The sequence below is a fragment of the Vespa crabro genome, chromosome 4 (assembly GCF_910589235.1).
Source record: "Vespa crabro chromosome 4, iyVesCrab1.2, whole genome shotgun sequence".
NCBI classification, from domain to species: Eukaryota; Metazoa; Arthropoda; class Insecta; order Hymenoptera; family Vespidae; genus Vespa; species Vespa crabro.
The window spans coordinates 11,256,008-11,377,903 of NC_060958.1; the positions used below are offsets into that span (position 1 = coordinate 11,256,008).

The 121,896-nt window shown below is 37.8% G+C and overlaps 10 protein-coding genes and 2 long non-coding RNA genes across 21 annotated transcripts; 7 read left to right on the forward strand and 5 right to left on the reverse strand.

Moving 5' to 3' along the window:
* Positions 1-2,872: 2,872 nt before the first annotated feature.
* Positions 2,873-67,266, reverse strand: LOC124423491. Its single transcript, XR_006942098.1, has 3 exons — positions 62,995-67,266; positions 37,348-37,519; positions 2,873-3,535 (listed from the first exon to the last, which is right to left on the reverse strand). It is a non-coding gene; the product is annotated as an uncharacterized LOC124423491 (long non-coding RNA).
* On the forward strand, positions 59,624-66,483 carry LOC124423492. Its single transcript, XR_006942099.1, has 2 exons — positions 59,624-61,549; positions 61,625-66,483. It is a non-coding gene; the product is annotated as an uncharacterized LOC124423492 (long non-coding RNA).
* A 627-nt stretch (positions 67,267-67,893) lies between the features above and the next one.
* LOC124423487 (TBC1 domain family member 14-like) lies at positions 67,894-70,537 on the reverse strand. The gene has a single exon (XM_046961245.1). It carries the CDS (start codon positions 70,084-70,086, stop codon positions 68,167-68,169), a length of 1,920 nt encoding a protein of 639 aa, XP_046817201.1. The 5' UTR covers positions 70,087-70,537; the 3' UTR covers positions 67,894-68,166.
* Positions 70,538-70,753: 216 nt separating this feature from the next.
* LOC124423485 lies at positions 70,754-73,784 on the forward strand. The gene has a single exon (XM_046961240.1). The coding sequence runs from the start codon at positions 70,963-70,965 to the stop codon at positions 73,684-73,686; it is 2,724 nt and encodes a 907-aa protein (XP_046817196.1). The 5' UTR covers positions 70,754-70,962; the 3' UTR covers positions 73,687-73,784.
* Positions 73,785-74,194: 410 nt separating this feature from the next.
* On the forward strand, positions 74,195-76,244 carry LOC124423769 (lipid droplet-regulating VLDL assembly factor AUP1 homolog). The gene is made up of 3 exons (XM_046961929.1): positions 74,195-74,469; positions 74,938-75,848; positions 75,994-76,244. Exons 1-3 carry the CDS (start codon positions 74,429-74,431, stop codon positions 76,227-76,229), a joined length of 1,188 nt encoding a protein of 395 aa, XP_046817885.1. The 5' UTR covers positions 74,195-74,428; the 3' UTR covers positions 76,230-76,244.
* Positions 76,245-76,376: 132 nt separating this feature from the next.
* On the reverse strand, positions 76,377-84,138 carry LOC124423768 (general transcription factor IIE subunit 1). 2 transcript variants are annotated; one of them, XM_046961927.1, is made up of 9 exons: positions 84,081-84,138; positions 83,629-83,760; positions 82,228-82,305; positions 78,077-78,299; positions 77,801-77,967; positions 77,590-77,718; positions 77,277-77,503; positions 76,760-77,199; positions 76,377-76,675 (listed from the first exon to the last, which is right to left on the reverse strand). In XM_046961927.1, exons 4-9 carry the CDS (start codon positions 78,201-78,203, stop codon positions 76,500-76,502), a joined length of 1,266 nt encoding a protein of 421 aa, XP_046817883.1. In that variant the 5' UTR covers positions 78,204-78,299; positions 82,228-82,305; positions 83,629-83,760; positions 84,081-84,138; the 3' UTR covers positions 76,377-76,499. The 2 variants fall into 2 exon arrangements, with proteins under 2 accessions (XP_046817883.1, XP_046817884.1); XM_046961928.1 differs by lacking the exons at positions 82,228-82,305; positions 83,629-83,760; positions 84,081-84,138 and adding an exon at positions 78,431-78,462.
* On the forward strand, positions 78,471-80,425 carry LOC124423772 (rab-like protein 3). Its single transcript, XM_046961934.1, has 5 exons — positions 78,471-78,784; positions 79,023-79,232; positions 79,314-79,462; positions 79,553-79,666; positions 79,728-80,425. The coding sequence occupies exons 1-5, from the start codon at positions 78,739-78,741 to the stop codon at positions 79,905-79,907; spliced, it is 699 nt and encodes a 232-aa protein (XP_046817890.1). The 5' UTR covers positions 78,471-78,738; the 3' UTR covers positions 79,908-80,425.
* On the forward strand, positions 80,079-83,530 carry LOC124423767 (putative ATPase N2B). Of its 3 annotated transcripts, none has more exons than XM_046961926.1 (8): positions 80,079-81,356; positions 81,438-81,547; positions 81,826-82,011; positions 82,089-82,330; positions 82,405-82,573; positions 82,653-82,793; positions 82,866-82,985; positions 83,057-83,530. In XM_046961926.1, the coding sequence occupies exons 1-8, from the start codon at positions 81,170-81,172 to the stop codon at positions 83,177-83,179; spliced, it is 1,278 nt and encodes a 425-aa protein (XP_046817882.1). In that variant the 5' UTR covers positions 80,079-81,169; the 3' UTR covers positions 83,180-83,530. The 3 variants fall into 3 exon arrangements, with proteins under 3 accessions (XP_046817882.1, XP_046817881.1, XP_046817880.1); XM_046961925.1 differs by having other exon boundaries at positions 80,081-80,948; positions 81,154-81,547; XM_046961924.1 differs by having other exon boundaries at positions 80,081-80,723; positions 81,154-81,547.
* Positions 84,139-84,247: 109 nt separating the features above from the next.
* LOC124423770 (deoxyribose-phosphate aldolase) lies at positions 84,248-86,030 on the forward strand. Of its 2 annotated transcripts, XM_046961931.1 has the most exons (6): positions 84,248-84,533; positions 84,639-84,823; positions 84,896-85,040; positions 85,107-85,483; positions 85,574-85,757; positions 85,889-86,030. In XM_046961931.1, the coding sequence occupies exons 1-5, from the start codon at positions 84,464-84,466 to the stop codon at positions 85,754-85,756; spliced, it is 960 nt and encodes a 319-aa protein (XP_046817887.1). In that variant the 5' UTR covers positions 84,248-84,463; the 3' UTR covers position 85,757; positions 85,889-86,030. The 2 variants fall into 2 exon arrangements, with proteins under 2 accessions (XP_046817887.1, XP_046817886.1); XM_046961930.1 differs by lacking the exon at positions 85,889-86,030 and having other exon boundaries at positions 85,574-85,841.
* LOC124423771 (40S ribosomal protein S4) lies at positions 85,904-87,919 on the forward strand. The gene is made up of 6 exons (XM_046961933.1): positions 85,904-86,040; positions 86,505-86,763; positions 87,049-87,146; positions 87,213-87,384; positions 87,490-87,619; positions 87,744-87,919. Exons 1-6 carry the CDS (start codon positions 86,038-86,040, stop codon positions 87,868-87,870), a joined length of 789 nt encoding a protein of 262 aa, XP_046817889.1. The 5' UTR covers positions 85,904-86,037; the 3' UTR covers positions 87,871-87,919.
* Positions 87,920-88,070: 151 nt separating this feature from the next.
* Positions 88,071-92,810, reverse strand: LOC124423766 (probable tubulin polyglutamylase TTLL2). 3 transcript variants are annotated; one of them, XM_046961919.1, is made up of 10 exons: positions 92,055-92,810; positions 91,555-91,691; positions 90,212-90,337; positions 89,996-90,099; positions 89,773-89,905; positions 89,417-89,693; positions 89,129-89,331; positions 88,801-89,064; positions 88,432-88,724; positions 88,071-88,343 (listed from the first exon to the last, which is right to left on the reverse strand). In XM_046961919.1, exons 2-10 carry the CDS (start codon positions 91,630-91,632, stop codon positions 88,223-88,225), a joined length of 1,599 nt encoding a protein of 532 aa, XP_046817875.1. In that variant the 5' UTR covers positions 91,633-91,691; positions 92,055-92,810; the 3' UTR covers positions 88,071-88,222. The 3 variants fall into 3 exon arrangements, with proteins under 3 accessions (XP_046817875.1, XP_046817876.1, XP_046817877.1); XM_046961920.1 differs by lacking the exons at positions 91,555-91,691; positions 92,055-92,810 and adding an exon at positions 91,243-91,537; XM_046961921.1 differs by lacking the exons at positions 91,555-91,691; positions 92,055-92,810 and adding an exon at positions 90,945-91,230.
* A 137-nt stretch (positions 92,811-92,947) lies between these two features.
* Positions 92,948-121,425, reverse strand: LOC124423764 (PDZ and LIM domain protein Zasp). Of its 4 annotated transcripts, none has more exons than XM_046961918.1 (17): positions 120,774-121,425; positions 109,767-109,918; positions 109,469-109,640; positions 109,118-109,254; positions 108,935-109,035; positions 107,818-108,037; positions 106,004-106,189; positions 105,668-105,773; positions 105,216-105,371; positions 103,926-104,012; positions 103,075-103,207; positions 99,526-100,403; positions 96,569-99,495; positions 95,774-95,960; positions 95,595-95,715; positions 95,398-95,513; positions 92,948-95,294 (listed from the first exon to the last, which is right to left on the reverse strand). In XM_046961918.1, the coding sequence occupies exons 1-17, from the start codon at positions 120,876-120,878 to the stop codon at positions 95,217-95,219; spliced, it is 5,862 nt and encodes a 1,953-aa protein (XP_046817874.1). In that variant the 5' UTR covers positions 120,879-121,425; the 3' UTR covers positions 92,948-95,216. The 4 variants fall into 4 exon arrangements, with proteins under 4 accessions (XP_046817874.1, XP_046817871.1, XP_046817873.1 ...); XM_046961915.1 differs by lacking the exon at positions 99,526-100,403 and adding an exon at positions 102,619-102,663 and having other exon boundaries at positions 96,569-96,713; positions 120,774-121,407; XM_046961917.1 differs by lacking the exons at positions 96,569-99,495; positions 99,526-100,403 and adding an exon at positions 96,194-96,275 and having other exon boundaries at positions 120,774-121,409.
* Between the last annotated feature and the right edge of the window lie 471 nt (positions 121,426-121,896).

Here is a 121,896-nt window from a genome sequence, read left to right on the forward strand (position 1 = left end):
CTATTCGTGCTACGAACATCTAGTCATTCTTCGAGTAAATCTACGTAGGTACTACTTTCCTTTCGAATTTATTAAAACTGCCGTAAGGCTTACCACGTTCCCGTGAAATTTGTCGAATTTCTTCGGAAACCATCGATATTTATTATTTTCTTGCGAGAAGGGTTACTACTAGAAGGGTTGCTTTCATCTTGGAAATATTTTTCGATAGCTACTTATTCCATCCAGAAAATAGGAGGAAACGATTCGAGAAGAGACGAATCACAAAGGAATCCAAGAATAACCGGAAACAATCGGCCATCTTCTCTTCCTTCCTTCCTCTCTCTCTCTCTCTCTCTCTCACCCTCTCTTTCACTTTTTCTCTTCTAGTCATTTCTACTTTTCCAAGATGCTTGAACGAACAAACGATCGAAAAGACATCGAGCAAAGTCCTTAAGAAGGGAAGAGAAAACAATGAGAGCTTTCGTTTCTTACTAATTTTCGCTACGACTTGGACCCACTTGGTGGAACCTTCCTTCTTCGCGTTTGGAATTCCTTCGGTTCGATTGCCGGAATTCTTTTCTCTTTCTCTCTCTCTCTCTCTCTCTCATACACAAACACACATATATACGCGCGCGCGCGCGCGCGTATAGACACATATACTCTCTGTTCTCTTCTCGCTCGCACCGATTTCTCTCCGGCAGTGCAAGAAGATCACGCTTCGAATTTTACGACGTTACGGGCCACAGAAAAGCATTTATTATTTGCGGTTTTAGAGTCGATCCTCGTTATCCTCGTTACCGAGGATGCAGCGTGGAGTCGAACGAAAGAGTCTCTCGAGAACCGAAAGAGTGACTGTGAAAGAGTGAGTGAGTGACTGAATGAAAGAGAGAGATAGAATGTTGGATAGATAAAGAGAGAGGCCGGAAGAAAAAGAAGACGAAGGGGAGAAAGGGAGAAGGAAGATCCGTTGAGAAACAAAGGAGTGCGAGAGAGATAGCGAGAGATGAGAAAAAAAGATGGAGTGAATGTGTCTGTGTGTGTGCGCGCGCGCGCGTGAGAGAGAGAGACTCGTTCCTGGGAGGGAATCGCATCGAGAAAGAGACGAAGACGTGGATGGAGAGAAGGAACGAGAAGGAAAAAGAAGGAAAAAGCAAAAAGAGTGAGAGAAAGAGAGAACGAGGACGGAAGAAGAGGCTGAGAGAGAAGATAGGCACTGGCGGCGGAGTAATAACGGAGTGCTCGGCATGATTATAGAGCACGGCACAGCCGGTACGTTGCTTAAATCAACAGAGAACAGAGCCGGAGGTTTCACCTGCCGAATCAATTTTTACCTCGTTTCGAGTCCTTCCCTCCCTCCCTACCACCTACCTCCCTTAACCTCCACGCTCCTCATCATCCTCCTTTTCCTCCTCCTCCTCTCGACATGATAATCCTCGGCCGTAACCGTGACCGGTTTTCCCGGCTGCTTTTCCTCGGACCTCCGCGAAGTATATGATCTCCTTTGATTTCGACTTTAAGAAGGCACTAAAGGATTAACGTGAGGGGGGATGAGGGGTGGTATGGGGGAGGGGGAGAAAGAAAAGAAAAGAAAAAAGAAAGCAAAAGTATAGGGGAAAGAAAAAATGAATAAAATAAAAATGAACGATCACGATTTTATGAATGTCGCCGTCAGGTGCTTACGATCGGCTTAATCGAAATGTCATTTAGATGGAAACAACGCAAATGTTAGGAGGGCCAACCGCAAAGCGTGTGTACTGTGCCGTATAAACATCGATGATAATTTCATTAAGCGGCCGGAACTTCGATATCCGTGATAACGTAACTGCGGTGAACGTAAATCACGCGTAACCTACATAAATGCATAGTAGCAGGACGTCTACGGTGTTTGCTTTTTAGCACTACCTACTATTATTGTCGTCGCTCCAGATTCGAATCGTTTCGTACTAATTATACCACCTAATTTATTATCCTCCATCGACGATAACGCTCTCTCTCTCTCTCTCTCTCTCTCTTTCTCTTTATATTTTCATATTAAACTGAATAATCTATATAGATTCTTTTTCGTAAGCTAGAACGAATAGTGACGGACAAATCGAGTTACAATGTCTTCGTGGGGACTTCCGTGAAAGATTCTCTTTTCAATACTGAAATAATGTCGAACGTCTGTACATCTATTTCTTTATTTTCATCTCTCTCTCCCTCTCTCCCTCTCTCTCTCTTTTTCTTTTTATCTCTTCCGCCTCGTCACGCCCGAAGACGTCGATAAAAATCGACGTAACGATCGGAAGTACGCGATGCGAGAACGTGTCCTTATCTAAAGAAAGGCTGAAAGACAACGAAATGGAGAAAAAAGAAAAGAAAAAGAAAGACGTGCTCGGATCGGAGCCTTGGCTCAACGCTGCCGATTTAAACTCGTTTCTCTCTCTCTTTCTCTCTTTCCGAAAAGCTATTCGCAACATTATCCAGAAGCTTCGTACGTTCTCGGCCATTTCCAAGTTCACGAAGCGCTACATTATTCAGGATTTTGTAGTAGAATTTTTCCTTTATTTCTCTCTCTCTCTCTCTCTCTCTCTCTCTCTCTCTCTCTCTCTCTCCTTTTCTTTATCTTTATCGAAACGACGATGCAATGACGAGAAAAGGTCGATAAAGATCTAGCTCTCTATCTCTTTCTTTCTTGTTCGTTCTATCTTCTCTGCTTCAACGAAGATGCAACTAGACAACGCGGTCAGGTTTATAAGAGAAACATCAAAACAGTCCTAATACCGGATATATCGACGACTTTACACGAAAAAGACACGAACGAGGCAAAACTGTGCGTCATAGAAAAATGAAGAGAAAGACTTCTTTTTTCTTTTTCTCTCTCCCTCTCTCCCTCTCTCTTTCTCTTATTTTCTCTGAAGCGTGAATTTCACTTATTCTATGTTTACGTCTGCCTGCTTCCCCTACCTTTTTCTCTTAAGAAACGAAACAAGACAGGCTTCCTAGTTTTCTTATTCCTCGCAAAAATACTCTCGGCCAATCTCATTTTGCGTATCGATAGTCAAAGGCATTACCTTCGTAACTCGTTTATATTTCTTTGTCTCTTGGAGAATTTCGCGTGAGAGAGCGTTCTCGATTACAATTTGCCCAGGTGGCGATAGAATTCTTTTACTACTTCGTAAAACGAATCACGATTCTAACAAATAAATTAATCATTTTCGCCAAGGATTGTCGTTAACGAAACGAACGAACGAACAAAAAAAAAACGATCGAACGAACGAACAAACGACCCAGCCGTTGCTAAGAGATTCGTTAAGAAGGTTTACTTTATCGGTAAGATAAAGTCGAAGTCATAATTTAGTTTCTGTTATGAGTCTCAACATTTCCGATGCACTCGCTTCCGGGATTAGAACTTTCCTCGAACAAACATCGGGTTACCTTGTTCAAATGAAATCACCGGCAAATGCAGCTGGATGAACGTGAACGCGTTCAACTCGATTTATAATAAGTGATTATGGCGGAGTTCCCTGTGTACGTACACTGGAATCGATTATGTTGGAACAGGTAAGCCAATAATCTGAAATCAAAAAATAATTTACGATTAGCGGTTTCGTACGCATAGAAATAAAATAAAATTAAGTATATATATATATATATATATATCTATGTATATATGTATATAGTATAAATAAGTTTAAAATTTATTATTAGGATCTTCCCTTCTGTTAGGGCTTTAAAAGAAGAAAAAGTAGAAGAAAAAAAAGAAGGAAAAAGAAAAAAGGTAAACCAATAAAATAGCGATGCTCCCATATGCGTCGGCTTAAGCTCCCGTCGCTTTTTACACCAGTAATAAGATGTAGCCGAGGTGTTACACCATATGCTTCGTTTCAAGTACACACCGTGTTTACCAAGAGAGAGTTATGGACCGTTATTAAACCGGAGTGTTCTCTAGCATCTTAACGATGTCATTAACACCGATTGCCATACGGATAAGTTATATTTATATATTCAAAATGCGAGCTAAAAGATTCCAAAGCGTCAACCTTTTAACTAATATATTTCATTTCATTGTCCTTTATTATCTTCTATTTAAAATGTTCGACATAACTTTCTTGTAATAATAATAATAATAATAATATATATATACATATATAGACAATATTTGTTTCTGTATAATACTCGTTAGTGTAAATTCAAATTTATTGTGAAAAAAATTAAATTACGTCGAGCATACGTAAGACATAATCTTTCTCGTAGGTAGAACTTAACTCGATCCTCCTCAGAAACTAGGAAGCCAAACACATATTTCGAAGCTTTTAGCCATGGCGTTCTAACCATCGCATCGTGGCTCGATCGTTAATAACGTATTAACGCGTTAACGCGAAATTGCGATACGACACGCGATAGCAAAGGGTGCAAAGCGTCGGAAGAGAAAATTGGATCCTCGAAGCTTTCCGCTCGTCGTCAGTCGAGAGAGATAGAGAGAGAGAGAGAGAGAGAGAGAGAGAGAGGCAAAGGAGGAATCTCGCTCGCGACTTTGCGTGCGACCCCGTCGATTTTCGGTATTTCTCATTGAACTAAACCACATGCTACCTAAACATAGATATATATATTTCTACCTACATGATTGATTACAAGCGGTAAACTTTGATTTAATACGATTGCTGTATAATTTTGCTCGTAGTAAAGATAAAAGAAAAAGGAAGAGAGAGAGAGAGAGAGAGAATGAAAGTGCCACTTAATTTGCCATAATGAGTTTTAAACTAGCATGGAAACGAAATGACGTTAATAAAACTTTACATTTCTCTGTGCCGTATTGAAATACGAACTATCTTTCTATCTCCTTCTTTCTCTCTTTCATTGCCATAAATTTTATACGTTATTACTCATTTCTCACAGATCGGCTATTATCCAACGATCGCTTGGACATCATTACGTTTATTTTATCCTTTCCTTATTTATCTCTCTCTCTCTCTCTCTCTCTCTCTCTGTCTCTCTCCCCGATACAGCGAAATTCGTTTCGGTAGCTCTTGAAATCAAGGAAGAGGTATTAAACGAGCACGAGAACGTAGGCGAGGAGATCGCGAGGGCGGTCGATGCTCGGCGCCGTTTTCGTCATGGAAACGTGCTTGCACATGCGAACGATACGAAACAGCTGCAACCGGCGATCCGTGTCTAGCCTCGTTCAACTCTACTACGTTACAACTACAACTATAACGAGACGTGACGAATAATCAGCATAGTTAAAATACGACACAAATGCATTCGTGAGTATTTTTTTTTCGCTATAATAAAGAAAATTTCCGAGGCAAATATTGTCGCAAATTTTAACTCTACAATAATTATGATCTTTATGGGTCCTTATGATAAGTATGACTTTTGAAAAAAAGAAAGAACACATCATCGACGAATCTGACAAAACGTGTATTACGCAATGAGATATGGAAACGAGCTATTAGGAAAAATTACAAAAAGAAAAAAAAAAAAAAAGAAGAAAAAGAAAGAAAAAAAAACGCCGATAGGAGTAGATGATTTAGGGGACATAAAGATGTTAGATAATAACACTACGTGTTTCCGTTCCACTTTTAAATAACCGCGCGTTATCAAACGAGATTTTCATGGTTTTTCTGCACTTTTACATCCATAGACGAACGTCCATTATACCCGTATCTATATATATATATATATATATGTATACATATACATGAAATAATACTATAAAAGATATTCGAATGAAAATAAATGCAATTTTTCTATGAATAAATAAAATATAAATTTAACTATGGGATACGGAATTGCATTTCACGTGAACGACGTATAAAAATGATTTCGATGATATTATATTTATATGAGATCGAGAAGGAGTGGAAAAAAAGAAAAGAAAAAAGAAAAGAGTAAAGAGTAAAAGATCGAAGAGGAAGAAGAAAAAGAAGAAGAAGAAAAAAAGAAGAAGAAGAGAAAGAAGAAGTAAGAGGAATAAGAAGAAAAAGAAGAAGTAGAGAGGGGAAGAGAAGAAGTGGTGCATCTCGAGGGCGTCGGTGCAGGTGCCAAGAGGTCCTTTTTTCAGGAGGAAGAAAGAAGATGAGGCATCGGACAATGGCGGAATCTTTGGGAGTCGGTCCTCTCATCCTTACGGCCGCCGTTAACCAAGTACGACGCGAGAATAAACCAAGAGCTCTTTCTTTTCTCTCTTTCTTTCGCCCACCCCCGCGACTCTCGCGAAAAAGGATCTCTCTCTCTCTTCTCCTCTTACTAACACCTTCTCGTTGGATGTATCACGCTGAAAGCGCTCAAGGGTCTCGAAAGGACGAGAACGGACTTATGACGGCCGCCGCAAAAAGAGATCCTTGTTGTTGAAGAATGGAAGAGAGTGAAGAGGAAGAGAGAGAGAGAGAGGGGAGAAAGAGAGAAAGAGAGAGGTCGCAAAGGCAGCCTGCCGTGAAACGCATTACGTATGCATCGCGCTATCACGACGGGAATCCGAGGGCCGACGTTCGCTAATTCGCGCTCACTCTTCTCATTCTCTTTCTCTTTCTCTCCTTTATATTTAACTACTTTCTCTCTCTCTCTCTCTCTCTCTCTCTCTCTCTCTTTATCTTCTTTCTCCTTTCTTCGTCTATCTCTACTGCCTACCATACGCGAAGAAGCTATATACCTATCTGCCTTCGTCTTTTTCATCCCCCCACCTCCTATTTCTCTCTGTTTCTCTCTCTCTCTGTTTCTCTCTCTCTCTCTCCCCCTTCAATGCTCCTTCTTCGCTCGAGATTTCCTCGAGAAAGAAAACTGGTCCACGAGAATATTATACGAGATGGGGACCATTTTAAATTCCACGCGTTCGCGCGTGACCGTCCTCCTTTACCTTCTCTTCATTTGAGATCTATTCGTGGGCATCGTAAAGGACCGTGAGGAATTTAACGAGACTTTAACGAAAATAGAAGATGAAAAAAATCAATCGCGTAGAAAGAAAACGAATTGTTTAACGATAAACGAGCTCGATCGTCGCCAAGTTCCATTCCTTTATCGTTATTTCCAGGATTTTTCCTCGAATCGAGAATTAATCGGCCGAACGAAAATTATCGATCGCGATAGTTTTAATATCTCAATTATTATTTCTTTTTCCAAGAAAGGAAAAGGACAAAAGCATCGAACGACCAAACGAATTCCGTAAAGAATTCATTTTAGGCTTTTCGTTAATAAGCTCATTATATCTCCATGAGCTTTCGAAATTAATGAAAGATGTCACTTTTAAAATGCCAATATTAATTAACTACTAGATGAAAGAACCGGAAATATGATCGTAGAGTATAATTTTAAGGATAAATATTTCAGATATTCCAGATACGGAACGAAATGAAATTAAACGTATTTACGGCAACATCACGTACGATCGTTACGAATGTTCAGATATTATAAATACATTACCGTCTATATTTTTCTAGTTTTGATATATGTACGTGCACCGAAATATTTCAATAATTTAATGACGTTATTACGCTATTTGCTCTTCGTATGGTAAAGCTTTCCAGGGCTTTAACGTTATAATTCGAACTCTAACTAATCGCTAATCAGATTAGAATCTCCGAGCGTAACGTCTGGTACATCCGGGTGTCCGTTCGACGAAGCGTAATTACGTGATCGATTTGGAAGGAAGAAGGATTCCAACATACACATATGCAATAAGCACGTGCGTCTCGATGGCGATAAATACGAGGGTCGAAAATTCGAAAGAACATTTTAATTGATAATCGTGCTCTACGTGGATGATAGTTTTTTCATCCTGACGGGAAAATTCCCAATGATTATTTGGAAAATGCTTTGGCAAACAATACAGATTACAACGACAAAATTCTCATTTCTCATCCCTCATCTCTCATCAACGATTCAGGGAAAACGGAGAACTGGCCTATTTCGATTCTAACACAAACTAATAAGTAATCAGATTAGAAGGTACGGCGTGAGCGAAAGCGTACGCCCACGTTAGTTCCCATTGCGGACGCGTAATCACGGCCAATATGATGACGCGCGAGCATGGACGCACCGTTGCCAATCCTGTTACATTTGTAATTGTTTGACGATATCGCCGGCTCGGAACTGCATTGGAATTAGAAACGCGCTGCCGGATATACGAAACTCCCTTTGCGCTATTCCTCCCTCCCCTCCCCTCCCACTTTCTCCCTCTCTCTGTCGCTGTTTGAGATCGCACTAATCCATGTTACTACGAATACTCGTGTGCATTTGTGCGTGTCCGCGCACAACGCGTTCTGCGTTCTCATCGTAGAATAAAATTTAGTCGCGAATATGGGACAGGATAGAGCAAACTTTTTCATCGAGTAAATTCATAAACTTTGTCGTTGTCATTAGCTTTTTCGGAGGGGGGGGAAAAAAAAAAAGAAAGATGAAAAAAAGAACGAACACTACGTAGAGTCGAATATACGAAAAGACGATCGAGGCGCGTCCGTTCGAATCGTTCGCAAGCGATCGACAAGATTTTTAATTGGAAAGAAAAGTGAATATTACGGGTGCAGTTAAAAAGCGGCCGGTCGTGGCATTTGAAGAATTTTTACGAAAGCATCGCCGAACGTTTACAACGCAATCGTGAAACATATTGAAATACTGATTGCACGATGGTGCAATGCCGTCGAACGGAACGCGACCGAAATCGAAATATAAAAACGAACGCGCTTCGATCTCCCAGCGAGTTGCATTTTCAAATAAAACGATTTTTCAACGATTCTCCTTCTCCCTCTCTCTCTCTCTCTCTCTCTTTCGATTTTTTCCCTCGACCCCTCTACGCGTTTAACGTTATTCCATCGCACAAATTTCGATCGCGTTCGATTTTCCGAACGTTTTCAGACCGAATGAAATTCGACGAATCGTTCGTTGTTCGCACACAGAGGGAAAGAGAAGAGAGAGAGAGAGAGAGAGAGAGAGAGAGAGAGAGAGAGAGAGAGAGAGCTGGAAAGTATTAGAAAATCATTCGATCGGTCGTTGAATTTTTAATTGTTCGATCGGCACTATGCATCGGCAGAGTGCATCGTTCATTTATCGACCTTACCGGTTGTTAACCTATACAACGGTAAGATTATTCATCTTTCTTTCTCTCCCTCTCTCTCTCTCTCTCTCTCTTTCTCTCTCTTCCTTTTACCTAACACTTTCGATAAATCCACACTTTTTTCTACCCGCCCTTCTTCGCCGTTTTATTTTAATAAAACGGCACTTCCTGCTCGAGCACGCTAGGTCACGAACACATCCCTTTCCCCTTGATATTTATGCCCTTACGTCACGAGAGAAATATCGTACAAGAGGAATATCGCATAAGAAAGAGAAGGCACATAAGACGATACATACAAGCTCGTGTACCTACGCTTGTATGCATATACACGAGTGACTATTAGTACGAAGCTCGGACAAGCGGGAATTTTTGTTGGTGCATTAATTAAACTCTAACTCGAGCGTGCGATCTTGCACAAGGCGCAATATGTAATTTTCCTTTGACAAAGATTCTTCCTCCATAAGATATCTTTCTTCCCTTTTTTTTCTTTTTTTTTTTTTCGTAACAACCGACAAATTCAAAGATTATCGATGATTCGATGAAATCGACAAAAAAAAAGATTACTCGAGGGAGGAAGAAAAATTTGAAATAATAAATGAAAGGAATTTATCGAGAAATATTGTCGAAATTTTTGATGGCACGAGGATGATTTTTTTTGTTCTGAAAAGAGGAGGAGATGCGGGGGGAGAGGACGGCATCTTCTTGGACGAGATCCGACGAATAAAAGAGAGCACTTGCGGCGAAGGTAAGCAGCGAGCATTACTCAAAGCCGTCGGACGGCCATAATCGATCAGCTGGATGTTGTTGAAAAGCGGGCCGAGCAATTTCGCGCGGAAAGATATATATGCGCGCACGTGTTTGTATATATACATATACATATACATATATATATATATATATATATATGTGTGTGTGTGTGTGTGTGTGTGTGTGTGTGTGTGTAACATACATATATGTATGAGTGTGTGCGAGTGTACGCGAAGAAGAGGGCCGACTCGAGAGATGCCTCGAAACCCGTCGAACCTTACCAAATAGGTATTGAGGATCGATAAGGGAACTTTCGGTACTCCCAAAAGGATCTGATTTTTCTTTTGAATAACAAATTAATCGAATCGAATCGAATCGAGCCACGTATTGTTTTCTTTTTCCTTCTTCTTTCCTTCCTTTTATTATTTAGATGGATCTCTTTTTTTTTTTTTTTTTTTTTTTTTCTTTACGTATATGTAAGACGAAAGAGTAATTCATTATGAACAAATCAATATACTCTCGATGTAATGTAATATTAAACGTAAAAATCGTCGGGAAAAGAGGAAGAAGTTAACGCGATAAATAAAATTGTCTCGACGTGTATAAATCGATCGGTTAAGGGTCGAGAAAAGAAATTGGAACGTCGAGAGACGTCGATAGAAAACGGATAAGAGAAACCGTCTCGGATCCTGTCCGTCGTTGACCGGACGAACGAACGAAAGGTACGCAGTGAGCCCTTCTAAAAGAGAAGTGAAAGAGGAAGAAGGGAAGAGCACGGGCGTAGGTTTCTCAGGCGGCACAAACCGAGCGCCGGGCCCATAATCAATCCGTTGGATGTTGAAAAGAGGCGCGAGCTATCTCACCCGACGATCCGGGACGTCCCTCTCAGCCCTCTCAGCGGGTAGTCCTCCCATTCTTCCTCTCTCTCTCTCTCTCTCTTTTTTTCACTCCTACATACACGAAATTCTCTCGTGCTCATCGAGCCAAAGTCCAGAAAATCGCAGGAAACCTCTCTCGTAACTCGAGCTTTACGACTTTTCTATTTCCTAGAATCGCATGAAAATGATAAAACGCACGAGCGAAGTTCTTACCGAACTGACGGTATATAAACGACGAGACCGCTTCCGGCCTCGTCTCGATAGAGGATGAGGATGAGGAGGAGGAGGAGGAGGAGAAGGAGTAGAAGGAAGTGGAGAGGTAGGAGGGTACGCGATCGGATTCGCGTGGTTCATTTTATAGTCTATTTCATTTGAAATACCTCCTCCTTCTCCTATTCCTTCGTCTCCTCCTTATTCTCCTCCTTAGAAAGACCGTCTCGAACACGCTTGCTTCTTTATTATATGCCTCGACTTCGAGCGTCGTTTCTTCGCTTCGTGGGTGGAAATATCGGGCTTACGAAAGTGCCGGACGATCGGACCTCCAACTTCCTCTCTCTTTCTTTCTCTCTCTCTCTAAAACCCTCTTCATCTTCTCTTCTACTCGGCACTTTACCGCGGAATTACATCCCTCTCCTCCTCGCGAAACAATTGAATTTTATAGCATCGAGCTTATCTCTCAAACGGATTTTACCTACTCTCCTCTTCTAACGCGTTCTCTCTTATCTTTGTAATCTTTCGAGCGTGCAAGTTAAAATGACGGTACCCTGGCTCTTTATCATAAATCATATTTCCAATGCTTTTCTTATCGCTCCAAACGAATGGACAAATAAAAGGGGGGAGCGAGAAGGAAAATAGAAAGAAAAAAGAAATGAAAAAAAGAAGGAAGGAGAAGAAACGATTCCTAAAAGCTCCTCTCGAGCTTTATTATGTACACAAATTATTATCGGACTTCTTTAATACTAACGGTAGAGGAGATCCCTTTGAAAGAGGTGTAAGATACTCGAAACTCCGGCGAGAGATAATCGATGTTCGCCAAGAGGAAAGGCGCGATCTATCCTACTTGGAGGAAGGCTTTGAGAAGGGCGTCGCGGGTTCCTCTCGCGCACAGCGGGACGTCCAGGGTTCGTGCAGAAGGAACTCCGTCGGCGTCGTTCTCGGTTAAATAGATGCCAACCGAGATTCCACCGTGAAGGCTCTTCTCGAGCGGACGGTTGGCTCGCCTTTGCGGAGGTAATCATAAAGCCACGACGAGTAGAAGAAGAAGAGGAAGAAGAAGAAGAAGAAGAAGATGAAGAAAGAAAGAGAAGGAGGAAGAATAAAGGGAGAAAGGAGGATAGAGATATGGCCTCGAAACTGCCAGCGCAGCCGCAGAAGCGTGTCGGTAAATTTAACCTAACCGAATGGCGAAACACACACGTGTATAAAAGTATACACGTGTGTAATATACGTATACGACACCTTCGTCCTATCTCTCTCTTGCTCTTTCTTTCGATCCCTTCAGTGTTCGGGATTACGCGCGTCGAACGGGATCGAGCCACGATAAAAGCGCTCGCGAGCGACGTTCGAAGACGTCCACTCTTCTTTTCTACTCGTCGATGAGAGAAAGAGAACAAGAGAGAGAGAGCGAGTTTGTTCCAAAGCGGCCCCAAGGAATTTGCTCTCGGGTTATCGCCGCGAACCTTCGCTCCGTTTCCTTCTTTCTCGGATCTCGTTAATGGCGAAAATTGTTTCGAGATTTAAGGCGAATTTTAGAGAGAGAGAGAGAGAGAGAGACAGAAGCATCTCTCGCGAGGGAATTTCTTACCCTCGACATGACTGCTTTCCTTTCATCCTCCTTCTTGTGATCATGTACGAGAGATATTGGATTCATTTTCGAGCTAACGGTATCGACTTATCGTTTCTACTCTTGATCCTTCTTTTTCTTCCGGCCCTTCGAGAGGCAGATAGACAGATAAACGGAGAGAGAGAGAGAGAGAGAGAATCAGGTCAAAGAAAAAACTAGAATTACTACTAGAAAAACTTTGAAAAATTGTCCCCATACATCGAATAATAAATCCGTTCGGATATATTCCAGCCGGTATTTAGCTTATTTATTATGGATCGATTTTTGCTCTCGCGAGAGGAATTAACGAAAAGAAAGGTTTATTGTATTCCACGTTTCGATCGATTGCCGATTCGCGCGATTAGTAAAAGAGAGCAAAAAAAAAAAAAAAAGAAGAAGAAAAAAAGAAAAATCGATAGAAAAAGAGGGAGAAGAGTAATCCGAATTACACGTCGACGCGTCTGGTTCCTCGTGATTCGTCCGTTTCTCTTTCGCCTTCCTCTTTCTCGTTTCTTAGATCCTTATCGAACGAAGGTTGTGCTGGATGCTGGATGCCAAGTCGACATGGTGGTACACGACGAAGGTGGAGAACGCTCTAGTCGGTCCATCCAATGGAGGTCGAAAGGTTGAACGTTCCTCGATCGACAGCTGCCACGAAGTCGCATTCCCAACTCCACGTAGGTGAGATTTTCTGCGGCATGTGTTTTCGATCTTTCTTTTCTCTCGAGTCTCTCGAAGTCGAGTCGAAAGATGTCAGAATCTTCTACCTCTTTCTCTCTCTCTCTCTCTCTCTCTCTGTCTCTCTTTTTCTTTGCTTCTTCGACTTCGATATACGCGCTGCCAATCATTCCCCAAGTGATTTTCATATGACGAAAACTTTGCCTTTTATTTTTCTCAGGGATAAACAAGATAAAAAAGTGGGCGCAGGCAAGGGAGAAAAGTAAAAAAAAAAAAAAAAATATCGCGATAAAATATATTTAACGAAGACAAAGTGGAAGAACTTTGCGTACTTATGTACGTAGGTACTTAAGTAGAGGTAGGTACTATTAAGGAGTGCCTACCGTTTTGGAGAGAGAACAAGATCGAAATCTCTGAAAAAGGTCCGTCCAGCTTCCTTCCAAGGAGAGCACTCGCCCGCTCTGTTTAATCTCATCGTACATTTCTCGAGAACTCTCCGCTCGCGGCTTCCGCATCGCGATAGACTCGCCTCACAGGAGACTCTTCTCCCTTCCACGCGATCCACGACGAAAGATAATCCTTCGATCAAAGCGCGCGATCCTTCTCCTCTCTCTCTCTCTCTCTCTCTCTCTCTCTCTCTCTCTCTCTTTTTCTTTCTCTCTAATGTCATTAAAAACGATTTCTCGTCTAAACCCGTAAGTTCCGAACAAAGAAACGTAGAAAATTCAATTTCAACCTTTCATTGCCCTTAAATCGTTCTTCCGGCAATGCCTCCGATTACTCCCACAAACGTGCTCTGGACCGAGCTTTGCGAATCGAGAAAAGAATGAGAAAGAAAAAAAAAAAAGTGAATGAAGAAAAGGGAACGACAGATAGATGGACAGAACAAACAGACAGGCAGACGGACAGAGAGAGGGAGAGAGGGAGGGGGAGGGGAGGTGGGAAGGGAGAAAAAAAATTTTGAACCCTTGAAGGTGTAACGTTAACCGCGACGATCCGGAAATAATTATCATCGATAACTCGGAGCACGAGTTAAAGGCTGCAATTACCGTTAATTCGACCGAAGCGAGATCTCCTCTCTACCAGGCAGGCCCTTAATACAGATCGATACTCTTCCTGGAATAAAAGATCACCGCGTATGGATCGTGAAAAGGAAGGATAGAGTGAAAGAGAAACGAAGGGAGAGCAAAGAGAGCTCGCTCGCAAATTTCGCGGGCTTTTAATCACTAGAGTTTGTACGTCAGAGAGAACGATAGAGAGAGAGAGAGAGAGAGAGAGAGAGAGAGAGAGAGAGAGGACCCCCATCGATTTCCGTCACGCGATAATTGAACGTCCTCTCTCATTTTTTTCCTATCTCTCTCTTTCTCCCTCCCTCCCTCCCTCCCTCTCTCTCTCTCTCTCTCTCTTTTCAAACCTCTACGAACCGTTCCATTTTTTAATCCCTTTGAAACTACCCAAAGAAATAGGGTTTGCGGTCTGCCGTGTTTACTGAATAAAATGGGGACGCGTTGCCGAGCCTTTTGACGGTACGACTAAAGGAGGAGGAGGAAGAGGAGGAGGAGAAAGAGGAGGATGGGAAAGAGTAAGCGGAGGTAACAGAGAGAGAGAGAGAGAGAAAGAGAGAGGACCGTACATCGCAGCCCATTAAATGGCTAATAAGTGGACACTGCCGAGTTACGCGCTCCGTAATTTTCTCCTCGATCCGAAGAAAAAGGGAAAAGAGAGAGAGAGAGAGAAAGAGAAAGAGAGAATGTGTTTAGCCCTCCCTTTTTAGTTTTGTCCTTTCGATTTCTCAAACGAACAGTCCGCTTAGTCGAGTCTTGTTTCACCTCTCTACCCTTGTTTTTCTCATTTCATCCTTTTTTATTTATTTTCCTTTACATTTTTTTTCTTTTTTTCTTTTTTTTTTTTTTTTTTCATTTTTTATAATCTTTTTTTCTCCTTCGTTTTCTCGACCCTAACCACTCTACTCTTTTCGCTTCCATATCGTTGACTCTCTGTGTGCTTTGTATTCGTCGTTGTTTAATACGAGAAGAAGGGAATTGGAGTATGCAAGAAGAAGAGAGAGGAAGAGAGAGAGAGAGAGAGAGAGAGAGAGAAAGAAAGACGGCCGTCGGGATTTCGTGAGATCGTGTTCGAGAAGGGTCCGAGAGGACCCTGCCGAAGTTTGTAACTCCTTCTGCATCCAATTAAGTCCTGTGCAATAACTTAGGTCAAGGCGGACACCGATACCAACCAAGGAAACGTAGTCGCTCTCTCCATTTCTCTTTCTCTCTCTCTCTCTCTCTCTCTCTCTCTCTCTCTCTCTCTCTTTCTTCATTCTCCTTCTCTTCCTTATCTTCCATTTTCGGAGCTAAACCAACGGTGCGACGATGTGCAGCTTCGATTTCGAAAATCGATGCACTCGCGACAAGATTAGAGAATCGGCAATCCTTGGCTAAACCAATCGCATCTGTCGAACGTTCATCGGATTTTGGATAAGTCTTTTCTATAATAGAGAAAAGAACCATCATTTCTTTTTTCTCTCACTTCTTCTCTCCTTTTTTACTATATCGATATATTATTTTACTATATCTCATATTTACTATGTCGATATTAATTGCTCTCAACGCGATTTATCGAGAGATTAACGGGAGAAAAAGATTTATTCGAGACGAGTCATTATGAATTCGAGAGCAAAAGAAAAGAACAAAGAAAAATGAAAAAAAAAAAAATGAGATAGATCGTCATTCGTTCGACGCAATATTAGTCACGAGAAAAATGAAGAATAAAGACGAGGACGTATCATCTTCGTAAAACGAGATACGCGGTAATAGGCAGTAGCAAAGTGTAATACTACTACTACTACCTCCTCCTACCTACCTACCTATCTATCTATCTACCTATCTACCTACCTACCTACCTACCTACATAGCGCGCGAAAACGAGTACTACGAGAGACACGCGGATAAATACGATCCGTTATGTTACGTTTGAGCAGAGCATCAGCGTCTCTCTCGGATGTCTTTAGTATATCTATTCATGTGTGTGCACATTTTCTCGCGAACCTTTGATAACGATATTCGTGGGATTTTTCTAAGCACTCTGATCATATTATTCCTTTCGTCGTCACTCGCGCAAGATTAAAAAATAATGAATATATATTATAGAAAATGAGAGAAACCGTTAACCATCATTTTCGAATAAAATCTGATAAAGCTTTGACCGTAGCCTATCTTTATTTATTTCTTCACGGCCGGAAACAAAAAATAAAGAAGAAAAAAAATAAATAAATAAATAAAAAAAAAAAAAAAGAAAAAACATTCCGTCAAGTTATTCAAAAATAATGATAATCGTCTACCTATAAAAATGTATCGAGGTAACGCGATTTTGACTTCGATACGATCGAATACGTCCTATTTATCGACGTCGACGTGTCGGAATAGTTATTACCATCGTTACGTTCCTCAACGGCAAGTGTCAACTATAAATATCTCTTTACGAGCGTCGCTCTTTCTCTCTCGACTCGAGATGTCGACGTCGGCGACGACGTTCCAAACGAAAATCTTCGCCTGAATACGATTACGATCGCTTACTCCGATACACGCTCGTTCGCTCTAATAACGAATCACTTTGCTTAGAAAGCAACGCTCTCCTTCTCTCTCCTTGATTGCTAAACTCTCTTAAACAAACGATACGACCTTAGATCGTTGATTTTCATTACATTTTCTCAAACGTACGTTCGTACATACGTACACACACACACACACACATATATATATATATATATATATATGTAGAGAAAGCTAATAATAATGAAACTTTAGAAACAAAGACAATTTGGAAATGCTATGTCCCATTTACATAAACAATTATTCCTGTTATCTGACTCTATCCAAGTTGGTAACTCGTTTTACATCCAATTAAGTTCCTCTCAACGAAGTTACAATCGATGTGCCAGATGCCAATAAGACTAACATAGAGAGGAGTTTCATTCTTAGGGTCGTAGATTTAACTCTTGGAATTCGATATACAATAAAGGGAAGAAACATGGAGAAACGTTGGACGGAGACGTTGGTTAGGCATTTGCCTTTATTAAGGGGCTAGTTTCCTCGAGTACCTAAAGGTAATTCCATAAAACGAATGAGTAATCCGTATCTACGTTACCGCGACTCGAACTCGAATCGACATTGAGATTTATCGAGTTTTAGAGAGAGAGAAAGAGAGAGAAATAGAGTAAAAGCAATACGCGTGGCCATTTCTACTAAATTGGAGGTCAAACGTAATTTCTGCGTCGTTTAACTTTAAGTAGGATTACATCGATCATTTACTTTTTGTTTCGAAAAAGACTACCTACAACGAGCAGGATCCGATCATTATAGCCTTTCGTGTAATTAAAAGCCGCAAATAACTCTGTAGCTTTTTAATGACACAACTATCGCCGTAGTAGATATTTCTACAAAATAAGACATAGAAATTCAGTACTAACATTAAGTACTTACATACGTACTGATATCATACGCATAAATACGTAGATACGTATGTATATATTGTACGTACGTTTATATTCGTAAGGTAGACGTAATATCGACATCAGAGATCGTTTATTCTCATTGTTAAGGTAAAATTGGAATCGTTTGGAGTTGGTAGAGTTTCGTGGTCGTTGGTTATATCGACGGTAGATTCGCTCGAACCCACCGATTGGAAGACAAAGATAGTACCTAGGTAGGTCAGTTATCGGCACCTCTAGTATATGGCATTACTACAAACTACGAGGATAGTTTTGGCGCTCTCTCGCACAGTCAAATCTCGTACAATAATTTAGGATATAGTGTATAGCAAGAAGGAGGAGAGGCTCGCGAGAGAGCGAGAGAGAGAGAGATTCAAACTCATCCTTCGGCAACGAGAGAACAATATGCACTAACCTCTCCAAATCTTAGCATTAATGCTGGTAAGGGCTTAATGCGTGTACAGGCTTACATCGATCTAGTTGATCGAGAATACCCGCCTCGTCTGCTATGCGCCCCCGTTATCTCGCGAATTCATGAGGCATTTAACCGGTTTAAATTATCCTTTAATCGTTACAGGCTAAATGTCTCCTAATATCGTCGTAGCTGCATATATATATATATTACTCTATATATATATATTACCGATTGATCTTTTAGATTTTAGTTAAAAAGAAAAAAAGAAGGAAAGAACATTTTGGAAAACGTTTTGGAAAATATTTTGAAACTCGTCATAAAGTTAAATAGATATATAAGTATATATGATGTATCATATACCTACATATATAGAATCGACGTTACATTTTTAGACTAATAGTTTCCGAGAGTCCCTAACGAGCCCTCGTTTGCTCGGCTTTTTTACGATAGCACGTCGCGTCCGCTTCTAGATGACAGGCGACGATTAGAAAACAAGAGGGACTGTGAGTGTGACGTACTTTGACTCTAACTCGCTCCCTTCGATCCTAAATGAGAACAGATCCCTACTACTGCGTCGAAATGATATCCACCGTTTACCTATACATACACACACACACACACACACACACACACACACACACACATATATATATAACTAAAAATTCCAGAGGAATCCGTGAGTTAAGTCGAATCCAATAATAAAAGGAAAGTCTCGTTAAGTAGAAAGAGAGATAGATAATAATCAGTTCGTAGGACGAAAACTTAATTACTTTTCATTCGTGTCAAGTCGTTCATTGTCCTCCCCTATTCCCAAAAGACTCATCTCACTATCTATCTCTCTCTCTTTTTCTCCCTTTCCCTCTCTCTCTCTCTCTCTCTCTCTCTGTCTTCAGATCGGCAACGTTGAACGACGTCAAAGTTTGTAAAGAGGAAATAAATCGCCGAGCGAACAGCATCGCGTGCGTTATCCGTAATACAAAACGTTATTATCGTTGATGAACGACCGACGTCTCGGTGCGGTAGATTCTTTTTTTTCCCTGTCAATAAAGTTGGCCAGCTGACAATGAGAGCCAACGAGCCCGGCACGGTACGACCGGCTACTGACCGCGGAATTAACCTCACTTTAAGCGAGGTATGCACGTACACACATGCGCGCACACACACACATGCATGGATACATACATACATAAACGCACGAGAATACTTCACATGTACATAGGAACGTGCACACTTGGCTTCTCTATCGCCACTCGTTTCTTCGCGAGAGACCAAACTATCTTAAATTAGGACAGATTGCCGTAACGTTCCACGAAAAGCGAAACAAATAATACTAGACTCTTCTCACTTTCTCCCCCCCTCTCTCTCTCTCTCTCTCTCTCTCTCTCTCTCCCTAGCTCGTTCATTCGAGTTCTCGTTCGATCGTCGAAATAAATCCTATCGTCTATGGTATCCCTATAATTTTATACATTAACGGAAAGGCAACAAGCGGAAAAGAGTACGATCATATTTACGATACTTGCCCTCCTCCTCCCCACCCCTGTCTCCGTCAACCCTCTCTCATTGGGAGAAATGTGAGAAAGGATGAGAAAGAAAAAACAAAAACAAAACGTAAAGAGAGGGGAGAAAAAGAAAAAAAAAAGGAAAAAAAAAGTAATCACGATTTATGACGAACGATTCGCCGACTAATTTACCCGAAGGATTACAAATTACGCAACAACGAGCGTCCATCGGCCCTGGCAAAATGTAGTTACGCGTTCACTGAAGGAGAGTGATTACGGTTCGAACAATCTAATTGACATTAAAATTGATGCAGTCGGGGGCAATTTATTTGCCACTTGTACAGAAGCAGAAAGGTAGAGTGAAAGAGAGAAAGAGAGAGTGAAAGGGAGAGAAAGAGAAAGAGTGTGAGGAAGAGCAGCAAGCGCACACAGGTCGCATTCGTTACTAGCGAGAAGATATACGATAATGATTAATGAGAAAACCGGTTTGTCGAAGATCCTCCGCGTTAGGAAAAAGTGAACGAATATGGTCGCGCCTTGGTGTATACGAGAGACGACACTGGAAACGTAATTCGAATAATATGAAATGCTTCTTCCGCTTTGAGTCATTCGCCGACAATGAAATCCGTTCCAGACGTTTAATTACTTCCGGAAACGAATTAACGGAATCCAATAAAGATAAACTTGAAACTCCTCTTTCACGTCGGTCTTCGTCGTCATCCATCGAGAATGTCTGCGTATCTGGTTGATAGTAAGGCATTTATCGTACATGAATTCTTAACGGAGTATTTATCTGTTGGCCCTCGGGCTTTATAACCAAGCAGAAGCAACGCGAACGAAAGGTATCTCTCGAATCTCGATCGTGTTACTTTGAACGTTCTCAAACTTACAAAACGTCTCTTAAACTTTTCAACGTTAAGTTCGAAACGTTATGTGCGTTATATATATATACATGTCATATATATATATATGCACGCGTGCATTCGTCGTCGTCCTTTCCTCGTCGTCTTTACTTACTCGAATAAAATTTTTCTCTATTATAATATTAGAAAACTGCTTCCGCTTTCGTGCAAGTCCAACTTATCAGAAATAATTCTTTCGCAAAAGTGTGACACCGTTAATTCGATAAGAAAAGGTAGTGCGTGTTCGCTTCGATATTCGAAGGGAGCAGTTACTCGCGTTAATTAGAAACCCTATTCTCCTTCTCTCTTTCTTCCCTTTTCTTTCATTTTCCTTCCTTTCCTTCTCTGTCTTTCTTTCTCTTTCCCTTTCTCTATCGAATACGAAGACGATCGTAACGAGGGAATCCTTAAACTATCGTGATGCATCGTGTCGGAGATAGAAACGTCAGATGAAGGACGTCGACCGATCCATCAACTCGAAAGGCTCGTGATATCTCCCTACGATTAGTCGCACCGTAGAAACTTATCGACGAGACTTTGTTGTCCCCTTCTCCCTCCCTCTCCCTCTCTCTCTCTCTCTCTATCCTTCTAACTTCTTATCTCCACGCCTCTTTGTCTTCTATCCACCTTTTTTTTTCGACGCAACAAACAGATTTATTCTCATCCGTCTCGTTGTCTTTCTAGTCGAGCAAAAACGAGAGAGAAAGACAGAGAGAGAGAGAGAGAGAGAGAGGAAGGGAGAGAGAACGGCATGTTGCGTGTGTACTTATGCGTCATGCGGCACACGATATGCATAACGAGCTCGTTTAACTCGAAATGGCGAGGCAGCAAAGGAGCGTCGGTAGAAAATCGGTAAGAAGAAGCTCATTTGTGTGTTAGAATTTCTTCCTCGCTTTCTCGTGCACCACCATAGCACGCTAACGTTTTCCACTATTTGTCCAAACGATAGAGAGAGAGAGAGAGAGAGAGAGAGAGGTTAGAGAGGAAAACAAAAAAATACACGCACATAGAAGAAAGAAAAATCCCTCGCCTTCCTATCGCTTTTTTTTTCCCCTCGACGTTATAGCAAACCCTTCCATGGTATTTCAAAAAAGCTTTGGTATTCGTAAGCCGATGGTAATTCGCGTTAACCGCGAAAGCTATGGCCCCCCTTCCCCTCTCCCTTACCCTCGCCATAGCGCTATCGGTATTTACTAAGAGGGTTTTAAGTCAGAGTCCCTTTTCTTGTCGGAGCTAAATGTACGCGAGTACTTATATATAGGTGTATATATATATATATATATATATATATATATATATCACACCATTCCACGTTAGCAAGATAAATTTTTCACGAAATAAAATAAATGCGAAATGGTTGATTTTAATTAACTTCTAATATCAACCTTGCTATTATAATTCGAATAACATTGAGAATATTTCGACTCCTCTTTCAAAATACGACGATTCAATATTTTTCATAAGAAAAGCGAAAATGAGAAGAAGAAGAAAAGATGAGAATAGAGCTCGTAACATCTTACTACCTTCAATCTGCCTCGAACGATCGAATCTGACTTGGCACGAGCCGAATCTAATAAGTATAGAGAAGTTACACGAGTCATACTCATGACTGGAAAACCACCTCGAACAATCTTCACTCGGCAATCTTCTTTCGCGATCGAGAATATCGAAAATGCGATCTGAGCTTCGTAAATTCTAAAAAAAAAAGTTTGTTTTCTCTCTCTCGCACGGTAGTTTTTCGACGTTCGCAAATGTAAATAGGGTTATAAACAGCGAAGGAATAAGAGAGAGAAAGAGAGAAAGAGAGGGAGATAAGGAGAAAGAAAAAAAAAACATAAAGAGATAAAGGAAAGGAAGAATGTCCATTGGTGGAGGAACCGATACTCGTCAGATTCTTAAAGCAGTACGATTTACTAACACGAAGATGTCTCATCAAGAATTTCGAAGGCACCTTTTCTTTCCTCTAAAAGAGCAATGCATTCTGATAGCCCATTGTTGAAGCCAGCTCGAGATAGAAAGAAAGAGAAAGAGAGATAGATAGATGGAGAGATAAAGATATATACATATACATATATATATATATATATATACATACCTACATACATACATATATATATATAGGGAGAGAAAGAGAGAAACAAATAGAAACAAGAGAGCAGAAGCATCGAAAAGTTTCGAGGGGGCGTTTCGAAATGGAGACGTAACAGCAGAGTTTGCCTTATTCATGAGTTTCATGGGATCCTCGGCCGGTATAACTGATGGAAGACGGGGTTGTAAGGCCACAATGTCCGTGTACCAAAGTTGTATCAAGGAACGGCCTCGGTCCTCGCCGCGTAACGACGATAATATGCTACGTGCTTCGTGTCTGGAACGACGACTACTCGAATCGAATACACTCTGACGTTCCTCCTTCTCCTCTTTCTCTTCTTATCTTCCTCTCTCTTTCTCTCTCTCTCTCTCTCTCTCTCTCTCTCTCTCTCTCTCTTATACTCCTCTCTTTCTTCGCTATTCGTCTCGAATCACCTTCTCGACTCTGTCTGGACACCGAGTTCGCAAGAATCTTCCTCGTGGCACGACCTTTCGCGAGGTCACAATACCTTATCCTTCTCCTTCTCCTTTCCCTCCACCTATTCCTTCTTCTTCTTCTTCTTTTTCCGATCGTGAAGCTTCTTGAACTTCAAATCATGTCCTCGTCTATCCATTCGCTTCTTTCTCTCCTTGGACGTCTTTCTCTCTCGTTCGATGCCCGTTACTACTACTCTAGAGACTCCGAGATACAAGGAAAGAGAGAGAGAGAGAGAGTGAGATAGAAAGACGTTCGTGGGTTCAATGGAGTCGATCGATGCGATTAGACTAACGAGTTCGCTCTCGCGGAAATGGCTCGTGTGCTCCCTGCCTTCTTCTTCCTTTTCTTCTTCTTCTTTTTCTTCCTCCTCCTCTTTCTCTTCTTCTTCTTCCTCTCTAAAGTCCAGCTTCTATCTCAAATCGCTTGGGAATCTTTCTTTACGCCACGTTGCCTCGACTTTCTGTTTGCCTTTCGGTCCACCACTCTTTCTCTCTCTCTCTCTCTCTCTCTCTCTCTCTCTCTCTCTCTCTACTAAATCGATCTTGTATCCGAGAATACGTTAGCTTGTTTTCGCTAAGGTATTCTAGATCTATGTGTTTTCATTGCTTACAAGGAAGATTAGAGTAAACACCTAATAGTTTAAGGTACCTACACATATACACACATACATATATATATATGTACCTACTATTTCCAAGTCGTAAAACTGAAAAAGGGGAAAGTAGTCCGATGTTTTTCCACTAACGAAAAAAGTCGACAAAATCTGAGGAAAAAACATACTAGTGGTAGCTAAAGTGAGAACGACAAAAAGATTTCTCTCTCTCTCTCTCTCTCTCTCTCTCTCTCTCTCTCTCTCATTCGCTGGTTCTCTCGCACGCATACGCAATACTCGGTAGCGAACGTTGCAACGTCAGAGAGAATAATAGCATTCGACGGTTAGTATGCTCTCAGCGTCCAAGGATTTTTAGGACACTCCGCGGTTCGTTCTGAGTCACACGTCGGTAAGAGAATCCGTACGTGACATTAAGCAATAATGCCACGTGGCGCCCGCGCATCCAGGCGCACGGAGAACTTGAAATACTATTACCACTAGTCACCACCATCGTACACTACGTCTCTTTCTCTCTCTGTCTCTCTTTCACTCTTGAGATTGAGAGAGAGGGAGAAACGTAGCTATGTAACCACACGAGCACGTCTCTCGCGTGTACTCGAGTCCGTCTACATAGGTATCTATCTACCTATACATAGATAAGCACTTACATACGTCCACCTTTGCAGGCTGTTGTCCGTCTTCAAACGGTTCCCTCCAGAGCCCAAGATATCACGAATTCCGGACTGCATAGCAAAGAGAATAAGAAATGTGAGACTGTGTAGGTACACGTGTATATGCGCTTGAGGTTCCATCACTCTTTTTCTCTCTCTCTCTCTCTCTCCCTCACTATAAATGTGTAAAAAAAGAACCTCTTATATCGTCTACCTTCGTCGCCTTGCGCGTTCTTTTACCGTAACTCTCTCTTTCTCTCTCTCTCTCCTTATGTACCCTATAGTATATCGCACTTGCAAATTATATTAAAATTCTACTGTAAACGAGAAGGGTCTGAAGCTTCTTTCCTTCTCTTTCTCCTTTTCCTCGACCAAAAAAAAAAGAAAAAAAAAAAAAAGAAAGAAAATAGAAAAGGATAAAAAATGAAAAAAAGAGTGACGAGCGGCATGAAAAGAAATACTCGACCACACACTTCCTCGGAGTAATTCTTGTCGTTTTAAAAATTAAAGAAAGAAAAAAAAAATATATATATATATGCATATATACGAGTAGCAGATGAACTCGTGAAAGCTTTTATTTTATAATAACGTATTCTCTCTCTCTCTTTCTCTCTCTCTCTCTCTCTCTTTCTCGCCGTGAAAGGTTTCATCGAATTTTCGCGGCCTGCTTTCGGTGCTCTCTAAGAACTTTACGAGGAAGTATGCGAGAACCGTGTAACTTCTTGAACTCGCGCGGGTACCATGTAACTTCTCGAACTCCCGCGGAAGGTCTCATTAAAGGGCAGCTATTATTCTTGATAATTTACCAGCCGATGAACACGAATTTTGGTATAGGATCAAGTTTGACGCGAGTAGAGTAGAATGTGCTACTCGATCCTTTTACCCTTCTACTACTACCTTAGATCTTTCAACCCTCTCTTTCTTCCTCCTACTTTAACCAAAACGTTCTTTCGTTCACTGAACGCTAATGTTCACGACCGAACTTTCGTCAATCGAGCTCTTTATCTCAAAGTTTTCGATCGTGCTTCTTTGACCGCTGACACAAAGTTTTCTTTTCGTTTTACCATAAAAGAAACGAAAAAAAAAAAAAAAGAAGGTTGAAACAGATAACGACGTCTAACAGTTTCTCGAGATAATCGACGATTCAGCAAGAACAGACGAGGTCGCCTAAATTATAAGTGTTCCTCGATTAAAGGACATCTTCCTTTATGATTTCCGTTTAAAAAGTACTGTTATAAAAAAAAAAAATATATAATAAAAAAAAAATAACATGAAAATGGTAGAAAAACATTGAGAATGTTCTCTCGAGAGAACTTGAGATAAAATTTTATACATATATGCATATATATATATATATATATATATATATATATGTATATACACACGCGCATACACACACACGCAGAATAAACTCGCACGCATTCGCGATCTACGTCTTCATCCTGCGAGCGAGAGAGCAGCGAGCACTTATCGCGTCCTCTTGGCCGCCCTTTTCTTCTCTCTCTCTCTCTTTCTCTCTCCCTCTCTTTCTTCCTTCTCTCTTTCACAAACGTCCGAGCTTTTTAACAATGTCTCGGGCGACTTACGAGCTCGACCGCCTTAACTTTAGCCGGACCTCGGCTTTGAAGTAGCCCGCATACTTATCGCTTTGATTGACGTCCCCCTTCGCGGTGCTCCTAAGCGAAGGGCATATTTACATGAAAATAAATGCACCTTGTCGGCAGGCTACGAAGAACGCGCTGCTCGCCAGGTCGTGGTCGTCGTCGTAGTCGTCGTAGTCGTCGTCTCTCTCTCTCTCTCTCTCTCTCTCTTTCTCTCTGTCAAGCGTGCTCAGGAGTTAAAATAAAAGAGACGGGACCGTCCGTCTTTCTTGCGGAAACTTTACCAGAGAAAATGTAAATTCGTGAGAGTGTCTAAAAGTCTTTCTACTACTTTTTTAGATCTACCTCTCTGCGGGATATGTCGTGATTTCGTTTACGATACGTATACCTATGCATGTAATGTGTATGTATGTATATATATATATATATATACATTTTATGTATCTATGTATATGTGTTTACGAAGAAACGAAGAAGAAGTAGAATGTTGCTTTTCGTTGCTCGAAATTCTCTTGGCTGTTCTTCGAATAATGCGGATTATTATTATCGGGGAGGTTGAGGCGCACCAAATAGGAAGGGAAACGTAAAGGAGAAAAAAGTAAGGGAGAGAGAGAGAGAGAAAGAGAGAGAGGAGAAAGGGAGGAGAAAGGAAGGAGAACTGGAGGAATGGATTTTCGAGACGGCTTGTCGTCCTTTATAATCCTTGGCATAAAGAGGACCCTTATCAGATGTTCGCCAACTCGCGGAGAATTGATTAAACGCCTCGTGAAGTTGATCCCACCGTGCGAGTGCGCTCGCTAGAGGACACGGCCGATAGAAAAAAAAAAAAAAGAAAGAAAAAGAGAAAAGGAAAAAAAAAAAAGAACAGGAAAAGAAAAGAAAAGAAACGCCAACGATACAAAATGGAGCGATTAAGTGTCTCGTAAAGCTGATTTGTCGCAATAAGACGGGAAGAGCGTTAAACCTTTTCGGAATGACGAAGAGGACTACTTCGATATACATATATTCATTCCGGAGTCCGATTAACCGGCTAAAAAATCGATCCTAATAAGCCCTCGACCGTTCCCTCGACGTATTTATTATCGACCAAGAAGAAATTTCTTTCGAGCTAATTTCTCCGTAGCAACGTGGAAATGAAGTTATGGTTTTTAAACAAATGGAAACGCGTTATCTACCTACGTATGAGCATAAATTTATTCGTTCGATCGAATTTCTCGTTTGGATCTTTAATATAGCCTCGATTGATTTTTTTTCCTTTCCTCTCCTGTTTTCTTTTTTCTTTTTTCTTTTTTTCTTTTTTTTTTTTTTTTTTTTTTTTAATCAAACAAAACAACTTATCCACTTCTTCAAAACCCCTAAAGTATCACTTGAATGAAAGACATGGATCAACGTTGAAATAGTTTACTATGATGCACTATCACAACGACCGCGCGTCGTCTCCTGGCTTATCTCTCGACGATAAAGAACGAACGAGAGTATAAAAAAGAAAGAAAGAGTAAAAAGAAAAAAGAGAGGGAGAAAAAGATCAGACGGCTCAATCTACTCGCGCTATCATTTCTTTTACCTCGTCTAGGATTGTTTCTCCCCATCGGCCGATCTTTATCCTTCCCCGTCGGCATTTTAGAAGATGTTTTCTAAGGTTTCCAACGTGCAACGACGAAAGAGAAATAGATATTTCACATAGGAAAAATACCAATACAATATAGCGACGTACAATGATTATGTACTAGAAAAATTTCGTAAATGCCTACGAACGATTTCAGGGTAAAAAGAACGCGTGCACTTATGTGAGATATATATATATATATATATATATGTCCTTTTTGGATGAGTGTGCGTGTTTGTTTTTGCGTTTGTGTAAGGGAAACGTTTGCGCGCATAAAGATAAATACGTTGGTAGTTGCGCGAGTACATAGATATAAGCCGTTATCTAGGCTGGCGAAACCTTTCGAGCTTGACTCCTTGAGACACTGGAGCGGAAACACGAGACGTATAGTAGCATGAGCTCCTACGAGGCGAGTTAATCCCTCGAGACAACTGGGAGCCACCGCGAGAGCATAGAACGGGAATGCCTTTTCTTCTCCTCTTCCCCTCGCCCTCCTCCCCTTGCCCCTTCACCCTCTCCTCATCACCCCATCTCTAGCTAACATTACGTTGGAAAACGTACTAGCTCTGTATTCTCACTCGCTACACGACAATGTTATTATTACGCTCCCCCGTTCGCATTACGCGGATAATTTATGTCGCTCTTCGCGCTCCTCGGATACGTTAACCCTCCCTTTTCTCCGTTCAACCCTCTAAGTCTAAACTGTCTCTCTCTCTCTCTCTCTCTCTCACACACACACACACACATACTCTCTCTTTCCCTTACTACTATTTCTAAAAAGATATTCTCCAAGAATTTACGGAGCTTACGCGGATACACATCCGCGATTATTCGAAAACACTATACATATACATATATATATATATATATATAGACACTTAGTTACCACGATAAACCGTACGGTTCGATTTGCACATCGAAAAATAAAAAAAAAAAAAAACATGTTACGAATATAGAATTGACTTTCGAGCTTCGTTGGCAAATATTGAGTATTATTAATCGCACATTACATCTCGAGCTCCTTTCAACGCTCACCCTGCATTAAATTATCCTCCCTCCTCCTCTCTCACCCTCTCTCGCGATCTATTTCTCGCACGTTCGATCTATCTTACCGCGTATAAATTATATCGCTGTTTACGCGGTAACACCCACGCACGCACGTATATACCCCTACATATACGTACCTATAGTCGCATATATAACGTAAAAGCTGTTAAGACCGTGTGCTTTTGGTCGACGCAAGCTCGAACTACCTCCCTCTCTCTCTCTCTCTCTCTCTCTCTTACTTTCACGTCACGTATAATAATTCTTATCCGTATGGCAGTCGAGTTGGAATCACCACGCAATATTATTTCACGTGCTTTAGAGGCCGCAATATCGTAACTAGTTGGATAGGTACCCGTTTCCAAAGTAACATTTTCGAACTTGCCCTCCTCCTCGTTGTTGCGCGTTTTTAACCGTTAGCAAATTGCAAATATTTTTGGGTGAAATTAACGGTCCCTCGCTCAGAATGTACACTTTTACGGTCTTCTTTAGCGCTCCGGGAGAGAAAGAGAGACATAGAGAAACATGTGCCTCTCTTTGGCGTACACATAATTTTCCCTCTCTCTTCCCCCCCAGCTCTCTCTCTCTCTCTCTCTCTCTCTCTCTTTGTCCCTCCTACCTCACCAAGTTAAATTTATCCCCGAGGATCTAACGTTCTTCTCTACGGCCCCGTTCGCGTGACTATAAGCGCGACCGAGTTTATATTTCCCCTCTCTTAGCCTATAGCGTACCTACCTCCCTCCCTCCCTCCCTCCCTGCCCTCCTGCTGCCTCCTCTCTTTTCTTCGTTTCCTTTTTTTCTCTATTTTCTCTTTTTTTTTCCTTTTTTTCTTTTTTTCTTTTTTTTTTTTTTTTTTTTTTAGAACCATCGAAACACGATCGAACGTAGACCAACGAGCAACGACAAGCTCATTCCAAAATATCGAGACTAATCCGATTAACATTTTTTTCTTCGTAACTCTCGACTTATCGATCCATCGATCCGTCGATCGATCGATCGATCGATCGATCGGAATGAAAAAAAACGAAAAGAAATTGGATATAGAGAAAGAAAGAACAATTGAACAATTCGGGAATGCAATACTAATTATTCGCACAATATGAGAGGTTAAAAAAAGAGAAAAAGAGAGAAATAATTCTTAAAAATTCTCACAAAGTATTCATTCGGAATTGAACTCGTTGAAAAGAGAGGAAAACAATGATATCTAGCTCGATTCAACCATCGAACCAACGCTCAATACTAATAACTACTTCAGTTAATCTTTTGTTCTCACTTCTGTAGGATGTTTTGTTTTCGATCTCGCCGAATATATATCGGTGTACTTTCTCGCTGTTTAACACAAGCGAGAGAGACAACGATATATATATCCTTCGTAATCCTTTAAAGTTGCTCGATCGATAGACACGGTAATTATTCTGAAAATCTCAATCGATAGAATGGTTCGATAGAGTCGTTAAGGTCGTTCCAACGTACGGAATAGAATCGTTTCCCGTGATTAGTTGGCTCCTTCTCAAATCACTTTCGAGAAACGCCGAGTAATAATGGTGAGCTTCGAAAGATTTACTTCGAACGAGTCTTTCTCCTTCTCTATCTCTCTCTCCCTCCCTCGAGCGTAGTCGATCCTTCGAACTTGTAACCTACTCCTTGGAGAAAAAGAAAGAGAGAGAGAGAGAGGGAGAGAGAGAGAGAGAGAGGGAGAGAAAAACGAAATAAAAGAAAAGATACTTCGTACTTACGTCTTACGTGACATTTATCGAATCAAATGAATTTTATATACAGTTATTTTATTACAGTATGTATGTACGTATATTCTATAATTCGAATTTATATCTAAATGAAAGAAAGAGAAAAGAAATAAGAAAAATTGTGTGAAAAAGGGGGAGAGAGAGAGAGAGAGAGCGAGAAAGATATATGATAAAATGTAAAAGCTTGGCACGCGGATAAATGGATATAGAAACGACGATAAGTGTCATGAAGATTTAAATGAAGCATGGATACGTATGCACGGTACGCTCGGTATAAAGACACGTCATCCTTTGTATAAACGTTTCCCATTATAGTTGAAAAGTAAATCGATCGTTGTACTCGTTTATAAAGAGAAAAAGAGCCATTTTATATATATACATATATATATATATATATATGTATGTGTGTGTGTGTACGTGTGTGTGTATATAATATTATATATAATATATCTATATTTATATAAGTAATATGAGAAAACGTGGATAAAATCGAACGCACGAAGATAATATTGACGCTCGCATGAAAATGGGTTAAACGAAAGGGAAATCCTTAGAATATTTCATTTTTTTTCATAATACAGAGCTTTCCGAAGGCCGAATTAATGATTCCATAACGCACATATATTATTGCCGAGCGTACAATTTTTATTATTAAAATACTTGTCTCTATTCCTTCCTCTTTCTCTCTCTCTCTCTCTTTTTATGAACTTCTCTCATCCTCTTGCTCTCCCAATCTCGATATGACTCGATATCAAAGCAATTGGCTCGTGCTTAGTGACACTAAACGATCCACCATAGAATATTTCGCAATAATTTTTATTAGCGATTCTTGTATAAAAAATATAATAGTAATAAAAAAAAAAAAAAAAGAAAAAAAAAAAAGAATAAAAAACAGAAAAGAAAAAACCAAAAGAGAGAGAGAGAGAGAGAAAATATAAGATAAAAAATCGTTGATCCTGTGCGAACAAAGCCGTCTAAAATAAAACGAGCTACTATCTCGATTCTTGATCTCTATCTCGAATTCCAAATGCATACTCGATGATTTTTCACGGTGTTCACATTTACCCCGTCTTGGATGCGTGATATTGGATTTTGGAGGGAAACGATATGAGACGCACGGGAAGAATTTAAAACGACAAATATTATATCGCAAATGTGGGAGAGAACGGGAAATTGAGAGAGAAAGAGATAAAGAGGTAGATCGAGAGACAGAGAGCCAGAGCGAGGGTGACGATCTTCAAAATGGATAAACTCGTTGCACGAATCGTTTAGCCATCGCCTCGGGCTTTTTTTGATTGCTTCTTTCTTTCTCTCTCTCTCTCTCTCTCTCTCTCTCTCTCTCTCTCTCTCTCTCTCTCTCTCTCTTTTAGCCTGCTTCCACGAGACGCGAGATATTATAGCGAGCAATTGAATTTCTTACACCGTTCATTCCATCTCTCTTTCTCTTTTTCTTTCTCTTTCGCATTTGAGTACACCAACACAACGGCAACACGTCGATTCTCCTTTTTAAATTTATCCAACCGAATCGGAATTTCGAAACCGGTGGTCGTCGACATCGCTGCCAATCTCAGGATGAAACCGTAAGATATATCGCATGTCCTCGTCTCTTCTCTTCACCTCCCTTCATTACCAAGAAGCGTAACGTTCGTACCAATTTACTCGCCGACGTGAAACTTTTAAAGAGGAGGAAGGAGAGAAAGAGAGAGGGAAAGAGATACGAGAAAAACGAACAAATACCTTTGCCTCTACCAATTTCGACAAATTCAATCTCTCTTCGTGTCTTCTTAGAATCTTCAAAAACTCGCGATGAACCAAAGGACGGACTGACTAATAGATTACTTGTGCCATCACCTTGAACTTAGACCGTATGGAGAGAGAAAGAGAGAGAGAGAGTTTATGTGTGTGTATATGTGTAAGAGAGAGAGAGAGAGAGAGAAAAAGAGAAATGAGAGAGAAAGATGCATAGAGTCTACTTTTAGCAAGAAAATAAATAGGCGCCATGCTTGTGGGTTCTGCGAGATCTTAAAAATAGGTCGAAACGCAGGATTCTCGAAGAAGATTTCTCGGTGACGAAAAGACGAACAGGAAAAGGACGCATAGACATTCTCTCTTTCTCTCTCTCTCTCTCCATCTCTATCCGACTCGGTCGTTAGGTTCGAGGAAAAGGCTAATTAAAAAGCCGTAAAGGAAACGACGCACGTGCGTTTCGAAAATCTCTGCTCTAGAAGGCTGCCGCTACTGCTGCTGTTATTGGCGTCGCCTTACGGTCTACCTAACGCTCTTTTTCCTCTTCCACTCCCTTCCATGTTCCTTTCGACTGACTCCGACAGGATACTCGCACGACGTATCTTGTCTGTCTACCGCTATTTTCTGTTCTATAAAACCAAACCTACTGTTTATCTTACGAAAAATCACTCGGTCCGATCCACCATCGATGATCCTTTCAAATTCTTTGACTTTTTTCTCATGGATGAGATAAACGAAGAGAGAAATAACATACGGTCTTATTCGATATTTAAAAGATATTATTAAAACAATACCATTGTCTCAAATCTAATAGATACACCACACACACGTGTATATATTCTCTGTCTCGATCTCGAGCGCGTATATACCTATCTCATTCAGTTAATCAAGGTATGAGAGCACTCTTGGCACTCCGTAGGAAGATGAGCCACTTAATAATAGAAACACCATCCTCCTCCACGCTCATGTCTTCGTCGTCGAGCAAAAGTGCTGCACCGTCTCCAACGTCGTCCTTCCTCTTGCCCATTTCCAGGCAATTTTCCGGCAAATGACTGCGGTGGATCGGTGCAACACCTTTCTTAATTACGGCGCATTCCCGACGAAACTTAACCCCTGCCGCGTTCCAACTCGAAAGATAATTAAGCGGACATTGGAAGCCTCCGGGCGCAAAGCACGGTAGCTTTTAAGAGAAGAAGCGAGTGGAAGGTGGAGAAAGAGAGAGAGAGAGAGAGGGAGGAAAAGGGAGGGGTGAGAGAAAGTAGCGAAGAAGACGAGAAGCTACAACGAAAAAAGAAAAAGAAAGAGACCTAGGTGGAGGACGATTAAAGGACTGCCTCCGAGGAGAACCATATTTTTAGAGCTGTCTTAAATCTACGAGCGAGGGAACGAAAACTTCTCTCTCTCTCTCTCTGCTCGGCCGATTAACGACCGCGTTGCCGTCGATTTGTCGACTCCTATCCTGCTAAGAGAGAGAGAGAGAGAGGGCGAGTCGGTTATTTTGGTACTTTTCGTTAGAAAGGAAACGCGATTACCGACAGGAAGAAGCCCTTAAGTACGTTTCATCGAGGACCAATGTCGCAAGGATTAACGATCGAACCAGTCCACGTATATCTCCTCTATTTTTTTCTTTTTCCCACTGTGGAATTCTGAATATCGGTGCGTTTGACTTTCCAATTCTCTCTATTCCTTAATATCTCTACAAACAGTTGTAACTTCTAACTAAATAAATCGCGCGCCTATGTACATACAAATGTGTATATATATTGAAATATATGAAATGTTTCGTAGATTTATAGATATCTACATAAATTTGCAGACTAATTGAGAGACTCGATACACACGCGACTTTACGTCGATACTTTGAGAACTTATTTTATAGGTCGTTCACGAAGAGCGCGTGCGAGAGAGAAAGAGAGAGAGAGAAAAGCCTCCCACGAATGTAGGTTAGATTCTCGATGCTCGTGGCACCGTTTGCCGCTCGAGAGTTACTGGATGAGGGACAAGAGGAGGAAGAGGAAGGAGAAGCGAATCTCCGATTCCGTGGGAACGTTCCGAGCGATGCCAAAATCTACGCGCACGCTTTATAAAACCCTCTCTACGTGTTTAACCGCTTTCTTTCGACGATATTCCCACTCTCAGTGACTTACATACGACGAGACATTCTACGATCCTTAGACTACTATCGATCTTCGCGAAACTACATTTCGAAGTATCATTCGAAGTCTTTGAAATCTGATGAAATTGATAGAAAAAGAAGAAAAAAGAATAGAAAGGAAGAAAGAAACTTCTGCGCTCCTAAATTACACAACTTTTTATATTACGATTCTTCTTCGAAAAAAGGAAAAAAAAAAAAAAAGAAAAAAAGAAAATAGGAAAAGAAAAATTCGATGATACACGTATCTACTAAATTGAGTTGTCCTTCGACAATCGAGATATATACATATACACGCTTACTCATACGTTAGTACATACACGTACATAAAAGAGTAAGAGAGAGCGAGGGAGAAAGAGAAAGATAGGTTGACTTCATAACACGATGCATTCACTGAATTATGTACTATTCTGTTTGGATGACCTTGCATCTTGTGCTTCTCGATGATCGAAGCCTACGATGAGAGAAAAAAAAGAGAGAGAAAGAAAGTGAAAAAGAAAGAGATAGAAGACGAAAGTTTCGTTACGGAATAAGGCTTTCATCGCGTATAAGCGGTGGTGAGGGAGTAACCGGATGACAAATGAGCTCTGGTGACGTGGCTTCGAGCCAGTAAAGCCGGTAATTGGATGCGCATTATTAACGGGATGGCGTAAAACGCTTCTTTCAGGCCACTCGTGGATACTCGATACATTCGCGAGTATGCGCAAACCCGCACACACTCGTCCAGCTATGCATTTAGAAATATACGCAAGTACGTATGTATGTACTGCACGTAAATGTATTTATGTATGTATGTATGTATGTATGTATGTACATATTTATATATGTATATATTTATGTACGTACTCGGATAAAATGTGAAGCTACGTTGTTTAACTTGATTTCATAGCTGATCGCATTATCGATCATTTCTAGTACTAAGCAAAGTATTGTTATGTAATTGCATATATATATATATATATATATATATATATATATATATTGCTATTCCAAATAAACATTCGTTTAGATATTTAAATTATTTCGTATTATGTAATAGAATTATTCTCCCTATTCTTTTCTATTCATTGAAATAGAATAAACGCAAATCAATCATTCGCGCCTAAACGAATTAGATCCTTTATCAAAGCGAACGCTTCCAAATGGAATAGAAGCTAATTTGAGTTTGCGCTTCCTCGTAAACAAAAAAAAAAAAAAAAAGAAAGAAAGAAAAGAAAAAAAAAGAAAAAAAAAAGAAAAGAACAAGAAACGGAAAAAAAAATACAACGATGAACGTGGATAATAACATCAGCGCGATATTTGATTCTTAAAAAAAAAAAAAAAAAAAAAAAAAAAAAAACGCCGTATAATATGATCGGGCAACGAACGAGATCAATTTGATTTAACGACACGGAGATCTTTATGAATGACGATCGATTTTTGACGCGTTTTCATTATTAAACGCATTGCCCAAGATTGTCGTAACTCGATGCCCTTTCAGCCGAAATTCATCAACACGTTAAATCCATTAACGATAAATCATCGGTAGAGGATCGATCCATTACAGTGATAATAAAATCGACGAGAATATGTGCGTATGCTTTTTTGTTTTTCTTTTCTTTTTTTTTTTTTGTTTTTTTCCCTTTGTTTTTACAAAAAAAAAAAAACCCTGCCTCTACCCCTCCCCGACCATCTCCATCGCCGTTCCTTCAAAATATTTTGTTTCCTTTTTTTACAATGTGATTTTCCATAACTTTATATTCTCTCTCTCTCTCTCTCTCTCTCTCTCTCTCTCTCTCTCTCTTCTCCGTCCCTGACTCTCCTGCCCCCCATCACTCTCTTTTTCCCCACGCGTTTTTTGAAAACAGTAATTTCACGAGGAGACACGAATAAATGCAAAATTTTAACAATAAAGTGTCGAAATACATATTTGCGATTGTTACTCGCTGTCACAAAGCCATCGAAAGTACGAAATACTTTTTTATTATATGAAACATGTAAATCAATATAATACGAATGCCACTGATAAAATTGGCACGCTGTAACGTGTTGTCCCTTTTCAAAGAAATCACTCACGGCGATAAAACATTACGACCGCAAAATGTAAAATTGTTTTGTTCTTTCGATATCGCTTAACAGACTATATATCTATATATAATGTATCTGTATCTACATATATTTTATATGTGTGTGTATGTATGTGTTGTGTGTGTATATATATATATATGTATACGATGTAAAAGTATAGTGATACATAGGATAAATGTCCTAGTCGGTTTCCGTTATTATCGACTCATTATCCGGATCGATAATATCGCATCGAACTGCATCTCCTATATTTCGATATAGTCGATAATTACCTTCGATATTATTAAAATAACATTGATTAGTTTAATATTTAATTATTCCCTCAATTAAAACCGATATAAATTATTTAATATATCGGTGAATCTTATTCTAATTAAATGATATAAATACATACGTTTAATAAATGCGTTGAAAACCGCTGAATATGTTGGAGAGAATTAGTAAAATTCGTAGAATTAATTAATTAACGAAATACATATAACGAAAAAGAGAGAAGTACTTGATCGTAGAGTATACTTGACTCTCCTCTCTCTCTCTTTGTTATATATCACTTAGTAATTAATAATTAATATATTTTCCAACGAAAAACTTCGTCTGTAATTTTTATATATGGATATTATCGTGCACTATATAACGTTCGCGTGATTATTAGACGTCATAACGGTCACTGAGCAAATCGTGCTAATTCGGAAGACATCGTACATCTCCGTCTAACGGTTGAAAATTCGTTATATAATGGATAACGAACGAATATATGTGTGTGTGTGTGTGTGTTTGTGTGTATATATATATATATATATATATTTATATACACACACATATATATAGGCTTTCTTTCTATCTTTATACCTATCTCCTATTATTCGAATATCTAAAGTAATACTATACTGGTGTAAAGAAAACAAGGACGAGAGATAAGAGAATAGATTGGAAAAACGAAAAAACGTTTGTCCTCGAGAGATAAAAATCTTAAACCTTCACAAAAGGCATTTCGTTTTTTTATTTTCCGAATTTCTCATTTCAGCTTCGATATCGCAAAGAATATCTTCTAACGAACGAGTAAACCTTCGAAGGTCATGTTAAAGCTCGAAAATCGAGATACGAATGCGTATTATACCTGAGCGATTAAGGACTGTGATGCGGCAACCTTTCATCTCTCCCTCTGGAAATCTTGAAAAAATATTTTCTTCCAACATCGAGGATCATCGGCCTCGTCATTTTTTTTTCCCCTCGTGGGAAGAAACAAGATGGATGATCGATGTGAATTTTTACACCTCTCATTCTCCAACCTATAAAAGATAATAATCGTTTGATTTTAATCGTAATCATTAACCTTTACGACAATTTAATAATTTGTCATTTCGAAAATATTAAAAAACGTACAAAAATAACGAAAAAGATAATGAGATTTATTTAATAACATCGTTAGCGACGCGACCTCCTTCGATTTAGATTTCGAACTGTTAAAAAGTTTTGCAAATCGGCTAATGCGACGAAGGATCGATCGAAGCGCCATCTGATTACTCGCTAAATAAATTTTGAGTGGTTAATAGATTCTGTTTTATAGATTCAACGATAATTCATTGGCTTTTTAACCTTTACATGTGAACGACGCATAAAAAATTTGAATCTGATAATTCTAATTCGTTATAAGATTGAGATAATATAAACAAAATGATATTTTTACGTAAGGATACGTAATTAAAACTCTTTCTCCATGAATTAAAACCTTTATTGGATCGATATCTTTATAAGATCTTACGATCGAAAATAACCTTTTCAATCTTGGTTGCTATTTTAAGAAATACGAAATAGAAAGAAAGAAGACGTAATGTTTATCGGTTTATCATCGATTCAATTATAACAGGGGAAAAAATTCTATCGAAGAAATTCCTGCGTAATTAATGATACTTACCATACGAGCGAACATAATTCGACAAATGCGATTCCCTCTTTCTCTCTCTCGTCTCTCTCTTTCTTTTAAGTTGTCACCTCGTAGCAAGTCCACGAGGGATCCTTTAGCCGCCTAATAAACGTAGCTGCTCCTCCATACCCCAGACATATTCTCGGCGTTCCGGAGAAAGACCAAGGAGATTCCAGAATTCCAGAAAGACTCCTTGGCTTGGCTCGTAACGGTTTAAGTCTTAAGAGAGAGGGAACCCTCGTTGAGGTGACGAAAAAAATGAGATGGAGATCCGCGAAATGAAAGGGAAGAGAGGAGGGTAAAGTTAGAATGGGAAGGGAAAAAAGAAAAGAGAAGAAACGAGAGATGAGGCTAAGCTATAGATATCCTTTACTTGTGACTCGTCGTTGAAGGAGAAACCAAGAGGAAGAAACGTAAACGAGCGTAAACGAGAGAGAGAGAGAGAGAGAGAGAGAGAGAGAGAGAGAGATACTTGTGAAGTCTCCCGACAACGACGGGGAAGGGGCTGATTCGAGTCGGTCATTTGGGGTGTGAAAGTAAAGATAAGGCTTTCGCCTTACCTCCGTTGGAGGACCGTAAATTTTTACGACAACTACTCCCCTGTCAATGTTTCAACAAAATTCTTGAACCTTCTTCGAAATCGTATGGCAGGAGACAAGATGACGACAGCGACTACTACGATCGTTTCGATGTTTAGATTCGATCCCTATCGTCGTCGTCGTCGTCGTCGTCGTCGTCGTCGTCGTCGTTGTCGTCGTCGTTGTCGTCATTCGTACGACATCCTTGCGATTAATCGTTTTATATTACGAGTTTTCTCATTTAAATTTGTAAAAAGAAATTGTATATTGGACGTTGCAGATTCTCATTCGTATGGATCAAATTAAAAGGAATTTTCTCAAGAGATTTATTTCATTTGAAAATTCTGACCTGGACTTTCGTTAAACGATGCTATGCCGTTACCTTTCGAATGAAAAGAAATCGGTGAAAGGGATATCAAAAGGAAGTCGCAATTATTACCGTAAAGTATTACTCTTTTCTCCTTTTCTTTCTCTCTCTCTCTCTCATCATCATCATCATCAGCGGCAGCAACAGCAGCATCCCATTAAGAATCCCGGTGCTATCAAAGACGTTCGTAATGCCAATGATTCTTGACCCACGTACCCACCTACGTATGTACATACAAGGACTTGTGCTCACACTCAGACAGATTTTAACGTACACATTCGTGCACAAACGAACCCATAGAAGAGGAACGAGAGAATGTATTCAGAGGGATACTCCGTGATGCGAATACGATGCATCCCTTCTTCGTAGGGTCATTGAAAAAGCAGGCCAGACAGAAAGACGCTAGAAGACGCAAGGTCACCCCGCACTGGCTCGACCACTTAACGTCATTTGCATTTTCAAAGAATACGCCTTTGAATAAAAGAATCGAAGGAGGGAGGGAGGGGGGAAGGGGAAAAAAGAAAAAGAATCTACCAAGGAGATGGAGTGACTCGAAAAATAAAAGAAGCATTAGATTCTATGCCGGATGAAAATCTCATTTTCAACGTGTAGTAGAGAACACCGGTAGATCTCCCTCGAAGAATTGCCACTCTGTCTCTCTCCTTTTCCATCTATCGCGCTTGGTATTACTGGTTAAGATGAAGTTATTTGGGTTAGGTCAAGCCCCATGCCGCGTTATTGTCTGTCCGGCTCGAACTAGCGCACGTAATCATAGAGCAAAGCTCCTGATCCTCCTTACTACAGTGCTATATAGCCGCGTACAACGACGCAAAATGGCTACGTTTCCTTTTCCCATCAGCTGCCTGGCTTTTCCTTCCTCTTCCTCTCTCTTCTTCGTACTTTTTTCCCTCTTACTCCTTCTATCCCACCTTTACGTAGAATCCTCCCTTCCACTCCCCCCACCTGACCAAGATGAAATTGAAAAATGAAATTGATTCTGCCCGGCCTTTACCCGGCTCTGGCCAGTTCGGATCTTATTAGATGTATTTTTCCTTCGCTGAAAGGAGAGAGAGAGAGAGAGAGAGAGAAAAGGCTAACAAACTGATAGCTCGATCACGATATTGATACGATTAAATTCAATATACCAATGAATTTTTTAATTTAAGTAATAGGAATCTTCTTTTCTATCGGTTTATCTTCTGTCTTCGAAAACGATTCCTTCAATGACTCTTTGATCTTTTCAATGACGAAAATCGATCGTCTTTGTACCTAAAATGTATCTATTTTGCGAGCAAAGATCATTCTTTTCTCTCTCTCTCTCTCTCTCTCTCTCCCTCACTCATAAATTACACAAGAATTTCACGGATCTCCTGGCAATGGAATATAATGTCTTTTTAATAAAGAAGAACTCGAGAGAAAAAGAAGGAGAAAGGAAGTCAGAGAGAAAGGGAGGGAGGGAGAGAGAGAGAGAGAGAGAGAGAGAGAGAACGATAATCGTACTTTGAACGCTATTAAAGTTATAGAAAGCAATTTTGTAAGAAGAAACGTCAATAATTCCATGGAGTAGTATTTCTTTCGATCGAAGATAGCTCTTGATCGTTCACCGGAATACCGTACTATACCATTCTCTATTCGAAGGTACAATAATTCGTTTCGATGATAAGAGCAAAGTAAGTAGTAGCTACTACGAGAATAGGAATGTTCGGTGGTCCAGACATTGTTAAACGAGTAATATCAAATGTAGTAGCTCGCAGAATCGTAGCAGACCCGACGATTACATAATGATGAGACGTCATTGTCTTCGCAGACGTCTATGCCGCAAGGCTATTTTCTCAGTGTTTCTTTGCGTTGCTGGCCAAGTACCTTTGCAGTTCTAATAACGTCTCGATAGAAGGGATGAAATTTCGCTATTTGCAATATAAAATACTTTTCCTAGGTCCTTTAAAAATAATGTTCATTAAAGAGGCAGCTTATAACATCGACATGTACGATTATTGTCAACGGCATGAAGTACCAACAGTTTTTTCTTATAGCTATACCTACGTAGATACATACATATCTGTTCTGTTCTGTTCTACCTACTTGAAAAAGTCGAGAAGCAAGTTCACGTCATACCGGTCGCGGGTTCATCCGAGTTTTAAAGGTAAAGCAAAATAAAAAGAAGAAGAGGAGTGGGGGTAGGGCTGAGGGGGTGGGGGGCGGGGGAAAGAAAGGAAGAAAGAAAGCAAGAAAGAAAGCAAGAAAGAAAGCAAGAAAGAAATCAACCCGTCCGAGAACATGGCAACAATTTATTAAGGTATCCTTTTCCAGCGTGGCTGACAAGGCCCGGACAAATTGAGCGTGCGTTAACTCGATGGATGAATACATTCCACTTGATGCGACCGAAAGGAACCAGTGATTCTCAGTCGACTCAGCGGTTTCGATGAAACAAGCTTCGCCCTTATCTTCTCTTGCGAAAAGATAAAAGAAATGGGAGAGATAACGAAAAAGAAAGAAAGAGAGAAAGAGTAGAAACAAGCGAAAAAGACTTTTATCGGCGAAACACAACCGGTCGTACTCGAGAGACGCCGATTACATTAAATCTTTGAGACTACCAAACGCGATCTCGAATAATCGTGCCGATAAATACTTGCAAACGATTTTGCCTTGTCAACGTCGACGGCGAGTCAATAAATTAACTTTGTCTTTTTCTTTATCTTTGTCGCAAATTTGTTTATAAAACCACGAGAAAGACGCAGTTATCCGCGTCTTTCTGTTATTACTCTCGACCATCGGAGCTTTCCAAAAGCCTGAGTCTACTACGGGCATAACGCAAGAACAAGGAGAAAAAGTGAAGAGAGCTTAGTATCTCTCCATAGTCTTTGCGATTGGGTATTCGCGAAAGAAACTCACGAAGAAACTCACGAAGAAAGCGTGGGTAACGTTAAAGCGGCCTGACAAGTAAGCATTTGCAATTAGAGATAGACGGAAGTGGTACCTTTACGAGATAAAACGAGATAAAATGAGAAAGAGAATGTCTCTCGACAGAGATGCGTAAAGCCATGAAGAAGAAAGTGCTACGAGCTCGAATGAAAACGCGTTCGTTCGTCCGTTAAACGAGAAGGCGAAGAGATGAAGGAGAAAGAGGTGGAGATGAAGAAGGAAAAAGCTTTTTGCTTTGGCCCATGAGCGAGGCTGTTACTCGTTTAATCCACCACAAGCCGAATGGAAAACACGAGGACGCGATAAATTCAAGGGCGTCTCTCTTTCTTTCTTTTTCTCTGTCAGCGAGGGCGGTGGAAATTCGAACAGATAAAGAAAAAAAGAAGGAACCCTTTGCCCGGCATTTGGGCTCTACTATTCTACGACGACGACGACGATGACGACGATGACAACTAAGAAGAAGAAAAAGAAGAAGATCCGTGAAAACATCTGTCCGGCCTTTGCGCGAACCCTGTCCGAAAGGATCGGTTTAACGCGCAGTGGCCATATTTATTTCGGTGATTCCCTTTCGACGAGGAGCCTAAAAATTGAACGCCTCTATAAATCATCGCCGATAAGAGAACGAGTTCTTAATGCGAGGACATCAGCGCTACCAGAGAAAGGAGTCCGAGCCGGTGTCTTCTCTCTCTCTCTCTCTCTCTCTCTCTCTCTCTCTCCCTCTATTCGCTCTCAGCTCGTCCATCTATCCCCGTTTTCCGGACCACCTCGCCTCTCCTTATCCAACCGAACGAACTCTATCACTACGTGGCATCTACTCTACACCTCCTCCTCCTCCTCCTTGCGCGGTTTGTGTTTCTTGTGTATCCTCCGCCGCGAGATCAGATAAGTAAGAAGAGAGGAACCGGACGAAGAAGAGGAGTAGGAGACAGAGATGGAGATGAAGGAGTAGAAAGAGGAGGAGAAAGAAGAGGAAGGAGAGACTCGGTTTTAGTTTGTCACCATCGCGTACCAGAGAAAAGACGCGCGCCAGACTCGGGAGAGAGAGAGAGGATTTATTGGACTTGTCTCGGAGAAGAATCAAGACTCGTTGCGGTTGCCACGAGTTGCCAGTCCCTTCCTCCGAGAAAGCCAATTAAATCGGTCGACAGTCCCAAAAGATTCTAGGTCCTCCTCCCAAGAGTACCAACCTCGGCACGATCCCAATCCGCGTTTTGCCTTGTCCACCTATCTTTTTCTCTCTTTTTTCCTCTCACTCTCTCTCTCTCTCTCTCTCTCGTCTCTACAGCTGACCTTTAATCGCAGCGTCGCTCGAGAGAGCATTCCTTTTTCGCGAACTTAAATCGGACGTGTCTTATCTCCCCAAGAGTTCCGATACGACATGCTTTCGCGACTAATGTCCAGTCAAGCGCGCCGACCGAGAGGATTTCTTCGTCCTTTCCACTTCTCTTTCCTTCGTCTTCGCAAGAACGCAAGAGTCCGCTGGATAACTGTCCGTATTTTCTCGAGATTGATCGGCATCGGGGCAAAAAGTCTCCTGTGCTACGATCTCGGTAGACACCAAAGATGGAATCCTCCAAGGACGGAAAACGCGCACATGTACTCTTGGGACCCGAAGGAACATATCTTTCGATCGTTGTAACGTCGTCAATCGAGCCAAAAAATATTCTTACATTCGATGAGACACACATAGCCATTTGTATATTCCTTACGTTTAATGTATTCACTTGAGCGTGAGGATACAGTGAAAACCGCTTCTCGACTCGATCACTTTCGCGGCGGAAGAAGGAACGGTGTTACGTTGATGCATCGACTCGCGTCTACGATTTATTACATCCTATGCTACCTCTGCACGCGTGCCACGTGTATACCTCTGTGTCTGTTTCTACGTGTGTGTAGCACCAGACGCGACGAAGTAAGACGTCGCAGTATCTAAATCAATTACGACCGTTCTCGCTTTCATCGAGGTATTTGTTATCGGCTAACCGTATCGTTATATATCTCAATCGTAACAAGAAACAAAGAAATGAAGTGAAATCTAAAAAAAAAAGGATATTTCTGTGAAAAAAAGAGAGAGAGAGAGAGAGAGAGAACACCAATAACGGAAAACAACATAAAACCAAATATGACGATTAAAGATTAACAACGAATTAATCGATCGTCGTAACTCTAAACTTCTTTTGAATCTTTTCGGCTAGCCCTCCGAAAGAAAAATATTTTCTCAACGCCTTCGTCTTACCGAGAAAAATAGAAACCCAGCGTCTGGGAAAGGGGCAAACTTCGAGCTCCTATAAATTACAAAGAGAAGTTGAGGTGAAAACGGAGCACTGGCTAAGCAAAGCGACTGAAGAAAAAAAAAGAAAAAAAAAAAAGAAAAAAGAAAGAATAGAAAGGAAAATAAAAGAAAAAGGTAAAGGAAAGAAAAAGAATCTTTCCTTTCGCGTTGAGATTCGCGGGCTTCAATATTTGAAGCCCGTCTATGAGTCTCGAAAGAGCCGGTCCAGCAAAGCTTTTCATCGTGGGGAAGACGAAGGAAGGTAGGCGAGCGGTCCTCGCTTAAGCGAAAAGGTGCGTAGATTTTTACGCAGTCGTTCCTTTCGGCGCATTCCTTCGAAGCGAAAGCTAACTCTGCTGGACGGTTGCTTAAAAAGGAGTCGTTGCTAGTTGGAAGAAGAGGTAATGGTACTGGTGATATTGATGGTGGTGGGGTGGTACAACGGAAAGGGTGAAAGAGTGACTTTGAATGCGAGATCGCGGAATAATTTATATGAGGAGAGTAAGAGAGAGAGAGAGAGAGAGAGAGAGAGAGAGAGAGAGAAAAGGCTTCTTGAGGAAGCATTGTGCTTGGACTTGAATTAAACATCACCCCTCCCGCGCTCAACTGTAAAGTTCCGGCCGTGCCTCCTGGCGATGTCGTGACTAGGAGTCCCTAGGAAGGATGGGAGGAATAAAGGGGGATCGATAGGGTACGCAAGGAAGTAGGGCTACTACTATACAAACTACCGATGGTATTCCGTGCAGAGAACCGCACGAGTGAGTATCCTCGTCTCTCGTTACTACCGAGGTAACGAGACGGAAACGTTAAAGAGGTGAAGGAGGAGGTGAAGGAAGGAGGGCGATATCTGCCTTTCCACGGATAAGCCAAGATCGATTTCTCTTGCTCCGAGCTCTTTAAGACCTCGGGTTTTCATGAAATAAACGCGGTTACCGCGAAACATCTACCAGTGTTACGAAATTAAAAAAGAACGATACTAAAATTCGCATACAAATGACTCAGTTTATCCTATCTCCTTTTTCTTTCTCTTTCTCTTTCACTCTACTTTTTACGCAACGCGAGTTCCTAAATATTCAACGACTAAACTTCGTTAGCAATATTTTTCTCTATCTTTCTGACTCTCAGCGCTTTCTTCATATCTCTCTCTCTCTCTCTCTCTCTCTCTCTTTCTCGTTCTCTAGCGTATATTAATCTTTTATGGCGCGCGCCTAAAGCGGTGACGCGCGGGATAACGCGTTTCTTCCACGCTGCTCTCTTTCTTTTCTTTTGTCTTTCACGAAAGTTTCTTCTCTAAATTTCTTATCGCTCTAGAATGCCTTCCAGGCTAAACTCGAGCTTAAGAAAAAGAGAGATGGAAAAAGAAAAGAGGAGAAACCACACGTGGATACTTATCGCTGACCCAAATAACGATGGATTTATAAGGGACCGGTGTGTCTATAAGATCTTTGACTTTCGAGCAATAAAGGTACGCCTCGTTGGGGCGAGAATTTTCAACGAAGTTTAAAAAGGCACGTGGCTCGAGCATCGCGTCTTAAAGAAGAATTTATCATATCTGTGTTTGTCGCTTGCTGCCAACGTCATATGGCAATCGCAAGCGCTTACTTTCGGTGTTAATTACAAGAAGAAAATATTACTCTTGAAAATCATCGAGCGTGTTCCGCATTATAGGCATACCGATGATGATCGAGCCATCTGCTCGAAAGTAAAAAGGTCAGCTTGACGACATCTCGAGTTTCGGCTCGAACCCTTGTCTTTTCTTAGCTATAAAGATTCAAAGAAAGAGGAGGAAGAAGAAATTCAAGTCCAAACCTTTCCCTTTTACTAAAAGTGAGCCTACATTTTTCTTATACATACACACTCGAAAGCTCACGCCTACGCTACACCTCTCTTTCTATCTTCCTCCTTGGTTCCCCTAGCTTATTGACTCTTTCACGATATAGGCAATTCGCGCGGCACGAAAGAAAATTTGTTACCATCGGGAGAAAAAAAGACCTTCTTCCATTTTCCTCTAGAATTCCGTAAAAATTGGATACCTTCTATCGTTTGGAAAACAAATTTGATACTAGTACGGTCGTTTTTTTTATAGAATAGGGAAGAGAAGAGAAGAGGGTGGAAAAGGACTAAAACTTTTCTCTTCGTCTCTTCTCCTTTCATTGGTTAGGTATTTTTATTTAAGGATTATTTAAGGAACAATGATCGTGGGACAATGAGGGAAAGAAAAGTTATTTAACTTCTATACGCGATAGTAATAACGATTCAAAGAGTTCTCCGTTAAAATTTATGCGAGACGATGAAAGGGCTGCTTTTTAGATGGAAGCTACTTTTTTTCACTACAACGCTTAACGAAGATTAAGATTTTAATGGTGCACACGCAAATACTGGGTAGCTTATACTTTTTCTCTTTTCTTTAAACAACCTGCTGCACTTTTCTTCGTTGCTCGTTCACCGACGATGTATACAAAGCGCATTAGTTAGCGTAAATCTACTAAAGAAATTCAAAAAAGGATGAATTTACGGCTGCCGTTGTTCCTCCTTCTCTCTTTGCGTCGAGATTTCCTTTTTATTCTTTCGAAATAACCTTTGATAAAATCCTTAGTTTGATATTTCCTTAGAACAAACACAATGTAATAACGAAGATAGCAATCGATATCGTCTATAATAAAAATGTTAAAAAGAAATGATAGACCGACCGCCGCAAGAGAGAAACGAGAAGGGAGAGTAATATCAAACGTCTCGAGTAGAACGAGACAGAGATACACGAGTGAAATTAACTCCGAGCGAGTCCGGAGCTAACGGATCCGTGAAGCACGTCCTACCGCAAAGGGCTAATATCATCCTCAAACACGCGAATAGACTACGTGTCATGTCGGAAGAGAAGAATAAAAAGAAAAAGACGAGGAGGAGGAGGAAGGAAAGAAAAGTCGGTTAGGGATCTCCGGGAAAATTCCAACACCAGGAGGACAACGTTCTGGACGTTTTTGAAACGAGAGAGAGAGAGAGAGAGAGAGAAAAGAAGAGCAAGAAAAGGCTCCTCCTGAAATAATATTTGAGAAATTCGTTTCCTGAGAATGCCAACGAAAGCGCCGGTGCCTGTTTCCTTCGAACAAATGACCAACAAATATGTATACGAGTCATTTTAGACTTTCTACACGTCGGTGCCCGCAGCTGCCATTCTCCTCGTCGACTCTTCTTCTTCTTCTTCTTCTTCTCTTTTCTCTCTTCTTCCTCCCTTCTTTCTCTTTCTTTCTTTTTTTTCTTCTTCACTATCTGTCTCGCTCGTTTAAATTCAGCCTTCAGGATGTATCCAACAGGCTGCCCGACGACATAGGTTGAGAGAAGAACACAGAGTGAATCTCGCGTTACATGCGAGAAGAGTCGAAGAGCATCGAGCATCGATTACGCTCGAATCGTTCAGGTGCAACAGAATGAGAATGATAACCAACCAGGCAGGTGGCACCGATGTTACTTTCGTTTTGCCTACCCGATGAAAATGTCCCTGGTACGTTGAAAAATCTAAATATACCGATGAATCGATAACACCCGCTTATTGCGACTACCCAAGAGAAAATATCGATCGGTTCGATATATGTATAGACGAACAGGTTACGTATATAAATACATACTCGCGTGGGATCAAGATATTGTTCGATAAATCAACGAACGATCGATGTCGCTTTTTCGTTTTTATCAATCGCAATGAATCGAGAAAAGCAAGAGAAAGAGAGAGAGAGAGAGAGAGAGAGAGAGGAGAGCTGGCGGATAGGAAAAATGGTGAACGAAATGATGGATTCGTTTAAACGTTTCCAACAGGAATTCGAAGCCGAACGATCGGAAGCGCCGGCATGGAAAATAAACTAGCGAGTTTCGATTTTTCACTACACTTTTTTTCTCCCCCTTTTACCTTTATAAACGCGAACGGATAAATTTCGGAGCACGCGTGTCGCCCACGTTTTTTTACATCTACTTTTTACTCTTCCTCTTTTTCTTTTTTTTTCTTTTTTTTTTTCTTTTTTTTTTCTTTTTTCTTTTCTCTTTTTCTTTTTCTTTTCTTTTCTTTTAATCTACTCCATATCTCCCGTGAGAACAAAAGCAACGTTAAAACGTTGTTAACGTTACAAATAACTACTTTCCTGGAATATGAATCGCCTTTGAAATTTCGGCGCTCGCCATAAGATGAGACTTCGTTCTTCTCGTTTCGAAATTGTTTCGACTTAGCCGTGGGCGTTATACTTTCCTACGAACTTTGTTTTCTCACGAAAATTCAAGCGAGCAGCTGCAACAACAGGAAAGTACTGGCTCGGGCCCTTTCCTTTCTCCCACAACTTTACCTGCGTAAACCTCGACTCCGAAGTTCGAGGACAAAGTCCTACCACAATGACGGCGAAATATAGAAAATCAATGCGCTCCGACGAATGCTCGTGTTGTTCTTTCTCTTTCCCTCCTTGTCTTCTTGTCTTTAGCGAAAAGAAGAAGAAAAAAAAAAAAAGAAAAAAAAGAAAAAAGAAAAACAAGGAAAAAAAGAAGAAATAAAAAATAAATAAATAAATAAAATAAAGATTCTAAAGCTGGATCAAATCGCAAAATTTTCTAAAGCTCCTTCCTTCTCTCCCTGACTTTGCTGTCCAAAGAAATCCATATAAAGAAGATTTTGTTCTCGTAAAATGCCATTGACTTCATATAATATGGTAGATAAACATACCAGTTTTTGGCGGCTTAAGACACCAATGGAAAAACCACGATAAATCCGTTCCTTTATCAGGTTCGGGTTCTACGAGGCTACGCGATAGGCTTAGAAAATTTTTCTGATCCTGTTTTCCTTTATCATTTTTTATTACTAGCATAAAAAGAAATATCATACGTATAGGTGGAATCGCACGCATATCTTTCATTTAAACAATGTTTTACGATATTACCAACTTGACATGAATATATGTTTGTTTGAAAATCTCTCTCTCTCTCTCTCTCTCTCTCTTGTCACAGTGTCGAGAAGATTTACTTTTCCAATCAAATATTTGCCTTCTGCCACGGAACGATTTTAACATCTCAAAGTACACACACGCATACGCACACGCACACGCTCAGCTCGACGATATGACGAAGAGTTTTTTTATTTGAAAAACCTTGTAGTCGTTGTGTACTCAAGAATGGTCTATGCTGCAGAGACCTGTGTACAATCGACCAAACGCTCGACCATCCTTTGTTTCTATTGTTTGTCTACGAACTATTCCGCACCGCCTACGAATCTTTCATTCGAAAGCCAAATTTCCATGAGGATGATATTCATTCGTGATCGCTGATTGGCCAACGGTTCTTTAATATTACTTTCGAACCACCCTCTCTCTCTCTCTCTCTCTCTTTTTCTCTCTTTCATTCTTTAAACTCGATCTTCCAATCTCTTTTTTCCGCTTGGATTAAAATCTAAAAGCGTTCCCTTTCGAAGAACGCGAATCGAGTCTTTAATAATATAACAGAATATTGAAAATCAATCGATGGAGATAATATTAACTGGTTACGCCTCCGACTCCTTGGTTCTTAATTTCCGGCGATACGATCATCGCCATTCATTACGCCTCTTTTTATTAGTTTCCTCGACGTATCGGTTTTTATTAGTTTGCACGATAAAACGCGAAACGTCGCCTCCGTTCTACGTAGAATAAATTGAAATTTCAATTAATGATTCTCGATTACGAGGGTGCAAGGAAGCAACCGTATGAATGTTACGTATACGAAAAGGTTAAGTTTTATTCTTCGAATGAAAGAAAGGAAGCGAGAAAAGTTACATTCGGAAACGGTCGGTATTTATGCGCCATTAAATCCCCATAGACGCTTCTTCTTCTCCTCCTCCGTTCTGTTAATAGGGAAGGGTGAGCCGGACAATTGGCTCTCTCCCTTTCTCTCTCTCTCTCTCTCTCACTCCCCATTTTCCATGATCATCCGTAAAACCAAAATTCGTCCGGCACGCGATACCATGTGTTCGACCACCAACACAACCACTGGTTACAACCGGGTAATATCCTAGGAAAGTTAACAAAGCTTCGCGCCTACCGTAAGCAAGACTCGTCGAAAGCAGCTATTCGGACAATCGGCGCAATCAACGCTTTTCCACTGGTTCTCGACCGTCGAAACCAGCCTTCCTGCCATTTCCCATTTTCCCCGTTGGATTTGGCAGCATTTATTTTTCTCGTCTACCGTCGGCACAAAAGACCTACGATAGCTTTTTTACTTGCCTCGCCAAAGAGAAACTTTAACGAACTTGATGATCTTCTCGAAATTATCTCGAAATTGGAAGTCGATACAAAGCTACGATTGTTTCCAATTGAAAGAAAGAAAAAAGAAAAAAGAGAAAAAATAAATGAATTCCCAAACGTAACCAATTTGCCTACACCTCTTAATGGGGATACGACAGGAACGTTTTAAATTCGATCGATGATAATCGTTTTATCAATCCACAGGACGGATATAATTGCTTCGTCGTCCCCAATAAAATTTCGACTATTTAATCTTTCACCGCGTTCTAATTCCCCGATCATTTTTCTCGCAACATCGATCGTTATTCTCGTCCGCTTCATCCTAAAAATATTGTCGCATAATGAATTCATTCCTGATATAATCAATCGTCCTTCCTTGTCAAGCGAGTAAATAATTACGTCAAATTAATTCGACGATTATGATTTTTTATCTCGCACGAAGAGAAAATTTAACGAACTATCACTGTACATACGTTACCGTTTATCGGAGAATACGAATATCGTTTATCGGAGGATAAAAAATGGAAAAAAGAAAGATAAAAAATAAGAACAAAGAAAAAAAGAGAGAAGAAAAAGAAGAGAAAATCAGATTCGGCGAAAGTGACGTCGAGAAGGGTGAGAACGTTGGAAAAAGGGAAGTTCCGGAAAAGGGTCCGGCGGGTAAAACTGCTAGAAGTTCCGGATCTACGCGCCATCGCTTCGAAATCTGACGATTATCGCCCCGGGGGAGCGACGTGTCTACTCGTTCACGTGCTATTGGTAATGGTAAACACGTGAGCGTGTGTACGCATAGAATAGGGCTCGCTGATACGTAGGGCAGTGCGAGTGGCAGTCGAATAGATAGAAAAATAATTGCATTTTGCGAAGCAAAAACATTCTTTTTTTTTTTCTATAAGGCGAGAAAACAAAGCCTCGACTCCCAACGATATTTTTTCTTTTTTTTTCTTTTTTTATAGGAAAAAATGAGTCAAAGAAAGGAAGAAGTCTCAAAGGCATCTACCCGGAATACCTAGAGGAAGGAAAAAAAGAAGAAGAAGAAGAGAAAAAAAAGAAAGAAAAAATGCACCCTGTAAGAAGAATTCGAAACAAATACAATACCAGGAGAGTAATTAGGAGGTAGTCGCCGAGATAGTCTGAGAGAACCGAGAACGTCGTAAAATAAATCCCCGAAAGAACGAAATTCGTGGCACGGATTCCAGAAGCGTCGTCATCGACATTCCTGGGACCATCGGCGTCGCGCGACGCACTAAAACGCGATTTATAGTATACTCGATTATTCGCGGGCACAAAGATGGAGCCCACCGGGAAGCTGGCTGGCTGGCTGGCTGGCTGGCTGGCTGGCTGGCTGGCTGGCTGGCTGGCTGGCTGGCTGGCTGGCTGGCTGGCTGGCTGGTTGGATGGCGAGGGCTCGCGCGCACGACAGATTTGTATAATAAAATGTCAAGAGAAGGAAGATACGAAGGGAGAATGGGGGAGGGAGGCAACGAAACAGCTGTTGCGAGGGCGCGCAGCCACTGCGGATCATAAATTATCGATTGGCAAGAATGGTAGAAAGAAAGAAAGAGGAAGAGACACAGACAGAAAGGAAGAATCTGCTTTGGTGTGTATCTGTTAGGCGGCATCGCTTACGAAAGCCCAAATATTTACACTACCCGGTGGCAAAGCACGAAAGTAATAGATTCGAGATGACTTTTCATTTAACCGAGTACAAAAGGGCACGGTACGAGGCGAACAGGCTTCTCGCGCCCACCCGCTGCTTCCTGTGGCCTTCCAGGACAATGATCCTTCCACCTCTCTTGTACGCGCCCACGATACTCTATATACGGGTCACCAAGTGAAAGAGAAAGATAGAGATAGAGAGAGAAAGAGAGAGAGAGAGAGAGAAACAAGAACGACATCAACGACCTCGATGGACCACCACCATTCCTCAAGGGGTTTCCTCCCGCTCTGCGAAAAGTCGCTTTGTGGTACGCCGTTTGTCAGCCGCTCGGACGCTAATTGTTATTGCTCGCTAATTTTCCCCCAATGTCCGGATACGTCCAGGGGTTGGAGGAAACTGCTGCTCCTTCCTCTACACAAATATACTATAGGTATTCAGATATATATATATATATATATATATATATATATATTGTGTGTGTGTGTGTGTGTGTGTGTGTGTGTGTGTATCCATACGTATGTAGATACGTACTATGTAATTCTATGCTATACATACGCTCGCACCCGTCCTCCTTTCAACCAAACTATAAACGGACTTGTATATCTCTCCTACCATATACTAAATTCGAGGTTTCTAAAGGGACACGTATATCTTCGGTCGGGCCTTTTCCCTTTCGGAAAATCTAAGTGCCTTTTAAACGCGAGGAAAATCGAGATTCACGATGATCCGACCCTTCGTTAGAAGGGCATAGATAGTCTTTGATGTTAAAATAGCATTGATGAAGAGGACGCTGATTAGCAATGATACTCGTGCGAATAATAAACATCCCTGTATATCGTAATATTGTGCATAATATGATTTAAGCTTCGACATGATACAATGCAATGCATGCATTTGGAAAATAAATGTAAATGCATTGTGTTCCCCTTTTAAACTCTGATGCAACCGCTCGATCTTTCTACGTTTACGCTGCGAGAGCTTTTAAGTGACGATAAAAGCGACTCGAATAGTTATGATCGATCAACGACGAAACTGAAAATATTGCCGAGCTCTACGTCCACCAATATATCGTTGCTATATGAAACTTTTGACAATGTAGAAATACAAAGGCGAACTCGAATATAAAGAAAACATTAATATACATTCTAAAAATATAATCTCATTAACTCCATCCAGTATTTACCTCATTACGTAGTACCATTTAACATTTATTTTCCACCTCCCACCTCATTTAACGTAGGAAAGAGTATACGAAATAATTGCCCGATACACCATTGTTTTCATTCATCGCAATACGATGATATAACATCTCATTTACTTTGGATAATCCTAATAAATTCGATCGTCTCGTCTACGAATAAAATATAATATCTCATTATATACAAGCGAGCTCTTTATAAAATTCATTAAGTTCGAAAATAATTAATTTACAGGAATTAGAGAACATATAACGTTGTTGTAATTTCGTATTAATTCAATAAATAATTAACTTTAAAATGTTACTTGTACTATAACACAAAATAAAGATTTACAACGAACGAAATCGTTGTTCATTAGACCGTCCGAAAAAAAAAAAGAGAAAGAGAGAAAAAAAGAGAGAAAATAGAAAAAAAACATTCGCAAGCAAAAATTAACGCGTTCCATCATATATCGTTAGGATGGTCTAAAAAGCAGCGAACGGATCAAAGAACGACGAAGATACGAACAATCTCTATAGACCGCGGAGAAAAGGGAGCGAGGTAAAGTCGCTGTTTTCTCTATGCAACCTACCTTTTGCGCAAAGAGAAACGCTAATTATCATCACCGGCTCATTTCCCAGACGTCGTTATGGAAATACCACGAGGATTCGTTTGCTATGTCGCGCATCTTGTAAATGGTCGTTTGAAGTTGCCAATAGAAATGTTAGAAGACTACGTTAAAAAATGATAACAAAGTGTTTTCACGAATTGATTGAAATTGATTTTCTTTTTTCTCTCCTTTTTTTTTTTCTTTTTTTGAGAAAAAGAAAAAGAGAAGTAATAATAAAAAGATGTCGTTTGGAAAAAGTACATTTTAAGAGACTTGGTAAATAATCGGAGATTTCTCAAACGTTTCTAAAAATAAATACAAACGAGCGACAAAGAAGTTTAGGAAGTCGATGGCTGGTGAAACTCGAGCGGATCAGAAGAAATATTTCTTCCTTTCTCTCAAAAAACGATAAGTGATTCTATTTCGTCTCCTAATAGAGACACACTCGAAATGTGTCGAGACACCAGGCAACAACTGTCGTTAAGGTTTGCCTCCCGATGATCATGAAAGGTCGACACGCGTGGCGAGAATTTTTCGAGAATTCGGTTAAGGAACGCGTGAAAAATCAGTGTGTATCGAGTTCTCGCGAAGTGTGGCCATCAAGCTAGCAGCTGTCCTCAGGCACGTACCGTCTTGGCACGCACGCTATGCCACGCACGATATGCCACGCACGCTTCCGGTCACTCGAACATCATTGCGTCCACGTGTTCGCGGTGATACCAAAGACGACAGCTGTAATCTTCCAAAAAGTTGGGAGAACGTGACTCGGCGTTTCTATGGGATGATTGAAAGTTAATGTCTCTCCTTGAAGTTATGCGTTTTATCAAAAAGACATTTTGGAATTATTCTTATGTAAAAAATATATATTAATGTATCAATATATATTAATGATCAAAAAAGAAAAAAAACATCTGAAAACATTTTTCATGAAAATGTTGCTCTTTTTCTTTGTTAAAACTAAAGATTCGTTTACGTACAAGTCACCCTGTGTGTGTATATATATATATATGTATATACACTATATATTGGTATCTACGTTTTTACAAGGGTAAGAAAGAGACGACATAGACAAAGACAAGTACAGAACACCGACTAGAACGACGACGACATCGAGACGCCTTGACATTTGCCAGGTCGCTACTTTGTCAGTGGATTTATAGAGCGGATTCCTCGACGAGGGTGACCGCTGCATAGTTTATCGTCTTCCGGTCCTACCAATTGCCCTTCCGCGCGGCCCTCGTCCGATACTTCCTTTCGTTACGTTCAACGTTCCATTGATCGATGCCACGACGTCCCTTGTCACGAGCTCTTCTCTCTTTTTACCTCCTACTATTTTATATCTATTATGTACCTATCTCCATTATGTAATATTTCTATTACTAACGTTTCGATATTATCATTTTTCTTCTTCTCCTATTTTTTTTCTTTTTCTTTTTCTTCTTAACGACCACCGAGATACCATTCGTTTTCAATCGCGTTCGTTAAAGGAAAAAATTTCATTTTGAAATAACTGACGTGTGAATTAAAACGATTATGAGATATTATCCGAGCGAATGGACGAGGCCAACAAAATGTAACGGTTAGATACGCAAAGGGTAGACGTATGACAATAAAGGCCGATCCGTACGTTGTACGTCGATGAACGATGACTTTGCCTTGATAAATAACCTGTTGATCGCTAGAGACGCGGGAAGGATACAAGCGAGGTCACCTTTGCCGATGCTATACTAAAAACGAGAATAAACGAGCGGGGTGTAAAGTTTCACCGAGATCGTGAGATATTACTTCATATATACAAAATAAATGTAGACACTTATTGGACCTATATTCCTAATGTTCCTAAAATAAATCAAATGTCCAATCTCTTTAAATTACATCGATAAATAATCCAAGTGTTTTTAGCTAAGGAAAAGTTGTCAAAAATCTTTTTGATCGATTTGACCTCGAGATATAAGGAAGGATATAGACAAAATGAACGAAGTACCTAGAAGGAAAAGAGAATATCCAAGCAAAGGGATCGAATTCCTTAACAAGAAAGAGAAAGAAAGAGAAAGAGAGAGAGAAAGTGTTTGCAGAGGATACCCCTCTTCTCTAATGTACTACAAACTACAGTCGCATGCAATAGCTAATGGGCTTGACATACTGGACTCAGACATAAAAGGTCGAACTCATAGAGGAGAAGAAGGAGTCTACGTTTGTGGACAAATCGCTCTCGTCATTCCCATTCCTCGCTATTAATGCAATAAGTAATGACGATAACGAGCTACGCACACCTTTATATCGTTTACCTGACTACGTTCTTACATATATATTGTATATACGTATGTATGTATGTTTGCTTTACGACGAGAAACCGTTTTCTCAATGATTTTCGCGATGCCTCGAGCACTGCGTTCTCTATCCTTTATAGACTGGTACATAACCGGTACATGTTACAAGATGAAAAGAGAACTTTGATCCTCGTCCCTTCGTATGAACCGTACGTACATTCAAAGACCTGGATAATCTCTCTTTTTGTTGTTTTTTTTGTTGTTTTCTTTTTTCCTTTTTTCCAACGAATACTTCTCTAAAATACATTCCTACGTCGACCCACTTTTTCTCTATATCTTATTCTCTCTTCAAAAATATTTTTCTTATTTTCCCTATCCAATAAAATCGAGTAACAATTTTTACTTATAAGTATACATCCTTATCAATTTTTATCCATCCTCTCAACGTATTTATTTCTAATTCAAAGATCGTGCTCGTTAAATTCATATAACTCGTTACAGTTTGGGTCAGCCAAACTCATCGTATACTCCTTCACAAAGAAGAAATCTTGGATCGAGATCAGTGGCGTTTCTTCGTTGGGCAAGATAAAATTTCTACGCGACGTTAACGACGGAAGTCCCTCTACCAAACAGCAGAAAGAGCAGAAACAGCAGGAGTAGCAGTAGCAGCAGAACCAACAGCAACAGCATCAACGGCAGCTTACCTCGTTATTAACATTTTCGAATAAGGGTACTTCTTGTAAAGGGGAAAAAGAGAGTACGAGCTTACGTGCGGAAGGTATTTCGCTACAGGATTTTAATTAGATGAAGTAAAAGATAAGCTGAAGACGCTACAGGAGCGGAAAGTAACGATATCCTTACTACTACGCTCCTGCTGCTGCTGTCCGTGCTTCCCAACCAACTTCGTGCTATCGGATTTTTAATATCTTCCAAACGATATCTTTCGAAACGTCTTGGCCTGAGAAAATGTCGAAAAAAATTCGTGCGCGCACCTTCGCTTACAGATAAGTAACGAAATTAATTAAATCGTGCTTTATCTGATTTTTTTTCATGAGAACCTACCCCCCTTATATTCGTTCAAACAAAAAGACGACGATCGATTTTTTTTATCTCCATTACGACATACTCTACTTAGAAATTAGAAAATAAATGAGATATTACAAATTTTTAACACTTCATCTTTCAACGAAAATCAAGAGGGAGAAAGAGAAAGAGATCAATCACTGAAGTTAACCGTTCCTTTCGAGCGAGAAGAAAAGAAAGATATCGTACGCCTTTCGCGTAAAGAAGTTCTCTTTCATTTGACTCGTAAAAAAATCTTTTCAAGACCCTTCATGGTTGGCATATCTATGTAAAAAGAAGTGATAGATAGATAGATAGATATAAAGAGAGAGAGAGAGAGAGAGAGAGAGAGAGAGAAAGAAAGAGAGAAAAAGAGAAAACGGTTGGTAGCTTTAACGTCGACTATCGGAGTACTATTTTGATCTCCAACATACTGACGCTTCTCTAAAAGAGTTGGGTCTCTCAAAAGATAGTCTAAAGTGAAAAGAGGGAGGTTTGCGGCAAACGACGTGCGCTAACTGTAACAAACCTTAAAGATTTTTGGTGTGTGAGAATAGACTCTGAAATATATATGTACATATATATATATATATATATATACACATATATAACTACTTGTGATCTTTCGATGCCTGGAAGGGAAAAAATTTGTCTCTGTCTTTCTCTCTCTCTCTCTATCTCCCTCTCCCTCTCTCTCTCTCCCTCTCTCTCTCTCTCCCTTTCTCCCCATTTTTCTAGTCCTTTCACGCGTCGTCGAAACGTACACGAAATACTTTGATCGTTGCTGAACGTGCTGCTAGCTAACCACATAGTCGATAAGACTCGATCCGGATGATCTCCCTTTTTACTAGTATAGTGTCTTCTCTCACCTCGAGGCTAAGCAGGTGTCTCGTCCGTGCAGCCCTTTTTTTCCAAGGGATTCCTACTGTGTATCCAACATCGTGATATTCTGAGCGGCCAAAGATGTTTCTTCTTGATGCGACATCCTTGCGTCGTTGACCTCCCCTCTGCCACATGGCGTTTCGCATATGGCGCACGATCTACCGAACTCGAGTCTCGCTTATTTATTTTCTACTCGCGCACTCTCAGCAAAAGAAGAGGTAAAGAGAGAGAGAGGGAGAGGGAGAAAGAAAAACGAAGAAAAAGATGGTGCCAAGGGCGAGATCGTAACGCAAGCCGACAGATTGTAATCGGTTGTAATCGTCGAAAACTGGACACGTGCAGCTGCGATCGATCCTAAAGAAGAAACGTGGCTTCCTTTTCTTTTCTTTTTACTAAAAACTTCAGAGTTCTTTCGGAACAGCCGAGACTCGTGCCTGTTGCCATCGATATCAGAGCTCTGCTAACGTATAGAATAAATAGATATGCATAGATTATTTCAAAATCGTACGCTTCGATGCTCCTAACTCTCAATTAAGTGGACGAAGGAGTTTATGCACATGAGAATCGAAGGAAGTCGAGAAAGAGAAAAAAAATAAAAGAAAAAGGCAGGAATGATCGTAAATAGGGTCTTTCTTTCGATCATAGCCAAAGTGCACACTTTTTTTCTAGTAGAAATAAAAGTAGTTTAATCAGAAAACTGCAGGGGAAGGGCTCGCACGAGACGGTGGATCGTAAGTACCCTCCATTGGCTGGGATGTAGGGGCATTTAAGTAGATAGAGGGTAAGTATAGACGCAACCCCGTCTCTCTCTCTCTCTCTCTTAGTCTTACTCTCACTCTGTCACTCTCTCTCTTTCTCTCTCTCTCTCTCTCTCACTCTCTCTCTCTCTCTCTCTCTCTCTCCAACATCCTCGTGCTACTCTTGTCTACTCCATTTGCTTCTAGCCCGAGGGACCGTCTCGATATATATCCCAATATTCTCCGTAACAATGATGAATCACTGCGAAGCAAGCTCGTTGCGCAAGAACTTGCACTTTGGGAGTTACGTTTCCAACAGCATACACTGTCTCCTTCGCCTCGAAATTCGCGAACGGGCCCCGGGATATCTCTTTTTCTTTTCCTTTTTGAAAATACGCTTACGTAACTTCTGACGTAAGAACGAGTTAAATAGGCTGAAGATGTTACTCCATTATGGGAAGACGTAACATACTTATACGTGTACGCCGATCAGTTCGTAATAATTTTAGTACTTAATGTAATACATTGTCTAGATTATGTAAGTTTCAAGTGGAAACAAGGCACACGAAGATCGATCTAAGATAAGAAATACAAATTTTTAAATATAATTACGTAGCGTGAGAAGAGATTATAAATATGGGTAAGCGATAAATTTATATATATATATATATATATATATATATATATATATATATACAATAGTATTAGTAAGTAGTAACTAAGGAGAGAAACGTTAACGTATAGAAAAGATAAGAAAATATGAGGAAAGTGAACAGCTGCTGAAACGATCGGTGCCACGGGCAATTTCGACTCGGTGTCGCGTATAACGTTCATAGGAGGAAGGATCAAGAAGGAAATCGACAACACGGCGGAACTCTTTCTTCCATGGAAAACGATATCCACGGAATTGGAAGGAATGGCATTGCCTAAGGTGAGTACCGCTTTCGAAAGAATCGACCGTTCGAGTACAATACCCGATCGTAGATGGGATAATAAAAGAGGATCAGTTGGCCGCAAGATCGATATATACCTTAGTCGACGAGTGGTGGCAAAGCTTATACATTCTTTTTACCTACTTTGTATCGTTAGCTTTATTTCGGTTAACCGATAGAGAATTAAGGTAAATCTTTTTCCTTCTATAGCTTGAGAATCGTCGGAACAGTGTCTCGTTGAAAATAATTTATCGATTATACAATTTTTCTTACTTATAAAACTTATTTTATCTTAGATAATAAATCGATCGATCGATAAACCAATTAATTATGTACATCGAAAACCTTACATATCATAATGGTTAATAATGACGAATCCGTTCGCAATGAATACTACTAGTACGGTGGTGTAACCGATGGATCGACTTCCTATTAATAAATTCGCTTCCCATGCGACGTCCTATGAATCATTCCATAGGCAACGGGGGAAATTCTATTAGTCCGATTGGTTTACGCCTCCGTGCTATGGTCCCAATCGATTCGTCTTCGTTCTTGGGGACAACTGGTACAGCAGATATGCAACCACCCTTCGATTATATTTTGTTCGACCGAACGACGGCACGTTATGCCAATGATAATAAACGCACGAGGCAGAAAATCGCTAGTTCGAACGAACTGCTATCGCTAAATTGTATCAACCTTTCTAATTGGAATGCTTTTTATAAATCGAATCATAGTGATTTGTTAGAGAACCGAATAAATGTGAGTAATACGTACATATCTGAAATACGAGAGATCGTTGTTTCTCGTTTCTACGGAGAATATAAATAATGTGTCTTATCGCTACGAAGGCTTGGAAAGGACTGACAATAAGTTCGACATTGGAAGGATCTGCTAAATGATAACGCTGTACCGAGAGAGAGAGAAGGTAAACATTATAAACAAATAATATACCTTAGCCGATTATATACATATTCTCAAAGAATACGTTAACATCTCAAGGACAGTGAATAATACCCGATCGTATCAATGTTAATAATCGATTTCTTCTAGAAATATTTTTCAATACATACATATGTATGTTTCCTTGTATCCTCGAACTATCAAACGCAGATTGTAATAAACGTGGTATGGACAGGTCAATTAGCAACGTATAGATGCAAAATTCTCATTCATTATCTTACATAATCTATATCTCCGAACAAGTAGACGCATTAGGAGAGAGTGAGCGAGCGAGCGAGAGAGAGAGAGAGGGAGAGAGAGAGAGAAAGAGAGAGCTAATTGCAAGGTTCCTATTAGGAGAACTATCTGCTTACTAATCTGGTCACTTAGAACGCGATCGATAGAGATCGTTGTGATTGTAAGACGAGAGAGAGAGAGAGAGAGAGAGAGAGAGAACTATGAAAGTCAGAGAAGATAACAAAAATTAGTTTGACTCAAATTGGCCAAAAGGGTTGCACTTAATTTACATAGAGATTTCTTCGAAGATCTCGAGCAGCTCGAAATCCAGCAATTCGACTCGGTTTAATCCTACGGCCGTCGACATTAATGCCGGAAGTATTTAGTCGTCGATGAGGCAGAATGAGCCCCTCGCTCAAGAAGGGTGGAATCTACAGGTCTCGGCAAAGCTGTAATTCTCATAACTTGAAAATCAGAAGGCTCTCGTACTCGCGAACGGTAACTGGCTCGCGTTAAATCATACTTCAGCCTTGGATAGGATTAACTCCCCTAATTTATTGACTCTATTTCCAGGGTGCGTAACCCCGTGGCTCTGAGTTAACAACGTTCCACAAGAGAATACGAAGAAGAGAAAAGGAGGGAGGACCATAGCGTAACCACACATCGGCACGAAGAGATTAAACGTTAAAAGGCACGTTGCGCCTGTCAGAAATCGGACTCGATCCTCAAACACTCCTCGGTGCACCCCTCGGTTCTAAAAATTACACACGAATCTAAACGGATATTGTCAAAACATACGATATATCTTTTATTGTACCTATTAAGATTACCCTCTCAAAAGACTTTGGAATCTTATTCATTAGTTTCTTGAATCATTACGATTCTCTATTTTCTATAATTTGGAAAGTACTCCCTCTATCCATTTCTATCTCTCTTAAAGCATAGCCAAAGGATGATCGAAGTAAAGGAACGTACGTTCGGATATCCATTCGTTACACGTCCAGAGAACGTATTTCTCGTGGTAGATCGAAGGAAAAGGAGAAATTACCTCTAGCGTAGATTCAAGGGAAATTCTCCTTTCCGTATGTTTCATACCTACGTCGAATTTAAATGAAAGCATAGCGTGACGTGCTGTGTGGCATGGCGTGACATGGCGTGGAAATAAGCTGGTAGAAGTAAAAACCCTATTTACTCGTCCAACGGAGAATTTCCCTCAGCTCACCTACAACCTAGTATATATCTTCTCTCCAGACCTTCTCGTTCCTGGATCCTCTCCAATTAAGGATAGAAGTCAAAGTTAGGAAGATTAGTTGAGTGATGTCTCGTCCGGCAAAGAGTATCCACTTGCGTTCCCTTTGTCTGTTGGAAAACCGATTTCTCGTTCCATTAATGAACGTCTTTGCTCCCTCATTCGTTAACTCGCTCACTTGCTCGATCTCAACGGCGTACGATGTAAATGGAAACGTGAGGACATTGAAATGAAATTTACGCGATACCGTGCTACGTCCGGATGCATGGTCCTTAATCCAAAATTACATCAAATTGAAATTAAACGAAAATCCCTTCTTAAGTATATCGAAAATTAATTTTATATCAAACGTAAGATAACATAATGCATACGTTTGCATCATAGAGAACTATATATATATAAGTATATTTGTGGATAACGTCAGTTACGTTAAGAAAAATTATCTTTCATCTTTATATCGGGATCGTTAAATATAATTATCCTATGGTTAGGTCGTACTTACACGGACACGAAATATATCCGAGAAAGAGAAAGAGAGAGAGAGAGAGAGAGAGAGAAAACGATGCGATGTAATTCGAATTTACTGTTAGAATCTCTTTCTTGTCATTAATTCCCGTTAGCAACGTTTGTCTCGGGCGCGTGTAACCCTGCTTAACCCTGTACAACATAATGGATCATACTTGGCAGCACATACCGGTTTTCCTTTATCCTTTTCATTTCTCCATTCGCCTTTTATCTGCGGCCCACGACACATGACGTTGTAGTATGTAGGTATGGCGTATGTACCTGTTGGTCCTACTACCAGGTTACCGAGTGCGTTCTGTCCTCTGAAATGAAACGCATGCATGATTTAAGCGAAGTTTATAACGAGCTCCTAATGGGAAAGCAATTTGTTGCTAAAGTATGTTTCTTTTAGCATATACGGCCTCTGTTTTCTGCCGATCGTAAATCATAAGTAATGATATCTAAAAGGACGATGACTATGAGGATGAGATCTTATCGGAGGAAGTCGAAGGGGCTAAAGAACCTAAAAATATTCGATATCGTAAGACGTAATTTATTCATATGCGAAACAAAAGTCATCCATAGAGATATGTCGCTGGTATTACGATGTAACCACGCGCGCGCGTACACGTTTACATATCATCGATATATAATAATAATAATATCTTTGTCGTTCGTTAATGATATAAAAATCGTCGTTTATGTGTTATATATTTAGCTATACGCCAGTTAATCCTCTTCGTGTTTCACTTCTTTTATTTTTCTTTTTTTTTTTCTTTTTTATTCTTCTTTTTCTTTTTTTTTTTTTTTCTTTCTTTCTTTCTTGTTTTAATTAGGAAGCAAGCACATACGTATTTATGTACAGAGTAGTAGTATTCATCAGGTTACTGTAATACTTATTACAATAATATAATGAGTATACTTCGAGAGAGGCGTATGTAAGAGATATCGAATAAAAATGACATCGTTATAATCGGCAGATTCTCAAAGAGGAAAAGTAGCCGTTCGTTCGTTCGTTCGTTCGTTCGTTCGTCATTCGTCGTTCGTTAGGACAAATCCAATGTTCGTTTTCCTTTCATCGTACATGACGTTTCGCAATACGAAAATTTCTTTGTAGAAACTCGTCCAAGAGGAGGTACCGTCTCGAAGTACACCCACATCGCCTTACGTCGATGCTCACGTTTGACAAAATAAATACTGGGTTCGATTCCTTTAAAAAATATATATTACAGTATTGCACTTAAGGTAATTGTACACGATAAAACGCGTCAAAAATATATATAATGAGTTCCTTTACTGAGGCACTAACGACAAGGAACACAGAAGTGTCATGTTAGTGTTAAGCATGCCGTTTAGTGCATTTTCCCTTTGAGACTTTGCACTTGTGAAAGAGATTCTAGCTAATAGAGATTATCGATTCTATCTTTCAAAGATTGGACTAAACGTTCGAACGAAGATTGCAAGATACAGGTAGGTACATCATCGAAAAAAGATCGAGATGAAAAAGCCTCGTTTCCGATATAATTACATACGTAGTTATATCGTAGAATTTATTTGAAAATCGATAAGCTATAGCCGCGACGAAAATTTCGATCGTGATTGCTAATCGAGATATAGAAAATATTTACTTTCCTTTATTTTTACGTTTACGAGCCTCTCTCGTTTGCACGAAAATCGTGAATGAGTCTACCGGTATCTTGACGTTACGCATGTACTTCTATATAGCACATGTTTGTTTTCTTTTCTTTGTGTTTCTTTTGTTGTTGTTGTTTTACTTTACACACTCATGTGTACGTCTCAATTACGTATGTATATATCGGGTAAATCGATAATTACGATTCCGTAGACGTAGACAATTTCTAAATGTAATTCGCTCGTTAAAAAAAGAATAACTAGAATAATGCACCATGTATATATGCCCGTTGTTTCGAAGAAGTGCACAAAGATTAGCTCATTCTTTACGCTTCTTTTACAATAAAACCGTCCATTAATATTCGTAAAACACTTGGCACATTGTTATAATATTATGTTCGATGAACGAATAATGCTGCTTATTACGCGATAATGACAATGCCCATTTGAGTAGATAAAATATATCATTTAATGTTCAATGACAGGACACAGAATGGTGTTCGATATCGTTTCCTTTTTGTTTTCCTTCTTAATTTGCAATTCTTTTTTGTTTTTTCCTTTCTTTCTTTTTACAAAGATCGTTGCATTATCATTATCATTGTTAGCGTCATAAATCGATGAAATATATGCCTCAAATTTCTTGTATATAACGTTAGAAAGCTATCGCGAAGATGATCGATAGAGGATAAGTTCGATACATATTTTTCAGAAAGATTGTAAGTGTAATCTTTGGTATTTATGTACATAGACATATACGTACATCGTGAAAGGAGTTTTTAACTTTCGCGTGTAATGTACTTAAATGCCTCTTATTTTATTTATCTTTCGTGACGTCGAAACAAATTGAAAATATTATGTCGCTTTATCTATAATAATAATAATATACGATGAAAAATACATGTATACGAGATTATTATTGTTATTATTATTATTATTATTATTATTATTATTATTATTATTATTTTTTCTTTTTTTTTTTCTTTTTTTTTTTTCATCGAAGCACCATTTTAAACATAGTCGAGGATTACGAGGATTTAAATATATGTTGATATGCAACATAGTAGATTCGAAGAAATATTGCGTTGTCGTATGATGGATATTATTAGCGTTACGGCACATGTTTATTTCTAAGCATCGATAGATTTATTAGTTATATCTCTTGAAGAGGGATTTCATTCGTTTAACGATATACCAATCATAAGGAAATCGATAGAGAGATATTCGTACATCCAGAGATACACTTTGACTTTGATGATCCTTTAAAGATAGTTATAGATTATAATAATCGTTTGTTATCGTATTAATAAACGATAAAATATTGAATTAATTTGTGCTTCGTACTTATTGATATTATGGTCGTAGGTACTTGTATTTACATCAAAGAGCTTATTAAAGTCTTGTTAGCACAATCGTTTAATTAGTAATTTTGGAATAGTGGATGGAATGGAAGTATTGTCGAGTAAAAACTAGGACATCAACTATGGTATCATTGCGCATAGTTCCAATCTAATAAACTTTTCCACTATTCTTCAATTGCATTTATAAAGTTTCGTTAGAAGCGTGCCGATAAAGGAGCATTTCATAAAATATACTTTCTATGTGAGTATGTGTAGGTATGTATATGGATGTTCGTGCGAATCGATATTTACATATACATATACGTTCTGTTGAAATTAAAATAGTCCATGTATAGCTTCGCGTTAAAAGTTACGTTAAAGTTCTATAGTCAAAAAGAATAGAAGAATCATGATTTTTATCTTCGTTTTCACGAAAAGGAAAAAGAAAAAGAACGTTTAGATACGACGTAGTTACCTCTTACATAGTTTTCTATCATGTATATATTATATTAGAATTTCATAACTTGAAGCTTTCAAGCCATGCTATGCATAAAGTTATTGCGATGTGCTTGTGATTTTAATTATTTTAATATTAAAACTATATAGGATGATCGATTATTGATCTATATTATCTACCGCAATTATTTTCGTTCCTAGAAAAAATTACAGAAAAAAAAAAAAAAAAAAAGAAAAAAAGAAAAAAGACAAAAGCTGCACAAATAACTCGGGCATAATATTAATTAAAAATAATGATGACAATAATAATTAAATAAACAAAAAACAAGAAACAAACGATGCTTCCTAAAAGAAAAGATAAAAATTATCTTACCTCAAAAGATATTGTTTCGGCAAAGAAAGAGATACCTAAGCAACAAGCACATACAATAAGCTTATTGTAGGTACGTTGTAAGAAAATACGTTTATGAGATTCCTTTTGTTCAATAAAGCTCAATGATTATATAGAAAGATCTTTGATTCCTAAATCTTGAATTTATCTTATCTTCATTAGAAAGGCCACTTAAAAGACGGGATTATAAGTCTCTGCGTATTCATAACTCAGTATCTGTACAGCAAAATGCTAAGTGAAATATTATACATAATTACTATAAAATACTTCAATGAGAGAGAGAGAGAGAGAGAGAGAGAGATGCGTTATAGCTTATTTATAGTTTATCCAGAGTACAAGGATATTTCAGATTACTGATTCAACTTTTAGTAAATCCACAAACACATGGAAGATGATTAAATACGATTATATAAATCGATAGATTAAATCATTCGAATATTCTGTTAAAAAAATCGAAACAAAATTTTCACTTTTTTGTAACTTCATTTCAATTATGCACATTGAAACTAATTGTAGTATATTCCACAGAGCATTATTATAGAATATTATGTTAATATTCCCACCCATTTGTCTTCACTTATACATACATACATACATACATACATACATACATATATATATATATGTACATATATATACATATACATATACATATACATATACATATACATATATATATATGAAACTTACTTGCTTATAATAATATTGAAATATGCATAATAAAGATATATTATGCATATATAAAAGATAGTATGTATTGCCAATAATATTATGGGCAATATTTCAAAATATGTTCTTCATACCATACAGTAATATAATTTTTTTATCTAGAATATTTGTTCAATTGCCTCAGATAATACTTGCACCAGTCTGTAAATTGTGTGCTTCAGTTTTTATGCATAAGTATTTCCCTTTTGAGATTCACTAATTTATTCTCCTATATATGAATGTATGCATTTTATGAATACATTACATTCATAAAATATAGTACCTAGATCAATATATATATATATATATATATATATTTATTGATGTATATATATCAATAAACAAGAATAGATTTCTCATTATTCATTGAGAAAGTTCCATTTCAATTGCATATTAAATTAATCTTATGCAAGGATAAAGAATTAGTATAAGAAGCACCAACATTTAACATTATTATGATAAGATTTCAAATTTTCATGAGTTGTATAAATATTTTGATTAGCTATTTAAAAATTCAGATACACTGTAATATCTATTGTTGATAAAATAAACATCAAAAACAATGTCAAATATACATATACCTATATATACAGATTTTACAGATATATAAGAGAATGATTCTTGCAAGTATTCAAGCACACAATAATATGCTTATTTTTACTACTTTCATACTGCATGCAACATTATTACTCACTTTGACGTCATAAAAATTTAAATACATTATATATTTAAAATTTTCACACACTATTCTTCATCAGATTCACTAAAAAAGGAGAAATTTTCTGTGCAATGTACAATTATGAACTAAATCAAATCACTCTTAAATAGAGCTAAAAAATCACACTGAAGAAAACTGTATCAACATTTGCTGGAATGTTGTATTTCCAACAGTAGTAGACATTTGGCTAATACTGTTAAACAAAGCTTCTGCCTGAAGGTTCTCAGGCAATCTGGTAAGAAATTGCGCTCCATGTACAAAGTCCATTTTCAACAATTCTTCTTGATACAAATGTAATACGCCGAGCGCCGTTCTAAAAAGGAACTCTTCGCCGTCTCTGAGGAATAGATCCCAGATCCTGCATGCAACATCAAGAGGCATTGCTTTGGCATATATAGTATACAACCAATCTAACAGGTACAGGTCTGGACTAAGACCAGCTACTGTGAAATGAGAAAATATTTTTGGCAGCTTATGTGCAAGCGCGCTTGAATATACCTTGTAATAAACATTCATTCTTTTTTGGTCCAAGGTAAAGGCGGCTCTGTGACAAGGATGGTTTAAAAGATTAGCAAAGCAGGCAAAGGCATCTGAGGGCTCCATATTTAATGATAATACAGCGCCCACAAAACTCATTCCTTGCACATAGCCAACATCTGGTCTATAAACGGCGTAGGCTGCCAAAATACCTTGAAGGCTATCTGATAATGGTCCACCTTCTTGAAAGACACATAAGGTAGGAAAGGTACGAGATACATCTAATTTAATCGCCGCTAACGATTCATTTGTTGGATTAGACATTGCTCTGTCCAAGCAAAGATTATACAAATGTGGCGTTATATTTAAACTATTCTGAATAGCTAATTTCCAAACTCTACCTCGCACGCTTGGTGGCAAACCACGCCACCACAGTTCACGTACTTTCTTTGTATCTTTAACGCTTTCAAATTTGGGTAAAACATGAACGTTCCACGTATGGGAATCTTCTGCTAATCTTTCTTCCTCCTTAAGTTGCTGTTCCCTTTGTTGTTTCCGTTCTTTTTCCTCGCGTAACTCTCTTTTACGTGCAGCTTCTAAAATTGCAGTATATTGCTTACGATGACGTTCTTCCTCCAAAGCATTCTTCGCAGGTAAGTTTGCTGGTCTGGGCTGTTGTATTAGAGCTAAACTTCCTCCTACTTTGTCGATATTTCTCGACGGGCTACCCGTAGGAGTTGATTGCTGAGAACCTTTATTTTTCCAAGAGAAGACATTTTTTGCAAACAATGTATTTAATCCCCAGCGCTTTGATTTTTCTTGTTTATCTACAACAATGTGCTGTTCGTCGGATCCTAAGAAACTCCCAGAAGGTGATACTTCGCTAAGGGAAGACACTGTACTGCTACATGAACGAGGTAAACTGTTTCTAGGGCTACTATTTGCACTGCCACTTTCAAGTTTCATATATTTATCTCCATCAATTTTTGACACTATACTGGCTGACAATTCTTTACCATTGCATGGCGATTCTAAATACTGTGATTTACAGTCATAATGCACATCGTTCTCTTCCATAGAATATATCTGTTTTGTGGTAGGATTATAAGCCAAAGACATACTCTCCAAGGCATGACTGAGACTGGTACCTGCCACTCCTACAGAAACTACATTGCCAGCGTCGTACCATTTATTTTCACGAATGTGTACACATAAAGCTTTTGTCTTTACCGCTGGCATAGTAACTACATCACATGCCAAAGCCTCATTTACATTGACACTGTTACAACTTACAGAATCACCATTCAATGATACTAATTGCTGTTTCCCTACTTTCGGAGCAATATTATTGGCGATATAACAATTGGAATCACGTCCAGCTACTTTCAAAACATGATAATTATTGGATGGATTGTTATAACGTGATATCAAATATGATGCGGTCTTTTCAGACGCGACACTCTGACCATTACTCCCATTTAAATGCTGTGGTACGGGAGTCTTCATGGCTGATAGGTTTGTCCTAACCTTATCAACACGTAGATAATCTTCTCGACAACCCATTCACACGATAAATCATTGAACGTGTAACACGTTAATTTCTGTTTATGCATTCTCTTTAATCGTTTAGTATGCCTCCTCGTTTAATCATAGCACCGATATCATAATTCTTAATAATCCTTTCATATATAAATCCATTCCAACACTTGGCAACACCCAATATACGATCTGTCATACTTGGAACAGCTGTTACATCGTTACTTTCGTATCAACTTGTACCATTTTATCCAATTGTTTTTACATAATATACTGACAAAATATTGATTCAATGATTGCCCCCAATTAAATCATCGATATAAATACAGGGCGAAGAAATTGCGTGGATATTTGGCAGAACACAGCATGTATTGACGGCGATCACTACCTATCCGAAAACTTGATTTATCTTTATGCCGTATTTTTAATACCTACGTACATTGGACGGGACATGTGTTGATAATTGAAAACGAAGGCAAAGAGTAAAGTCTATGGTGCATAAACGCCATATTGAATGGATGCATCTGTTATATCTTAACCTCGCAATTTCTCAAGTACCAACATTCTGATTGGTCCACCTTAACATATATATATATATCTATATATGTACAATCGACGAATTTCAAAATATGCACTTTTATTTACATTTGTTTACGTTCATATGTAATATTTCATGCTGATAAAATATTTTTTTTTTTTTTTAATACTATCAATTTTTTACTATTTTATCTCCTATACGTTTCATAACGAAGACATATGCATCTACTACGGACCTCTTAATGATTTCAACACGTAATAACCTTTAAAATAATCGTGTACATATGACTTGTGTTAATAAAAGATTTTTACGGTACATAAACTATATATAATGATTCGTCAAATAATCTGTAGAATGTATATCTAATGAATATGTTTAAACGAACTGATAAAGACGACAATAATTATTCCTCGGTACCTACGAAACGCTTGAAACTTGATGGATCGAGATCTTCATATTCTGGAGCAAGATCTAAGAGTGATACCTCGAATAAACAAAATGTACGTTTTGAAGATGTATGGGGCGATGATTTTGCCGAAGAAGAGATCGAGAAAATGGACTTTGTAGCATCTCAAGCATGTTTGCACGATGATAATGTTTTCCACAATGAGTCCAAAGGAAAACAAAATTCTCTTGTCACAAAAGAGAATCTACCATCGACGAGCAAACAAATGTTCTATTCCACCAATACAGAAAATCCTATGTCACAAGTAAAGACATTTACACAAAGTGATGACTATACTGATTTTGAAAAGAAATTACTGTATAAGCAGAATTATAACTCAACGTTTCAATTAAATAGAAATATTACAATATCTGATAACAATGAAAATAAAGATTTAGAAAAAGAGTTAAATAAGTTAAAGTTAGAGAGGAACAAGTTATTGAATGACTTCATAATGAAAGATGGAGAAACGGTTTTCTTAAGAAATCAATTACAGCAAACGCAGGTACGTGCAGAAAATGATAAAGTAGAGAAAATGCATTTAATCGAAGAACAGGCGAAACGACATAGAACAGAGATTAATCAAATCTTTAAGGAAAAAGAAGATTTAAAAACTCAACTTGATTTACAAGCTTTGGAGATAGAAAAACTTTTGGAACGGTGCAAGTTGTTAGAATCTGGACATATTAAGCTGGTAGAACCACATACAGCTAATACGATGACACCCAATATTAATCGTAAAATTAATATAAAGAGTCATTCATTGTCTAATGTCAAGTGTACAAAGAAAAAGGATGCGGACACTCAAGTATCAAACTTGTATCATAGGAACAGTCATTTTTTAAGGACATTGATATTTAATTATCCTCTTTTGAAAATACCATCGCAATGTTTTCGGCCTGGATTGCAAGAAAAATCTCTAGTTGAAATTCAGATAACAGAAAAAATTGGAAAACAAAATTTACTTATTTTACAAGAAGAGCAAACATTTAGAATTTTTGAAAATCCTGATCTAGTAAAGCCCATAATCACTACGATAAATGGTAGAAAATTATCTTTAGAATTTGTCCTATCAGATCTTGCTATAATGAAAAATAAGATAAGCTCAGAATTGGATTCTGATGCCTGTATACCTATTATAAATAAATTAGTTTCAACTTCAAGGGAGTTGATTATAAATACAATAATTGTTTTGCGAACTATATTCAATGCCATGAAAAATGATGACATCAGAGATATGAACGATCTATATTTTTCTGATGTTTATAAAGCTCCAATTTTTTATACCAAATCTACATGCGATGCAAACGCATGGCATGAAAATGAGCACGGAATAGAAGCTAGAAGGATGTTTGGTATTTTATCGCATATTGCATCCGAATCATTTTATCTGAGTAATTATATAGCAGGACAAACATCATTAATTGTAGATGAAGATACGTCTTATGAAGAGTATTCGAAATATATGATACGTTATAATTCTTGGGATAAAAAAGGTCTAGATTTTGAAATGTTAGAAATGATTTTACAGCTAGTAACTTTAATAGGACTAGTGAGAAGATCTCATCAATTTAGTGGCCTTATAAGTGCAATTGCAGAGCTTTTATGTAATGTATCCAAAAAAGTTGGATATTGCGATAACGGAATAGATTTTGTTTTCGAAATATTCAAAGAATTAGTGTTTTCAAGACCCCTGTCACTTTGCTACGTTCCATTGACCAAAATGATGACGACCCTTATTAATTATAATACGTTTCTTGAAAATATTTGTATAGATCCACATAACGTGGGAGAAAGTATCTGGGAGGATCCTCTACGTTTTACATCAGACGCTTGCATTTTGCAAGTATTTATTAGACAGATTGAAAATGTTGACTTTGATCTCATAACAACAATAAATATAACACATTCGTTATTAACATTTATACAAACTGCATTACACTCAAATGCTCTTCTTGTAAAAACTGGAAATTCTTGCAATTGTTGTATGAAACTATTGAGACTCATTATAAAAATGTTATGTCGATGCTCAGAGGTCTCCTTGGGTAAATTACAATTTGAAAATGACCTATGTATATTCAATGATGACTTCCTTTCGATGAACATAGATTATAATATCACGGAAAGATTGAATAAACGTTATATACATTGTACTGAATTGAAGAAATATGGTATAAATGAATACATGAAGCAAATGTATCCAAAAGATCGATCAGACAAAAATTATTGGATTAATATCAGAAGAAAACAATTAACTACGATGAGAGACGGAATTAAATTTTTACGACATTTAGCAACGTGCGATCCAGATTTCATGATACGATTATCGGATATCGAAGATTCATTTCATTTATTTATGAATAATATTGGTACCTTCGATAATTTGATCTTACACGAAAACGAACGAGAAGCTATAAATCTCATCAAATCGACATTCATATTCGACAAAACTTTATTATCTGAAGGTCAAGCGAATAAAAAGAAAATCAATCTAAATGAGTTAAGTATTGCGACGAATTTTCGAAAGGAATTTTCTGATTTTGCTTCGCAAGAAATGGTAAGCAAAAATAGTAATATAGAGGATTATCATAATATATTCGTAGCTTATAAGAATTTGTACAGTAACAAAAGTAAACAATATTGAAATCATTCTATGTAACGAAGATGGAATAATTAGATGTAAAAGAATTCGAATATATTAAAAGAATTTCGATATTTCGATCTTTTTCCCTTCTACCTTAATTTCTTATTTCTTTTATTAATTGACCTCATTTTATTTTCGTCAAACGATAATAGAAAGCAAAAATCGATCGATCGATCGATCGATCCTTACCTTTATATCGTATATTTTTAATTATCTTTCGGACATTATTTCCATTTATTATATACAATTAATTTAATCTGTACAAATTTTTTTATCAATTAATAAATCAAATTTGTACGTTCAAATTGCTATTTTATTAATTTCTCTTAAAAATAATGTTTCATTTTGCTCATTGGTCGTGAATAGAAGTCCGTTTTTTCGTGTAGACCAGAACGATTGGAATTGGCCAACGAAACCACTGTAATTAACCAATCATCGTCTAGTCTTTTAGTTAAGGTGAAAGTAACATTATGGCAGTGATTTCATTGAAATGTAATAAGAAAAAACACCAGAATTAGTATAGACTATATACTGTGTAATGTACGAAACAGCTGATCACCGAGGATAGTAAAAAAGAAAATCTATATTATAATTGGAAGACTATTAAAAAGTAGGTTAAAAAAAGGTCATTCGAAAAAGACAATACTGTTACGCGAATATTTTACATCAAGATTTATTTGTGGAGCTATATAGAATTACGAAAGTGTGAGTTCTCTGGTATAACAGATGTTTGTTGTGAGAAATGTCACAAATTGATATTCAGGATTTATTTGATAAAAGCAGGTGAGATGACCAGCTGTGTGCAATAATGTTTATCCACGTAACATTAATCGTAATGATTCTAAAGTAATTTTTTTCGATTAAAAAACGATGACAATATATCATTCTACAATTTACATATCTCACGTTGCATAAATATAATATATAAATATATTATATCAATGAAATAATCTGTAAATATCTTCTATAATGAAACTAACCTACAAAAATCCTACTAAATAGGATTTTTATAACATATATTCATGACTTGAAATATTTATTCATACATATATATATATATATATGTATGTATGTATGCATGTATGTATGCATGTATGTATGTGTGTGTATATATATATATATAGATATATATATATATACAGACAATGAAAAGATATTTAAAAATTAAAACTATTGGCTTCATATAAATATTATCCATGTTTAATAATTTTTCGATTTTTTGTAATGAATTAATTAATGTATATTCCGCAGGTTTTCCAGTAGTTGGTATCGTATACCTTTAATATTATATATACCAGTGGGTATAATACTTGTATTAGTACGACTTTTCATCACTCTACAGCTTTGGCTTCTTGCATCATTATTACCAGATTGCAACACACTTCGTATATATTTACATCATTGTCTTAGTTTTGCATTTGGTATTGTCGTCAAAGTAGATCCAGAAGGGGAGTCTAGAGACAAACAGTCAAGAATTATAATTGCTAATAATGTGTCAGTTTTGGATCATTTCGCTTTGCATCGAGCGATGCAAACATTAATGCCTAGTGTATGGGAAATACCTACTGCTCTCAGTTATGCATTGGGATTGCAAGAAATGAATATGAGTAGTAAAGAATCTCTAATTGCAAATATAAAACAATGTCTTTCGACATCTCACTGTAATATTGCATTACAACCTGAATTTGGTACAACTAACAGCCGCATTGCTTTATTGAAATTCAACTCATGGCCCTTTAGTATAGAAACTTCTGTTCAACCTGTTGCTATTAAGGCAACAAGGCCCGCAATTACATCTGTACAAATTACATCATTGGCATCTACATGGTGGACAGATGTTTTTTGGTTTATGTATGTTCCATATACAGTTTTTACTTTAAAGTATTTGAAAATTAAAAGAAATACAGATCATGAATTATTAACGAGAGAAGTAGAGAAGGATATAGCAAATGCTCTAGGACTTAATGTGAGTTCTCATACTGTATCAGACAAAGCAGAATTTGAAAAGCGTTGCATCATGGAAAAAGCACACACCAGAATACTTCCTGCAAGAGGATCACAAAATACAACAGGAATGCATAATATAGAAATACAAAGAATGGCAAGACAGGTCAGTGAAGTGCTTCCATTCGTTCCACATAATGTGATATTACGCGATCTTTGTAAGTACAATATCTCTCTCTCTCTCTCTCTCTCTCTCTCTCTCTCTCTCTCTCTCTCTCTCTCTTTCTCTCTACACACATCCCACTTATATCTAGTTTAAATCAACATTAATTAATAACATGTGAAATAATATTATTGTTGTAGTAAAAACCAGGAATGTTGATATCACTATAGCCAATATTCTTGATGGAATAGTTGCTTATACTCCTGAATCTAATTCTCAGACAACTACATCTGTAGCATCTGCGAGCAAAATACAAACAAGTGTAACAAAAGATAATAATTGTTTTGGTACAATTTCATTCCAAGAAAGGAAAGCTCAAATGATCAGAGAAGCTAGGGAAAGGTATATTCAAAAACATGGACTGAAAAATTGCTGACAGTCTTATTCTTCTTTTATCATAATCATAATATTGTCATTAAGAATGAATATATTATTGATGTTTTACTGCATATGTATTTACGATTATATCACATAAATATAATTTTATTTCTAAAAAATTATTGTGTTACTTATTATGCATATAATCGTTGTAACAATTCTTGGAATCATTTTATTTTTTGGGGACTGTACAAAATATTACATATTGAATGTCAAATATAGCAGTCTTTTAATATGTATAAATTCAATGATTTTGTCTAATTTAAATTTAATCATACATATGAGAATAATATTCCTGATAAACTTGAATATAAGCCTCTTTCTCTGTAGGTGTCATTTCTGCTATTAATGTATCATTAACATCTGTAATAGCAACACTTTTTCCAGCCACACTGACTGTTGGTACTAAATCATCATCTTCTGAATCCATAGTTTCCACTTCACCTACGTGACATTAATAAATTTTGTAATATATATATATTGTATGTAAAGTATAGATAATAGTATACTGTTCCATGTATAATGTACCTGTGTCAATAGTTTGCATGTCATTAATCTCTTCATTATCACTACTATCACTGGATTCTTGAGGTAATACTGCTTTTATAGCAGATGTTGTAGAATTGGTCCCACCTTTCTTTTCATGCGCCAATAATACTGACATAATATCTTCACCCTGCTTAGTATTTGTAGTAGTAGTATTTGTGGCAGTGGCAGCTGCTTTATCCAAAATAGTTTCCTGTGTATTTATTCCATCAGCCTGAGAGCCATCAGCATTAATAACAGTACTTTCCATCATCCAAATAGGTCTTTCTTTTCTACGATTTGCTGCATTATCTTCGGAAGATTCATCTCCAATGGTAACATCGACTCTTGTATCTTCTACCATAAAACCAGATGTTCTTGTTGCTTCGCCAGACCATTGTTCATTAGGTGCCCTAAGATTGCTTGGTTTTCTTGTATCGATACTGAAAAATAAGAAACATTGGCAGAGAATGTAGAATAATATAAACATACGATATACCATGAAATATTCAATATATACCCTCGAATAGTATTAATATCCACTGGCTCGGGTTCTAATATTTCAGGTGCCAATTTAATACCTTCCACTGCCCTCAATAAAATATACAAAGGTTCTAATTGTTCATTAAATTTGGCTAATAGCAATCTAGAATCTTTTTTAGGAAGAGCAGACTGATCCTCTTCAACTATTTCTCGACAAAATGTACATCTGAATTCACCAGTTGACATATCAAACAATTGATCTGCCTAAATCAATCAAAGATTTTAATGTATAGTGGTCAGATTTATTATTACATTAGTTACATTTTTACAAAACTATTGATTTAACTTACTTCAAGATCTGTAAACGTTTTTAAACAATTTGTACATTTGAAACTGGCTCTACTAGTTGCATCTCGCTCTTCGGTTTCCATTCTTTTTCTCATTAGATCCAGCTTATATTTTACCACATTTACAAAAGTCTAAAGTAATTTAAAGATTATGTATAACAATGTGATTTGACTATTAAGCACAGATTATCTTTCATCACATATTTTTATTTACCTTATAATTAATAAAATAGTAATTGACTTTCTGTGCTTTTCCATCAAATCCAGTTTCCATTCTTAATCTAACTTGTATAAATTTGTCATTACGTAGAGTAGATATTCTTGCTCTTAACATTTTACGTTCAAATTTTAACAGTTCACAAATGTCATCCTCTTTCATACCTGTTTGAATCAAGCCTCATTAGCAACATAAAACTATCTTAAATAATGGAGCATATATATATGTGTGTATATATATATATATATATATATTGGTCTAAAAAATACTTACACGGATTTCTTACTAACATATCCACAATTAAAGCATCTTCTATAGTATAAAAGCCACGTACAACAAGACGTGCTAATTGTTTCAAACTACTGGGAACTTCCGTAACAACTTTTTCTTCCCCACTCATTTTTTGTTTGATATATAACTATATATAGCAATAATGTATATAACAAAAATTGGTAAATACAATTATTCCATCGATAAAATATTTTTCTTAATACGGCTGCAAAAAAATATAAATTATAAAGCATAAATAAAATTATTTATATCATTGAACATGTGATTTAATTTTATTCAACGTTTTCAAATTACATTCTAAATCAAATTAATATTTGATATTGCGAGTAAACTAACCTAAAAAATCTTTATATATTCAATAATTATTTTGTATAATACACCTATTATTATAATGTAATCAAATAGAAAATGATTTATTTTCTACTACAAACGAGAATAAATTTAATAAAAAAATGTTACGAATCATAATTATAATCATACAAAAACAAACTACTGTTACTCGTCACTTGGCGTGAGGCTTGTTTGTATCGTTATAGCTCTTAGGTTATATGTACTTAGCATCATCAATGCCATCTGTCAAGTTAAATTAGTGACGTATTAATTACTAAATAACCTAAAATAAATACTAATATTATAAATTATTAATGGCAGCGATAGATAAAGTTAAAATTATTGTGGTTGGTGATTCTGGTAAGTAAATCGAACAATCTATAAAAATTTTATTTTTATAAATTCTCTTTAGTAAAAATAAAAAAATATGATAATCGTAAAAAATGCAAAGATACTTTTAAAGAATACATTTTCTTATGTAAAGTACAATATTCTTAATATATCTTTTGCAATAAAATAAAATAGATCAATTTTCCTATTGCTTATTGTGATTTTATAAATGCTACAATATGTTTTAACAAATTTATTTTGTATACAGGTGTTGGTAAAACATCATTGACCCATCTTATATGTCATCAACAACCAATCAGCAATCCTTCTTGGACAATAGGTTGTTCTGTTGAAGTGAAATTGCACGAGTATAAGGAAGGCACACCTAATCAAAGAAGATATTTCATTGAATTGTGGGATATAGGTGGAAGTCAAAACCATAAAAATACAAGATCTGTCTTTTACAATCCTACAAATGGTACAGATGAAGAAAAAAAAGTTTTCTGCCCAAACAACTAATATAATCTTAATGTCTATCAAATTTTTTTATATTTTTTAGGTATAATATTGGTCCATGATTTAACAAATCGTAAATCACAACAAAATTTACAGAAATGGTTACAAGAAGTATTGAGCAAAGATGGAAATTATTCAAAATCGAAATCATTCGATGATTTTGATCCTGAAAAATTTGTAGGATCGACTCAAGTAAATATAGTATTGAATAACATTTATATATATATGTATATATATATATATATAAATATAAATATAATTGAAAATGAATGTAATTTATAGATTCCAATATTAGTTATTGGTACAAAACTTGATTTAGTATCGGAAGTAAGATCAAGCATGCACAGGCGTACTTCAACTATTGCTGAAGAATGTGGAGCTGATGAGATATTTTTGGTATGTCAACATTTCATGGATATTCATATGTTTAATAAATAAAAAAATATTTTTTTTCTAGGATTGTTGTCAAGTGAGGGCATTGGCAGCTGGTTCTAGTTCATCCGTAAAACTCAGCAGATTTTTTGATAAAGTCATTGAAAGGCGTTACTATGCTATTAGAGAAGGAAGTAATTTAGACAAACGAAGAATGACCACCTATACATCAACGTACAATCCAAAACTTTATCATAATGATTAAAAATATAGTTTTTTAATCCCTTTTCGTGAATACTTTATTTGTTTTTTTTTTTGTTTTTTTTTTTTTTTTTTTTTTTTTTTTTTCATTTACATATTATAATGACAAATATTTCGAAGTGAATATTGACAAATATTATATTGTAAATATTGTATTAATATTGATTATACGTATGAAATATACGGGTTTCTAAATTCGTTACAAATAACGAAGCTACGATTGGCTGAATGCCAGCATTCTATATAACATGGACTTCGTCGAAAGTTTTTTTAACACATATAATTCCTAGTTATCTCTTTTTAAGACTTTTATCTTTTGCAATAATTAATGAAAAAAATTTGATTATGTATTCGGACCAATATAAATTCGATCAAAAAATACTTAATTTTTGTTTAAACAGGGCAAAAACGATTCTATCTAAATACGGTAACAGGAAATGACATTTGTGTTAAAGATTGAACGTGTACTTCCTTTTCAACGTATACACATGATCGTGGATGTAATAAAGACGTTAAATACGTCATTGTCTTGCTTTTTTTAACCTCCCTTACGTCATGCTGGTAGCGCGCAATACGTAAAAATTTCAAAAGATCTTTCCCGTACTGTCAAGAATAAGTACCGGAGTGTATATACGTTGTAAAAGCTAAAGACATCGTTAGTAGTGAAAATGTCGCGTCAAGTTAGATAAGAGCGTAGAATATTTGATAATGATCGTGACGTAAATCACCTGACTTTCAAACTTGGGTATAGACAAGAGACAGATTTTTTTCCTCTTCTTGTACCTTGTACAAGATTTTTATTAAAAAAATTTTAATTTCGGTATGATCTTTTTGTATCTTTCCATAAGCGTAACGTCCGAGCTGTATTATGTTTCCATATTGATCGCGTTCAGTTAGCAACTTCTTTTATGAAGCGCAACGATATGAACAAATACGTTATATAAATTTTCTATTCATTCGAGCATATAATTACGTGTATCTCTCTGTGTACATTGAACTGAATAAATTGAAGAAGGAAAATTCTTTTTTTTATTTCCTTACTAATGTATGTAATATTCCATTCATTACTCATTATTTTACTGAGCATGTGCAATTCAAATTCCTGATGAGACATATCTCTTTGATGCTGACTAAGGCACAACCATATTGATTATATTTTATTTCAAAAAGACAATAAAAACAGTGAATAGAATATTTGGAAGAAGTTTCCTTTTACCTACAGAAATTTATAATCTATTTTTTTCTTTCAGAATAATTACGACCACAATGATTATCCTTCTTGTGAAAAAATATTCTGGTTTAAGTTACATTTCACAATTACTGCTACGATCACAACCTGTTTTTTCCTTTCAGTATTGTGGATATGTTCATGATGTAAAGTTAAACGTTACTAATGGTCCTATTGGAGCTTTGAAAGAAAAAATATATAAAAAAGAATTAATGAATGATGAATGTCAGTTAAAAGTAGTAAAAAGTTTGCAGAAAATATATGAAGAAGTTCATGAATATAAACCAGATCAATTTAATGTATTAGGCAAATGGTTTGGATGGAAAAAAAAGGATCCACCAAAAGGGTTATATCTTTATGGTGCTGTTGGTGGTGGTAAAACAATGTTAATGGATCTTTTTTATAATTGTTGTCAGGTATCTCAAGTCAGATTTTAAGTAAGTAATGCACATGGGGAGCCAAAATATGTTAAAGAGTTCTATGACAAGGTGTGATATTTTTTCAGTGTAATTCTATAGTATAAAGGACATGCTGCACAGGAAATATACCTTGTACAGTCAATGGAATATATTATAAAGACAATCATAGAAGCGATGTAAAGGTATAATGGCTTTCCATATGCAATACAGAATAAAATTAAACTTTGTTTTAATGTCAAGTAAGATTGTTACTACCGTTGACTATGTTGCTTTAGATTCAAAGTAAGAAACGTGTACATTTTCATTCCTTCATGCTTGACGTGCACAAGAAAGTTCACGAGGTTAAGAAAACTATAGTGAGAAATACTAATAGTACTAAACTTCAACCGTTTGATCCAATACCACCGGTAGCTGCTGCTATTACAGAAGAAGCTTGGTTATTATGTTTCGATGAATTTCAGGTTTCAATTTGACAATATTTTTCTTTAAATAAAAACGTATCTTTGCTTTTTATATTATGTCATACTATATATTTCAGGTGACAGATATTGCAGATGCAATGATATTGAAACGATTATTTACTGAATTGTTCAATAACGGTGTGATTGTTATTGCAACAAGCAATAGATCGCCCGATGATTTGTACAAGAATGGATTACAAAGAGGAAATTTTATACCTTTTATAAAAATCTTAAAAGACCACTGTTTCGTTGAAACATTAGATTCTGGTGTTGACTATAGGTCGAGGGCTGGGTCTGGAGATAATAAAATATATTTTATGTAAGTTAATAATTATCACAAAAATATTTCATACTATTATATAAATGATTAATAGAGGCTTAAATATATTTCAGAAAAGGGAAAGATGTTGTAAAAGATGTTGATAATGTTTTCAAATATCTATGCTCAAAAGAAAATGATATTGTAAGACCACGCACAATTTCTATAAAAGGTCGTAATGTAAATTTTCAAAAAACTTGTGGTAGAGTTCTGGATTCAACATTTGATGAATTATGCGATAGGGTAAACATAATGTTCATTCTTTTTAATATTACACAACAAGTATCATATAATAAATATTACTTTGTCTATATCTTTCTAGCCTATTGGTGCTAGTGATTACTTGGAACTAAGTCAGATTTTTCATACAGTGATAATAAGAGATGTTCCACAACTAAATCTTCGATTAAAATCTCAAGCAAGAAGATTTATTACTTTGATCGATACATTATATGACAACAAGGTAATGCTAAATTATTTCACTGAAATATATTTCATTATAAATTAATATAAAACATATACTAATTAATCTCAGGTAAGAGTTGTGATATCTGCTGCAGTACCACATACACAATTATTTGTAGCAGAAGGTGAAAGCGAATATACGGATGATAAACGAATGTTAATGGATGATTTGAAGATTTCACATGATTCTGTAAGTATAAAACTTTTAAACTCTCAATAAGATAGAAAAAGTTATAAAATAATGTTAATAAATATTTTTAGGCTGATCATAAGTCTAACATTTTTACTGGCGAAGAAGAACTTTTTGCTTTTGATCGTACCATATCCCGATTATCAGAAATGCAAACATCTCAATACTGGGAACGATGGGAACAACATAGATAATGATAGTCTCACTTTAGTACAAATGATTTTAGTAGTATTTTATAGTATTTTATTTGAACTAATTATGGTACAAATTGTTTTAATGATTCATATCCTTTATATCAAATGACTTAATGGTACCTGGTTTCTTAAATATTATTTTAACATTATTAACAAAGAGCTCAAATAGACTTGTTAATTTATGTATTATTTATTCTTAACTTATAATAATATATTTATAACATGTATATATGACTGAATGTTACCAAGGTTGTTAAAAAGAATATTAAAATGCGATTTTTTTTTTTATATATTAAGAGTTGCCTATGTACGAACAAATTTGGAATAGAAATTGTTCTACGTTTTACGTCATTGTGTTTAATTATTTATTCCTAATGTTCATAATATAATGAATGATATAAATTTCTTATTCTATTTAATGAAGACATGAAAAATATTTGGTTACTCACCGATGATCGTAATGACCTTATTTTGACAAACCACCCGCCTTCTCTCATGACCTTGTCAATGATTGTCGAAATGAAAGTAGTTCCTTTATTGGTAATATATTACTACGCAAGACAGACAATGCTTATTGGTTCCTTGAAACGCGGTAATAAGTAAATCATAAATATAATAAAAATATATTTTATAAATTGTAAAACAAGATAAATAATTTGTACATATGTATATATGTATATATATATATATATATATAACATTTTTAAATTACTAAGTTATATTGTATCTTGATTTGATGTGGATATTGAAGATAACAACGAACGAATTGGCGAGAAAAATTTATGCGAATAAAATTTTAATATATATCTTGTTATGTTAATTTTTGAATGATCAGTTCTCTTTGTATCGTCCAATTACAAAATGTGTTATAAGTATGAATATTAAAGAAACTAAGGAATACCTATATAGTTATAATATGAATGGAAATGATCGTACGTTGTTGCCAATCGATATAGTTTATTTTACTTCGTTCATATGTACTATCCTAATCAAAAACATTCGATACATTCTATATTTCTAATGAATTATGAAATGAATTCATTATTTGCATTTATCGTTCTCTTTTTAAATACGTTTATATAAACATCAGTAACAGTAGATAATATATACATGTAGATACATATGTATAATACTGATATGATCCAAAAATACTCCACGTCTTTATAAATGTATAAAATACCATCGAAACAGTATTTTATTTAGAATATATGATAATAAAAGGAGATAAAATTAAAAGAGTATTTCAGAAATTACACAAACGTCTCAGTTTAAGTAACTATCAAAATGTCTGAAAATTCGAAGGAGGAAATAGTAATGGATGCTGAAAATAAAATTAATAACACATTTTCCACTGGTAAATAATTAAATACATTGAATATTTTGTTTATAATTAAAAATTACAATATTTTAGAATTGAAATATATTATTTAATATATTATTATCTCTCTTTGCTATATAGATTTATTAGATGTTTTTATTGACGAGTTAGAAATAAATGAAAAAGTAAAACAAATAAAACATGAAGCAAATTGTATAAATGGAACAGATAAAATTGTTACATTACTTAGAGCAGTTACTTTTGTTGATTTAACTTCCTTGGGAGGTAATGATACAGCTGTTACAATTGAAAAATTGTGCAAAAAAGTAAGTTGTAATATATGACGTTATGAAAATATAACAATGATAGTTTTCTTTATTTACTTTTAATTTTCACAGGCTTTAAATCCTATTGATGACTTGAAGTATAATTGGGATGAACCATTGCATACAGCAGCTGTATGTGTTTATCCATCAAGAATACAAGATGCTATAAAAGTGTTACATAATAGCGACGTAAAGCATAACATTTCTGTAGCTTCTGGTAAATTTGTTCTACTATATTTTTGTATTTAGAGAACATTAACTTAATAATTCAATTTTTGAGTAGTAGCTGCAGGGTTTCCCTCTGGTCAATATCCTTTGCAAACACGTCTTGGGGAAATATATTATGCAGCAAAAATTGGAGCTAAAGAAATTGATATTGTAATTAATCGGCCATTGGCATTAGAACATAAATGGAAAGATCTATATAACGAATTAAGAACAATGCGCAAAGCATGTAATACCACATGTATGAAAACAATACTTGCTACAGGAGAACTATTTAATTATTATAATATATATAAAGCTTCAATGGTAGCTATGATGGCTGGTAGTGATTTTATTAAAACATCTACTGGAAAAGAAACTGTAAATGCCACTTTATCTGCCGGAATAGTTATGTGTAAAGCTATAAAAGATTACTATACACAGACAGGGAAGAAAGTAAGCAGATTAATTATATGATATAATAATTGTATTCTCCAATGATATGATCATATTAATTTTATAATTTATTCGTATAAAAATCTTTAGGTCGGGTTTAAGCCAGCTGGAGGTATTAAGACTGCGTCGGATATATTAGAATGGATGACATTAATTAATAAAGAATTGGATGATTCATGGTTAAATAAAAAATTATTTAGAATTGGTGCATCCAGTGTACTGGATAGTATTGCTAATGAAATTAATTGTACAATTAGCTGTGATACCAAATAATGTATGAATAGATTTTATATATTTTAGAAAGTGTTACTTTATATAAATGTATTATAATAAATTCGATTTAGATCATTGTTATAAATTATTTTTACCAGAATAATTATTGTTAAAATAATTGTATGATTCCAGAATAATAGAAGTAGATATCGATGAAAAAAATCGATAGATGAAAATCGAATACCGCTTACCGCCATTTTAACTGCAGTAGCGTCGCCTGCAATTTCTTTATACAATCAGAGACACTACTTGCTTCTGCCTTTATCGTCTAGAAAACCAAGATGGTAAGTTTGCCTTACGTTGTCAATTCAAAATCCGTTCACATCGAACGTATGCTGTGAAATATCTACAGATTTTCACGTGAAAAATATCGTGTATTAATTAAAGTTTTCAATGGCATATATATGTAATATTAAATTGTGTTGAAAGAATTTGAAAAATAAGTGACTTTAAGACGTGCTGCTTATTGAAAATTTTATTTTTCAATTATGTTGAGTTTTATATTTGATTTATCTTCGATTACAGATATGTACGATTGGTATTATACATTTAAAAATAATGTTTATAAACAGTGTTAATTTATTATTATATAAAGTACATGCTTAGATCGGGACATAACCTAACAATTTCGTTTATCATTACAATCTTCTTTTTATTTATGGTTTACATTTACTCTTTATGTATACCTCTAACGTTTACACGTTTATTTTTGTTTGTTATTAAATAATAACCAAGTGTTTTTTCTTAGGCTCGCGGTCCTAAGAAACATTTGAAGCGTCTCAATGCTCCCAAAGCATGGATGTTGGACAAATTGGGAGGTGTCTATGCACCTCGTCCGTCTACTGGACCACATAAGCTCAGGGAATCGCTTCCCTTGGTTATATTTTTACGTAACAGATTGAAATATGCTTTAACTAATTGCGAAGTTACAAAGATTGTAATGCAACGACTTATCAAAGTTGATGGCAAAGTACGCACTGATCCCAATTATCCTGCTGGTTTTATGGGTAAGTAAAACACCATATAATTTTTTTTTTATGGCCTTATCGAAGCTGCAATACTTTTTATAGCGAAGTGCTGCAGTCAATATTGGCCAAAAATAATCTATGAGCTCCTTACTTTTGGTCACAGGTTGAATTAGATTAAATATTCTTGCTGTATTACCCAGGAGGAGTACAAATTTTATATTTATAATTAAATGCAGAAGTTTTAATAGAAACATATTAATTAATTTTCATGTAATAAAGCAATAATATTAATTAATTAATGACTAATCGTGTTATTTATTATAGATGTTATCACCATTGAAAAGACCGGTGAATTTTTCCGTTTAATTTATGATGTGAAAGGACGTTTCACTATTCACCGTATTACAGCAGAAGAAGCTAAGGTATTTTAAAATTTCTTTTTTATCAATTAAAATGATTCTCATGTTATACGTTGTTTTTCTTTATAGTACAAGTTGTGTAAAGTCAAGAGAGTTCAAACTGGTCCAAAAGGAATACCATTCCTAGTTACACACGATGGAAGGACAATGCGCTATCCGGATCCTTTAATAAAAGTTAATGATACTATTCAATTGGATATTGCCAGTGGAAAAATATTAGACTCCATTCGTTTCGATTCAGGTAAATATTTATCATTAGTATATTAATATGAGATTAAAGTTACAAGAAGAATTTTTGTTGAATATTGAAAATAATATTTTTGAAAAAATATTTTTTTACTTGTAGGAAATTTGTGTATGATCACCGGCGGAAGGAATTTAGGTCGTGTCGGAACAGTCGTTAGTCGTGAACGTCATCCTGGTTCGTTTGATATTTGTCATATTAAGGACTCTCAAGGACATACTTTTGCCACTAGGTATGTCAATGTAAATTAATATTTTATGAAATTAATTTCTTTTATATTACCAACAATGGGTATAAATTTATCACCATTTACTTATTTCATACGAACAATTTCTAAGTACGAATGATTTACATAGGTTGAATAACGTATTCATTATTGGAAAAGGTCTAAAGGCATATATAAGTTTACCAAGAGACAAGGGTGTCAAGCTTTCCATCGCGGAAGAACGTGACAAGAGGTTAGCAGCAAAGGGAGTGAATTAATGTACATTTTTTAAAAATATCCAAATAAACTAAAAGTTTTTTGGTGAAACGTAGAACATTTATTTAATGTTCCACCATTGCGCAATACGACTGCATACATATATCTATGTAAAAATAGTTAAGATATAATTGACAGGATTATAAGATCGATCAAGATTTTAATTTAAAAGACACATTAGAAGTTTCAAAATTGAAGTATACTTAATATTTCGTAAGTTTAATGAACACATATGCAAGAGAAGATTTCGATCGGCAAAAGCAGTTAACTGCATTTAACTTTAAACGAATGTGTTGTCCATTTGCAACATAAAATATATATTTCTTACCAAGTATAAAGACAAATATCTATGTTCTACTTTTCTGGCAGCCAGACTTCTGCATTTAAATTAAGCGAAGCTTGCAGAAGAGCATTATATTGGTCGTCTCTTTGTTTTTCGTTTCCTCGATGGATATCTTTGGCAGCTTTTAAGTACCTACAAGGAAAACATGCTTGAATCGATTAATATCATTTCAAATATATATTCTGAGAAAGGTCAAGTGGACGAGATAAATTTAGAATACTTGTTTATACAAAGAATCGTGTCTTTGATTTCTCTTTCAATGGAACGTGGTGCATCTGTTTGTGAAAATTCAGCATTTTTGGAATGTTTTAATCTTGTTAATGGACAAATGCGAACCCATCCGCCTTCTCGAACGCAAGGAACGTTCCAATCTCTACCGTTATCCCATACCGAACCTGATGAATGATTGCCGATGTTATTGCCTTTGAAGTCATGTCGAATGCATTTGTCCATCAATAAAGGATTATAACGAGACCAGGAAGTCGGACACATTTCTGAGGGCGATTTCCTATACTATGAAGGGATCAATTTATTAACCTTATTAGTCATATTTACACGTTGATATTTGAAAAAAAATTATAAATCGTACGGCAGAACGTGTTTCAGAATATAGATTCATGATGGTGCCATCGTTTCTATTAAATTTGGATTTTTTCTTCGTAGAACGATTCGCACAAAGTTTGGAAGACGAGTTCTCTTCGTTTACTACACGATCGTAAGACCAGATTTTAAACAACGATAGTCCAGTATTACAGACTGGAAGGCCCAACAAATCGAACAAATCATGTAATAATGGTTTTTTCACTTCCGAATCGATCTCACATTCATTGCTTAATGCTGGACTAAGATTTACCTTAAAAAGTAATACAGTTTATATAAATATATAACAATTTATTATTAACAATCTATTATTGTACCTCCAATAACCATGGTTTTAAATTTTCATCGATTAACACGTCAAAGCCAAAGAATTCGAAACAATTAGAAGAGCTTGGTATACCAGCTGCTTGACTTATAATCGTTAAACTCACGAGACAGGCTATTCTTTGCCAAAGAAACCAATCGAAGTATCCAGCCTGCTCGAAGTATCGTCTGAGTTGTCTCAAAGTCCATTTGCATCCTAGGAAAGAAAAATGAAAGGAAGGGTTGCGTAGTCGTTTAAAGAGAAAGGAAGATGTATGTATGCGTTTTTAACATGGGCTTACCAGCACCAATGCGTTCTTTTTTCTCCGAATATCCTGGGCCTAGCTTGTTCAAGGAGAAGTTCGTTAAATGACGAAAGGGATCGTCTAAACGTTCCAAGGAAAATTTCTCCGTGGCAAATCGAGCTATACCTTCCTTGTAAAGATATATCGTCAAGGGACGATAAGAAGGTACGCAAACGTAAAGACGTAAGTCAAACTTGTAGCCACCGATGAGAAGAGGATTTTCTATGTATCTTTGTACAACGGCCGAATTGTTGTACGAGAGATCGCTTAATTTCTGCGAGCAATGAAATAGAAATATATATCAAACGGATTAAAAAGAAATTAATAAAGAGAGTTGGAGAATTTTAACTCACACGGAAAAGAAATATTCCTCTTCCTTGGCTTTGGCTGACCGGTTTGCAAATCCAAACTCTATCGTCCTTCTCGTAACGACTACAATCCTCCGCGAGTTTCGTATATTCCGAGGGCAAATTATATCCTACAGGACTGACGGGAGATGCATTATATTTTTTTTTTTTTTTTTGTGATAAATGCGTGTAGAGAGAAGGGAAAATAATGATCGTACGCATGCCATACCTGAAATCGTAAATCGAGCCGTGGCCCTTTTTCATGCATTTTAAATGACGCACGAGATTGTCCTTTCTACAGATCGAATTTCCTTTTGGTATTCGATTAACGAACTGAAAAAAAAGAAACGATTGAATATCGAACGAAAATATTTCGAATATCAAGTGAACGTGTCAAATATAAAAGAAGAATAGGAGAAAAAGAGAGATACGACGTAATCTTTACCTGCCAAGGAAATAATGGTTTAAATTGGGTAAAAGGAAAACCACCGGATCGCCACCATAAATTCCATCGATCTTTGAATACATTATTTTCTCCCGCGTATTCCCTCCATCCTCGTTCCGTGCAAACCTACGAAAAACGTGGGTAATTTTTCTTGAAGCATTTAAAACGGTCAATAAATCGTTTCTAATTCGTTCGAAATCGTTTCTAATTGACGTTTATTTTCAATTATCTCGTTGGAGACGTAACATATAAATAAGGTTTCATGAATCATCCATTTAAACCGTTCACAGTCGTATAGAGAATTCTGGGTATCCCGAATACGCGAAAGTCTTCGCACGAAAGCATTCACATCGGAAGTTCGTTCATCGCGTTTCGCGCTCAACGATTTATTAATTCTCTCGAACACGAAAATAGGATTGCCCTTGATTTATTGTCGCATTTATTAAAGCATTAGGAATAGTCTGCTGCTATATCGAAAGCCAATCAAGGACGACAATAATTGAAAATTACAATCGTGCATTGCACTCTCTATCCGCTCGTTATTTCTTCATAGCGTAGCGAAAGCGATCTCAAATAAATAAGGGGTAAACAATCTCTCTTCGGTCAACCGCAAATTACGACCACGCAACGCCCGACTCACTTTTCATTTAACCCATTTTTCTCTTTTCTACGTTCTGTGCCAGGTGCATTTAACGATCAAAGCCGCCCCAACCAATTTGTCTAATAAATGTACCTCGTCACGAGCTATCTCCGGTACGAGCTTTCAAGTTCGTCTCTTCTTCTTCCTATTCTTATTCTTCTTCTTTCTTTTTTTTTCTTTCTTCTTTTTTTTCTCCTTTTCCTTTCGACATTTAAATGCTTCGCGAAGCGGAGAAAAAGTATTCGCTTTGAACGTTTTACGCAGTCACGAACGAAAAATTGTCGTGACATTGAACGACATCGGAAGACAAATCGAAAGACTCGCGCGATGAGAGATACTCGTTTAATAATCGAGTTCGAACAGTGTCGTTTCAGGAACTATTATTAATTACTTCCTCTTCCTTTATCCTTGCATGTCGCATGTAATTAATCATGGACTTTAGAAGTATCGTACACGCAGCGGAAATTCGTTGCGTCTATTCGCCTATGCAGATATGGCATCTGTATCGTAGCTTCGAAAATATTTGGTTCAAGGTTAACAAGCAATGCTAACTTTGTAACCGGGCCAAATTAAAACCAAAGAAATTAAAAAGTTTGACGACAGATCGACTAGTCTATTTTTCGACTGTATTTTTTGACTTTGAATATATGACGACTTTTATCCTATCCGCGATAGAATCGTTTCAACGATTTCTCTACGATACCTGTACGAGTAGAAGAGGTCCTGCTCCGTTCTCGTTGAGTCTGAATACGAAAGGTCCTTCCAAGCATTTTACTGCCATGCCGGAGCATGATATATCTCATAGGATTGAAAAGAGGATGTTATGACGTGCAAGAAACTCTGAAATAATTGGCGTATTTAAGAGGGAATTAGAGTTCACACCTTGTAACATTTCGATGCGACGTATACGTAAGTTCTTATCGTGAAAAATCAATGAGAAAGTATGTGCCAAAAATAGATGGTCGTTAGCTTCACGCTATACGCAAAGAATAAAAATGATCCGAGATTTTTTTGTAAATTAATATCACGAACGATAAGCGACGATCAACGTTTTATTAAAAGCTTATTAAAATAATCACTGAAGGATATCCGTGTTACATATATTAAAAAGTCAAACGAAAGGATACTTTGACCACTTCTACGCTGCGCCTGCGTCAGATTCAAAATGAAAAGCCCGCGAAGGTAAAGAGATTCGCTACTCACTTATTTATCTTGCGATCGATCACGCTGTAGCCGAAACGATTGTCCTTTTTATCATTAAAATGATCGATCTCTTCATTTTTTCTATTTTCTTTTTCCGTCCAAGATCACGAAGGATCGGTTACTTAAGTGTAAAATAGAAAAAGCTCGTCGAGATGTATTCTAGACGAAATCTAGATTCTAACTGGCGCGTTTACGAGCTTTCGCGATAGCTCTGAGTTTCTTCGCAGGTGCGCAGGTTAATCCGTCCTGTTACCGCGCGAGCTTGCGAAGGACACCGGAAGTAAGAGAGATCGCGTTTTACGTAAAAGAAAGGCGTAAACTCGCGCAAACTCGCTCGCCTTTCTTAGTTAGGAATTTCGAAAAGTATTAATTTACAAGAAAGCTCATTAGGTACACGCAATCCGATCACAGCTTTTCGACTTTGAACTTTTCTACGTTTCTATACTTCGAAGGTTCCTCGAGTTATTGATGTTAATATTTTAGGTACGAGTTTGTCAAAGGTATGGAAATTATTTAAACGCAATTTTGACGTCATCGTTATTAAAGACGGTCAGTGGGACTTGCTTTAATATTGCCTTTCCCTTTCGCTTTGAAGTTGCTTTCATGTCGAACGACGTTGAACGTTCGATCCTGTACAACATCGAATCGATAAAAGTATGTAGTTAGTTTCTTTTTGGGGTTCGTTGAAAATTACACTCTCGAGTTTAACGACCGAAGGAAGAAAGTTCAGTTTTATCGGCTCACGATCGTGAATGGTATTTCGTGCGAAAGAGTTTAGGACGGATATGGATTAAAAATAGGTGTATAGAGGTGAATTCGACCAAAGTTTTTCTAAATGTTAATCGTACTTTCTAAAATTCACCTTACGTGGATTAGAAGTATGGGAACCAAGCAAAAGTATACATTTCATTTTATTGTAAGCAACACGTAACACAGATACAGAGAGGTTCTATCCTGCCGATAATTAAGCCCGCTATCGATCCGATTATTAACTTTATTAATCACGATTATGTGAACCATCGTTCACGGACACGCCTGGATGAATCGCATAGTTTTCTCTCCTCGCATCTGTCGTAGGATGATTTTACGCTCGTGAATAACTTTCCTTCAAAGTCTTACGAACTAAAATTACACATTTATTATATTATTATTATTATCATTATCATCAACATCATCAACATCAATCATCATCATCATCATCATCATCATCATCATCATCATATCATTATCCTCTTCATAATCATCATCATAATCATTATCATAATCATTATCATTGTTATCGTATTTTACTTTTTTCAAGTCTGACGAGTTCCTTCGCATTCGCATTTCTTTTTCTTTTTTATATATATTTTTTTTTTTACTCTATACTTTTTAATATGAACTCGTGCAGATGGCACAGAAAAATCGGTAACCTCGTATTTAAGATTATCGTGATATATGTGTGCTGCTTTCGCCCTTGTCGAGTTGTCCCTCTCGATTTTTCTTTTATATTTTCTCAATTCGAGGAGAAAATCGATCGATATTTCGATCGGTTTGCTCGACTCACAGGGAATTTCGTATGCACTATAGAGGTTTATATGATTACAACATTCGTTTTCATTCGATTTAATAAAACTAAGAAATATTATTTCGGTGCGATATAATCGTTGATTCATGATCCACGTGCATAAGAATCATGATCGAATCGTAAGTGAGAAGGCACGCTCGTCGTCGATCGAAGAAATTTTTTTACCGTCTCTACATTTCTTTTACTTTCTCGATGTAAGCATTTTTGTCCCCTTCGATTCTTCAACGTTTGACTAGTACATTAAAAAAAAAAAAAGAAAAAAAAAAACGAAAAACAAAAAACAAAATCATCTTTCTGCACATATTTCCGCATCTCAAATACTCTTTCCTCGAATCGTTAAATTCATATATATATATATGTAAACGAGAAAGCTTAGCGAGTGAAGCTACGAAACGTTTCGAATCGCTTATAGATTATTTTCAAGGATAATTGTACTACTAAACGGACGCTACGCACGTGATCGGATTAGAGCTTTTTTTCGAAATCGTCTAGATTTCTATTTCTTTTGTTCTTTCATTCGTGCTCTCTTCCACTCATCCTTTCTCTCTCTCTCTCTCTCTCTCTCTCTCTCTATCTATCTATTTCTATCTCTTTTTCTCTCACATACACACACTCTCTCTCTCGTTTTCACACATTCTCCCTTCTCCGTTTCTCTCTCGATCGAATCTAGCGATAGGTCCGACATTTTAACAGGGTATTTTCGTTCATCGTTCAAAGTGCATCCTCGAATACACCTTGAGCACCAACGAGAAATATGGCAATGATCCTTCTTCGTTAATCGCTAATTGCTCGCTTGACCTTTGCGTGATCCGACAAAGAGATTCGCGATCGTGTCCGTATCGCCGCAGAATTCTCTGCACTGAATTTTACGAGGTATTCGAGCACGGTCCGTCCCGACTAAAAGTCCCCCATTAATTATTATTATCCTTGTCCTTGCCTTGTTAATATATAAAACGATGCTTTTATTCCGGCCACGTGCGGCAATGCGTCTCGAATGTCTCTATCCTTTTTTTTTCTTTTTTTTTTGTTTTAACTTGACTCTTGTTAGCCAACTCTTTCACTATTTTTTTTTTCTATTTTTTTTTTGGTATATAATATGTAGGAATATGTATATATATATGTATATATATAAATCTATTTTCTTTTGCGACACACGGAACGCTTGCAAGCGGTTACGCGATGGAGCCACGAACTCGTACGGATTAAACGAATCCTTTCCTTTCGATTTATCTCGAATAGTCAGTCCAGTAAAATTGTTAACTCGAAAGGCGAAACGTCGTTGTTAGAGGAAAAAGGATGAAAAATAGAATGTAATTCGTAAGATTATCGTCAGTCCGGCGTGTTCATAGCTCTGGCAACGATCGGTTAGTCGAATGATTTCAGCTCGATATGGAAAAGAGAAAGAAGGAAAGAAAGAAGAAGAAAAAGAAGACGGATGAACGGAATTCAATGACAAAGGGAGTTTCACGTTCAAAAAGAGTTTTTAACTCGCGAAGAAAGGACTTTTCATCGTTTTCAAAAATCTCTTTGTTTTTCGTCCCTCTCTTCTTTTCCTCTTCTTTCTTGCCGCACGTTTTATCATCGAATGCGGAATTTTAACGCGCGTGATTTTTGCAGAATGGACGGCCACCCTTCGCGTAAAAACTTTGACCCTCGAGATTCTTCTTGCACATCTGCAACATTTATAAATGATAATAAGTTTTTCAAATAATTATGATCGATCGTTATTTTTCCTTTCTGTTTATATAATCTATTTTAGAAATGATCGAGACTTACTGTACAATTGAAGCACTGACTGTGATAATTATTATTGAGGGCCTCTACCCAACGGTCTCCAGCCTCCACTGGGAATCCACAGGCAAAGCATTTTGTCGTGAATAGTTCGTTCCAATCTGAAAAGAAAATAAATACATTTCTGAATGACATGTTTGTGTCGATGAAGAAAAAAATAATGTAAATGATTATCAACTAACCAGCTTCGCAATAGGGTAGACCTTCTTCCAAGAAGAATGGACTATTACCGAAAAGTTTACCACAATACGAGCAGTTGAAGCATTCAGGATGGAAGTGCTTTCCAATTGCATTTAAACAGTCCTAAAAATTGATACCATCTGTACGTTCTGTCCATTGACAAGTTTTCGATTAAACTTACGCCTTTGATTTTGTTGTTGCACTTGTTGCAAGAAGGTGCAATGAATTTTTCGAAACAATACTCGCAATAAAGTTGTCCTTTCTCCTCGACGAATCCAATGTCTTGTAATGGACGACGACATTGAGTGTTCACGCATACGAAGTGATCGGGACACCAAATCTGTCCCAATGCGGTAATAAATGGTCCTCTAAATGGAGAATGTATTATTTTTAATGACACAATAAATAATCAAGTGTATAAAAAGAACAAGAAAAACACACGTAGCTTGGCGCGAAGATAAGTTATATACATGCGCGCATATATATATATATATATATATATATATATATATATATATACATACATACATACATACACACAGACGCACGTGTTAACTAATTGTTCAAATGTTTCTTTTGAAGCACAGATAAATATACGAACCTCGTGCAATGCTTGTTGTCTTGACAGCATATTGGCTTTACGACGAAACCGTTTGTCATGTGATTAGTATTTTCTCCGTTAGCTGTCAACAACGTGCAACGAAATAATGTTAGTTATTTAGACGGCACATGGTTAAGTAATGATGATCCATTCAAAAGTAACACAAAACACAATGTATTCAATAAGCACTGAAAAAGAAAAACGACAAACATATTTTATTTATTAGTAAAGAAAATGAATTCCTCTTATTTTGGATACTCTCGATAAAAATGCGACGACACACTGCGATAAAAAAAAAATGAAAGAGACAAGAGGAAAAAATGCAGCAAAAACGAAAAATCAGGCACACGATCGACGAGCCAGGCATCGTCCTACCTGACGTAGGAGTTGCAATGAGCACAGAGTGGTACACGGGAACCTGGTCCACCAGCCTGAGTGAGAATACCCCTTCCACGTTTGGGTGCACTGCTACCAGCAAACGATCCGCTTTTCGAGCCGGAACCACCAAGGCCTCCGGTACCTAGATCCGGGTGGGATGACATTTTTGGTGGGTCTACTAAATTTTGGGTCTTACTAGAGGGGCAATGGAACTGGTCCTGGCAGCTAGTCTGAGACTGACAATGACTTCCGGTTTGACAATGGCTTTGGGACTGATAGAAGCTTTTGGTCTCGCAATGATAGCTTTTTTTGGTTTGACATTGGTTTTCACATTGGCTGCCAGATTGTTGGCATTGTTGCGGTTGTGGTTTGTAAAGCTGCACAGTGGGAATATCACGATTTTTAGCTGTTAGTCGCGCAAGCTGACCGCTGAGATTAGTTTTTGGTTTGTGGATTGGCTCGAAGGAACGTTGGGTGGTTTGTGGGCAAGACCTTTCCTCGTAGGGCAATGGGATTTGTGGAAAGGGAAGATTTCCTCGGCTTTGGCTCTTGCGAAGACACTGTCCGTCAGATTTCTTGCAAGGTGCCACGCAGACGGAGCCATCCGGACATGGTGCGACGCAGACGCCAGATTCTGGACAGTTGGGGATGTCAAAATCGCATCCTCCTGATTCTCCACCGCAGTAACCAGATGGTTGGCCACAGTAACCAGGTTTAAGACCGAAGCACGGTGATACGCAAACCCCGGATCGATCGGAAGTTGGCGTCACGCAAACGCCAGACTTCGGACAGGTTGGTTGTCCGTCGCAGGGCACGACCACCACGCCAGTTTTGGTACCACGATCGGAATGAGCTTTGCACGGTAAGACGGTAACTCCTGTTTCTGGACACTTTGTCACAGGTGGAGTCGGTGTTTCATAACGAACGTGACGTACCTCGGTCGAGCTACTGTACGTCGGTTGAACCTTGGGTACTTCGACAGGTTTACGCTTTAATGGGCAGGGTAAAGTTACGTCTGCATGGGTCGTTTGAATTATAGAACATTCACCTTTATTTCCTGACGATGGCTGAGTAACCTCCATAGTCTTTTTCTCACATCTTTCGTAATCTTCGACAACTTGCAGTGCCTTTTTAATATGACAAACGGTATCCTTTTCCTCGCTGGTATCTTCGCTCGTCATGCATCGCCGTTCTTGGTATTGAGCGTGTACAGAATCGGATTCCTGTTGTTTTTCTTCCGCCTGTCGTTCATCGTAATGTACCGTCTTTGAACCTACGTATTCTTGCTTCCTATGGCCAGTATCCGTGTCCTCTTCTACGGTATAATTAATGATCTTACGCGAGGGATAATGTATCGAGCTTTGTTTCGACGGTGGAGGATGAGATTCTTTAACAGCCCAGGGAGGATCGTCTCTGATTTTAGGTGCTTGCGCTTTTGTATAATAACACGGAGGTTCCGGTGGACCATGAGCCGGAGATTTGCTTCTTTTTGGCGTTGGCGTTGGCGATCGACTAGGTATATAGGACTGTCCCTCAACAGGGCTCTTCTTCATGGCTACGAGATTCCTTTGATAAGCTGGAATAGTATCTGGTTTTCTTAATCCAACGGTCGAGGGTTTACTGTTAGGTGTGTCGGCTCTACTGCAAGGTCGAGATCTTGAAGGTGAGGTCGAGGAATCTCTCAGACGATAATCAGGAGGTGGTGTAGGTAATGGCTGCGGTACTATTTTCTTCGTACAGATTTGTTCTCGACGATAAGACGTTTCGCCGTAAAGAATATCGGCCGGTGGACAAACGCCATTCGGCGTAGGTTGAACAGCTGGTGTCTGAGCTCTACCGATTTCTTGATCTTCCGGTCCTATAACACGACTGAGAGGAGTATAAGGACGATCTGGAGCTATCGTTAGAGCACGTTGGAATGGCGATATCGGACGTTCCTTCGGTTTTGGGACTGGTCTCATCTTATGATCCAAATAAATCGTTTCTTCGGTATAAAGTTCTTTTACGCTGGAAGACGTGCTCAAAGGTGTATAGGGACGATCCGATGCAGTGGTCAAAGCATTTACCATTTCGGATTTCCATTCCTTAGGCGTGGAATTTTGTACAGGACCTTCGGATATCGGTTTAGGGCCTGTCTCAGTTTGTTTCATGAATTGTACGTGTTTCTTGCAAGTTTCCATGTTATCGTGCGGTTGATACTTCGATGCTACTCTTCGTTCTTGGGCAGTCGGATGTCTTCCTTGATCTCTGAGACTCTGGTGAACTTCAACCTGTTCTCGCAAGCTCTTTCTACGTTCTTCCTCCACGTCCCTTTTTTTAATACGCTCTTGAACGAGTACTTCCTCCACAATCTCCTCGTAAGTTTCTTTCGTGATCTTTTTGCGACCTGGAGTAGAGCCATCAGATTCAGTGACCTTCTCCTCGTGTATGACCGTTCTACCAAGAGGTTTTTCTCGTATTACTTCGACGACTTCCTCGTCGTCCTCCTCATGCTCCTCTCTGAAACTAACGCGTTTCTTATTTCTTTCTTCCTCTTCTCGTTTTCTCTTTTCTTCTTCCATCCTTCTCTTTCTCTCTTCCTCTTCTTGCTTCCTTCTTTCTTCCGCCTCTTCTTCTCTCTTTCTTTCTTCTTCATCCCTCTTAGCCTGTTCGATCAATTGCGTGGCATCGACAGCCGAGGAAACAACTTCGGCAGACTCCTCCATTGTTTTTGTCTCTGTCGTACCTTCGACCTGTCTCTCGACCTTCGTTGTACTTTTACGCGTGCACGATTCTATTTCCTCGATTTGTTCCATCTCCGGAGAACCTTCTCTAGGTGATAAAACTTCGACAGTTTTCTCGTACGTCGTAGTTTTCTTTACGTGCATGTCGCCGATATCCTCCTCGGCCGTTTCGGTGATAAGATCGTGTTCACCTTCGATACCCTTCTGAATGGCTGCTATATCAGAGGGTACGACTTTGGATGTCTCGGCCGTATCTATGGTCGTGTCCTCTTTTACTTTTCTCAAATCCATGACTTCCTTATCAAATTCTCTGACGATTTCTCGCGGTGTTTCAGGACATATAGCGATCGGTTGACTCGGCAACGGTGGTTTCGGACATACTGTTTCTTCCGTTTGACATATCTCAGCTCGATAAGCTCGATGTTCTTCGCGATAAGGTTGCTCTTGCATACCACGCTGACAAACTTTCTCGCTCTGACAGATCTCGCTCTGCATGTACTTTTTGCAGACCTTTGGTTGTTCCTCAGAGGCATAACTCTGTTCGTAAAGATTCCCACCGGAAGAGACGGTTGCTGTCCAAGGTCTAGGTATAGGCTGATAAATTCTCGTTGGTGTCAACGATCTTCTGACACCGCTTTCGGACGAGCTAGCTCGCGAAGTTTCACGTCTTGATTCTCGTCTGGTACCACTGCTATCTACCAATTCGACTCGTTTATAAACCGGACCTGGACAGCTTACACGGTCCATCACGTCTTGATCGAAATAATAACCCTCTCGTGAAGTTCGTTCGTATTCGCGATCGGTACTCTCGCTTCTTCTACTCAATGCTCTCTCGCAAGCCTCGATACTCGCACGTTTATCCTTCACCGCGTGCCGATCTCTACGATCAAGCACCGGGTTTGGATCGATGTACAAAGGACTGGCGGTTGGATATGTGATGTCCTCGATCGGTTTTGGCGGTGGCCAAGCGAGACTTCTAGATTTAACGGAATTAGGATTCGTCGATGGATTGGTGGACGGTGGACGATTATTAGCTGTTTCGATCGGTGGATTCGAAGGTGATGTTGTGGTTTCTTTGGTCTCGTAATAATAGAACTTTTCGTGGACCTCTGATAAGGTTTTTTCGGGATGGGGAATTTGTACGGGAGTATGGTAGCCATTGTTTGTTTGTTTGTTAATACAAATAGGCGAGGATAGAAGAAGCAAGAAGAATAATGAAAACGGGTAATACAAGATACTCAAGACGTGCGGTAAATGATGTTGGAAGAGAGGGCGTGTTAGAAAGAAACAAGAAAAAAAAAACAGAGAAATTTGCGGTGAGTAAAAAGCACGTTAAACGGCTCGTACCCGTTTTCTTCAATTTCTTATCTGCGTGTTTCCTGTTTATTCGTTGTAATGAATCGCAAACAGACAGATAAAACTGACGTAAGAAAATGGGCACATGCCGGATTGCGCTAAATAAAAAAGAAAATAGCAAAATGAAAAAAAAGAAAGAGAGAGAGAGAGAGAGAGAGAGAGAGAGAGAGAGAAAAATCAGTGCGTTCGAGAAAATGTCGAAGCCAAATTTTCTTTCTATTAATAATTATTGCTTATTAGCTAAAATAGCGGCTATATTTCTCGTGGGCTCATCAAAGTCACTCTGCACTCGTATATTCAATCGCGCGATCAAAATTATAAAGAAATTCGTTAGTTAAACCGCATAATTAGCCGCATATTAACGTCCACCCTCGAGCTCTTCTCTCGAGAATTTCAATGCGCAAAGCTGAGAAAAAACGCAGTTAAAAGGGGAACGTGTTCGAAGATGACACGTAGGTGATATGATATCAACTTTATCAAAATGAATTGATCGCGTTTATCGAGCGAATAACTATATACTCTTCCTATGTTGATTCTTTGTTTACAATAGAATTTTTATTTACTTATCATTTATTAATTGGCACATCGCTCGGTCAACAGACAAACATTTAAGCTATTCCGCCGTGGAATTTTATTTGTTTAAAGTGAGTCGCTACTTAACGCACACTCCTTTTCTATTTTAAAATTTTTTTTTCTTTTTTTTTGTTTTCTTTTTTTTGTTCATTAGAATCAATCACGTATATATATATATATATACGTGAATGTATGTATATTATCGAAATATTAACATTCCTTGTGTAAACGACGCATTGTATGTGTAATTTTTTAAATGTATTTTAAAGAGAGATATAAATAATTATTCGTGAACAATTTGAATTGTATTTAATTTGAATATAACTTTGATGGTTCACGCGTTGTAAATTAGATTGCGAATATGAATTTTATTATTATTATTATTTTTATATTTTTTTAATCGGCGTTTCAATTCGTTCATCGGCACGATGACGACGACGACGTTTCTTGAGAGCTACCGACTCATGCGAATGTGAGGGAGAAGGGTCTGGGTTTTGGGTTGAAAGATGGACCGGCTGAAAAAAGATAAGAAAAGCAGTATTACGTTTAAGGAAAGAGGAACGTGTCTTGTAAAGTGAAAGGAAGGTTTATGTTCGACAATCGTTAATAAAAAATTACCTATATAAAAATTAGATTAGATAATAGAAAAGGTGTCGCATATTTCGCAATTTCAACGAGCAAGGAAAATACTAAGTATAATATTTGTGTGACCTAATCAAATTAATAAATACTGTTTTTTTTCGAGCACGTATGTACGAATATTGCCTACTGTCGGGGATGCACTACCAAAGTTAGTTCGGATAATCCAGTGTTAGATGGCACTGGGAGACGATGATGAGCGCGCCTTAATATATGCAACGCCTTGTACGATTGTTTGTGTAAGAAAACATTACTTTTTTTTTTATATATAAAGTATATTACAAGGGAAAGCTATACGAATTATAAGAATAAATTTTTATGTTCCATTTAATATTATTACGATATTATCGACAATTTACTAATGACTAATATGTCATTAATTATTAATTAATTCGATTCGTTGTCAAATCGTTGTCGTCCTCGCAAATAATAATGAACGAACTTAATGCGAAAAACACAAGCGAGAGCAGAGGATGCTTATATGTCATCTTTTCGAAGCACAAAATTGATACGATTCGATCTTATTCGATCGGGAAATGAAACGAGCGTGAAAGATAGAAAAATTTCAAAGATAAAGATAGATAGAAAGAAATAGATACAAATAGATAAAGAGAAGAAAAGAAAGAGAGAGAGAGAGAGAGAGAGAGAGAGAGAGAGAGAGCGAGAGAGAGTGGAAAAATGTGAGGAGGTAAGCCAAAGGGGACGCATTAGCCAAAGCTCGAAACTCGGTCAGCCGAATCTAATCTATCGTCGTACCTCTGAAGGGCGAACTTTTTGGCTTTGGCAGTGCAGAGAAGAGACCTATTTGCAACAATCGAAGATAAAGTTAGGCCAAGGACAAAAGCGAGCTCGTCGCTAGGAGAACGTGCTTGTGAGATCGTTCTTTCGACGATTGGGTCAATCAATTATTTCTTTTATCCTATGTATTTGTTAAAAGGACTTGTCTTGAGACATCAGCGCGATCATTGTCGCAAATCAAACGAGTTTCGTCATCCTTATGTTTATCGCGTTATCATTTGCAAATTTTCTTATTATCCAATTTTATTATCGAGAAGGATCATCAAAAGAATACGAATTATAACGTACGATTTTAATACAATAGAGATTAGATTTTATTTCAAGATAGATTAGAAATAACTTATTGATTAATTATCATATTCTTTTGTTTCCTTATTAAAATTATCGTTAGATATCATCGAAATGAAAGCTTACCGGTTGCGGTCTGATTCTGCGCGCGTGGAAGAATACTGTTTCCTGAATTTACTATAGGAGATGACGAGAGATTCGATAGAGTACTCGATCCACCGAAAGGCTTAGGCCCGATTAGACTATTCGACGTTGGTGCCTGAAAATAAAGATATTCATTGATATTAATTTACACATCCCATTGTACTTTTCGATTGCCTTAGAAATTCTCGTCAACAATGATATTATTTACCATATGGAAATGGACTTACGTTGGAATGAAAATTATTTTTAACAAGATTATATCGGAGTTTGGAAAAAAAAACAAAATCAAGGGATTTGTCTTCTTCTTTCTTTTTTTTTCTTCTTTTTTATTTTTCTACTCTTTTCTTTCTTTTCTTTTTCTTTTTTCTTTTTTTTTTTTCTTTCTTTTTTTCTTTGTTCGTCGTATAAAACGTGAAAACCCTAATCACATCTTGAAGAAATTAATAATCGTGATAGATTGTATTTGTTCACAACGTTGTTAATAAGTGTACGTACACTGACACACAAAATGTTAATTGGCGTTACTACGGCTCGTGCAAACGATTATTATTAAATCGATAATAATTCTTCGCTTTCTAATTACAGCCATTCATAGACGCCCTTAGATAAGAAACCGTCTAATTATCCTCTTCTTCAAGTTCGGAGAATCTGATTTAAAATGATCCGCTTTAAAATGATATTAAACGAACGATTATGTTACTCTCTAATGAATCTTTCTAGATGACTTCTCGCTTCGATAGACGATCACGAACGTACCGAAGAAAAATTAGAGGCGCGTTTAGGGGCTGAGAGAAGTCGTTGAGTCGAGTTACTTGATCGTTCGAAGATATTACCTGGACTGATCGTAAACCGGGTGGATCGACGGGCGAACTGCCAAGGTGATTGGTGGTAGTGGTGTTGTTGTTGGTTGTAGTAGAGGACTGTAAATACACAAAACGACACAAATCCGTCACGTGGTTTATGAGAACGGCGATTAGATAAACAGAAGGAACGAAGAAGAAGAAGAAGAAGATATGTAGAAGTAGAAGAAGATGTAGCAAAAGAAACGAAGATGGCGAAGAGGCCAGATGATGACTAATTAGTCACGATGGGCATAACAAATTTTAAGAATGATTGGCCTTTGATTCATCCTCGATAAATCGATCTTTCGTTATATCACAACCGAATCTAATTCTATTTCATCCTATTCTTATATAATGAAAGAAATCATCGGAAACACGAATAATACACGTAAAATCGTTTTCAACTGTTACATTTGAAATACGAAGAAATCTTATCGCTTCGTATCGTAACTCTAAGCAATTGCAATTGAGATCGTTTTTTAGAGCAGCGTGAAATATAAATAAGACCTGACCGCATTCGCGATGCATGCTGTCATACACGAGTAAGGCTTCGTAAATTAGATTAAACTACGTTTAACGATTTGACAATGGATGCTGATGTTCTAATTGAAAATCTTCATTTTAATTTGGGGTCTAATAATGATTGATTGAACAATTCGGTAAAATGAAATAAATGGAAAATAACAGTTCGTTGTTAATCGTAGTGATCGTAGAGAACATAAAGAAAGAATGATCTTTAAATGATATAAAAGTTTATGCATATTAAAGTATGAACCAAATGATTTCTAATCTCAATCGTGAGAGCTCGTAACTTTTACTCGTTGCGTAATGCTGCGTTTTGCTTACATAAGAGACACGCAACGATCAGCCGATTTTGATTTTATTACCATACAGTTACGTTCTCGAACTTCATTTTTTTTTCTTTTTATTGAATTCACCTTTAAATTCGATTCATATCGAGTCGATTATCATTGAATCGACGCGTCACTTCCGCCTAACTCGTAACGATTGATCTTTCGTTGCAGCTTACTTTCACTTTTACGAAGGATAACTTTTGTTTCAAACGAAACGTTGGACCATTTTAAAGCTAGAAGACGAATCGTTCGTTAAATATTATCATTAAGGAGAAGAAAGATTCACGATCAAAGTCGAGGCCGTTCCTTGGACAAGCCATATACGAAAGTACAATTAAATAGACGTGCAGAGAATAACGGAAGTATAAAAAAAGTAAGTATCGAGATTGGTCGAATCCAAATAATAAAATCAGAGCACACTGCCAACCTCGGTGCCACCACCTGTCTGGATGGTGATAGTACTCGTAAACGTTTTCGATTCCCCGTTGCACTCTCCGTTCCTGATGCAGCCATTCCTGTTCGGGACCGGGGTCCGTCTTGATTGACGATCGAAGCCATAATCTGGACTAGTACGGCCGCAATTCTGGAAAAGCGTTTAGTGCCAAGCAAAAAAAAAAAACAGTACACACGATTTGTTAGGCTATCCTCAAGACGTTCTTTTTTATATCTCTCTTTTTTTCTTTTTTTTTTTTTTTCCTTTTTTTGGAAATAATCTCGCCCGATCATTCGCGTGCGCAAAAGCGACTTTCGATGCAAAGTAGTTGCGTTATAAGCGATAAACGAAAGAAGAAAGAGAAAGAAAAATAAAGAATAAAAAATAAAAGCATACGAATCTCTCTTTTCATGCTACCTTTTTATAATTCGAGTTTAAAGACTTACGGTGAACGGTAAAGGCGAGGATCCGTGATTGCTTAGCGGCGGCGATAAAGGTGCGCCAACGCTCGAAAGCGCAGCCGAGATCGTGCTGGCTGGTGCTTTGCCGCCTCTGAAATCAATGCCGATGATTTATTAGCTTCTTGATTATGCTCTATCCCACACATTCTCTAAAATAGATTTTACTTGTCTCGTCAAGTCCCTACAGTCCCCCTCTACTATCTTATAAATTTTTTCTTTTTTTCATATGTACCAAGAAAAATTTCCTTTCGATCTATCAACTTAATCGATCATGAATTTTTAATCTACCTACGTAAATGATAGCAATTAGAGTTCACTTACGGTGGCATAGTAACCGGTATCACACCAGGAGGTGCATTTTGTCTGGCTACCAATTTTGCGTGAATATCGCAATACAATTTGTTATTAATGTTATAATAACCAACGTTCTTTAGAGAAGTGCCACAGGTAGAACATTTGAAGCACTCCACGTGAAGATTTTTTTCCTTGATTCTAACGAAGACACCTCTGAAAAGAAAATAATATACTTTAGTCCTGTGTACACGACTCGGCTACATTATTCTAAGTTGATTTTATCAATAGAAAGCTCATCTTCGCGTTAAGAAGATCAACTTAAAACAATGTAGAGAATATATATATATATATATATATACATTATTCATCGGACGGACGCTAAAAAGCAACTTTTTAATCGGACATGCCACGATTTTTGTTTGTTTGTTCGTTTGTTTTGTTTTCTTTTATTTTTTTGTAATTTTTCTTTTATTATTTCATTTTTATTCCTATTCTTTTGTCTTTTTCTCTTTTTTCTTTATTCTTTTTTTTTTTTTTTTGTATTTTATCTCTTAAAATATTTAAGAAAGCACAGAGAGAGGAGCTCGACACCTCGACGAAGGAGGCCGGATATTCGAAACGAATTTATTCAAACGTATGAGAATAAATGAATTTATGATTTATGTTAACAACTGTCGCAGGCATCATTACGGCTTTAAATACTTTCCATAATTCTTTCTATCAAAAAAGTCATATTTTAACGCCATTTGTACTGTGTAATAATCGCAACAATTCAAAATTCGAACGGTAAATTATCTTTAACACCAAATTACATTCGTTAAAGATAACGAAAAAATAATCGAAGAGGAAGAGAGAAAGAAACGGTTATACGCGATTTCAAAGAATTCCTTAAAAAAAAAGAAAAAAAAAAAAAAAGAAAATGATAAAAATACGAGTGGCAACGCCTTGCTTCACAAAAAGCGCAAAAAACAAAGAAAAAAAGGGAAAAAAAAGGAGAAAAAAAGACGTTCGACGCGTGCACAAAAAATATTTATACAGTCACAAAAAAATATTCACAACATCAAAAGCGGGTTCTAGATCGTACGATTTGTCTCTTGACAGAGAATAAATGATGAAGAAAAAAAGACGGAGAGTGAGAGAGTGTAAGAGAGGGAGAGAGAAAAAGAGAGACAAACAGACGGACAGACAGATAGAAAGAGAAAAAGAAAAAGAGAGAGAGAGAGAGAGAGAGAGAGAGAGAGAGAAAGAGATAATAAGTAAATGATTTGGCATATAAGAAAAGCTTGAATAAAGTATGTCTTCGCTCTGAAAAAAAGTCCTAGCAGGTATCAAGCTTCAAGCTCGGATGATGACGAAATGTTCGAGATGCTAGAAATTAATAGACGTTTGGCACATTGACCGAAGGAATTCTTCGTTCTTCTTGAAGAAGCGATTTTGAAGAAGAGGCGATAAGAAAAGTATTATTGTGCTTCGATTCATCAAGGAAATTCGTCTTGATTTCTAACCTGATCCGATAACTAGCGCAGAAGAGTTGACAATAGGTATTGGTTTAAAAAAGTGACGAACACTTTTATTTTCTACGAATCGAAGCACGAGATAGAAGGATATACCAGCGTACGTACGACAATCGAGCAATTCAAATGGACAACAAAATTGTCGATGTCTTTGAGGTGCAAGAAAAACGAGTTTTCTTATTTAGGACATATCCAAAAAAAAAAAAAAAAAATAGAAAAAAGCTCGTTTCTCTTTTCTGCCCAGTCAAAGAGACACCCTCGGTCCGTCGTCGATCGTGCAAGAAGGCCTACAGATACTTCATTTTCTTTCTGATCGTAAATAGTTACACGATCACTCGGTCGCAGTTGTTGCAACGGACGAGCGACGGGTCCCGACGTTGATCCTCGTTGTTTGATATTCGTGGATATTCGTAGTTATTCGGGGTAATGGCTCCGCCACCGCCACCGCCACCAAGGGCGTGAAATAGAGGCGTGGGTGATCTAGGCGAGGTGGCCCTTCCGCCGATCGCGTGGCTCACCGACGAGTAAAACTCTGTCCTTGAAGAAACTACGACATGGAATTAGAGAAAAAGACCGTCACTAAAACGAGGAAAATGATACTGGATCTATCTCTTCGCCTTTTGACAACGACGTTCTCTTGTGCGTTTTCTTTTCTTTTTTTTTTTTTTTTCTTTTTCCTTCTCCTTCATGTATACGTGTACGTGTATATATGTGTACGTGTATCATGTGTAAACGCCCTTTGTGGAGTTCAACGACCAGAACTCGAGTTTCTCATTTTTGTTTTATTTTCTTTTTTTATTTTTCCCTATTAAAAGAGAAGAGAAAAACGGCCTCCTCCTCCTAATCTGACATTGCGTTCGTCATCGCTCCTTTCTCGTCCATAAAGATGATCATTGTCTTCTGTAAAGAGAGAAGAGCAAAGGCCGAGAAAGAGAGGATATCTCTCGGCTTGCTGTTCTGAACTTACACGATGAGCCTCTCGCACTCGGCACAGATGTTCTGTCCTGGTGGAAGGCTCGATTGCGGCGTCGACGGAGGTTGCGTTTTCGTTTCCGGCGCCGATACTGGCCTCAGTCCCGCCAAGGCAGGCGACGATGGCGTTATCACGCCGCTCGTAGCAGTTGGCTCCGCTATTTCGTAAACAAGTTATCGTTTCCGCATGCAGAAACTCTCGAGCGAAACTTTTCCCATTTGCTACGCTCGAAGAAAAATCTCTGGAGATCGATCGTTCTTTTTTCTCCTTCTTTTTCTTTTCTTTTTTTTTTTCTTTTTTTCTTATCTTTTTTCTTTTTTTCGAAAGTAGATATTTAGACCTTCGTTCTCCAGCGATCTTTTCAATTTAGATATATACACATATAATAAATACATTGATACGTCTTCGATCAATGCGAAGAGAAAAGTAATGAAATTTTTATAGATCGTTAATCCTAATATATTAGCTAACCTGGCTCGGGTGTTTTCGGCTCTTTATCAGCTTCTTGAACCATCTTAAATACCTCGCTGTTTTCCGCATTATAGTTTTTCTCGTTCTTTTTGAAATTAACCCTGCAATATCGACGATTACAGTAAACGAGAAACGTGTACGTAAGACGAAGTCTTTCGTAATGAGAGAACTTTTCTATTTTACCCAAGGACACCACCGGCAAGAACCTCGGCCTGCGCGGAGAGAGTCTCCGCGATGGTCTCCTCGCTGTAAATTCCTACCGGACTGTTGTACTGTTTGTTTACGATAGACTTTATTGGACCCTCGCTCGTTCCGTTCAGCTAAAACACAAAGTATATTTGTAAATTTTAAATATAACAACGTTTAGAATAGATCGAGCTCGTTTTTTTTCTTATAAGATCTTACAAAAACTTGGCAATATGCTCATTATCATTATCATTATCATTATCATTATCATTATCATTATTATTATTATTATCATTATTATTATTATTAGTTTAATCAATACCATGTATCTCGTATGTGTGTACGTACGAATGGCTTCGGACTGAAATTATGTCCACTTCCGATAAGTGGTGCATCCTGTTTCTTTGCAGCCAGGGACGTCTTCGTGACTGGGGTAATGTTACCAGCTGATACAGCAGGCGTTGGTGATGGAAGCGTAGACGATACCGGCGTCACGCTTGGTTTCCAAGTACTGCCGCCTCTACGTGAAACGATTAACACAGCTTAAAAAGTTTCGATCGAACAAAGAGAGAGAGAGAGAGAGAGAGAGAGAGAGAGAAAGGAGAAAGAAGAAAAGTTAACTCGATATCGAGCTAGTATTTTTTACCTCTGCACGGTCATCTCGAAGTTGTTTCCAGCTCTAACGATGACATCCTGCGCGTCCTTGTGCCTCAGATTGTACATTTCCGTGTTGTTGACCTTAATGACGGCATCCCCGGCTCTGAGACCCGCTGCTTCGGCCGGTGACCCGCCATTGACCTGCAACGCGTTCAATTTCATTTATCTTTTTATCTTGGAAGAAGGCTCTCTCGCAATTTTTATCGTCGATACTTTATCAATGATCGTCGTCGTCGTTCGTCGCCGATAGAAGGATAAATTGTTCTCGGTGATTCGATCGTTAAATATAAAACAGTCGTAAGAAGGGTTAACGATCCTTTTAATTCGAAAGAAATCCCGGGAAGGATCGAAGTGCGGATACGTCGCGACGACAACGCGACGACGACGACGACGACGACGACGACGACGAAGACGTCGGCTCGCTTCGCGTCTATTTTTACGTGCCCACGCTGACGTGCGTCTTCTTTTTCTTCTTCCTTTTCTTCCCTCCTTCTTCTCCTTTCTCGTACCCTCCGTCGTCATTTCGTCTTCTTACTCCAGACTTCCAGCCACTATATTTAAGTGCACGCGCGTCATTACGCTTCGCATCTCGGACACTGTGAGTCCATTCACGTGAAGAGACCGCAGGAGCGAGAAGGATGGAGATCAAGAAAGAGCGCGCGCGCGCGCGAGAGAGAGAGAGAGAGAGAGAGAGGGAAAGGAGAGAGAGAAAAAGAAAAAGAAAACCTTATCGAGATCATTGACTTCGAGTTCGAAGTGGCGTTTTCTTAATAGACCAATACTTAGAATTCCTAAGCAAACGAGTGTCTAAGCAAGAATAAACTAATTTATTTTCCACACATGACTCTCTCGTGGGAGTCGATTCATTTTCTCTTGACTTGAGATCTCTTTCAGATCTTATCCGTACTGACCTTTTACGATCTCGATCGATCACTTCGACTCGGCGTTACGACTTTAATGAATTAAAATCGATGGGATCGATTGCAATAAATCGACAATCGATATATGTAAAATATTATTTACGGAAGTCGTAGAAATTGATATGAAAATGACATGTTATGTATGTTACGCATAACTCTTATCGACACATCTCGATCCTAGGAAGGCGCGAGAATGATGCATTGGACCGCGACGAAAGTGATGAACGGCTTTCTGCGAATCTATTCGCTGCCAATGTATTGCTAAATGAGATAAGACTCGAACTATTGCCGAGAGAAAAAGCTATTTATAAATGAAGATCGTCGTTAATTAACCGATTTTTGACGTGCATTATTAATAACTACGGTAGGAGATATGTCGGTAACCGTTGCTTTTATATTTAGAATGTCAGGCCGATGCCGGTACGATCCGATTTCATCGATTAAAAAAAAATTAAACGAAAAAGATCAGATACGAAAAATCATAGACTAAATGAAACTGTAACGATATAAGAAACCATAATAGCTCAAAGTTACTTTAGGAAATGCGTTTCCGATTTCACTTGAACCCTAACATTCGGCTGTTATAGAAAACAATTAATGTTTCTCTATCCAATCGGAGAAGAGAATCGAACCGCTCTCTCGGAACCGCCTTTTCTATAAATACGAATCTAATTTATCGGTGTTATTTTTATTACCACTCCAAGAAGACGAATCCATGCTCTTTGGTCCAGCCACATTAATGTAAAAGAGACACTGTCGTAGCCGTTCCTCTTGCTCGATAGACAGCTCATATTTTTTTATGTTCGTCGCGACGGAAGGAACGCGGAATGTATGTAGGTCGGATTCGTACGAAGCGAAGAAAGTAGAGAAAGAGAACGAGAAAGAGAAAGGGAGAGAAGGAAAGAGGAAAAGAAACGAGCGTCTGTTAAACGCGATCACTTTTAGAGATCCCAACCCGATGACAAACGATTACGCGAATATACTTTCTTATGCGTCATGCATTCAATTTCTGGGTGTCTGTCCTGTGTTAAAAAGTCATGAAATACAAAATGAATATATTTTTCCACTTGCCCGAACGATACCATACATTATTTCGTTCATGACATATGGATAATTTCACGATACCTCTTCTTTATCATTTTTGCGAACGATTAAAGTCATCTCGAGGAAATCGGATCAGGGTGTCAGTTGTTGTTTCGTTTCGTCGGATGTACCTACCTATTCCTGTAAATAGAAGTACGAAATTGCGTCATTGGTGTCAGCGCGATACACAAGATTTGCCAAAACTCTACGTGCTCGCTTCGCTGTTACGTCTGACTGATGATTTTTTCTTTCTTTCTTTCTTTTTCTTTTTTTTTTTTTTTTTTTTTTACGAAAATGCGATGCAACTTTTTTTTCTTTCCTTTCCTTTTCTCTTTTTTTTTCCCTTTTTTAAGATAAAACTTTCGATCTCCCCTATTCTTCTCTATCATCTTTACACACTTTCATTTCGTTTCACAGTCACGTCGTAAGTATAATTTCAAAGTGGGTTGGCACGTCGATTATATTCTCGTCGTCGGTTTGCTCACTTCGTGTCGCATTAAAACCGATCGACTTGAGGCAATTTGTCTACAATGTATGAATAGAAAGACATTGTCTGTCTCTTGTATTTTTTTTCTTTACTATTCGACAAAGTTGAGAGACATTTTATCCATGGAACAATTTGACTTCTTTTCTTGGTCAGGTCATCGACACAAGATTTTAAGAACGATACGTAAGAGTATAGATGTAGTCCGAAGTGTCGACGAACGATACGGCGAAGATGAGAACGATGTCGATGAGAGTGTTGTCTCGTACGTAGGTCCTAAAGAAGAGACGTAGGACGTGGCCCGTAAGTCAGGGTTAAACCTGCTGGTAGGCACCGTGAAAGCTTGTCTCTAAAAATAGACTTGGACCGGTCTAAAAATAGGACTCGAATACGTATGCCGGATATACGAACATACATACGTATATAGATATATATATATATATATATATATATGTGTGTACGAGAGGATAGTGAGAAAGAGAGAGAAAAGAATGCACTAAAAGCGTGTACGCGCACGCGCACGCACGTGTAACGAAAGTAGAAACCATCGAAGAAATATCATGAACTAGAAAATTACTTTAACGATTCTTTGACTCCGATCGCCATTGACACGAACATTGTTTGCAAACGTGTTCGATCTTAAAGTTTAGAAGAAGCCCTAACGAGGAGAGAAATCCAATGGGAATAAGGTAATTACAATTAGAGATATATATATGTAGGTTGGGAAAACAGTCGCAGACACGGTGGATGCACGGGTGGATGCACTTGAGTGCAGTCAAACCGAGAGAAGCAAAGAATTCACCAAGGTGTACGAGGTACGCATTCCAATGGGCGGGTTATCAGAGACGGATCCATCCCACCTTCCATGCTGGAATGCATCTCTGTCCTTTTTTCTCTATCTCTTTCTTCGAGGCCTTAAGGCCCGTTCATACGCGCGCTACTCTCAAAAACGTCGGACGCGAACGTAGAAAGCCACGTAAGAGTACCTACCTATAGGCAGATACTTAACTATGTACACGCGTGTATTTCTTACTGGCTTGAGTTTATGAAAAAGTGAAAGCGTTTTTACGATCGCCAATGAATGTAGAAATCCGTGTGATCGTAGCGACTAATTGCTCGTATAAAAATTTTTATATTATCCCTCTCTCTCTCTCTCTCTCTCCCTCTCGCCTTTCAAAGATATTATCGACGCGAGAAAGAGCGATTTCGGATTTCATTTACATCAAGATGCCTTGGTTACATCTCAGAGAGAAATAGAAAGAGAGTAGATGCAAATGTCGTTCCCACCGGGAATAAAATTCTGTCGTTAGTTGCCTCGCAGTCGGAGAATTTTACGATGATTTGTAGAGCAGAACGGAATCTGACACTAATGAGAGAGCAGTAAGGGAGGCCCTCTTGCCGCTAGTTACACCGGCCAAGGACTCATTAATATTTTCAAAGTTGTTATTAAAAAGGTTCTTGAGATAGCGTTTGACGTTTTGTATAATCATAGAACGAGAAAGGATGATTTTTATTACAGACAAGATATTTTAATACCCTCGGATCGACATGTGTTTTTAGAAAGTTTTAGACCACTCGTGTTTTGCGGTTGAATAGAGTCGAACGTATCAAGATGGACTTCCTGTTTTTGCGAAAATTGCAATGGCTACCCGTTCAACGTGATCTCGGAGACAGAAGAAGAAATAGACAATGACGTCAGGTCAAAATTATCGGTCTACGTCTGACCGGGTCTTATCTTTTCAAACAAACCGCACACCGTTCGTGCTATGGACTACAATAATATACACGTTCGAGTATCCGCCTATGTGTTTTGTTCCCTCATATACGTGCCACCACATATGCACGTTGGAAGAATCGCTTTACATGGAACTGCATTGAACATCGATGATGTTGCCTCAAAAGAATGTTCAATGTTACTCTAAAAGAGCAACCTGTATTTTTATTCACCAGTTTAACGATTCTTAAACATGAAATTACGAAGAAGAATCGATGGTCATTTCTTTCTTTTCTTTTATTTATCTCTTTTCTTTTTTTACTCTATTTTTTTTCTTTTCTTTCTTCTTCTTTTTTTTTTTTTTCTTTTTTTTTACGAAGATCAGCGTAATTCAATTTCTATCGATCGGAATGCCGATACGATATTGTACACTCTTGTAAAAGTACGCGCTTCAATTTCTTCGTGTACGCATAGATATGTAGATATATGTATGTATATATGTATGTATGTATAGTACATAAGCTTTAGCTATCCGTTCCCACCATCGGAAGACGAGAAGGAAGAATTTAGAAATATTTACTTCCAAACTAGAGTTAACAAAACGTGATTCACCATCGTTAAATGCTCCTCGAGCGAAAATTAATGAAATAAAAATATTATCTTTTTCTTATTTAGAAAATCAATGAAATACGATAATACGTACGTAAAGTTAGTTCGTAAAATAAAATAACAAGATCACAAATCCGAGAGTATAGATATTTTTTTCCCGGCCTTTTCCTTAATTTTAACGGCATTACGTCGCTATACTTCCAAAGCATCGTTATTCTGATCTAATCGCGACAACGTAATCATGATCCAACACTCTGAAAACAAACGAGAAAAGAACGATACCTGCTCCCTCGTCTTCTGGCAAATTTCCCACAAATCTATCCCTCTCTCTCTCTCTCTCTCTCTCTCTCTCTCTCTCTCTCTTCCTCTCTTCCTCCCTATTCTTCCACTCCCTCTCTCATTCCCGAAATCGAATCGGCATTTACGACAGGCGCTCCTAAATCCAATCCTCGTAAACGAGATAAAATTTCACTTACAATCCATTTGACTTTTTATCGATCTCGATATATCTTTGCGATTTCATATATATGTATATATATATATATATATATATATTTAATGTTTCAAGACAGGACGATCTTTTATATTTGTTCAAGAAATAAAAAATGAAAAGTAAAAAAATCAAAAAAAAGAAATAAAGAACAAAACAAAACAAAACAATACATGGCAATGTATAAAAAGCAAAACGATTCCGGAAGAAAATAGTTAATAAATTGTCGTGTCTCTTTGAGAAAAATTCAAGGGAACGACACGATACGATATCTCACGTGGCAAAGAGTAGAAGGTGGGTGGAAGATCGGAAAAAAAAGACGACGAGACTCGAGAAGACACGCGGTGAGAAATAAAAGCGATATTTTTATATCCACGGGAGTAAGCTCGGTGGCGTCCGGCAGCGGGCCTCGGCCTCTATTAATATCCACGGACCGGGCTTCCTCTCAGCCTCCGCAGCTTCGTCCTCTCTCTTTCTCTTACTTACTCACTCACTCACTCACTCACTCACTCACTCACTCACTCTCACTCTTTGCCGCGAGCGAAGAGAAAACGATCGAACCACCAGAACTTGAAGATGAAGATGAAGAAGAAGAATTGTCGCGAGAAGGATAAAGTTTTCGTATGAAATTGCAAAGTACTATATAGTATGTTAGAAAAAAAAAAGAAAGAAAGAAAGAAAAAAAAAAAAAAAAAAGAAAAAAAGAAATAATAAACGTACAAAATAGAAAGTAAGAATCATCGATCGAAATATAACTATTTATCAAAGTTATCAAACTCGATAAAGAAAAGATAATAATATAATGTGAGATTCTTTGGTAAAAAATGTACTGATCGAACGGTAAGAATGATTCACTTAAGCGTCTCGATCGACTCATGCATTTTCGTACCGTGTGCAAGCGAACAGCCTCTCGTAATCCTCTGTATAACGCGCAACGTTTTGCCACTCCAGGAGGCTTGAGCCAAAACACCCACGTTTCACGGACTTTTTTCTCTCTCTCTCTCTCTTTCTCTTTCTCTCTTTTTCTTTTTCAGTTCTTCCTTTTTTCGATTTCTCTTCGGTGAAGAGATTTTTCAACGCTCAGAACGAAACGTCACCTGACCCATGACAGCCGCCAAGTCTTTTGATTCACGGTCGAATATTCTTTTTCTTCTATTAAAACGTCAATCGGCCGACACACGAAATATGTTCGTTGAACGCTATCAAAATATATCGACCATGGTAGTAGATACGTAATTAGCGTTTAAAAAATACCGATAAGAAATTTCTAGAGTATGTTATTTCGAAAAATTTAATAATGAAAATTATTATAGCGAGAAAAGAGATTGGAAAAACGTTTTTAAATCGATTTCGAAATAATTCACGATAAAAGGATAGTTAATTCATGATAGCCAAGCTTTCTAGGAAACTCTTAGATATATATGATCGTTCCTTTCATTTTCTACGATTTTCACAAATAACGAGAAGCTATTGAGCTCTCGATAGCTCGTTGACATCCTCGACGAAACTTGAATTTACTTATCGAACGAAACATTTATTCGAAGCTATATGGAGGAATGACAAGCAGATTCCTTGATGTCAGAGAGAGCGAGAGAGCGAGAGAGAGAGAGAGAGAAAAAGGGAGACGAGAAATCCGAGTACGATCCGAAATAAACTCACGCTCTCGTCTAGAAACGTGTCTTTCTTCTCTTCCTTTTGTATCGATGAGCGAATCGACGCAAATGCACGCAGCCGGCATCTTTCGATCGTCTGCTGATATTTCGTCGAACTTGTTTCTCTGATATTTCTCTCAATGAAAAAACGTTTAATTATGATTATGAACATGAAGGGAATAATTTATTAAAAAAATAAATGAGAAAGAACATAAATGGTAACAATAAAGATGAGAATATTCGTGAGAATCGATTAAGAAAAAAGCGTGAAAGTAATACTAAACGAAGTGATACGTTTGTTGTTAGTATCGTTTCTAAGGACATATATGGAACATTCTAATGGGAACGATTTGAAAAGTATGAAAAATATTTCCAAGAAAAGGAACAAATTTCGATTTTGAATTATTCGTCGTAAAAATATCGTCCATTTCAATCGAGATTCCAGCACCTTCCTGAGGATATTCCTTGTCCGAAGTAAGGAGCGCAATGTTAACTAGACTCAGTATAAACGCGATATTTGCGTTAAACCACCCACGTGTTGGCAGCTTACCAGCTGTTACCACATTCGTGTATTAACCTTTATCGGAAGGAACTCGTATTTCGAGATAAAATTGCCTCACATTTCTCTGATCGTCTTTCCAAACAAGATCGTAAGAAGAAAAATTCTAGTATCTTATCTGATATTTTCGATTTTGTAAGCTGAAAGCTCTTTTGGCACGTCGAGGAAGATCGTTCCTTGTTTCTTGAACGATTTGAGCATTTAAACTTGGCGCCATTTCTTACTCGCACTCTCTTCTCTCTCTCTCTCTCTCTCTCTCTCTCTCTTTCTTTTTCATTGCGTAATTTTGATCCAAGACACGAAAGCTGTGTAATGTCAAGTGCGTTCTCGTGAACGGAATTCTTCCTGGTCTGATGCCTATCTTGTAGAATTTCTTTGAATAAAATTACGATGATAAAAAAAATTATAACGTTTATCAAATTATTTTTTTATCATTAAATGATTTTGAAAGTTTTAATAATCCAAGCATGAATCGGCCGAAATAATGATTGCATACATTACTTTTCTAAACGTAAACTCAAAGCTACAAAGTTACGAGCGAGGAAAAGGCGACGTTATCAAATGGACGAGGCCGCAATCGAGCGATGGAATTCGCTGTGAGTCCTTCCTCGATGCGATAGCGCACATTCTATGCACGTGCATCGTCCCCAAACGAAATATCGCATAACATGCTAAGCGCCCACGTTACGCCGACTATTATATCGTGCCTAGCGTAATCACGAAAACTCGTTTGTAATTAGACGAATGGAAAAGACTAGAAAACTCTTCATTAATTTTACATCTATTTTGGGTGCGATTTTTTCTGTGAGAAGAAAGAAAAGAAAAGAAAAAAAGAAAAAGAAAGAAAGAATAAGAGAAGAAAAAAAGTCTAGCTAATCGATACGATAAAGGAAAAAAGATAAATTTCCTCTCTAAATCTTATCTTCGTTATCGTTTATCTATTCTTATTTCGCTACTTTGTCCGCATCTGTTCATATATTTACTTAATTTTATATTTACTTATGCTTTTAGGCTTATTAACTAAAAAGTAGTAAGCGGTAGAGTCTTCCGCCTCTTATAGTTACGATAAGAGCCTTTGTTTATCGCGATACGGCCTTGGGATTATAAATTGACCATACGTAACTTCTGTACTTTTCATAGCTGCAAATAAAAAGATCGACCGATGGTCAATGATTTTTTCTTTTTTAACGACGTTTATAAAACCAATTGGAAAATTAGATTAGTACTCGTTTAATACATATACATATATACATATGTATATATGTATAGGTACGTACGTAGGCATGTTCGATACTTTGCAGCAGCATCCGTTTTAGAATCTACAATGTAGACGAGCGCCCGTAAACTTCCTGCGCTTGTCAGAGATAAATGTCAGAAGGCGTCTATTAGAACTTCATCTTGGACTCGAAACTAGCTTCATCTTGGATCGAACACGTGACGATATTATACCGAGATTGCAATCTTGAACGATGGATTAGCCATCTCGAACGTCATTTCTTCTAACAATTCGAAGAATAGAATATACACGATCTAGGAAAAGTCTCTCTTGGGAAATGAGAGTTCCAAGACTCTCGAAGTATTTACTTCCGCGGAGAGATAAATAAGAGAGAAACAGAGATGGAGATAGAGTTAGAGATAGAGAGAAATCACATCAAGCTAAGAGTCGTCGACGTCGACGGCGTCGTCTTCGTCTTGAGCGGGGCTCGACCCGGCTTGCGAGTTTCGCAAAGGCACCTTCTAGAAATAGAACGCCCAAATAATTTGCCTCGGATTACCAGCGACGCGCCGTTCTCTCTCTCTCTCTCTCTCTCTCTCTCTCTCTCTCTTTCTTTCTCTCCCTCGACACCCTTCCACCATCTCCCTTACGTTTCCTTACTCTGACGCTAAGTGACTTGGACTTTCTCTCTTTACTTCCGTCATTTGCAAATCGTCCCTTTACACCATTTTCTCTTTTCTTTTTAATTCCATCTAAATAACGTAGGTATAAATTCGCGAGAGAAGAAAAAAAAAACGACAGAAAGAAAACAAAAACAAAACAAAAAATAAAGAAAAAAATAAAAAGATCAACCGGTTTGTCGAGTTTTCGTTAAGAACTACAAGATAAATATTATTTCCTTGACAGCCTTTTATTCTTTATTTAATCGATCAATAAGGACGAATAGAAAAAGAAAGATAAAATTTGTCGAGTATAGTATCCTCTGAGAGTGGGTGTTTCAAACGCGAACCTTACATCGCACTCATATTTCTCTCTCCTTTCCAAGAAAGCCCGAGGGCGCGGGTAGACGGCCGTATTTGCGGGATCGTAAAATAAACGGAGCACCGTAAGAAGAAGGCCAAGTTCGTAACGTCGATTACAAAGAAAATGTCTTTACTCCCGATCGACTATTCAAAGCAAATCTGATTTTATACGAATGACAGGAAAGGACGTTAATTATTTGTTGGAATCAACTCTGTCAAGCAAACGAGATTTTCTTTATTGCGAATTTGTATTAAAGTAGTTAAACTGAAACGATCGTTCATTCTAATCTGTCGACGATGATCGTTCTCAATGGTGACTTCTACAATGATCATCGCGATGATCTTTAGTACGATCTCGACGACAGAAGAAAGTCCGATACTCGTAGGAGCATCCCCCTCGTCATTCGAACATCGGCCAAAAGCTTCTCGTATTACCAACTCGCTTCATCGCCAAAACACGACGGTTGCGACGAGCCGAGCGTTTCGCGCGTAGTTGGCAAAGATTTCTACCGATGCGCGTGAAATAATTTGGCGTTTGCTTCCTCGGCCTTACGTAATACCATCCTCAACTTTATGGACTCGTCGGCGAAGAGTAGAGACAAACAAATACGACATTAGCTCATGGTCGTGCCTTTCGATTATCAAACAATTTAGGAGAATGCACGTATTACGAGTAAGCTATGCGCAATGTATCTCTTTACTAATGACGACGATGATACCAAGAAACGATATGATTTCTAACTAATCGTTAATATGACGAAAGAAAGATATATATATATATACACACACACATTTATATAATCGATAATATATCCAAGAAATAATTCGATCTGACCGTTCGTCGAAAGTCGATCTCAAAGTTAAAAACGATCGGTTAAATCGTGATCGAACGGTCCTTGATCGAGAAATGAAAAAAACTAGGCGCCAGTCGAGATCGCGGTGTCGTTCGACTTTCCATATCCACGAGGATAATTTTGTCTACAACCGGATTTTCCAAGATACGAATACGATCGTGTCTATCCTAGATACGGTAGCCTGAGTAAATGTAAATTGCTTGCCGTTAATTGAGCCTTCCACGCGCTATAAATTTTAATCGTTTAATCTTCTATGCATCGACACGCCTTCGATCCTAACAAAGTATATATATATAAGTTGGATACCTTGCAAACTCGTTGATTGTACCTAAACATGCATGAGTAAAAAAAAGAAGAAGAAGAAGGAAAAAAAGAAAAATAAAACGCACATACCTTCTGTACGATCAATGGAGTACCGAAATCCTTGCCACCTTGAAGACGAAATCCCCAGGGTGATCCATCGAAGCGGGAAAGTTTGACGCTTATCAGCTGTGCCATATCACTGAACTCGCTTGATCCCTTTTCTTAATAACCAAAAAAAAAAAAAGTAACTCTCTTTTCCACCGAAAACTACGTTTATTATCCGATCTATCCAGGTCCGTGTATCAAAATGAAAAGGACAAATTAATTTCAACGTTCCCTAATGAATTTAAGAGAGAACGTTTTTTTTTTTTTCTTAACGTCGATCTATATCCTAATCTTTCTTTCTTCTTGATAACGCAACGTAATTATTACTCTCTTGGCTATTAAAAAATTATTTACGTAGTGAATAATTATTATTAAGCACGTTTATGCGTTTTCAACGAAAAAAAAAAAAAAAAAAAATAAAAAAAAGAGCAATTATTCTCGTATAACACGTTTTGCACACCAATGTATCTTTTCTACTATTCTTCCTCGATCCTCGTCGATCGACGTGCGAGAGCTTACTGGAGGGAGCGCGCGCTCGGAAGAGGAACGGCACAAACGTTCCCGAAGAACGCGCAGGCCGGAGTAAAGGTAGCGAGGACGGTCAGTCGGGCAGCGGGGCCTTACGTGCGATTTCGAATGGTACGACGGAGTGGAGGAAGGAGGTAGAATACCGTCGACTGCTGGAGGGGATAGAAGGAGGGTGTGCTGCCTCCTCTATATATATGTATATATATGGATTGTAGAAGAGAGAGAGAGAGAGAGAGAGAGAGAGAGAGAGAGAGAGAGAAACAGAGGGAAAGAGAGAACGAGAGTACTGTCCTTCTCTTCTTCCTCTTCTTCTTCTTCTTCTTCTTCTTCTTCTTCTTCTTCTTCCTCCTCTTCTTCCTTCCACGACGCGACGACGACGACGACGACGATCCTGCTACTTCGACATTCTCGACATTTTATTTGCTCCTTTTCCCTCGAAAACTTCTTCTTCTTCTTCTTCTTTTTCTTCCTCTTCTTTGCTGTCTCCTGTAGCTTCGCAAACAAGAACACTTTGGCCGATCTATGCAACATGCTGCGTTCACACTCTTATTTCGTTTCTTTTGCTTTTTTCGTTTTTTTA

Bases quoted from the DNA above. Each gene is read 5' to 3' on its own strand.
- LOC124423487 (XM_046961245.1), bottom strand. From the start codon at position 70,086: ATGGGTTGTCGAGAAGATTATCTACGTGTTGATAAGGTTAGGACAAAC.
- LOC124423485 (XM_046961240.1), top strand. From the start codon at position 70,963: ATGAATATGTTTAAACGAACTGATAAAGACGACAATAATTATTCCTCG.
- LOC124423769 (XM_046961929.1), top strand. From the start codon at position 74,429: ATGTCACAAATTGATATTCAGGATTTATTTGATAAAAGCAG. The intron at 74,470-74,937 runs GTGAGATGACCA...TATATTCCGCAG, and splicing joins GATTTATTTGATAAAAGCAG to GTTTTCCAGTAGTTGGTATC. The intron at 75,849-75,993 runs GTAAGTACAATA...TTATTGTTGTAG, and splicing joins TGTGATATTACGCGATCTTT to TAAAAACCAGGAATGTTGAT.
- LOC124423768 (XM_046961927.1), bottom strand. From the start codon at position 78,203: ATGAGTGGGGAAGAAAAAGTTGTTACGGAAGTTCCCAGTAGTTTGAAA. The intron at 77,719-77,800 runs GTAAATAAAAAT...AAATTACTTTAG, and splicing joins ACTATTTTATTAATTATAAG to ACTTTTGTAAATGTGGTAAA. The intron at 77,504-77,589 runs GTAAGTTAAATC...TGATTGATTTAG, and splicing joins AAACGTTTACAGATCTTGAA to GCAGATCAATTGTTTGATAT.
- LOC124423772 (XM_046961934.1), top strand. From the start codon at position 78,739: ATGGCAGCGATAGATAAAGTTAAAATTATTGTGGTTGGTGATTCTG. The intron at 78,785-79,022 runs GTAAGTAAATCG...TTTTGTATACAG, and splicing joins TATTGTGGTTGGTGATTCTG to GTGTTGGTAAAACATCATTG. The intron at 79,667-79,727 runs GTATGTCAACAT...TTTTTTTTCTAG, and splicing joins GAGCTGATGAGATATTTTTG to GATTGTTGTCAAGTGAGGGC.
- LOC124423767 (XM_046961925.1), top strand. From the start codon at position 81,170: ATGATTATCCTTCTTGTGAAAAAATATTCTGGTTTAAGTTACATTTCA. The intron at 81,548-81,825 runs GTATCTCAAGTC...ATGTTGCTTTAG, and splicing joins TTTTTTATAATTGTTGTCAG to ATTCAAAGTAAGAAACGTGT. The intron at 82,986-83,056 runs GTAAGTATAAAA...AAATATTTTTAG, and splicing joins TGAAGATTTCACATGATTCT to GCTGATCATAAGTCTAACAT.
- LOC124423770 (XM_046961931.1), top strand. From the start codon at position 84,464: ATGTCTGAAAATTCGAAGGAGGAAATAGTAATGGATGCTGAAAATAAA. The intron at 84,534-84,638 runs GTAAATAATTAA...TTTGCTATATAG, and splicing joins TAATAACACATTTTCCACTG to ATTTATTAGATGTTTTTATT. The intron at 84,824-84,895 runs GTAAGTTGTAAT...TAATTTTCACAG, and splicing joins TTGAAAAATTGTGCAAAAAA to GCTTTAAATCCTATTGATGA.
- LOC124423771 (XM_046961933.1), top strand. The intron at 87,147-87,212 runs GTATTTTAAAAT...TTTTCTTTATAG, and splicing joins TTACAGCAGAAGAAGCTAAG to TACAAGTTGTGTAAAGTCAA. The intron at 87,385-87,489 runs GTAAATATTTAT...TTTTACTTGTAG, and splicing joins CTCCATTCGTTTCGATTCAG to GAAATTTGTGTATGATCACC.
- LOC124423766 (XM_046961919.1), bottom strand. From the start codon at position 91,632: ATGGCAGTAAAATGCTTGGAAGGACCTTTCGTATTCAGACTCAACGAG. The intron at 89,906-89,995 runs GTATGGCATGCG...ATCTCCCGTCAG, and splicing joins GGCTCGATTTACGATTTCAG to TCCTGTAGGATATAATTTGC. The intron at 89,694-89,772 runs GTGAGTTAAAAT...CATTGCTCGCAG, and splicing joins GAGGAATATTTCTTTTCCGT to AAATTAAGCGATCTCTCGTA.
- LOC124423764 (XM_046961918.1), bottom strand. From the start codon at position 120,878: ATGGCACAGCTGATAAGCGTCAAACTTTCCCGCTTCGATGGATCACCC. The intron at 109,255-109,468 runs GTACGTACACAC...TTTGTGTTTTAG, and splicing joins ATTTCAGTCCGAAGCCATTC to CTGAACGGAACGAGCGAGGG. The intron at 106,190-107,817 runs GTAACTATTTAC...TTTTCTTTTCAG, and splicing joins AACTGCGACCGAGTGATCGT to AGGTGTCTTCGTTAGAATCA.